Raw genomic sequence first — 144,179 nt, 5'->3', positions numbered from 1 at the left:
ATTTAAACATACGTCTATCAAGCATAGGTCCAACGATTTGATTTTCCTCTAATGAGTAATAAGCAGCTCGAAATTTTGTATACATATCGTACAGTTCGGAATAATCCCCAGCACTTATTTTAACACGTATGTCTTCATTTGGATAATATTCCTCATTGAGAAAGAATTTTAGTTTAGAAATATTACAATGGTCAAACAAACAGGCGTTAGCGGTTTCTTCTTTCTCTCAGTTTAAAATCCAAAGATAATAAAACGCGGTTTTTCTAGTTGTGAAGTTGCTTTTATAGTTCAATTCATTCGTTTGGTTGCAGGCAGAGAAGGAAGTTCATACAATTCCCATGATCGAAATTCGATTTGCAAGTTCTCATTTCTTTCTACAATGTTAAGCATGTGTGCTTGTTCATCGTGGGAGAGAGAGAGCGATGGCACCTTCCAGTAAATACCCTCAATAATTATGTTAGAGTTATCATTATTTTCTGTAGATCTGAGAGTGCAATTATCGTTGCTACTTCTAATTAATTCTAGTTCGTGGGAGCAACCTGTAATACATTTTGATAATCTTAAGAAAAACCTAAAATATTAGAAAGAGGCATAACGATGTGAAAGTAACCTGTTGTAGGATCAGCTAGGGCATAACCTGTACTGACAGAGAACCAACCAGTATTTTGGAGATTACTAGTAGATTTCGATGATGCATAAGTCTTCATAGTACTTGCTATTTCCAAGTTCCTTGTTCGATCGATTTCTGTACCGTTAAGTTCATATCGACATTCGCTGAAGAGAAAAGCACCGACATTGGTATCTAGTGTTGAAGTAGTGGATATAGCTCGTGCTCCGTTTGTAACCACCTATAACGTGAACAGAACTTTTTGAAGGCATCAGATGATATTCTTGCTTGCGTGCTGGGATTCGTATTTCATCGTTGTATCCAAATGTTGTACCTGCGTAAGGGCGATAGGTTCGCTCCTTAATAGCAGTAATAGAATGATTGAAAACAGGTTTTTCTTCTATTTTTAGCGTTCGAAACATGGTGGAGGTGTTGTTTACCATACAAAAGTTTAGCTAACTATGAGCAAGAACGGAGTGTGTTTTACCTTTATAAGGGGTGATAGCACTAAAACTTAAAGCTTTCGTTTGTAACTGTACATATTGTATGTACGTGTATCCGTCTGTAATAACTTAAAGGTTCCGTTTGTAATTGTACCTATAGCGTGAGAATTACAAGAGATAGTATCCTTGCTTGCGTAATAGGGGATTCGAATTTCATCATTGTATCATGCAGTATCAGTAATAGAATGATCGTAAAATGGTTTTCTTCTTTTAGCGCTTGAGACATGGTGTATGTGTTGTTTACTCTATAATGATTAGCTGACTGTAGGTGAGAACGAGGTGTGTCTGCTTAGTTTTATATCTTTACTAGCAGAAGTACCCGTTCTTCGTACGGGTTATCAGAAACTGGCTTTAGTTACTCATACTATCGGTGTGACTGACTTCATTAGATATTTATGTCACTGGTGTATGTACTTAAGTACGTAGAAATTATTTGTCATTTTTGTAATTATAGTGTAGCTTCTCCTTTTCTTCATGGGGGCCTCTAAATATTAGTTTCTAATTAGCGTCGACCTCTAAGATCTTTTGCTACCATGTTTTTCCTTCATTCCCACCTAGATATACCTGCTCCCTTCACAAAGCTGCAGGTTTAGTGTAACTATACTTTCGCCAGATAGTACCACAAATATAAATGTTATTGAATGCATTTGTTTGATCCGACATTTTATAACTATTACAAATGCTAAAGGAAATACGCGATGCATAAAAGAAACTACTATAATTATCAAGAATTATAATTCTCAGGGCTTGTCACTCATGTCACACATCATATAATGAATCTGAGTATAAATGTTGAGACATTTTTTCAATTTAAAGATAAAAATTTCATTGTTCCGTATTGAAATTATTGATGTTAAAAATTAAATAATTGAAAAGGAGGTTCAACCTATTCAATACTTAAAAGAAAGAAATGCAGTAATCACATTCCTATTTAAATGGGACCGGTTTCGACCTTAGTCCAGGTCATCATCAGCCGTAAAAACATGTACAATGTTTATGAATATTGGAGGTCAGTTTCACACTCTGATAGGCACAAAGACACGACACCACATTCTGTCATGCACAAAGTCACAACAATATCAAATAATATACGAAGGTCAAAAATAACTTGAAGTCGCAGACGAATAGATTTGTAGTAGAAAGCCGCCAGCTCCTGGTGATCAGCGCGGCACATTCAAGGCCATGAAGTGCGGTCGAACGCCAAAGTAGAGTGGAGAATGTTATGAAGGTCCAGAATTTGTCACGGTTGCGGGAAGTTAAGTACTATATAAAAATATACGATGCAAATCAGTATAATTGAATGAGTACTTGTACTCCTGCTAAGTTCTTGGAAAACAGGACTGTCTTTTCCATTAAATTTTATCATACTATCTCCATCCATTGCATAACATCCTATTATAAAACACTCTTCCCATAGACATACATCACTATTCCACACACATACCCTCGTGTGCACCCTCCAGCTCTCCCTCATTCATTCTGTTCTCACAAGACTTTTACCGCACATAAATACTTGTTCAACTCACCCCCGCTTTCCCACTGCTTTATAATCCATCTTAAAATAGATTGCTCATCCCCTCTTCCCAATAGTTTCCGATGCTCGGCACTCAGTAATTTATTTCTTATCTTTTTCATTTCTTCACAGTCACTTAATAAGTGAAAATCGTCATTCACTGCCCCGCGAAGTATACACACAGTCTTGTCCCTCCATTGTAGTTAACCCTTATTCCTATGCAATCCCATCAACCACCACATCATCCCATATCTTTTTGACCTGTCAACGTATCTAATATTTATCCCTGCTACCTCTTCTATTTTAATAAAAACATTCAAAGAATTTCTTATTCTACTTTCCCCCAATAATTTCTGCCTATGAATGTCCCTAATCCTCCTCTCAAGCACCCTCATCCCTCTAACTTCTCTCTTCGCCCATACCTCCCCCCACAGATGCCCTAATCCTATCATCTCCAAATATCCCTTATTTTTTTCTAGCCATCCGCTCTTATACATGCTCTTACGTTGCTGTTCATACGCTGCCTGTAAAACTCTCCCACCTTCCTGTCTTTTTAAATTCATCCAGTATCTAATTATTCTTTTTACACCCTCCGATTCTAAATCCTCCCCACACATTAATTCCGCCCCCCGCATTCGCTGTGCACCTTGGCAGACCCATAACTATTTTACCAAAACTACTAATAATACTTCTTAATTCCTCTCTTTTCTCATCCAACCCCCACACTTCTGCGCCATACAACACCCCCCCAAAAATAACAGATCTTAACACTAGCCTCAAGGTTTTATAACTAATACCCGGATATTTAGCTAGTAAATTTCTGACTGAGGCTAGGGCTGCCAATCCTCTGCTCTTCACCCTACAGATCTGATCGTTCCAGGTTCCTTTACTGTTTATAATAACTCCTAAATATTCCAACTTCCTTACCTGTTCCAACCTTTCTCCTTGAAGTACCCATTTCCATTCCGCCTTTCTTCCCTTGCTTACCTGGGCAACTACTATTTTAGATTTATTGCCATTAATTTTCAAGCCCCATTGCCTCGCAAACAGTGACACTTTATTTAACTCTCTGCATCCCAACTGAAGTTAGAGTCATCAATATCACATCATCAGCAAATATCAGTCCCGGTACCTCCAGCCCATTAATTACCGGCACGGCCCAATTGTTTGCCCCGTGCCCGTCCAAAATATCGTTAATAAATAAAATAAACAATATTGGCGATAACTTGCACCCTTGCTTTAAACCCACCTCGGACTCTAAGGGTCTACTCAGTCTCCCGTCTCCCAGTTTTACACAAAATCTGGCAACCCTATATATTCCTTCCACTGCCCTCAACATCTTTTTCGAAATCCCTAACCTAATTTCTCTAATAGAGATTCTCTATTCACCTTATGAAACGCTTTTTCAAAATCTATTGCTGCAACATAAACCGTACTTCTAGCCGGGCTCTTAAACTTTTCTAAAACAGTCTTTACTATCATTATATTATCCACTGTTCTTTTCTTATTCCTAAATCCTCCTTGGAAATCTGTCAATATTTCATTTTCTCCAGCCCACTCGCTTATCCTGTTCGTTAGCACCCCAGTGTATATTTTACTGAAGGAGTCTAACAAAGATATTCCTCTATAATTGTTCAAACTGTTCCTACTACCCTTCCCCTTATATATTGGACATACAATCCCTGTTTCCCATTCCTTCGGGTACTTACCTCCCTCATAGATCTCATTGAATAGTTTCACTATACCCTCTATCATTGTCTCATTTTTGCTAATTTCTTTCCAAAACTTATTATTTATCCCATTACATCCCCCGGCCGACTTTCCCCTAACTCTGCTTATTACTCTCAGAATGTCTTCCCTTGTAATTTCCTTGTCCAGTTCATAAATTACCACTCTCCTATTCCTCCAAATTACTTCTTCTCCAGACCCTCTACATCTTTCTACCCCCTTTTCCCCTAGTAATTCCCCAAAGTACCTCACCCATTGAACTTCCTCAATGCTCACTCTCTCTATATTTCCTTCACCCTTCATTATTCTATTAAGTTTTACCCATACTTTCTCAATGTTGTTAGTCTTACAGTCCTTATTTATGGCTTCAATTTGTTCCTCTAACCACGCTTTTTCCTCACAAATTTTCTTTTGATTCTCCTTCCTCAATTTGCAGAAAATCTCCCTTTCCGCCCCCCACCTCTCTTTCTGTACTCTCCTAACGCACCCATCACCCTCCTCCGCACCCCTTCACACTCTCTATTAAACCATTCTTCATCCTCTTTCTTATTACTCTTTCTACATTCTGCCTTCTGCGCTATCATCTTACTTGGATGTAGCAGCAATTCTAAGACTTTATCAATATTATTCTGCTCTAACGCATCTTCCCACCCATATTTCACAAGTTGTAATTCCTCTTTTACTACCCTATTCCAATCCCATCCCACGTTCTCTGACCATTTATACTTAATATATCCACTCCCTTGTTTATCCTTCGTCTCAGCTTCCTTCCTTATACACTTCTCTTCTCCCGTTTTTCAATATAACCCACACTGGGAAATGGTGTGATTCAATCCAGTCTCCTATTTTCATTCTTACAATATCCTCCAACACACCTTCCGAGCTTAAAATCATACCTATCACACTACCTCCCTTCTCAGTAACATATGTCAATTTCCCCGTACTGCCACCCTCCATCCATCCATTCAGAATATACAAATTCCCTACAGCGCACATCTCTAGGAGCTTCTCCCCATAACTGTTTATAATTTTATCCTCACTCTTTCTACTTTTCAACGTACACATTCCATCCTCCCTACTGTATACTGGGCTCCATTCTCCTATTCTCGCGTTCCAATCTCCGAATAACAACATATCCTCTTCTCCTGCAAATTTACGCCTCACCCTACTAATATCCACTAATAACTCTTCAAAAAATACTTATTTGCATATACTGAACTACTAGGATGGCAATAAACGAACGCTAGATTTATTTTCTTCCTCCTTCCTTCAACCCCTCCCATATTTAATTTCAACCATATAGGTTCTTTCATATATGTCCCTATATCCTCTACCATTTCACTAATTTCTTCCCTAATTAAAACTATCATCCCTCCTGGTGCTCGTCCCTTATTCTTCTCTTTTCTTCTATATTTATATTTTATCACAAACCCCTTCCATGAGATCTCCCACCCTGTTTCCAGCCACGTCTCCAAGAGTGCCACAACATCGAAACTTTCTAGTACTTCACGAACTTTCTTATTTCCTAATTTGTTCCTTAGTCCTTCAATATTCACACATCCTATTTTCCAATATAGTTATAACTTTCCCTCCCTCCCTTCTAAGTCTCCCCCTCTATTCTTACTTCTTATAGTTATCGACCTCTCATCCCTTATCTCCATTCCTCCTTTTTTAACCAACCTATTCCGATCCATGTCCTCTGTATCTTCCATCGTTTTACGTACTTTTCCCCAGATGTCTTTTAAGCTCCTACTTCTTCCTTTACTCATAATTTTTTTACCTTCCTGTCGATCAGTCTCCACGTGTCCTTTCTTGCTCACTACACCACTGCACTCTGCTCTCACCGATTCTTGCTGCTCACCCCCACTCACCCCTTCACTATTTTTATCTTCTGAATCCACACTGCACTGTCCGTTCTCTTTTGCGATGATCTCCTCTCCTTCCACGTCTCCCCTCCTCTTTGTTACTTCTTTCGTCCTTCCATCTTGCCGTGTCATCTCTCCTCCCTCGGAAACAGCGCATTCGTCCATCTCCTTTAGTTTCGCCACTGAGTGCTCCCTCACCCATCGTCCGTTTGTCACCACCAACCTCTGACCTCTTATTCGGGCCTTTAGCCCCTGATTTTTCGCTCTCCATAAGTGTCTGTTCAAGATCTTCATATTTTCACTTCCTTCCTTTCCTAAGTCTCTTTTCACCCCTACTTTCTGTCCCTTTAAATTATTACTGTTACATAACACAATATCTGCCATTAAGATTGAGAAAAATGTTACCCTAATTGGCCTCCGACCTTTAGTTTTTCCAACTCTCTCTACATCGTCTATGTCGACATTACTGAAGTTTATCTTCATTATATCCCGTATGACTTCTACCACCTTGGATATCAGGTCAACCTTGCCCTCCCTCTCACCTTCCTCAACTCCATATATAAATATGGCTTTCTTCAATCTCTCCTGCCTGTACCCCTCCGCTTCTTTCTTCATATTCATCACCTCCTCTTTCAGATGTTTCACTTCCCCTCTCAATAACTCGATTTCCTTCTCATTATTGTCCACTCTCCTGATCGATTCCTCCGTCTTCGTATCAAGCCATTTCTTCATGTTCCCTAACTCCTTTCTCTGCTCCTCCATCATGTCCTTTATTTCCTGCACCTTATCCCATTGACACTTTTCCTTCATTACCTCACTCACTACCACCTTGAGTGCTGCCAACTCCTCCTTGCTAAATTTTCCGCTGGTATTTGGGCCTGGGTTTAATTCCACCCCTCCAATAACCAGCAGCACCGCTATCACTGTCACTACCAGCACCGCTCCACTCATTTTTACTCCTTCCTTTCTAAGCACCCGTCCATTCTTGGTCTCCTTCTTCTTCGCCTACCATTTCCCAATCGCGGCCCGGTACTGCTCAATACCGACCATGTTCGCGGCACGCACTACACCACACGACCTCGCTCCTCGGCTGCTCGAGCTAGACTGCGTAAATATTATAGGTAAGGGTTGCTCGACTATTTTATACCCTGGAGCAACGTTAGGATAAAAATCGTAAATTGAATGTGTACGTTTTCCGTTTAAAATGCACCGCTTGCAATATTGCACTCTACACGGATAACGTTAATGTTCGAAATGCAGATAGGGGAAGGTGAGATATAAGTCGTGTTTGGTTTCAAAATAATTCGTCCGAAACCAAGAATAGGTGCTATAGAATCGTCAACGGTGAAATCCATTGTATATTTGCTGTAAAGTTTTGATTTTAAAGTATGTTTGTCAAAGGTTAAAGTAACATTACTGTTGGGTCTGTTTGTACTATTCCTTTCGTATTCATCTGTTTGATCAGGAGTATCTTCCATTCGTGCAAACTTTCTATTTGAAACATCTGTAAGTTCCTGAATTTCATACATTCCTGGTGGAATTTTTGTATCATGATTGATGTCTTTATGTTTACCTACATACCTAATTCGCAGAATATTATTATCTTTAGTTATATTACGAATCGTGTATGAGGTACACAAACTCATCATGCCTACTTCGTACGAATAGTCATCTAAAACAAGCGCTGGAGATAGTTCCATGCTCAATTCAGACCCATTTCCAGTCAACGTGTACACCGACTCCTTTCTACTCTTCATGATAAATGATGTGTGGTTAACACTTATCAGCAGTATTTATAGTTAGTAGGAACTGTAGACATAAGTGCCCACAAATAACGCTATCAAAAGATTGGTAACGTTCGTAGTTATATAGAATACGGCTACAACCACGCAAATAGCGTGATACTTCACAAGGTGGTCTCAAATCACCAAAACTATCAAAATAGTGTGCATGCTTCCCTCTTTTATATATTGCTACCCAGTGTGAACCTGGAAGGGAAGAGGGTTCTAGATTTACAATACAACTCTCGTTTTTGTGTGCGTACTTAGGCAACGTGTCTCGCATGTAAACAGCACGAAAATAAGGAATACCTAACTGTAAGGTATACTGATGTAATTCAATGTTAGAGAGCTGTTTGTATGGTAGTTTCAGAGGTATAGACCCAATCCTTTTTTTGTAAGGAGCTAAATATAGGCCTTTTCCGCCGCGTAAAGCTACCGCTTCCATGACATGGTTGTGGCGTTGCATCTCGGACAGTTGCTCTCTTGCTTTTCGGCTTTGTTTATAGCGTTCACCACACCTGCCGCTCCACCCGCTAGGCTTCCTAAGGCTGATAGGCTTGTGAATAGCGGAATAAGTGGAATAATCCCCCAACTTTTTGCGGTAACGGGATTACTCTTCTTCTTTTTCCTACATTGTTTTTGTTCCTACAACTTTGCGTGCTGCTCTGAGTGCTGCGGTTGCTGCCTGCTTGATGCTGACACCTGGTCCTAGACGTTCAAGCGCAGAGCGAGCTTTCTGAATAGCCAACGACAAATGGTTTGTTTGTCTTCTTTTATCCAGCTCCTAACTTTACCTTGCCTTTCATAATTCCAGCTACGGCTAACGCCGCAAGCCTTTCTCGTACGCTTGCGTCCCATGACTTGAATCGAGCCCAAGCCTTACAAGCTAATACTCGATCGGATTCTCGTCGATGATTTGCATCATTTTCTTGGTATGCAATATCATGCTCTTTGCACGCTTTATCCAGAGGATTGATGCCTGGATCACCACGTTTCAATTGTTTTTGCAGTCGAGTGCCTGGTCCACAATACTAGTAACCTGGAATATGTGCTTCAAATGGGAGTTGGTCAATACCTTTGTTTATAATTTTATTCAATAACCCACGTCCTAAACAAGTCTTTTTTCTTCGTCTTATTTGTAGTACTAGTAACGGTGTTGTTACTCGTTCGAGAGACAAACATCGTGTGAAAGCTTTCACCTAAGGTAAGCATATATATATATATATATAAGCATGCAGGTGATGCATACCATTCAGTCCGCTATGGTTATAACGGTAAAGCAAACCATCTCTCTACCTATTAGTGTAATAGAAGACGGTGATGGAGGAGGAGAACATAATACAATGCGACGCCCCAGTGTTGTCCTTCCAAACTCTTTGCGTTGTATAATATGTGGTCCGTTGAATTGTGGAAAAACTAATCTTATGATTAATCTGCTGAAACATCCAAATGGTTTGCGTTTCGCCAACGTCTACGTCTATTCGAAATCGTTACAGCAAAGTCTCGCTTAGAAAAGGTACCGGCTTCCATTCCAAGTATCTCCTATTACAGCTATTCTGAAAACGGAGATGTTATACGTCCTGAGGGAACAAAACCTCACTCTGTGATTATTTTCGATGATTTAGCGTGCGATAAACAAAGTATTATGAAAGCATATTTTATTAAGGCTAGACATTTTGGTGTTGATGTGATTTTTTTATGTCAAACTTACACCTGTCTACCCAAACATTTACTTCGAGATAACGCAAACTTTATTATATTATTTCGACAAGATGTTGGAAACCTCAAACATGTGTACGATGATATGTTAATACGGATATGAGCTTCGATGTGTTTAAAGAACTCTGCGCTCAGTGTTGGAATGAAAATCGATAGTTTCCTTGTTATCGTTAAATATAGTGAATTACATAACGGACGGTATTGTAGTGCACTCGATAAGTATTTCGATACAAGGAAGGTATACATACTGTGAACGTAATATGGATTATATTCATTTGATCTATTAAGTTGAGTGCCAGACCAATTTTCGAAGGATTGCCGTCTAGTGCCGTGAGCTAATAACATCGAGTTACTCTCTGGTGCCAAAACGTTCACAGGCTTAACCAAGCAAATGATCGCTGAAGTGAGGATGTATTTATAATATAGTAGGTTAACTTATTATCTATATTAGGTAAAATATTGCGACCCCATATGGGGTCGTATTGGTCATTACGAACTGTACACGTACACGCGCACCCATATGGGGTCGTGTTTATACAGTAGTTACTGTCCCGACGCACGGTTATACTTACCTTTTCCTTTGCAGGGACGCATTAAATACTGTTGATTATGAGAGATGTGTTAGGTTGTTCATACTGGAGCCCTAAAAATGTACGATCCCCCATTTTAGGCCAGGAAATGTTTGTAAATGACGATCTTCTGATTTTAGGTTAGGAAATTTTCGTATAGAATGTAGTTATATAACGTAGTGAAAATCATGTGAATTTGGTAAATTAGGATGTAACAGAATAATATTATAAGGAGAAATAGTAGTTACGGAATACTGAACAATTACATAATTTTGTTTGTATAACTTTTAATTTGAATAAGAGAACCTAGCAGTGATGATTGTGCAAAACGTGAAAGCAGTGACTACTATATATTGTTGAAGACGGTCATAATTGTTGCAACAGATGGCTTGGAAACCCGGAGTACAGTGGTGATGTGTATGCTGAAGACAGTAGATCATCAATGTGGATGAACGTGCGAGATCGCTGGGTGCTCTGTACTGGGTTCAAAATCACTGTAACTGTATACTTCGTCTACATCATCACTGTCCGACTTGCTCGATATATCGTCCAGACTATCTGCACTAAGTCTTTTACTGCTCGATTTACTCGTAACGACTTAAAAAAGAAAAGGAATCTCACCGCACTGCACACTTACATAAACAATCCGTGCGCGAGATAGACAATGATTTGTCACCCTACAAAACACTCTTGACGTACCCATATGGGGTCGCGCCAAATCAGGAATTGAGGAATGGAATATGGACTATGCACATACTTAAATAGACGACCAACAGATGGCGGGGACGGACTTTATACAGCTTCAAAATGCATACTTACTGCGCACCCAAATGGGTTCGCACAGTTCTCGATTTAGAACGAACGTACGACCCCATATGGGGACGTGAAGTTCAAAAACTTGACTACTCTCACGTACCTAAATGGGATCGCTTGGCACTGAACGTGTTAAACATCATGGAGGTATGTGGAAATGTTAAGGTTGTTGTATCTTACCCAGTACTGGAAGATGATATACCGACTAAGGCACGGATGCATTTTTTCGAAGCTGTAGCCAATAACTTATATAGCACTGAAGATGGAGATGATTCATTAACTAACAAGCAACTACGTTGTGTAGCCGATCCTATACTTGAAAATGATGCATGTGATAAAAAAAATTGTTGTAGATTCTCTTAACGAATTAAAGAAACCAATTGTTAACAATGCTGGAGTGGGATGTTTGGAATTAGGATCCACTACATTTACCGGAATAGTAAATCCAAACGCAGCTTTTAATGCAGTAATCTTGGCACATCTTCATAATTATACACATTCCAAAGAGTATTTAGACGAATTAGTTGTAAGAGAACTCAATGAATTGAAACGTAAGATTGACACTTACGCCGATATTTTTGATATTCAAACAGAGAGTGATATAGATGTTAAAAAAGAAGACTAACCGGTTTAGAAGATCCGAGATAACCTCTTGATGTGGTAAATAAACAATATTTGAAACTGTACGCATCTAGTCAGGAAGATGTTAATGCTGTTGTAGAAAGCATAAACCAAGGTGTAAACGAACTCAAATCAAACTTAAATAAACAAACTGACATTATAGAAGTAAACACCGATAACCTCAATATACATAATAAACGCATATCGAAAGCTTCCAATCCAATTGATTCTCGAGATGTTGCTACGTTGCATCATCTTGAAAATGATGTATATAACAAACAATACACAGACTGTGTGATAGCCAACCATAAAAATGATATTTATGAACTTAAAGAGAACGTTGCTCACTTTGATATTAAGGAAGGAACCATTAACATAAAAGGTAAACTTCTATCTGGTGTTTCAGACCCTGAAAATGATCAAGATGCTATCACTCTGCACCACTTAAAATATAGGCGTACAACAAACAACATACCGATAGCATAGAGGCTACCCATAAACAAGACATCGCTAATAACAAAACTCATATAACTAATGTAGTAACCAATGATATCAATAAACTTAACAATAGCGTTACCAATCGTGTTGCTCACTTTGACTTAAAAGAAGAGACTATCAACATAAAAGGCAAACGTCTATCCGGGGTTTCAAACTCCAAAGAAGCTCAAGATGTTGTGACTTTGCAGCATCTAGAAAGTTATGCATGCAGCAAACAATATACTGATAACATAGAAGTTGCCTATAAGCAAGATATTGCTGATCTTAAATCCTGCATATCTGATGTGGTAGTCAAGGATATTAATGAACTTAAAAGTAACGTTTTCAATCATGTTGCTCAGTTCGATATAAACGAAGAAACCATCAACATAAAAAACAAACGTCTATCTGGTGTTTCAAACCCTAAAGAAGCTCAAGATGTTGTCACTTTGCAACACCTAGAAGATTATGTGTACAACAAACAGCACACCGATAATATAGAGGCTACTTATAAGCAAGACATCGCTAATCTTCAAACTCACATAACTGATGTAGTAGCCAGTACTATTGATGAACTTAAAAATAACGTTACCAATCATGTTGCGCACTTTGACATAAACGAAGATACTATCTACATAAAAGGCAAACGTTTATCTAAGGTTTCAAACCCCAAAGAAGCTCAAGATGTTGTTACTCTGCGCCATATAGAAGATTACGCGTACAACAAACAGCACACCGATAACATAGAGGTTACCTATAAGCAAAACATCGCTACACTCAAAGATAGCATGACGAAAACGCTTAATTTATTGAACGAAAAGAACATGGAATGGATGCAAAAATCCATCGTTGAAACAAAAGATAATATATTAAGCAATGTAAATGAACGTGTTCGATCTACAGTACAGGCTTTAAAAAATAAGCCTCTTGATCATTTTCTTCTACAAATAACAAGCATACCATCAATGTACGATAATCCCTTTTATCGTCTCAATAATGGACATCTTACATACACGTTACCATATTCGGGAACACTTGAAGTATTGTCTATTGTTCCTGCAGCTGACAAGATTCAGTGTAAACATAATGAAAAAGTTATAACAATCGGAGAAGGAACTGTAATTACTGTTCATGCCAAAGACAAACTGCAATTTAAATTAGTTGGAGACGATTGTAAGCATTCAACGACTACTTCACCTTTACATATTGTGTTTGACTACACAACAAATCTAGATTTATCTATGATAGAATAAAAAGCGTTGCAAAATGTATTACAATACCGTTATGGGTTTGTCCGCTCATAGATACACAACAAAAGCTAAAGATCTACAAAACTTCTTTGAAAAAACATGAATTGTTCAACGAATACTTGTCCGAAGAACACTCGTTTTAAAAACAGTACCCCTTTGAAGAACACCCGTTTGAAAAACAGCACCCGTTCGATGAATACCCGTTTGAAAAACAGCACCCGTTCGAGAAACCAAGTACAATCTGATATAAAGAAAGATATGTATGACAGTCAAAATCTTGCGCAAGCTATTAAAAATGTAAAATATAAATATGATACCCTTAAATCAGGAGAACTTTTACAAGAAAATCAACTTGAAAAATCATTTAGTCCTATATCCAATCCCTTAAAATCTATACTAGCTACTGTTTCAGAAAAATCTAATTCATTTAACTCGCATACACCACCTCCTATCAAACAAGAAGAAAGAGAAGAAACAGAAGAAACAAAAGAAAACGAAGATATAACTCTTCTAGAACAACCCTCTGCGGAAGTTCCATTCATTTTTAAAGCACAGAAGCCAATAACAGAGAATATTGCTTCTTCTTACTTGGATTTATTTACACAACCACACAGTGTACGCGAAGTATTATATCGAGTTTATGGTGTACGAAAACAAGAAGCTAGATGGTTTCTTGGTGATTCAGAAATACGTTTCCTCAGTAATGACATAGTCATAAATAACAAAAGCTATAAAGGCGCACGAGGTCTTTATGAATCAATTTTCAATCCCATCCCAATAATAGTATATACACAAAGAAAGATCTTTCAAATTATGTACAAATATTAGAATCTACAAACGCACACAGAGTACAGCATCGATCGGATAAACAGTTAATGTCTAATCGAGGGTATAAATATACAAACATTATTAAACCACTCTTCTCTACATAATGTTCATCATGTAGAAAAAGAAAACGAACAGGCATGGGTCTGAAGTGGAAATATAATCATCAATAACCGATTATTGACTATGTACACTGGGATGATCCTAATGAGCTGGTACAACGTCTGCAGCTGTTAATGACTTCTAAATTAGCAGGTCATACTGCACACGAAAACGAAATTATATCTATTATTGAAGAACTGCGAGAAGCTCGAATCATTGCATAAATAACCAGTCTTCGTTTTCCACCACGCCAGAATGAGTGTTGACCTCAGAGGTAATATTACTAGAGAGTTACACCACCCCGCTCGCAGATGTTACATGCGGCGGAGGGTTATTACTAAAAGATTAGATGATCTACACAAATTGATTTGGTAGAAATGATTCCCTATTCTCGAGAGAATAATGGTTTTAAGAACATGCTAACCATTATAGTTGTTTATTCTAAATATGCTTCGGCTCAACCTTTAAAAAGTAAGAGTGGAAAAGAAGTTGTTGCAGTCTTGCGTAAGATGTACAATAAGAGCAAAAGATTTCCTAAACATATTCAAAGAGACAGAGGAAATGAGTTCTACAATGCTGAGTTCAAACGATGGGCCACATCACACAACATTAATCATTACTCAACGTACAGCAATATGAAAGCTTGTGTTGTAGAATGTTTCCACCGAACACTTCGTGAACGTATGTGGAGAATGTTTACTAAGCAAGGAATTCATTCATGGATACATAGGTTCCAAAATTTTATCCATGATTATAATCACACCTATCACCGTAGTATTAAAATGAAACTTTGTGATGTAAAAGACAATCGACTGTTTGCAACAGTGTATAACACAATTAAAACAGTAGATTCAAGAAAGAGAAAATTTCAAGTAGGTGATATTGTTCGCATCAGCAAGCAAAAACATCAATTTGAAAAAGGGTATACACCTAACTGGACTACTGAGCTCTTCACTATTTATTAGGTGCAACCTACTAACCCTGTAACATACTTCTTAAGAGATTATCAACAACATCTAGTAGCTGGTGCTTTCTACACAGAATTGCAAAAGACTAAACATCCAGACATGTACCTAGTAGAACGCATACTTCGAAGGAAAGGAAATAAAGTGCTTGTAAAATGGTTAGGGTATGATGATTCTCTTAATTCTTGGATTAAAGAAACCAATGTTTTGTAAGGAATAGAATGTAATAAAAAATTATAAAAGATGTAGTGCTTTTTTGTTTCCCTTCTTCCTTCCTTCTGCCCTTAGTAATAATGAAAGAACACAGATACAGGTTTAAGAAATAAAAAAGATATAAAGATAATTATATGTTTACAAAAATATTACGCAAAATATAATAATAATGCGTAAATACAAATCAATATTTACAAATGTTTACACATTTACATTTTTTGCAGATATAAAAGTCACCTTTGTTTCTTTTTCCAAATTGGGTACTTTGCAACACCTTGCTCATCATCCCTTATTTCCTCAACCCCATTTTGAATTACTCTATCAAAACTGAAAATTTTTCATTTCTTTAATAAATGTCTTTTCATCATCATCATCACCACTATCTTCTTCTTCATTATATGGGTCTTCTTCTTCCTTTTCCTCATCCTTAAAGAGGAAAATGTTTTTTTTCTGCCGTTCCTCTTCTTTTCTTGTCATTTGCACCACTTCCTCAATCCATTTTAGAATTGAACTACTGTGCAGCTGCTCCTCTTCAGAGCTTGCCGCGATTCTATAAACCTCAGGACTTGAGCTTTAGCGGTAGCCTTCAGCAGCAGCAACAACAACAACAGCAGCAGCAGCAGGAGGAGGAGATGTTGTCTACACCACCACCGATGCAGAGCTTTCCTCAAGTACAAACACTACTGGACTTGGGCTGTGACGGTAGCTTTCAGTGGTATGGTCCTGGGGCTCGGCCAAACCATTCCCATCCCAAATGCAAGGGCCGATGCTCCACTGTAGTAGGTTTTAAGGCATGTTTTACTAATTACGTGAGGAACCCATGACTTGTCCAAGTCTCCTATTTTTACCTTTAATTTTTCATAATAAAAATGTTTAACTGATGCAGTTATTGGCCTAATCTGTCCCTTCATAATATAACACCCACACTCGTAACAGAATGAGTCTGGCTTATTCACACATCTTCTTCTAATTCCTGACACACTTGCCTTTTTCGCAACACAACACAGTATAAGAAGGTCAGATATCCGCCAACCTCACGACGCAACTGACTGGCTTCACCGCATTGCCGTTACCACGAGCTAAAATGGACTCTGTTATCTGACTAATTCAATGGTAGCGACATAGTCGGTGCAGGGGCGAGGGGAAATGCAACTTCATTCGTAGAGGGAGGCCCAAGGGCTGCAGGTAGTACAATGCGGTATGTGTAGTACATATTTCTCTCCACATAATTTATTGTAACGTAACTTTGTTATGAATTAATATAAAAGTTATAAAGCAACTTTATTTCTACATATACAAACTAAACTAACTTTTTCCAGTGAATCTTCGGAACTGATATTGAACGCAAAATTGCTGTGTTTTACAATATCACCCACTGTAAAAAATAGTGCTAATAGTATCAAACAGCAGTTTTACAACAAAAATAGTACAGAGAGTAATCTGTAAACTCGAAACATAAGTTTTATCTCACGATATCGATACTCAGTTGCCACTCGTGGGTTTCTTTGATTTTTGTAGTCTTGTTTCGTTTATTAGTTCCTAATGAAGCATGTAAGCTGGTAGTCATTAGTAGCATTGTATAGTTTCATAAGGAGTCGTCTATGATTGACGGTATCATATGCAGCTGTAAGGTCGACAAATACAGCTCCAGTGATCTGTTTCCTTTCGAAGCCATCTTCGATATGCTGCGTTAGCTTCAACACGTGAGATGTACAGCTCTTCCCAGTTCTGAATCCAGATTGCTGTGGTATAAAGATTGCCTCTAACTTCTCCGTTAGCCTATGGAGTATGAGTCTCTCAAGGACCTTGTACAGATGACAAAGGAGCGAGAAAGGCCGATAACCTTTTGTATCATTTGGATCCTTAGCTGGATTACTACAACAGGAATATGCAGTAGTTATTAATTCCCTACACATATGGTTGGCGTCAGGATGGGCATCCAGCGGTAAAATAGCGTCAAATCCATAATACGCACCCGCTACCTATTCTTTTCACCCCCCTTAGGTGAATTTTCCAAGAAAAGTGTGTCCGTTTAGTATTACAGTTCTTTCCATGTACCTTCCAATATTACCGCCCGTAACATCTTCAGTTTCTGTGATACATGTATCCCCATATAAAGAATTCAACTCCTCCCCCACTTCTCTCCACCCCCCCATTCTGGACACACTCCGTAAGTGGATTTTCTGGAAAAAACAAACAGTTGCGTTAGATTTTTTAAAAGGAGATTCCAAATACCAATTTTAATGTCTGTGGCATGTTAGGATTTTGTGATAATTTCGCCGCTGTAGATTCCTGGAGCTGACGTTGCTATGGTTACGGCAGATCAATTCTTTATCCGATTCCTAGAACAGCGGTACTGTGGTGACAATATCTCCATGAAGGTTACTTATAGGGTCTTGAAGCATGGTTTAAGGGCCCGTACAGCTTACCGAGTTTTTAACTTTCCATAATGGGGCTTATATTGACCATTATCTCCTCCTTGTACGAGGAATTCGATATTTCGTCTAGATTAGCCTATTATTTTTATATCTCCCCCGGTGCCCCCTTCCCCCTCGAATGGTTTTGAAAATAAATTTCAGCCCATGTCCCTCAGGAATAATGAACATTAGTTTAGAATCAGTCCCGTAGTTCCTCAGATTAGCCATTGCATACAAACAAAGTTTACCTGTTTATATATTAGTATCGACAAATAGCTTAGTATGATAATAGTGGAAACTCTCCTCCCTTAACACGCAGAGCAGCGGCGACAGCGCCTAGTGCTGCATTCTAGCGGCTCGAAGAGAGCACTAACAAAAAGTGCTATTAAAACACTACACATTTCGACTTCTAACCCAACGAAATACAGGTTTTAAGACGTTTGCGTCGTTCTTGTAACATAATATATGGAAGGAAAACAGTGGACGTTGATCTGAAAGAACCAGTGATAAGAATAAAATTAATTTATTATCAAATTAAAGCATTCGGTGGCCATGTTATGACTAGGGCCTACAGTCTCAAAGAGCAAATCACACATGCAATATCTTTTTTCTACTTGATATTTTTGTTGGCAAGATTTTCTGCGTTGAATTATTGGTTCTATTCACATGTGCCTTTATGAGGACTTTGAAAAACTTATTAGTCAGTAATTTTATACAGCTGTTACATATGTCTTCACTACATTAATTCACTGACAAAATCCTGTCAGCTAATTTTCTTCTAATTTCGTGTGTGTTTTCTAACAAAAGCTGACAAAAACTATCTTCAATTTTCCTGATATTTTAGATCTTAACCGGGCGAGTTGGCCGTGCGGTTAGTGGCGCGCTGCTGTGAGCTTGCATCCGGGAGAAGATGGGTTCGAACTCCACTGTCGGTAGCCCTGAAGATGGTTTTACGTGGTTCACCATTTTAACACAAAGCAAACGCTGGGGCTGTACATTAATGAAGGCTACGGCCGCTTCCTTTCCACTCCTAGGCTTTTCCAATTCTATTGTCGCCATAAGACCTATCTGTGTCGTGCGATGTAAAAAAAAATAGCACCTAACTTTCCCCCACAAGTACTTGGAAACATCATCTTAGAATTATCATATTTCTTCATTTCTACCTATGTGCAAATTTCCCATGCTATAATCAATATCATAAGATGACAATACATCGCTACACTCAGCATGAAGAAACTTGCTACATGCCCAGCCCATGACATAATGGTCTGCATTTTTTTTTTGGTTCTCAGAATTTCATCTAAATCTGCCTTTCTGCTCTTCACAGCCGACTGAGTACATCTAGAAATCTATTAAATGCATGGATTTAATAATAACAAAGTTTTAAAGAAAGTATGTTCACATAAATAGAAAAAAAATACAGGTAAGTAAACATTAACAGGTAGGCCTATACTCACATAATTTTGTTGTTAAGAAATCTGTAAAATGACTTGCAATCACTTTATCTTTTGTAATTAAAACACCCATACATAGCACAAATAACTCCTCTTCCTGCCTTTTACAAAACAGTGATACATAACAAGCACAAAACAATTTGAAGTACAAATGAGACACTTCTAACATACACAGCTGACAGCAGTAGCAAAAGTAGTTATCTCCTCGAACCGCTAGATGGCAGGCAGAAGCGGTGTCGCCAGTTTCTCGCAAGAGTTTCCACTATTATCATACTAAGCTTTTTTGGTATCGATTAGAATAATAATTGGAAGTACTAAACACACAATCACTAAAAATACAAACAGTCTCTTTCATAATTGTTAAAAGTACTACAGTGAAAATGTAACTTGTTATTAAGAGGTGTTAATGTGTCTGGTGGGTGTTACACAGAGGTGAGTGATTGCCGACAATCAGAACTGGACGTCCAGAGTTCTCAGCCAGTTGGCGCATCACTATATGTCGAATGGTTTAAGGTGTGTCACCACAGCCAACGGAAGAGCTCATATCATTCCCCACAGAACCTGCATCTTTAGTGATTCGTTCGCACTCGCTTCAATGATGCCGAAACCTTTTGTGGACAGTTGAAGCCAGGGGGGATCTCTACAGTGGTCAGAGATTAGCCCTAGTTGATCAGAGTTCTTCGCGACAAGCTCAATTCAAGCAGCCTCTCACCTCGCTTCATGATGGATTTCAATCTCCGCTGATACTGTTGCGGACCGTCTTGATGTGTGCCTTCATAGATGAGGGGGATGGATGTTGGAATGCCGTTCTAGGGTATGAATTTGATGGTTCAAGATACTTTCCACTATGTACAGTTCAGCTGAGTGTCACTCTGTCATGTGTGTGCTCTACTGAGCCATATAATACTGCAGAGCCTCACAAGGCTAGGGCTGTTCCATTTGCTCCACAACGTGTACCACTACATGTTTCTTGGTTTAACCTTTGCTGCTGTTTTGTATAGATGTTACTTGCATGCCAGAGAACGGTCTAGGAGTATTGTACTTCAGTTGATGACCTCCGAATTCTATTTGCGGCACTCACTTTGCCTGTGGTCCAATCAAATAGCGCAGTGGATATCGGCTTGTACTAACTGACGTGTTCACATTGACCAGTACAGAATATCAATCAATCAATCAATCAATCAATCAATCAATCAATCAATCAATCAATCAATCAATCAATCAATCAATCAATCAATCAATCAATCAATCAATCAATCAATCAATCAATCAATCAATCAATCAATCAATCAATCAATCAATCAATCAATCAATCAATCAATCAATCAATCAATCAATCAATCAATCAATCAATAATTTTTTCCTCTTGAATTCCAACTTCATCTTCATATTATGATCGTTCCTACATTTAATAGTTACACTCAAGCTTTTTATTCTACTTATGTCATCCCACGCCAACTCTCCACTGGCAGCTCGGAACATACCACAAATGATATAGATGTTGATTCCCATAGGCACCCGAAATAGTGTCCCACGTGAGTAAATTTATAATACCGACATAAGCGGTCCGTTAACATTTCCAGCTAACCCATTCCTAATTGCCAGCGTTTCGCGCCAGTGTGCTAAGTTGGGCTCATCAGTTGGTAAACAGCACACCAGTATGCTTCAGTGAGTGTCTGTCTTGTGTGCGCTCTACTGATCCTTGCAGAGCCTCACAACAGGATGAACTAAGGGAAGGGCCGTTGATCTCACAGTGTGCTATTTACCAACTGATGAGCCCACTTATTACATACCACATAGTCGAGCATCTCGTCTCCTTAATCCCAAGTCTTCCCAGCTCAAGCTGTGCAACATTTGCGTAACACTACTCCGTTGTCGGAAATCGCAGAGAACAAATACTGCTGCTTTCCTTTGACTTTTCTAGTTCTCGTGGTGAAAGCCCTATACAGTGGAGGTCTTACCAGAGACTTATACGCCTTCTCTTTTACATCATTACTACAAACCCTAAATACTCTCAAAACCGTGTGAAGAGATCTGTACGCTTTGTAACAACCTTGTTAATATGATTTCCTCAATGAGGATCATTCCTTATATTAACACTAGGTACTTACAGCATTCCCTATCAACACCCCATCAACCCCATCAGCACTATAATTGAAGCTGAGAACACTTTTCCTATGGTGTAACAAACAACTTGCCTTTCATTGCTCCGCTTCATTACACATATCGTTTACAAATAAGAAAACGTAAAAGTTACTGCTCCGTGGGACCCCGCACTTAATCGTTGTTGTTTTTTTCTTTCTTTTTTTTGCTAGGGGCTTTACGTCGCACCGACACAGATAGGTCTTATGGCGACGATACTTAATCGTTACGAGATCAGATAACACCTGACCTTTCTGTTTATCTGAGTTCCATTTACTAAAAATGTAGCCACCCATTCAACCATTCTTCTGCCAAGTTCAATAGTCCCCATTTTCGTCAGTAATCTCCCATGACCTGCCCTATCATAAGCCTTGGACAGGTCAATAGCGATACAGTCCATTTGACCTCCCGAATCTAAAATGTCTACTATATGTTGCTTTAATCCTACAGGTTGAGCTTCACGGAATAAACCTTTCCTAAACCCGAACTGCCTTCATCAAACCAGTCAGTAACTCGCAAACGTGTCTAATGAAATCAGAGAGAATGCTTTCCCAGAACTCACAAACAACACTGGCCTGTAATTATCCTCCTAACTGGGGCACAGCAATAGATGTTCACTGCCAATCCTCCGACATATGACAACTGCCATACGAGAAATGTGAAGTAGGAAACGTTACTCGACGACTTCTGTGAGAAGATGGGGCCAGAACAACCAGCCACAGAACATATAAGGTCCACTACCACATTTAAAGACATTCCCTCGACACACACGACTGAAGAACTGGGAAGCACTAAATATACGGTATTAATGAGTTCTAAATAGACAGAACATTAACCAGTATCAGCCACATATGTGTGGAACTAAACCTGTACCAGTACCGCCATTAGCTATTGTACGCGGCGTTGCCCGGACAGTTTTTTAGATTCAACCTTATGATATGTATCAGCAGGTAGTTGTGAGTGAAGTGAGTTTTTGTAGAACTCCTTTTTTTGAAATTTTGATTGATATTTTATGATCTACTAGCACACCCATCACAGCTGCGCCGAAGTCGTAATGATATATATTGATTAATAATGATGCGTGTGAGTAAATTGTTAAAGTAGTTTTGTGATAATATATATATATATATATATACAAAGTCACAAAACTCGCACTCTCTCGTTATAATTGTATTACGGTTTATCATACATTTTGTAATCCATTCACTTCCCACCAGTGTTCAAACTTACTTTTATAATCCCTTTCATATGATACCCCACCTCCTCAGCCCTTTTTTCTCGAGAACCCGCCCACCGATTCTGCTCAAGCCCCAAATTAAGTATGTAATGTACAAAATTAAGCTCTATCATACAACACCCCACTCGGCCTATTCCCTAAGATTCGAATTTTCATCTCCCCCTCACCCTCCTCTGTCTCTATAACTTCTCCCCACCCATGATTCTGCTCATGTTCCAAATAAAGTTTGTAAAGTACAAATTTAGCCCTTCATTTCATACCCCCACTTGGCGGTTTTTCCTAGGTTTCGTTTTTTAACCCTGCTCCCTATCCATTGGTGGTCGATTTCCAAAATACGTTTTCCTCGGAAATCTGTAATCGGAAAAGGTAGAATGCTTTCAAAATTTCAAGTCTTTAGGTTTTATGATTGCGGACTTTTACTGATTAATGTATCAGTGGATTTCTTTTTCTGCCACAACACTTAAACGACTTTGATAGTCGATGAAAACTTATATTTAACAATATAAAATATATCCTATAGCACTGAGGGATAATCTATCTTTCTAGTAGTGAAAGAAGTTTTAGAATCGGTCCAGTAGTTTTTGACATTACCCCCCCCCCCAGATATACACAAACTCAAAACATTTATTAAATTAGTATACATTATACAGTTTTAAAATTATTTACATGCATTTGATTTCAGGTTCGGAATTATTTAATTTTTCAAGTAAAACTTTGTTCTCATGGAAGCTCGAATCGACTGGGAAATATTTTATGTCAAAAATTAAGAAGTGATAAATATATATAATTACCCGTTGCGCTACAGATATGACGTGACTGTTATGGATACTGTCAACAAACAACCTTGCGACTCCAAAAGCAACACTAATCTCAGTTATTATAGACTATTTACATTTAAGCAAATCTCACCCAACGTCTCAATGGAGGCTGAACGTACACTTAAACTGTACCTAGAGCGTCACAGTTCGTCTCAGCGATACATAAACAGTGGATTCCACATTAATATGTGCTATTTTCCATTATTTTTACATGCTATCTCCTCCCATTCCGCACCTTAGAGGTGGTTTGGATGTTTCACTACAGCTTGCTCTTTCCACATGGTAAGTCATGTGTGTACCAAGTTTCGTTGAGTGCTATTCTGGAACATACATCAGTAATTTCAGTCATTTTTACTCCCTCTTAAACTCCATTCTGATTTCTGTTGAAGTATGACTCATCCAGCATCCATCCTTTTATATCTCACCCCTCCAAACCCTACCCATAGGTGTGCTAAGGTTGTCACACGTCCCGTTGTTTATCTCCTGAAAATAATTCATAAGTGTACCAAGTTTGCTTTAAATCGCTCCAGTAGACCCGAAAACTATAGATTCGACACTATTATTGGTCGTATGCAGCTGTATTTGTATTTCACCCGCTCCCCAAGTAGTTTAGGGGGTGCATTACCCCCAAGGAATATTTTTCAAAGAGTAAGACATACTTGTGTCAATGTCGGTTGATAGCTACACTTGAAAATACATACGTCCATTATCTCGGTCATTTTGGACAATTTCTTTTTAATCATTCTCAACTCATATGCTAAAGGGGGCTGAACGTTTACTTTAAAAATCTAGAGAGAGTGACCACTGATCCCAGCGACCCTGAAAGCCACGGATTCGGCATTAATTTCGATTACTTTTGTATCGCACTCTCCCTTGCCCCACACAGAAAAGTGGGGTGAACTTGGACTTTAAAAGAATCCGGAGTGTTAACATTCATTTGGGTCACCTCGAAAGCTACGGATTCGACAATATTTTCGATTATTTTTATATCTCACTACCCACTCTCTCCACCAAAAGGAGCTGAAGTTTGCCTTTAAAAAATCTGGAGTGTTATTATGCAGCTCAGCGACCCCGAAGACTATGGATTCGAAACTAGTTACGATTATTTTATACCTAACCCCCACCCTACCCCACGTGCAGCTGCTGGCGATGGCTTTGCCCCCACAGTGCTCGTCTCCCGATAGTAGTATGTCATAAGTGCACCAAGTTTGTTTAAAATCACTCCCGTAGTTCCGAAAAGTATGGACTCAACACTAATATCGGTCGTTTCTAGTCATAACTAGCAAATGTACCCGTGCTTCGCTAATGTATTCTACATAGTATAATCAAAGTAATTTACTGTATATGCTTTCAATAAAATTATTTTTAACTGCATGTCTCTTAGTTTTATCCGAAAAAGTCCATGGGCAGGTCCCCATACGTTGTTTCCAATGTAAAGTGTGAGTTGCAGAGTTGTGATGATAACGGCAGGCTCACTTACCTACCGCCATTCACAATCGACTCGGGATGTTTGCTGTATAACGGCAGGCCCCATTACCTACTGCGCGGTCACAATCGATTTGGGGAGTTTTCATTACAATGGTAGGCCCTCTTTCCTATTAACGGGTAGATTACAGTTGAGGAGCTTCTGTTATAATATCATAATACTATTATAATATCAGGCAACTTCCCTACTTCCAGTCAAAATTGATTGTGCTGTTGTCATTAACATGACAGGCCACTTTTCATACTGCCAGCCAGCTTTTGCCATTCACATCGAGTTGGTGAGTTTCCATTAAAATAATTGGCCATTATGCCTATTGCCAGTCACATTTTTTATATCGGTTCGGCGCCCTTGCATACAAACAAACACATTCGGGTAAGGGAGTACTGATCAAAATTGCATGCTCCCTTGTGTTTTGAAAATAAAATGGAGAAGGAAGCTATTCATAACAACGTTAGGTCCTCCTTACTAACGACAGTTACACAAGAGTTGGATCTCATTCCTAGTGCCAGTCAAAGACGATGTGGGGAGTTCTGATTACAACAGCAGATACAACCTTTCCCGATGGATACATATCGACATCTATGAATGTAGATCGGCATACGAAAGTATTATGCATATTTACAATATTGCAGGACAGCATGACAGATTAACTGCTGCTAAATTGTGTGTCATATTGACAAACGGATTTTACAATAAGACGCCGTATTTAGCGATCTAAAATCCTGGTCGTATGGTATTTTCTCGTATCCCACATATTCATGGGTCAGATTCAGTTAGAAACGTTGAATAGGGTGATATTTGTGTAAGATTGTCTCACACTGCATTACTATTCGGATAATTATGTGACAGCTAAAATCATACCATAGGGCACACATATGACTACCGGATGGGCCAATGTTCGCGTAGAATTTGATGATTCTTTGTACGGCTCCATTTTCTAAATGTTTAGCGTGCTGGCCTTTGGTCACAGTGGTCCCGGTTTTGAATCCCGACAGGGTCGTGAATTTAAACCACCATTGGTTAATTTCCCTGGCACGGGGGCTGGGTGTATGTGTTGTCCTCATCATCATTTCATCCTCATCACGACACGCAGGTCGCCTACGGGTGTCAAATCAATAGACCTGCACCTGGCGAGCCTAACCTGTCCTGGGATCTCCCGGCACTAAAATCCATACGCCATTTAATTTTATACTTATAAGTGATTCATAGAATGAATTATTCGTGTAAAAAGTGTAAAATTTACTTACAATCGAGAAATATTGTAGAGGCAAATGTACCGTATAAGAGATAGAGGTACGACAAAACGTAATAGGACAAAAGTTGTAGATCACTCCAAATTGAACCGAGAATGTGCGATCCGTTTTGTGATAAGACTTACTGTGTAGCCAGGAAATACCGCGAAAATTGCATACATATTTCTATATTCTACGGGGGCAAAATGTAATGATCATGGAAGTTTTCCGTCGGTTACAGGCAAAAACGTATAAATTTGACAAATTTTCTAGCTCGTCTGGCAGACTGTGCCGCAATCTTGATTTTGGGGGAGGGGAAAAAATTAGGACATTTAGGAAACTAAAAATAACTGGATGTTCATCATTGCCCCATAAATGCATAGCTGTAAGAAAATTTCACCAAAATATTTAAGCATTTTTCCAGACAGTAGGTAATACAGTTGACAGTTATGCTGGAACATGTACATAAACCTCCATATTCTCGGTCGCTTTAGACATTTTCTTTTCTTCACCCTTCCCCACCCCTGTGAAGAAGGGGCTTAACTTAGACCTAACGACATCCGGAGTGTCTTTATTCATCTCAGCGACCCAGAAAGCTATGGATTTCCGATAATTCCTATAACAATGCCCACTAAAACCCCAGCCCTAATGGTTCTAGATACAGCTCACCCACACATTGCTCGTTTGCAGATAGAAAGTCATAAGTATACCAAGTTTGGTTGAAATATCTCCAGTGGTTTAGGAGGAGATGTGTAATTTAAACACAAACACATCCATTTATATATAGACTCGCGTTTGCTTGTAGTGGGCTCCACCCCCAAACCCCCAGTTGCACTTCATCATAAGGGGGTCATTCGGAAAATTACTGGGCGAAACGGAACGTTGTATCCACAAACGGATTGCGCCAAGAGACAGCCCTTTCTGTGGTCTACGTGTTCGGTCCTAACAATTTTCTCGTATATTTGTGATTTGCACCATACATGAACGTAATATTTTCGAACTAGGTCGAATTTCGTACGTTCTTCACTAGTTGAGAATTTATTAAGCCAACTTGGCAGAAAGTTACATTCTTGAACCTCGGCAGGCGTATCGACCACGAAATGATCTGAAATTTTGGTTCATTGACGATTGCCTACACCCCACATTGCTTTAGAAACATAGATTAGGCTGGAACTTGAGTAGTGTTTCCACACATTTCTTCCACTTTCCCATACATTCAAGGCAGCTAGAATAATGCAAGTTCATTTACGTATGGCCAATGGACGTGGCAAGCGACATGCTGAATTTCGTGATTCTATCCGCCTTATAAGTGATTCAAGCAGTGAAATAATCTATGGTAAATGAACAAAATTAAACCAAAATAGGAAACTGAAGTAGGAGACGAGGTGGGACAAAAAGTCATAGGACAAAAGTTGTAGATCTCTTCATTCAAAGGACCGAAAGTGCTGTCTGATTTCGATAGGATTTACCGTTTAGCCACAAATACGTCGAAACGGAGGTCTTCTGGAGTAAAATATTTTGCAATCTTTGAATTTCTCCGTCAGTTACTGACTGTGAGATACAGTATAACTGTGAATAATTTTAATTTTCTCGCGCAGAGAAATATAGCGTCCGCCATTTTGTTTGGGGGATTCGGTAAAAATTTGAATTATTTGGAAATTTTCCGTAGGCTATTAGTTATCTTATCACTTTGCCAAATTTCAGGTTTCTACCTCATTTCTAAGTGGCCAATCTCTAATGTCGGTCAGTCAGTCAGCCGTACGATTTCATATAATAGATAGGCAAAGGTATTCATTTGTCTCCAATAACCTCAGCGCTAGGAGCTGTACAAGTCTGGGCGTGCAATAGCTGTGTTTACAACGATAATAAGTAAGTGAGTAAGTAAGTAAATCGTCTTTATTCGTGGCGAAGTTAGGACTCAAAGCTCTCTCTTACACTTAACCACAACATTTAAAATAATTAACATAAGGTATAATTTTTAAATACAATAAATCTTTTTTAAATAATATAGTGCAAATAGCGAATATGGAGACAGTAATAAAATAAATTATTATAGAATATACAACATGACAATACAAATGAACATGATAATAATTATAAAACTAACACTAGTAATAATAAAAGAATGAAACACAGTAAAAACCTATAACTGGCAAATACGTTTCTAATTTTTATGAAAATAAGCTCATTCACGCACTCGTTACACTACACACAACGAACAAGTCAGCTAGAGGTATTCAGCAAGTGATTTCGGGAATCCATCTTGAATCTCATACGAGAACGTAAATCCCTAATGGTAGCAGGGAGGGTATTCCACAGCCTCGCGGCAGTGACTACAAAGGAGCGATTATAAGTCCTGGAGTGACTGAGAGATATTGTTAAACAGGAGTCAGATCGTGTATCGTGGTTATGGTAGGAGGAGAGGTACACCTGAGTTTAGAACTCTATGGAGAATGGACAACATGTGGAGACTGCGTCGTTCATGAACACGAAATGTAAGAATCATATCGCAGCTTAAACATGAATCGAATACGGGTGTTCAAACATCTTGTTACTGTCTTGAGATATGTCAGTAAGTACGGTGTCGCAGTAGTCTAGAATTGGTAAGATTGAGGATGTTACTAGTTGTATTTTAAGATGTTATGTAGAGTAGGGTTTGAGAGGAAAAAGGGATTTGTTTACTTAACGGCATGTATTTGTCACTTGTTCAGTCCAAATTAGTGTCTCAGACATTATAACACCTAAGGGGTACTGTTTAAAATAACTGGGGGTACATTTCTACTTTTTAACAATCAAACCGAGTAGGATGTGTGCGGAGCGATATTACTCACTCAGCACACTAGTCGCCATACAGTAAGAGTAAGAGTGATATACTTCAATTTGAGTCTCAAGAAGCACCAACATACAGAATACGGTGTTCTTGGTGTCAGATACTGTAGTTCGTGAACCACAGACAATGCGTGAGTGGTCTAGTCAGTGGTCCTGAGAGTAGCCACTATCTCATGGCCCTCATGCTCAAGCAGTGAAGACTATACAATCCACCAGTGGTCCTAAACCATCAGAGGACAATTTTTCAATGGGTAGTATCTTACTTCACAGAGATTTGCCGAGCTCAGAATGATTTAAGCAAGCCTCGGTCCTATGGGGGTGATGAAGACTGACTTAATTTGACAGGCCAGGGATCCCTTGCCAACAAGCTGAGGAACCAAATGGAATTCAGTGGCGTGCTATCAATATCAAGGGGGTTTATGGTAGATACGAGGTGTAAAGGCGACACAACGACTTGTTTGTTGAGGAGCGTTGTTAATTCACAGGGGTTTGCAAACTGAGCACTGAAGGGTATAAGAATTTCTTATAGACGTAAATTAATAATAACCTTTAAATTAAGGATACAAATAAAACAATGAGCATCGCGTCTAATAACACGCATATTCAGACACATTTCGTTCATAAGAAGGCTGAAGGCAGTCGTCAAGAAGAAGATCAGTAGGGCTGCTTAAAAGATTTTAGGAAGAAATGTAGGGATCAAAGATATTCAATCTGACTGATGAACGGCGAAAACACAAGTACACAAAAACTGAGGAGGGCAGAAAAAAATACAGGCGATCAAAGAACGAAGTAGATAGAAAGTGCAGGAACGCTGATGAAAGAGAAGTACAACTATGTTGCAGGCTGTAACTTTGTAGGAAAGGTAGATGCTTCATACAGGAAAATCAAGGAAACCTTTCGAGACAGGAAAACTAGGTGTAGGAAAATTAAGAGCTTGTAGGGAAATAAGACAAGACTTATTAAACAATTGTATCAAACAAAAAGTGTAGAAGAAGACGCTGGTGATGCTGATGAATGGGAGACCAGGTTTTGAGGTCAGAATTCGACAGAGCTCCGCGATACCTAAGAGGGAACACGACACCTGAAACTGATGACATCCTCTGCCTTAGGAGAAGGTGGAGATGTATGATACAGGAGATGTGCCATCCGATTTTATATAGAATGTTGTTATAATTATTCGCAATAAACCAGGTGCTTGCAAGTGTTTTAACTTCCGCACCATTAGTTCAGCATCTCATGCCTTCAAAATTGTAGCCCGTACTATTTACAGAGGAATGGAGAGACAAGAGAAACTGAGATGGCAGAAGATCAGTTTGGTTTCAAAAGAAATGTAGGAACACCTGAAGAAATCCAGAGTTTACGTCTGATCTTACAGGACCGAATTAATGAGGACAATCCTACGTACATGGCATTCGCAGATCTAGAAAAGCATTCGATAATGTTCATGGGACGAAGCTACTGGAGATTCTGAAGCTGATGGCGTTCAGATACCATGAAAGATTCTACAATCTGTACAAAAAGCAGTCTGCAGTGATAAGAATCAAAGGGTGTTAAAAAAAAAAGCAGCAGTCCAGAAAAGTGTCAGGAAAGGTTGCAGTTTGTCCCCTCTCCTTTTCATTGTTTACATAGAACAGGCAATGAAGAGAATCAAAGAGGAAATTGGGAAAGGAATCGCTATCCAAGTAGAGGAGAAGATTTGAAGAAAGTGCTGAATGGTATGGACAGAGACTTGGAGAAGCAGTACAAGGTGAAAATAAATAAATCCAGTCGAATTAAGTCAGGTGATGCAGGGAACATTAGATGAATATTGTTACTTGTGTAGCGGAATAACTAATGGCGGCTGGCACAAGCAAGGAAGGCCTTTGCTCGCTTCTAACAATAATATAGGAATTATGGAGCGTGCTCAGAAAGGAAGAGAATTGTTAAGAGGAGAACGACTTGACACAGAAGAGAGAGAATGACAGGATAGGGTGGCATGGCGGGCTGCATCACACCAGTCTATGGACTGATGACCCAGGACAACGGGGGTTTGCGTAGCTCAGTCCACTGAAACTTACAAACGTCAATGTAAGTGATGTACTCAAAGCGATAATCACGCAATAATAATAATAATAATAATAATAATAATAATAATAATAATAATAATAATAATAATAATAAACAGACCGCTCCTCTGTTGCTGTGGTTGTTGTCATTAAACGCGGCAGTCGTTCCTTAAAAACCTTGCCGAGAACCTCAGAAATGACTTCGTCGGGCACATGGGTGATTTTTTATGAGAACAAAGTTAATTTAAACCGCAACACGAGTAAAACGATCTAACTGAAATATATGAAAATTCTGTCAAGATTTACACACGTACAGAAAGCTTAAGAAAGTATTCATGTCTGTCGTAGCAACTTCCCGTTTTGTGCGACTGAAGATTGTCATCACAGGCCCTTCCGTTTTACTTGTAATATTCGCTACTAAATTACTCTTGTACCTCTTCCAGTTAATGTTCCATGAACAGGAAATCAAGTCTCCAACTTCTCGTGGAACATCGACTTGATCGCCCTCGTACCTGAAGCTTATTTCACAGACAAAGACGTTGTTCGTTTAGGATACAAATATTGTTTCGAGCCGCACTCTAGAACTCATTAACAAGGCCACAAAACTGTAAATTTGGGAAAGAATGTCGACATTGAATAATTTTCTACCTCCATTTCAGCTCACTGGAGGCCTACACAGTTATCGAACCAAACATAAAGTTGAACTAATTATTACCTTATTATTGAATAAATGTAACATTTCTGGTCACAAAATGCAAGAGATTTGTTAAAATCTGGTCTTTATTCATAGTTTTTTGTTACAGGCTCGCACAGATAGTTTTTTTGCGTGGTAAATCTCCGATTGGTTATCGGAATATGACGTCGAAGGTTGCAGAGGTCATTAAGTAGGCCAGCGAGCTGGCTGGATTCAGCGTGCGGGACTTTCTTAACACTCGAGTCAATGAAATAAATAGCAAGCCAGAGCGAATGATATCACTGTCAGAACTCGTAAGGATGTCGCTTCTCTTGGTGAGTGCTTGTTTATTTCTCTGTAGCTGATAACACGGGGTCAAGGGAGAGTTGATGTCAGGCTTGGAGTGGAAATTTAATAATAATAATAATAATAATAATAATAATAATAATAATAATAATAATAATAATAATAATAGAAGGCCTCGTGGCCATGATCGTTAAGGCGTTGAAGTCAAATCGCCCTGACAACGTGGTTACCCGGTTCGAGTCCCGTTGGTCGAAAAACGTTCACCATCAGAATGTTGGCCGGCAGGGTAGGGGAATTGCTGGTATCCTATTTCTAATCGGTAGATAAGCCTTGATTAAATTATAAACGTCTCTGCAGTGCTCATACGGAGTGAGAGCATACGACGCTGCTGCTGGTGATTCGACCGTCGGATGGAGACGTTAAACCATGAGCAGTCCCCTTGCTGCTATTCGACAAGAGGAAGCGTAGGCTATGTGCCGGCACTGGGTCTCACCCTCCTCTCTCTTACTATAATATTTCATCTCATTAACTTTTTTGATAAGAAAGGGCATTCGGGCATAACAAAACCGCCACGACAGATTCATCTCACCTCATACACGACCCCATAGAGAAAACGGTACAGAGTTGGACAAATAATAATAATAATAATAATAATAATAATAATAATAATAATAATAATAATAATAATAATAATAATAATAATAATAATTAGATGTACTTCATGAATACGGTGTTGACAACAAAACAACGAAGTAAATCCAACAGACTTTAACTAACACAACTTCTAAAGTGCAATTCATGGGCGAAATCTCCGAATCATTCGAGATAAGAACAGGCGTGAGGCAGGGTGCTGGATTATCTCCACTGCTGTTCAATCTTGTACTAGATAAGATCGTTAGACCATGGGAGGAAGAAGTACACGGGATAAATATGGGAACGAGAGATAAGCGAATCAATATTAAGTGTCTTGCCTTTGCTGACGACCTAGCAATAATCACCCACACTCCCGAGGAAGCCAGAACCGCTCTTGAGAATCTGCATGAGATTGATATTAAGACTTGCCTCCAAATATCATATGAGATAACACAATACATGGACTCCAAGAACACCAGTGTGGAATCACGTGGGACCAAATATGGCAATATCACACGAGTTAAACATTTCAAGTACTTAGGAGAAATTATAGGAAGCACTGGTAACAACAGGATAGCCAACAATACCCGTGCCGAAAAATTACATAAAGCCTACACAGTCACCTGGAATATCTACAATAAGAAATCCCTTTCCATCCAAGCCAAGCTGCGTCACTACCATACAGTAGTTCTTCCTGAAGCACTCTACGCGATTGAAACATCAACACTGACCATCAATATCAATGACATCGAGAAAATGGAACGGCGAATACTTAGGAAAATATTTGGACCAAAGTTCCAAGATGGAATATGGATGCGAAAAAGCTCGGAAGAACTCTACTCGCTGACCGAAAGATTCACTTCAATCGCCCGGAAAAGACGTAAGCAATTCTACGGACATCTAGCACGAATGGACGACTCGCGACTGACCAAGAAAATCTTCCTCATTATCAGCGGAACCCGACAAAATAAAGTACCACTGACAACTACATGGGCTACATTTAGACACAAAATTAACTTGCACAGCTTTGCAGCCAGACAATGTACAAGAAACTTGAAACTCCAGGAGGCATGGACTCAAGAAAGACGACAGATTCACACTGCGAGGATGAAGAAGTTTTGGGAGGATAAGAGAAACAAGAAGAAGAATGCTAACTAATGGTTCTACGTGCTCCTTAGAGGGCCTAACGCATATATATGTATATATATATATATATATATATATATATATATAATGATAATGGCGAATGTCCTCCGAGCAGGCCTGGTGTAGGTCTTATAGGCGACCTGTATGTCTCTGTGCATGCGGTTCCTACTTAAGAAGACATCACAAACACACGGCCCCCGATTAACCAATTAAGGTTAAAATCCCGACACGGCAGCTAATCGAACCCGGTACCTATTGTACCAAAGCATTTCGCCACGGAACTGGGTAATGTAATGATGCAATATCCCTATAGAACAGTGCAATTTTCACAGAATTTGAGTGGGATATTCTGTGATTGATGTTCAAACAAGGGAACGTGATGTAACAAAATGGTGTGTTGTCAGTGGTGGAGATAAGTCGAAGGAGAGCAAAGAGAGGCTTACATGAGCTCATTTGCTGCAGGCACCAATAGAGTTAAGTGCGGTCTCTCCACACGAGCAATAGTGGAGAGCAAAGAGAGGCTTTCAGGAGCTCATTTGCAGCAGGCACCAAGCTATAGACTTAAGTGCGGTCTCTCCACGCGAGCTATAGAGAGGCTCTCAGGAGTTCATTTGCAGCAGGCACCAAGCTATACAGTTAAGTGCGGTCTCTCCACGCGAGCTATAGAGAGGCTTTCAGGAGCTCATTTGAAGGAGACACCAAGCTATAGACTTAAGTGCGGTCTCTCCATACGAGCAATAGTGGAGAACAAAGAGAGGCTTTCAGCAGCTCATTTTCAGCAGACACAAAGCTATACAGTTAAGTGCGGTCTCTCCACACGAGCAATAAAGGAGAGCAAAGAGAGGCTTACATGAGCTCATTTGCAGCAGGCACCAAGCTATACAGTTAAGTGCGGTCTCTCCACGTGAGCAATAGTGGAGAGCAAAGAGAGGCTTACATGAGCTCATTTGCAGCAGGCACCAAGCTATAGACTTAAGTGCGGTCTCACCACACGAGCAATAGTGGAGAGCAAAGAGAGGCTTACAAGATCTGACCTGCAGCAGGCACCAAGCTATACAGTTAAGTGCGGTCTCTCCACACGAGCAATAGTGGAGAGCAAAGAGAGGCCCTCAGGAGCTAATTTGCAGCAGGCACCAAGCTATACAGTTAAGTGCGGTCTCTCCACACGAGCAATAGTGGAGAGCATAGAGAGGCTTACATGAGCTCATTTGCAGCAGGCACCAAGCTATACAGTTAAGTGCGGTCTCTCCACACGAGCAATAGTGGAGAGCAAAGAGAGGCTTACATGAGCTCATTTGCAGCAGGCACCAAGCTATACAGTTAAGTGCAGTCTCTCCACACGAGCAATAGTGGAGAGCAAAGAGAGGCTTACATGAGCTCATTTGCAGCAGGCACCAAGCTATAGACTTACGTGCGGTCTCTCCACACGAGCAATAGTGGAGAGCAAAGAGAGGCTTACAGGAGCTCATTTGCAGCAGGCACCAAGCTATACAGTTAAGTGCGGTCTCTCCACACGAGCAATAGTGGAGAGCATAGAGAGGCTTACATGAGCTCATTTGCAGCAGGCACCAAGCTATAGACTTAAGTGCGGTCTCTCCACACGAGCAATAGGAGAGCAAAGAGTGGCTTTCAGGAGCTCATTTGCTGCAGGCACCAAGCTACACAGTTAAGTGCGGTCTCTCCACACGAGCTATAAAGGAACAATCCGTTATTGACAGTACATTATTCTTTGCAAGTAGTTCCACTTTTATCCTCCCGTCTCTTTGGACGCTCTGTCTGCCGCAATAATTGGCATCACACTGGATAGAGTCCTAGTGCCGTATCCGTCATTGGACTTTGGATCTTAGTTTTGCTGTTGGCTGAACTACGGTCGAATATTCCCCAGCTGAAACGTGCGGGATCTCCCATGACCCGTCTTTTCTTGATCTTCCCTTGTATAAATATTTGGAGGATGGCGCCTAATGATACGACCAGAGTAGGAGAGCTGCATATTTCTATTCATCCTGGTCAATAGAGTAGACCCGCATTTCAAATGCTCCTAATGTTCTGACGATGGCTTTCCTCACACCACTCTCGACAAGATCTGCTGCATGTCGTCAGTCTATGTCTACAGCATTCCTTCCTCAAAGAATATGCGTGTGAAGTGTGCTAAGAGGCCACAGAACCAGGACTATGATGGCGCTTAGGTCATGCAGGCATAACACTTAAAACACTATCCCTGACAATGTCCTTGTATAGAGTTATATGTGTGTAATATGGGTGTTCGTAAGTTGACGTATTACGGCTCGGCTGTTTGTTCCCTTACTCCCAAGTCTTCCCAGCTCAAAGTTTCCAATATTTTCATTACACTACTCTTCGTCGGAAGCCATCCAGGGCAAATGGCGCTGCTCTCCTGTGGATCTTTTCATGTTGTTCTTGAGTCAAATAATCCTGGTGAGTCACTCACACGTTGAACGGGTCTTACCAACAACTCATACGCCTCTGGTTTATATCCTTACTGCGACCCCTAAATACACCCATAACCATATGAAGAGATGTGTAAAGCTCACCTAGGTACTTAATCCATTTTCATAGCATCGACACCACCGTCCAGTTAAATTGCCTTGCGGGATCCGCTCTTAATCATAATGTGACCAGACAATGCTCCACCTGCTCTATTGCACTGGTTTTGCTTTCTTGAAATGTAGGCAACAATTCTAGTGCAGCAGCCCTCTCTTACTTGTACCGCCCTGTTAATACGCCTTGCAAAGGTAATAGCGATGCAGTCCATTCGACCTCCTGGATAGAAAATATCTGCTCTATCTTGCTTGAGCCCTGCTAGTTGATCCTCACGGAAATGACTTTTCCTAAACACAAATTTTCTTCTATCAGAAGAGTTTAACATTTTTAACTTGTGTCCAATGTAAAGATAAAGAATACTTTCCTCAGCTTCCGCGTACCACCTGTCAAGCTGGGAATACTATAGAGATTCTGAATTAATTTTGTATCGCTCCTTCATGCAAGCAGCCAAGTAGCTGGGGAAGTGCTCCGAGATAAACAGGTAGTTATGTCCAACTTCGGCACATTTAGAGAAGATGTATGGTAGAATACTAGAGAAAAGTTGTAGGTATTTTATGTTCACTGTATCGATATTGTGGCCTAGTAAAGTTGTATATGCTGTCACCTCTGTGAAATACCTTGAACCGTCAGATATTCTAGCAGTTTGTCTTTCTGTGACAAATGTCCCTATCATCGATTTTGTTCTGCTCCCTGTTGTTGAAAGCACATTAGCAACCCGAATGCAAGTTGGTATTTGGAACTTGGGTAAGCTATCGCCAGTCAATTTTCCTTTCAATCATTCAGAAGTTATCAAATCTGTCAACATTTTAATCAGCCTATCAAATTATATATCAAATAGATTATCCAGTCGACTGTATAAAAATGAATCCGTCCAGAAACAGCGGCTGTTACTCTATTTAAGGAGTGAATTTTGGAGCTAAGTTTTCTTGTACTGATTGACTTGTGTGTGCATCCTCTGACGGCGGATTAAGGGAGAAGAGGCGAGGCAGTAGCCTGAACATGAGCTAATTAACAAGGTACGGCCGAGCTTTAACTATGTGACTCTCGGGAAATTTTCGATGTTTATAGCAAGCATGTGACTATTCTGGTGTCCACATTTCTGTAAAATATATGTAGGGCTTATTCTCTGGTGTTTGGTTTCCTTAATATAGAGAGGGTAACCAGGTAATACTAACCCCGTGGGTAAAATACCCCTTCTGCGTTAAGGGTCTGTGATGTCTGACAGTTGTGAATAATGTATTATACTGCCCCGTAAACAGGCGTATTGTAAAATCATTGTGAACTAGAATCGAGGGTTCGAGCCCAGTCTAATGTAAAACTAGAAGCTACGGCTCCTTTCGATTCTGTGTATCGTTTGCAAAACCATTTATGTATTGGATACCAGGGTTCGATCCCTGACCTATGACATGTGCTCTTGAACCTGCGGCTTCTTTACGTGAAGTATGAGTTTTCCATTTGTAAAGACTCGCCTAATAATACCCCGAGACCCACGGGTCATCAGACTGTGACAGACGTGAGTCCTCTGCCCCCAGATATGTTGTTAAATATCAGAACTTTCCAGCTCCTCATTGTACGTTTCTCGAGCGTTGAAATTCCATTTGTTGGTGCACTTTCAAAGAGTTAGAAAGGAAAGAAAATACAATTCCGAATATATTGTATTGGTAAATATTACCTGTGCACCTCACGCTCTCTGCTCCGTGCAAGTAACTGCAATCAGTGTTCAGTGAGAAACTACCACAGGACGAGTTCCCCGCACAATAGTTACTTGGACTAGATGGGGCTGTAGTCTTACTCCGTTATAGAATTGTAGGCCACGACAGGGAGAAAATGTAGCAAGGAACGTGGAATTGTCAGATAATTTAACATACCCCTAGAACAAAGTTCATTAAGCTCTCATGATGATAATTAACAAGTAGTTAGGATCAAGTTCATAAATCTTTTCAGAATACATAAAACTGCACGGGGAAACAGACGATTACATTACACAGGTAAATACTGCGCGCTGTTTTGTTAACTGACCATCAAAGTTGTCAAACTGGGCTGACGACTAAGGTAATGTGTTTGTTTGACTGAGGATGGAGAGATGAAACCGAAATCAGTGTTCTGCATTGAAGTACCAAATTTTCTGTCACAACCTCCTTTAGAATATCACTTCAGTCATAGATAACTGTTGAACTCTGTACCTGTTCCAGGTTCTCTTGCCCCTGATGCTAGCAGTTTCACTGGCGAGCGCAGACCACTGTGCATCGTCTGTGGGCTCTAAGTTGGACGTGTCTGTGCATGGCCGCAAGAACGCCAGTGGACATTGGATGATAACGGTACCGTATATTCTCAATTGCAGAGTTGTTCTTCTGTGTTGGATGGATAATATTTTATGTTATAAATACACGTTTCTTAGTGCTTTGTATTCAAAATGTTTGCATGCGCCATTCGAATTTAATCCAGCTTTCAAGCCACAGTAATACAGTTCGTGGAATTAAACTAATAGGTACTTGATATCATAGTGCATCAAACCACTGCCTTCGCGATATACAGTCCGTTCTGTAGCTCCGATGACGTCACGCAAACAGGTGAACTGTTTCCTCTGTCCGACCAGTGCATTGCAAGGACATAATATGTCTGTACTTTTTAATCATGAAGTATTCACAAATGTTGAATTAATATAACAGGTGAGATCATTACCAACTCTAATCGCATCATATCTCGTAAGTCAGGTCTACGTAATTTTATCTAAGCAGGTTTGAAGTGTGATTTACACGGTCGAAGCTCGAGGGTTTTTCTCTTCGGTTTACCCAACAAATAATTAATATGTATTAATAGGAATATGGAGACAATAAACGTACAGCAACAGCAACAATAATAATAATAATAATAATAATAATAATAATAATAATAATAATAATAATAATAATATAGTTTTAACAGTAGAGCAAGACGGGTTCAAAAACAATGACATCGGCGTCAGCATTTTCAGAAGAGGTCAGATGAGCCTAGTTTTAAGGCTAGCTGCCCTTCTCGACATGCCCCCCCCGAAGTATCGCTAACCTCACAGCTCTTATCTCGACGGAACTTAGCCATGTGTTCGGAGTTTTCAAAATGGCAGCGAACCCTAACCTCACTGCTATCATCTTGACGGGTCTTAGCCATGTGAATAAGTTTCCGACTCCATTTTGGCGAGACCTATCTTCACAGTGCATAGTTTTAAAGCTAAATCCTAATTTTATTATTAATACAAACGAAGAGCTATCTAATAACGATCCCCGGTCTAGTTTGCAATGAATAACGGGTAAGAGGATTAAATTAAATAATTTATCAAATTATAATTACTTGATAACAATACATTAGTGACACTTTTCACCCCGTTTTTGCTACAGATATACTTACGTTATTGTTATAATATCAATCTGGTGAGCATGGAGTAGAGAGAGCATGATGAATAAGGAGGGGTCGGGTAAGGAGAAATGTAAAAAAATCTAGAGAATATCCTTTTTATAATTTTACATCGTGATTATAGAAATTGAAAATATAATTTTAAAATGAATGATGTAATAATATTTTTAGATAATTTTCCCATTTTTACACATAATTATTGTATTTACAACAATGAAAGCTTCATGAATACTATATACATAAAAATATCAAGGCATAACAAACACCTATACGTCTTTGTACCGCTATGGTACCCTCATAAGCGAATCACTATTCCACTGACATTTATCTTCATATGGAATTAATGAACATTTGTTCCGTTCAGTAGTAAAAAAATGATGTATGTGTGATGGTATTCTCATCTGCCCACAAAAAACTGCATTTGTAGATGCTAGTACATTACGATAGTGTTGAAATTGTAAATGGCTACCTGGGATTGAACGTACACCTTTTGCCTTTATTAGAGATTGAGAATTTTCTGTCTCATATGCATACATTTTTGGTGCTAAACCAATAAACTCAGTCATAACATTAATACCACATTCACCTTTCATAAGACCAAAAGTTAAAAATAAAACAATGTAGCATTTTTATTTTTTGTATTCATCATCATCATCATCAACGTCATCATTATTTTTATATTTTTTATTTATGAAGATGTCCTTACATATTCATTACTTTATCGAAAAAACCATGTCACATATTCAATATGTGAAAGAAAGTAGAAATTAAAATATATTTAGAAAACACTACTAGTGATTTTTTTATATTGCAATCATATATAGAAATGATAAAAAACAAAATTTCATCTATTAAATAATATAGATAAATGAGGATGAGTGTGTCATTATGCCAGAATTTGGAGACGGGGCCTAGGTAGTGGCCGCCAGGACATGGCAAACAGGCACATATTTAATAGAGGGGAAGGTTTACAAGATAATTCCCTCATGGTCGGGGCAGAAGGCTTCCATATTACAATATAAACTTACCTAACAAATTTTAAAATTCCAAACGGTTATGAAAGAAAAATAACCTTCTCTTACTGCCAAGATTTAGTGGCCTGTGTGGAGTTTATACTGGTTGCACTTGAAAAAGGTCAAACCTAAATAACCTCTCAGTAGCTCGGTTGCAGACCAATAAAGTGACAGGGGTTAGGAAATCAAAAATAATACATGGTCCATGAAATCTGGGGGGAAGCTTGCCCGCAGCTACAATTTTTTTCACCATAACCTTATCTCCGACTTTTAAAATGGCGGGCCTCCCTCCACGATCATACCTTTCCCTAAAACATTCACGAGAAGCTTTAAGGTTACTTTTGGCCTTTTTTCCTTAGATCTCTAATAATATCGGTATCTATTTCCTTAAGTGACCAAAGATTAGAGAGAGGTGTGGGCAGGAACAAACTTGAGAGAGGCAGGGGTAAAATGAAATGGCGTATGGCTTTTAGTGCTAGGAGTGTCCGAGGACTTGATCGCCTCGTCAGGTGCAGGTCTTTTGATGCGACAACCCTAGGCGACCTGCACGTCGTGATGAGGATGAAATGATGATGAAGACGACACATAAACTCAGCCCCTGTGCCAGAGAAATTAACCAGTTATGGTTAAAATTCCCGACCCTGTCGGGAATCGCACCCGGGTCCCATGTGACCATAGGCCAGCACGCCGTGGGGACGGACGAGGCGAGGGTGAACTTGTGTGACTCCTGAACACCTGAATTTAAAGCAAAAGGTAACCAACGCAACGAAGTATCCCACCTGGAATGATCTTGTGAATGATGTGAAAGCCTTAGCATTATGGGAAACTATATATTGACAAGGACCAAAAGAAGCAAAGATAGTATTAAGGCACGAAATAGTAGACTGAGCGGTGGCCAGCTTAGTCAGAAACAACCATGAAATGCTACACACACCAGAATGAATTTATTTCCGTTCCCGTTTGTGTAGTTGAGCAGTGAGGATCCCAAACTCTTGGCGTCAGCACCCAAGGTCATTGACCCCGGCAAAAGGTCATTGACCCCATGACTTCATGACCGTGACGTCACGACCACATGCTCTTGTTTGTAAACAAATCCATGTGGTTTTTTGACTGTTGTCAAGCTGACAGCTGCCATCTTCAAACAAGCACGCTTCGCTAACCTCAGTGCTGCCATGCTTACGGCACTAAACCTCATAGCTACCACCTTAGGAACGTGGTGGCGGGCAATTTGAAATTATACGTGCTCTTTTGTCAGCTTTCAGCAGCCATCTTTAAACAGAAGAGCATAGCTAATACCTTAGACACGTAGTGGCGGGCAATATGAAATTCCACGAGCTTTTTTTGACAGCTATCAGAGGCCATTCTTAAACAAGAGAGCATCTTGACTGGGCTAAATCCTCATGGGTGCTACCTTAGTCACGTGGGTGCGCGAAATTTGAAATTCCACGTGCTTTTATTTGCTACCTTACGCACGTGGGTGCTTGAAATTTTAAATTCTACGTGCCCTTGTTTGTAAACAAAGCCACGAGCAATGTGAAAAAATTCGATATTTCATGTTACATGTTTATGCGATATTTTTTTTTTCACTTTCCGCATGACCTACATGCTTATAACGCATGCCAACAGATTCAATTAGTATATTTCCGAACCGAAATTTCAAGTTACATGTTAATCCGATAACTTGTTCGACTGCCAGGGGCTTAAATGTAACCAATTTATTTCTTATGGCACTAGACATTCTTATCACAGCTGTAACGTGCTCCCGAAATATGTTTTCTTACCTTGTGCATATTCATCGCTTCCGGGTAGTGACATTGGACTGCTGCGTTTACCATCCGTCTGTTGTCTTCGCTGTCTCACGACTGTGTGTGTGCTTGCCATCCTCTCCCCGCCACTCCCTCACGTATTCATTGTTCCCGTATGTTCAACGGCTGGCTCGCCGGCCTATATAAACTTGCCGTTTCGCCTTAATCTTTGATCAGATGTGTGCATTGCGCTAATGTGAGCAGTGGGAGTTTTACATCGTCCGCGGCTGGTCCGCGTTCACTTATTCTACCTGTGTGGAAATTGTCTACGCCTCGCTGGGTGAGCAGACTCATGTTTTATTTCACTTGTTCATGTTGATATTCTTGTAGCTCCACAGAGACTGTGTTACGGATATTAAGCTTTAAACAAAATTTTGGCCCCTTTTGGACTGTACTTACATTATGGAGCTCAACTTTCATTTCTGTGAACATTAACAACTGTGATTGGGGAGTTATCCCTGGCGGACCAATAAGCGAGCTAAAACCTTACATCGTTTGTTGTATTGAACTTAACCTTCAGCGGGGTGTTGCAGCTTGATCCTTGCCTGTACTCTTAATGTCCTTACCCCTGGTTTGTTTTCTTTTTTCTCTTCATGCATTCTTCCTACCTTTCCTCCTACCGGTATATGCCCTCGTTACTTCCTATTCTTCTTCTATGAGAAATTTAAAATACACTAGGAAAGATTTGTAATGGTCTGCGAATTTTCATAGGTGTTCTTTCTATTAAAAGGTTTTAAAATTGTTGCCAACTTGTTCTTCTACTTTAATAATATTCGTTCTCGGGGGATTAAATATTGTCAAACACCAACGTGGTATTTTCTACGCATTGCTCCTCCAATCTTTATTGTATATATCATTCTACTAGTAGTGTTTCCTTTTGAAGTATATTCGAGGTGCCACCCTGTTGCGATGTTGGTATTATTGTAACTATTCAAATCAAGTTATCTGTATGTAATTCTCTCAAACCACCTGCACGTACGTCTTAACTTATTCAGCTAGACGCCTATTGTATCCAGTACCTGACCAATACCAAAGATTTATGAGATATTACTATGTATCGTGTTTGTAAGCCTTCTTTTATGTTGTTACAATATATGCCATGATTCTTAAAACCTGATCCCTTTGGGCTATTTATTTTGATTGTGTCCCCTTTTCATTCCTATGTTCCTACTACGGAATACCTCTCGGGAAGGGCCTTGATTTGTGTTCGGTGCAACTAACTGCGCACTGCTTCGTGCACGCTTCCAGCTTACTCTGCTTCGCCTGACACGTAAACATTGCGCTCTGTCGTATGATAGAAGGAGACTCTCCTCTCCTTTCCTTTTTTGAGAAATTGTGTTTTAGAGCTGATCTATGCTAAACATCGAAAAACATAAAACGTAACACAGCCCATGTATAGCCGGGCCTTTGTATAATAGTCATCTTGCGCAATCGCCCATAACCGTCATCTTTATCCACAAGAGGCCATGCACAGCCGCCTGTTTGTGCAATTGGCCATAATCGGTATCTTTCTCCATAAAAGCCCGTGTATAGCCGCCATCTTGTGCAATCGCCCATAACCGTCATCTTTCTCCATAAGAGCCTGTGTATAGCCGCCATTTTGCCCAATCGCCCGAGGCCTTCTCGTAATAGCCTGCGTATAGCCGCCATCTTGCACCGTAAGTCCCTCAGCTAGCTTTCTCTAAAAGAGCTTGTGTATAGCCGCCATCTCCCGCAAGCGTCCGTAAGCCTTCTCATAAGAGCAGCCGCCATCTAGCGCAAGCGCCCATAGGCCGTCTCTTATGAGGCTATGTATAGCCGCCATCCTACCCAAGTGCCTGTAAGCCGTCTCAAAAGAGCAGCCGCCATCTTGCGCAAGCCTCCTAGGCCGTCTCACAAGTGCAGCAGCCATCTTGCGCAAGCGTTCCTAGGCCATCTGTATGTAGCCGCCATCTTGCGCAAGCATCCCTAAGCCTCCTCATAAGAGCAGTCGTCATCTAGCGCAAGCGCCCCTGGGCCGTCTCATGAGAGACTGTTAATAGCCGCCATCCTGCGCAAGCGCCTGTAAGCCGTCTCAAAAGAGCAGCCGCCATCTTGCGCAAGCGCTCCTATGGCGTCTCATAAGGAGCTGTGTATCAGTGGCGGCGCGTGACTTTCGTCACTGGGGGTTCAGCAGAAGAAAAAATTTGCACCCCCCCCCCTCCACCTCTCCCGTCGTGGGCCGTAACCTCCCAAAATAAGATGATAGAAGTTTTGAAAATGTGATCGAATACGAGAGAAGCAGACAATACATGCCGATATTTACCACATGCAAAATTAGAAATGTTTCACAATCGACTTACCCTATGTAGACAGCTTATACAAAAAATCCATCCTGCGCTCCTTAAGGGATGCAAATTTATCTATAACTGCTTCGTTGAAGTCCACAGAGTCTCAAACCAAGTCCTTTTCAATTGACAGCATAGCAAGAGCATTAAGTCTATCCTCGGTCATTGTGCTGCGCAGGAAAGTCTTTATTCTTTTCAGGGTTGAGAAGCACCTTTCTGCTTCAGATGTCGTCATGGGAATAGTAATAACTATATTTAAAAGTTTTATGCTTTCACCAAAGACACTCTGCAACTTATTTTCTAAAAGAAACTGCAACAAAGTCGTAGCCCCAGAAACAGTTCGAAAATTATTTCTCATGTATAATATTTCAAGTTCGGTTCTCAGTTTCGGTTTGTCGAGAAATGGGTAGGCCTCACACGCTTTGTACAGAAGTGAGTGGGGAAACTGCTTCTCAAAGCTGCCGAAATTTTCAGCTTGAAACAAGTTTGCTGCAAGAAGGTGGTTTGTGAATTGAAACCGTTCCTTTGCTTGAAGAATGACTGTGTCATAAACTTCTTTTGCCGCAACTCATTTCGAGGTACGCAGCGGCCCTCGTGATACCTTCACTGGCGGGGGCAGTATATCATGTTCGTCAGCGATGTGGTCAATTTTATTTTCCCGAACCATTTTTATAGCAGCCTCGAAACCTGAAAGTGCGCCTTTGACTTCCAACGGATCTGAATTTCGCTTTTGTAGCTGACTGTATAAAATGTCCACATGAGGCATTATCTGATGGAAAACAGCCAACCAGAACTGAAATAACGGGTGCTCCAATTTTAAACGCAAACCTCTTGCTTGCGATATGGTGTTAGGCTGTCGAGAGGTAGTTTCCAGTTGATCCAGGCATTCGATGAGGGCATCTCTGTTCTCGTAAACTACTTCAACGGTCCTTGATTTCAAATTCCACCTTGTGTTTGAAGCATGAGGTACCCTTCTACCAACTACTTCGGTCAATACACCTGATCGCTGCGGGGAGTTATTAAAGAGGCTGGGGATTTCACTTAAATCTGCAAAAAAAATACGGACATCCGTATTCTGGCTTCTCGCTTGTGCCATGAGTAAGTTCAAAGAATGAGCGTAACAGTGAACATAATGTGCATGCTTAAAATCTTCCCTGATGAGAGCTTGCACTCCTGAATGGCGACCACTCATTACATTCGCCCCATCGTAACTTTGTGAAATTAACTTATCTGAGCTATCAACAACATCGCTCAAAGAAGATTTTAAACACTCTGCTATTGTCTTAGCATCATGACTAGCGGGTGAGAGGAAACCCCAAAATCTTTCAACTGGCTTACCGTTGGGAAGAACGTAGCGCAGTACAATAACTAATTGTGCTGTAGTTGATATATCGGTGGTCTCGTCTGCGATTACCGAAATGAAGGGCGCAGTTGTGATTTCTTTCTTTATTTTCTCGCGGCAGATTTCAAACATGCACGAAAGCAGTTCATTCTGAATGTCTTTCGAGGTGCCTTTGAAAACAGTAGCTTTGGACAGATGGTCCTTTAATGCAACGTCAATTTCAGAACTAAAATTAACGAGGCCTCGGAATATGCCAGGATTCGACGATTCACTTGTTTCGTCATGCCCGCGCAATGCCAACTCAAACGCGCCACAGAACTTTACACAGTCGATAATTTTTGACAGCACATAACGATTTTTCCGCACTTGATCGTTGTGTCTTACGACAGACTGCCTGTAAGCACAATCAAGTTGCTGCCGGATATCGTGTTTTCCCAGAAGATCTAATTCTAACTGGGCAAGCATATGAGATTTAGAACTTTCGTGTTTCTTTATTTTTTGGGACAAATATCCTAAATCTACCACTCCGACTTTGGTCCAAGTCCCTTCGCTTTCATCACTCACGAAGCATAAACACGGAAAACAAAACAACCTGTTAGTAACTTCGCACCCACAGATCCACTCGGTTCTTTTGTATATATCCATTCTGAATTTACGCACGATTTCTTTACTTTTACTTTTAGTCTGCCTCGTTATAACAAGATCAGGCATTGGGCGCCCGGCATTCTTAATCTCAAGTTTTCGCTCAAGAGAGAGACAAGAAAAGTTTGTCTTCTTAAGTATCTGGACACTGTTCAAACTCATTATGTAGCTCCTTACCTTTCCGGGGCACAAAGATTGTGGACGTAACTTCTACGCACAAAAACACACACACGCACACGGACAAAAGATTGTAACTTTTTTATATCCTAAAAATTAAGTTTCAGAACGGCACAACGGTGCAGAAAAACACTCACACGCTTGCACAGCGTAAAATAATGTTACGAATTATGATAATTGCTAAGTACAAACGTTTACAAACACTAGTTTCACACTTGAAAAGCACGAGAAAACTATAGGAATGATTGTTCGCACTTTTCACAATGTTGGTAACTTCATTTTAGGAACTAGTGTGAGCTGGTCAATTAGCGTTTTCATTGGTATTACCTTCCCGCTACTCTTTGCCTCAATGATTTTTAGGCTACGTTTCTCTCCAAAAAAGTAATTATTCCAAAGAAAGCAAATGAATAGATGTTTAGTAAGTATTGATATATTTGGGACAAGGTATCAATTGGAATTTGGCAATTTAATATGACTTTTGGTAGTAATGATGCTGTTCAACACTAGCGCTAATTATGTGCACTATTCTCTGCTGCCTGGTTAAATTCCTGTAAGGGCAACAGATGGCAGGCACATACTATTACAGTTTTCTTACCCCAACAACACGACTTGCGACAGACTTGAGAGAGAGTGGCATACTGCGCATGCCTACACCACGGATATTCTTTTCTGCGATATCCAGGTCTTGCCTGAATGCTGACAGACTTCCCCCCGCACCTCACTGGTCCCTTCGCCTAAGTACGGACGGAGATGCCGCCTTGTATGGGGGTTCATTATAGACGAGTCTCCGGCCACAGACTATGCGCAGCTCACATGAATTAAAAGCCAGTACGAGTATATTACGGACAGATGGGCTTAGCACGAGCTTTGAGAATGACAAGGGAATCGTGAAAATTAAGTAGCTGAGTACAATTTGATATAAACTGGAGGTGCATTGCTCCATTGCGCTATACCAGAAACCGCCACTGCTGTGTGTAGCCGCCATCTGATGAAATTGGCTTCAGGAGGGGCATCTTGACGTAAAACTAAGGATAGTCCCTTATCAAGTTGGCGGTTGTGAGGTTAGGCTCGCTCTCTTAGGCGTCGGGAAGGGCAACTAGGATTTATAGTAAGGTTAGGCCCTTCAAGATAGCAAATGTAAGGTTAGAGTCGCTCTCTAATGCAAAATCCACAAATCGACATTGCTCACCTACTATACCTAATGACCTTGAATTGGAACCTGCATTGCTACAATACTAGACCTCGGGTGCTGTCTCATTTTCGGAAGTTGAACTGTCTTTGCTCCTATACTGTCTCATTATCTAAATCCTGATGTGATAAATTTGAAGAAGAAACATACAATATACTTAAATTAATGTTAAGTTGTGCCTTTTAACAGTCACAATTATCCACAGAATCCTCCCAATCCTTATGAATTACAATCGCAAATACAACTTGTAACATTCGCTTAGCTCACCTAAATCGATCAGCTGATGGGTTTGGCGCGCTTTCTACAGTACGGCCTGTGTGTTACGAAGGCACTGATCAAACCCAAACCTGATTTACATGAGCTAACCACTAACGGCTTTTGGAAGACGCAAGGAATAGCAGTGGAGTATCCCATAGCAGAAGTAATTACTTACATGTGTAGTGTAATCGCAGGGACTTGGGCAAGCTATTTAAATTATATCTGCCTTCTTCCTAATCGGCTTGCCCCAAGACGAGCAACCTGCTTGTACGTGACATGGTCACCGGATGCGCTAGGAGTAGTTAGTAGAATTTATACTCATAGGCTCTACTCTAAGGAGGCTGCGGATTTGACCATTCATTTCAGTCAAGCAATCTCCGTATTGATTGTGCTTCTTTTCGGTTCGCCGACTGTTTGCGAAGTTTGTTAGTGTGTTTTACATATGTGATTGTGTTGTCCTCCTTGGCTGAGTTTTTATGACAATGTTTCCACTAAATTCTTAAGTTTAGCTGTGAACAAGACGACAGCCATCTTGTTATAGTTTCTTGTTGTCGTTGATTGTAAAATGTATCCTTGAAAGGTATACTGTGTTAGTTAACACCCCCTAGATGTCCTTTACTCCAACTAAGGAACGGTAGCCACGTTTTGTTCGTATTCAAGCATCGTATATTTCCAGTACGATATTCAACGTTTAAGTTACTTGTTCATTGTTATTGTGTGTGTCAGAAGACAACGAACAATTGTCTGTCGTCTATGTAGGAAGTCAGATGACGCTAGATCCAGTGTATAACTTTTTCTGTGAGATACGTCATTCGAGGATTCGCGAATTTTGTGGTAGCATCTCTGATGTGGAAGTTCATGGTCTTACTAGCACTACTGACTCGTGGATGTGCCCATCGTGCGAATTACTAAGAAATTCGCAAACTTCTTCCGTAGTTGGCGCTTAGTTAATAAACCTGTCCCCTCTGCGATAAATTAGTTAAAAGTGACCAGAGGTCTTCGTATTCATTTGTCCCCAAATCATCCCGAAAAGCCTATTAAAGGAGATGGTACGATAACGACATCACGGGATTATTTTTATGAGAAACTGACTTCGTGTAAGAAAAATATACATATGTTGCGCCGTATTCCCAAAGGTGCTGAGTACTTCATCGCCCTTAAGTTTATGTCACGTAATAGAGCGTTGCATTTCAGAGAATACTGAGGACGGCTGGAGGGGTCTGCTGCTTTTCGCTTATGTTGCTCTTCGGGTCCCAAGATAAATCCCCGAATATAAAGCCATCTCTTGTAACCAGTATTAAGCATAACTTATAGGAATTTAAATTATCATCTCTCACAAAATGTTACTACTAATCAAAAATACATATGGTAGAATATTTTATTGATCGTGTCTACTCTAGTTCATTTTTGTGAGGTGTGGGCAGTGGGTTAGAATTCACCCACGGTAACCTCTGTCTGTCGTAAAAGGCGACTAAAAGGGGACTGAGTGGCCGCCGATATAAGTGGCCCCTTCAATGTCGTCAACAGCCTCCTCCGCGGGTGGATGAACGAATTGAGGTCACGGCACTCTCTTGTCCTTGGGGTGAGAAATTGCCCCTAAAGGCGGTTGAACCAATACATGTTGGTCAACGGCATATAATGGAGAAGGCAACGGGAAACCACTGCATTAAGGATCCTAAGGATATCCCAAGTAGAATCCAAACCATGGGAGCTGACATTAATGAGGAAACGTTAATTGCTGATGATAGATTTCGGAACCCTATATCTGGCAGGAGACGTAAAAGGGCTTCTCAGGTCATTAGTAAGCGAAATCCCCCTAAAACCGCCACGAAGGTGGGAACATGGAATGTACGAACGCTACTGAAAGCTGGAAAATTGGATGAATTGAAAGAACAGATGAGGAACAACGAGGTAGATATATTAGGTATACGTGAGGCAAGATGGGAAGGAAATGGAGACTTCTACTGTGATGAGATTACAGTAATTTAAGTGGCGGAGAGAAAAGAGGAAAAGCATGGAGTGGCAGTTATAATGAGAGGAAAATGGTCAAATAATATTAATGATGGTGAAAATTAATAATGCACCTGAGGACTTGGTAATAGTTCACACATATTTCCCAACATCGGCTCATGATTTGGAAGAAGTGGAGACTGTGTATGAGGATACTGAAGAACTATTAAAACTAACTAAAGAAAAAGATAATGTCGCTATAATGGGCAATTTTAATGAAATAGTGGAATCCCGTACAGGCAACAAAGCAGTAGGAAATTTTTGTCTGGAGGAAAGAAATGCAAGAGGTGAAACTTCGGTAGATTCCTGCAGTCAACATTATTTGGTTATTACAAACACATTAAGTTATTTGAAGTTCCTCTTAGAAGAAGGTATACGTGGGAGTCGCCGGATAAAAGACGATTTCGGTTAAAGGATTAAAGTCAGATTAGAGCAAAATGCGGAGGAGAAGGAGAAATGGACCAAAAGCATTGCTGAAAAGATCGAAGAAAGTAAGAAAAAAGGAAAACAGGATCAATTTTGTAAGAAAATCAGTGCCCAACACTACAAAAATAGAACCAAATCTGCAGTAGTAAAAAATAAAGAAGGGATATTACTGGTAGACAACGATAAGATATGTGCTCGCTGGAAAAAATACATGGAAGAACTGTACGATGATAAGGACTTCAGGAATGAAAACAATCTAATTGAAGATATCAATGAGTGTGGAAGAGGAATGCAATGTCCTCCAACCATGAGACATGAATTTTAACATGCCATTCGGGGTTTGAAAGTAGGAAAACAATCGGTGTTGATGATATCCCAGCAGAATTACGGAAACATTTAGGTGTCAACATAAAGACCAATTATTCAGAGTAATAAATGAATGCTACGAAAGATGAATCGTGGCAGAAGATTTCACACAACGCAGAACCATTACCATACAGAAAATAGGAAAGGTAAGTGACCGCACCGATTAGAGAACACTTTCTATATTAACACATGGCTCCAAGATACACATTAACATTGTCAAGAACAAAACAAGAGATAAGTATGTTGGAGAAGTCCAATTTGGATTTAGAGAAGGCAGAGGAACAAGAGAATCAATTCTAGCCTTAGGCATGTTAGTGGAGAGAAGGATGGAAATGAATAGAACAACTTATCTTACCTTCATTGACTTAGAAAATGCTTTAGACCATGTGAACTGGGAACTAGTGTTTAGAACCATGAGGGAAATAGGACTGGACTGAAAGGATAGAAGAATGTTTAATCAACTGTATCTGAACCAAAGCACAAAAATAATAATGAAACAGGTAGAAGAAAAGGCCAGTATTAGAAAAGGAGTTAGACAAGGTTGTCCCCTATCAACGTTTTTATTAAATACTAGCTGATGTACCCGTGCTTCGCAACGAAATTCTACACTGTATGCATCATTCTAGGTTAAGTAGTGAACACGTTGTAAGCAAGATTGTATTAAATTGCATAGCTCTTAACGTTACCCTAGAAACGCGACGGGGAAGTCACCAAACGTCTTCTCATATGAACACTGGGTTAGGGAATATTCATTGTAATGTTAGGCCCGCTTACCTACCGTTAGTCACAATCAGGTTGGGAGTTTTCATTATAATGGCAGACACTCACTCTCCGCCTGCTTTTTATATCCTCAGAAATATTGCCTTTGTGGTATATCCCAACTGAAATTAACATACATCATTACAATAGTTTCGGTAGGAATGGCGCGATTCAAAGCAATGCTATTATATGAAAGACTCGATACATTTTTTCACTTTTAACGAACGGTACTACGCTACTGATCTAACAGTCCAACGTTCCAGAGCTGGAATGGCCAAGCCGCAGACAACCGTGGTCCGTGAACACTCTTCGTTTTTTCGGCGGGGGGGGGCGGGGTTTCGAATAGTGGACATGCCCAGGGCAAAAATTATTCCCTTTTACTAATCTGTTTCCTAGGAGTATTCTATGAGTCGGGAAATCGCAATTCAATACACTGGCCGCGGAAAAATCTATGTGACTTGGATGAAAATTTCTCCTCCAAGCCAGAGGACGAACCCTTTTTACTGCTAATTTGGAATAAAATGAATGTAGAATCTAATAAAAGTGAAGAGGGAGAAGCTTTTCTTAAGAAACGGCTCTTTTCAGGGTTGAAGTTTGAGTTATTTAGGGAATTGTGGTGCTATAATTTGGAATAGGCCTAATTATCATTTTAAGTCCAGGTCATACTACTACTACTACTACTACTTCTACTACTACTAAGTGAGCCTCTGCCTTAGGCCTAAGTGTGCAACTGCTCATTCAAAACAGCGCGTCATAGTAGGAATCGAACAGGTGGAATACTATGATGAACCAGTGTGTTACGTATCAGCAGTATCAGAAAATGTATGAACCAGAGGAATGGAATGCTAAAGGAGAAAGATTTCTAACTCCCCAGCTATTTCCCGCCAATATTCAGTCAGTCTTTTATACGCGGTACACAGTAGTAATCCCATCTACCGGATATGAGTGGCAGCATAAGAGACAAAGAACATCACAACAAACGATGGTCAATGTAATGATATTGCTGATCAATGTTATGCGCTTTTAACATTTTAGGCCTTCACATTTAGTTTTGTTCCGACTCCGAAATACAACTGTTATCACAGTCGGTACGGTAAAACTGAATGAAACATAAAATGATCGGAAATTGTATTCTCTATAACATTAATTACGTAGTACTTTTCGATCGGACCAATAACATAGGTATTTAAAAATTAAATTTTGGGCACCTCCCCGTAAAACATCTTTTCATCCAGCTTAGCCTGTAGTTTTTTATTCCCAACTCTATATCCCGATTTTCATTAAATTCCGTTAACCCAATTTCTCGTGGCTCGGCGTTGATATGGACTCAGAAACAAAAATACAAATTCATGAATATTTCTGTTATCACAGCTGGTACAGTAAAAATGGTCGGGAATGTAATTCTATAAAACTTAAGTTATGTAGTATTTATCGACAGGACCAATAATAATATAAATATTTGAGAATTAAATTTTAGGCTAACCCCTAAAGTATCATTTCACTCAGCGTGAATAAAATTATTTATAGCCTAGATTTTAGTGGCTCATCCACGGACTGTACATACCGATTTTCATTAAATTCTAGTCAGCCGTTTTCTCGTGATGCGTGTACACACAATACATACATGCAGTCCTTTCTTCACGAACGTCAACAATGTGTGAAGGATAATAATGTAATCGTTCCCTAGTGGCGCCACGTGAATAGAGGAGTCCTCAAAGCTCTGTACTCGGACCTTTTCTTATCGCACCTTTTGTGAATGGCGTATCATCGAATTTAAGACATTGCAAATACTGCAGTACGCTGACGACCTTCAACTCTACACAGACTCTACAGCACAAGACCTTCAGGAAAGTATAGACTTACTAAACATTGACTTACTGACTGTTAGTGAATGGTCTGCTGCCAACGGCCTTCAAGTGAACCCTATAAAGTCACAAGTAATCCTTCTTCGCCAACAGAATCAAATTGCAAGTATTAATAAACGTCCATTGCCGAGAGTAATCCTTCAGAATGTTGCAATTCTTTTGTACCACAAGTGAAGAACCTCAGCGTTATCGTGGAAGAACGTATGATTTGGTCTGCCAAGAGGTTTTATCTGCTTTTCATTCTTTATATAAATATAAATATATATTTCCACTAAAACTGCCTGGGTCCATAAGAAGTAGTCCAGCCAAGTCTTATCTATTGGTACACAGCCTGGAGCCGTACCGGTATCAAGTAGTCCATCCAGACGTTATCTACTGCTACACTGCCTGGAGCCGTAAGAAGTAGTCGAGCCAGATCATATCTAAAGCTACGCTGCTTCGAGCCATAAGTAATACTCCAGCCAGGTAATATGTACTGCTGCACTGCCTAGAACTGTAAGAAGTAGTCCAGCCAGGCATATCTACTGCTAAACTGCCTGGAATCATAACAAGTACTCCCACCCTGTTATCTGTGATTGGCCGTTGATTTCCTCCACTCCAAACTTCTAACATTGTTTTTACCTGTGGTAAGCAGATGTCGAAGACTTGGAGCACGTCGTCGATCTTCTTGGTGAGCTTAAATTTTTCACAGCTATGCAGATCAACCGAACACAAAATGCTCTTTAATATTTAAAAGTTAGTGCTCGACATAGTTACGAGTTACCTAGCAACATTGGTTATTGAAGCTGGACATGAGACATCAGAAGCGTCATTTAATAAATAAATGGCTTGTTGGACATGTTGTCCAATTTCACAGCAGGAGAATGATGTCCAGAAAATCGAAAATCCGGTTTTTATAAAATCAGATTTAAAAACACGAACAATATACTGAATAAAATGGAACTGCGATTTTCAGAGTAATATCTAAGAACAAGGAACAAACAGCATATCTGGGAGTACATTGTAGGTTATCCGTAAGTTGCGGCTGCAATTACCACTCTATGCTACGGCGAAACGTCGAATAAAACATCAATCATCGTTGTGTGATGTGGTAGATGGGCATAATGAAATCTCTTGTGACGTTCGAGAAAATGAACACGAGTGTGATGAGGCAGGATTGTTTGAAATGCGTGCTTCATATTCACCTTCGAACTACAGTGGATTGTCAACTAAATGTAGGTCTATAATTTTCTATGTCTAAGGTTTGCTATCTTCGTTACAGGTTAACACGCGGCGATTCACATCGACGGAGAACCAATGGGAATTAGCTGTGAATGTCCACCAAGAAAGAAGATCATGTGATAACAGTGAAATTGAGCAGCTTGTTTCGGTGACTTCTGTACATCCACCAGTACACGGTAAGTTTCTGATCGTTGTAATGAAACACTCATACACACTCGGTATCCCTTAACTAAAAGCAGTAAGACCCCAGTGTTTTTGGGCGCTATCTCCGCTCCGGTGGCTATCGGCTGGGGAGCGTGCCCGTGTCAGTCTCCTACCTGTTCGATATAGCAGACTGGATTACGCGTTATGATATTCCTGAGAGGATTGGAAGTAATTACAGGGAACGAAGAATAATAGAAACTGTAATGGTCAGAATAATGGAAGCAACAATCCGCCAGCGAGCGAGGCAGGTGTGTAGTCTGCGTCTCCTACAGTTAAATTTGAATATGGGGCAGGCAATATGGGATTAGGAAAAGTAGTCATTGTTCTGGAGGAAATCGAAGAAATCCTAAACAAGAGCAGTGGAATGTACTAGATAAAGTCAGGTGAAGCAGGTGATAATGGACTAGGAATTGTAGTGATTAAGGAGGTGGAGGAATTTGTGGAACTGGGAAGTAGCATGACCAATGACAGGAAAATCTAGGAGGACATATATCGAAGGATAGGATTTGCTAAGGGAAGTCTTCTTGCAAACGAAACATTCCACTCACCATGAATATACAATTCAGGCCGTCGTTTGTGGGAGTATTTGTCTGAAACGAGAGACTGCATGAGATAGAAACATGCTAAGCAGAAAAAGAGAGTACAAGCCTTTGAATTGTCGAGTTACAGAAGAATGCTCAAGGTAAGTAATGGAAACTCCTGTCCTTACCTCGAGGTTGCGCAGTTCTTTCCAGCAGCACTCCTAGTGAAGGTGAGCATATTTAACTACATACCTGCAGTCCTGCCAACATCAAGTTTCTCAAAGCAATGGCACACTTGAATTGCAAGTAATTGCGTTAACAGTTACACTACGGAGCTTAAGGGGAGATTGGACGATCATAGCATAAACGAAGAGTAGGCGACTGGAGGGCGATATGGGATAAGCTTAGGGTTTTGACGGAGAACAGGAACAATGTACAGGGTGCGGTGGGAGGGGAAGTTCCGAAAGACAGGTACGCTAACTTTTTCAGGGGAAGGAAACTGAGGGAAAATGGATCAAGTCAAGGGAAGTTTTCACTAGGGCATCCGTGAGGTACCGCTGGCAAAACATAGAGGGAAAGAGGGGGAATTGAAAGTGTTACAGGAAGTAGGGATATCAGAGAAAACGGAAACGTAGAGTAGAGGGCGTGAAACAGGATCACGAGAAGGAGAAAATGGAGGATGAAGTAGGATGTGCGAACATCGAAGAAGATTAGGGAGACTAATAGGGGAGGAGATCGAATGACGTGGATTTGGTCGAGGCTCTGGTCATTGAGGGCTCTATAGTTAGGCTCGGGAGAAGTGCGTGGGGGAAAGGGAACCAAGGTAGAGGAATTAGGTTAAGTCAGAGGTTTGCGAAAGAGGAGGGTAAGGATTGTGTGGTAGTTTCTATGTTGGTACGAACAACGTACGACAAGCAGGAATAACTACCGACATAGGGTGGGATCTTGTTATGAAGCTGAAGGGGGATAGGATTATTGTTACTGGGATACTTTCTAAGAGGGATATTGAGTGAAAGGGTACTTTTAAATGAAACGAAGGAGTAGGTATATGTGAGAATGGGAGTGAGATTTGTAGTTCGTGTGTGTAAGTCAGGGGTTTGTTTATAAGAGATATGGCGAGGACGTGAGTGTACAGGGACAAGGCAGTTGTAAGTAACGCAGTAGATATTTATTTATCAGATGTTATATAAGGAGTTGGATCGTGTCTAAGAAGTGACGTAATGATGCGGAAATTTCTTTCGGAACTGGAGTGTTTATTGTACAAATAGGATGCAATGGATACGAGGGCAGTATTTATTCGGATGAAAGAAGAATTTGTTATCTATCAAAAAGTTAAAGTTGAAAAACGTGTTCAAGAAGTGATATTTTCGGGGTGTACTCACATGGATAGTTTGATGCAGACGAGAAAATATTTGATCAGGTAATCAGCGATGTGTGTAACGACAGACAGAATAATGAGATTGAAGCGAAAAATTAGTATGTAGATTAATGGTAATTGACAGAGAGAGGTGAACCTGTATTGGTCTCTTGGCGTAGGGAGTCCTTCATTTTCCTGTTCGTTGTGGCTCTTTCCTTTCTTTTGATGACAGTTTCGATTTTTTTTTCCTTTTGTGAATAAAGATGAGCGAGGAATCTTCCTGGCATATTTTTATCCCTTCGTCCCTGAACTTCTCTACCCAGAAGTTTGAATTGAGCAGAGACCTTCTTCTCGTCTCCTGTAAGACCGCTCTACCGAAACTAAACGTGTTGAGTAAGATTTATCATTTCCCCTCACTTTAAGCTGCCCCTGACTTTCAAACAACGAGGAAGGTTTTAATATGGTACTCGGGCTGTATCGAAAATTTCAAATTCCTTTGAAGGATGAAAATCTAAGAATGTTTCTTGTTTTTAGCATTCTGGGTACCGTAATCAACACTAAGTTGTGGGAGAGCCTTAAATCTCACTGCTCGGTGAATGCTGGGATAGTACCTATTCGTAAGAGTTCGCTCACCAAGTGACAGTTCATACGGTTTTCTGCTCATTACTGCAGGACAGGAGGAGCAGACCACTGTTAGCTGTGTTCCAAGCAGAATGGTTCACACGCGACTCTCCTACGGGAGACTTCTAATACACGTCACCACCAGCGATCCATCTCCTATTAGTTACAGACATTTCCTCAGCTCAGAAGTCGGAAATTTATGTTCCCATTTTCTTTCAGGTTAGACCGAATATAAAGCGTTCGATGTTATACTTGTAAATTATTTAGTGAGATGATTTAGATCTTGCTGTAAAACCAAGGTTACTCTCGGTAAAGCTGACAGCTGGAACTGCCCTGAGTGAAAGAGAACTAAGATATAATATGCCCGTTGCTGTATAGCCCAACTTTCAAAACACAGTAATATGTATTGATATCAACTGAAATTACCTTCATTTGTCATCAAAATAATCCTTATAGGTTTTAAGTTTGATATTCTGTGTAGAAGGATCTAAGTTAAAATGTAACTTTCTTTCACCTTCAAGAATGATAAAACAAACCAAATACACCGATCTGGAGCAGCATTGTCATAAAGAGTAATGTTCCACACTGTAACTGTTCGCTCTCCTGATCAAGACACTTGGGGAGATGAAAGTTATTACCTTGGGACACATGAATATCAAATAAACTATTTGTGGCTTGCCCGCAAATTGCCACGCAAATAGAAACAATTAACATTCCATGGTTTCCCATTTCTCTATGTGATGTTTGGACGCCAGGGTTAAAAAAACTGTAAACCAAAATTTATATTTACTAGCATAGAGACTTATACATAAATCACAGGGGTAGGATTTTAAACAATTAACCATTAAGTATCGCTTAAGAAAGAAAATTAACGCAATATAAAATACAAATGAATTTATTATACAAAAAAATGAGATGAATCGGAAAAGTTCCTTAAAGCGTGGAGGGATTTAGAATTTACTTTACTGAATTTACTAATTGCTTGCTTTATCTAATTGAAGCTTACCAATTGCAGCTTTCGTTGAAGTCATCGGGTTTCCGTGGTTACTTGTTCTCTTCTTCTCGATGTAGAATTGGTTCCATGGACATCCTTCCTTCCTTCTCTGATATGGTACGGGCTATCTGGACTAACACTCCCTAATTGCCTAGTCTTTAAATTAGACATTGGCCCTATACTTGTACAAACTGATCAGCGTTGATCGTATGAGTAGAAAATTCAGAGATATGAATTTTTCCATGTTAGTAGAAATCTCAATCCAACTGAGCTATACTGTTTATACGGTACAGACTTGTACCAAATTCCATGGACTTGAACTAAACATAGTTCTTCGTCCAGAAGATTTACTGAATATAACACAAGCTGTAAGCTTGTTTCGTCTCACGCAGATCCGATAACATTACCGCAGCTGAGTACTGTATCGAAGCGATAACACATTGTACAAAAATAACTATGTCGCGGAGCGACCACATACCGTCTCAAAATCAATAACATCGTTCACAGTAGATGTTCACAGTAGAAGTTCAAATAGTAGTTAGGTAGTTAGGCTCCGTTCTCGTGGTGAGAATCTCTATATATCCGGGCTCACCCCCACTCTTGGTAACAGTTCAATCTCAAAACTCATATACAACGAAGTATCTGATTCGTAGATCGAATTATCAACTCCACTTCTCTTCTTTCTTGACAAGTCCAGTATGCGTGGCGATGATGTAGCTGACCAGCTTGCAAGCCTCGCGCGCGGGTCGCTGTTTACTAGCCTTGGCTCATGAGTTAACCCATGAGTCATGTAATTTTTCACGCTCAAGAATAACCTTTTCCGTGTACACAAATATGAGATGAAATGACCACAACTATATTTCACCATATTAACCAAGTCCAATACATAATAAATTCCTATCTTTCATAATATAATAATAAATAATAAATGGTGTTGTATGTGTATGTTTAGTCATCAGCCCGAAGGCTGGTTGGATCCTCAACAGTTCCGCCATGAGCTGTCATAGATGGCCTAGGCATCACTGAAGAGGCGTACTAGGGAAATGAGGAGTGAGGTAGTTTCCCGTTGCTTTCCTCACCGAGCCAGAAGTTGCTATTACAAATCAGTCTGCCAAGCCCACTGAAATGCATACACCAACCGACCCTATGAGCAATATTTTCACACCATTCGTAGCAGGGACTGGCTGCGTAAGGAATGGCATTACTAGCATCGCTCATACCTCAGTCACTTTCATTTTGTCAAAGCCAAGGATAAGACAGAGACAGATCAATGAAAGTAACAAAATTGCTCTAGCCCATACCAGAAGACTTAGTGCACTGTAAACACTAGGTCCCGCCAGCAAAGGCATAATAAATGGTGTTATCTATATAAATAAAATCGTAACGACCGTGTGCCTGTACATTGATTATTTTGGCAGAATTTCCGTACAGTTATCCGTTTCAGGTGTAATAATGACCATCTGCATCATTTTTAGCTTTGGTGTCTGTTTGTCTGTTTGTTTGTCTGTTTGTCTGTTTGTCTGTCCTTCTATAACTTGAAAACTACTGGATATATTTCCACCAAACTTCATATTTAGAACCCACCTGTCCTTGGGTAGGTTTTAGCGCAAATATCGTTTCTAAATCCCTGAGTGGGGATTTCTACGAAACCGAAACCGTGATTTTGCACTCCCTCAAAGTATACACAACCGAACTTAATGGAAATCTACCTGCCTTAATGAAAATTAATTTCTAATTTTTTTTTCTCATGTGCATCTTTTCGATCACAGGATTTACACTGACTGACAGAGCAAATGCAACACCAAGAAGCAGTGGTCAGAACTTTATGCCAATTGCAGGGTAGACTGACGTCACTGAGGTATGCTCATGATGTGAAATGCGCCGCTGTGCTGCGCACGTAGCGAACGATAAATGGGACACGGCGTTCGCGAATGGCCCACTTCGTACCGTGATTTCTCAGCCGACAGTCATTGTAGAACGTGTTGTCGTGTGCCACAGGACACGTGTATAGCTAAGAATGCCAGGCCGCCGTCAACGGAGGCATTTCCAGCAGACAGACGACTTTACGAGGGGTATGGTGATCGGGCTGAGAAGGGCAGGTTGGTCGCTTCGTCAAATCGCAGCCGATACCCATAGGGATGTGTCCACGGTGCAGCGCCTGTGGCGAAGATGGTTGGCGCAGGGACATGTGGCACGTGCGAGGGGTCCAGGCGCAGCCCGAGTGACGTCAGCACGCGAGGATCGGCGCATCCGCCGCCAAGCGGTGGCAGCCCTGCACGCCACGTCAACCGCCATTCTTCACCATGTGCAAGACACCCTGGCTGTTCCAATATCGACCAGAACAATTTCCCGTCGATTGGTTGAAGGAGGCCTGCACTCCCGGCGTCCGCTCAGAAGACTACCATTGACTCCTCAGCATAGACGTGCACGCCTGGCATGGTGCCGGGCTAGAGCGACTTGGATGAGGGAATGGCGGAACGTCGTGTTCTCCGATGAGTCACGCTTCTGTTCTGTCAGTGATAGTCACCGCAGACGAGTGTGGCGTCGGCGTGGAGAAAGGTCAAATCCGGCAGTAACTGTGGAGCGCCCTACCGCTAGACAACGCGGCATCATGGTTTGGGGCGCTATTGCGTATGATTCCACGTCACCTCTAGTGCGTATTCAAGGCACGTTAAATGCCCACCGCTACGTGCAGCATGTGCTGCGGCCGGTGGCACTCCCGTACCTTCAGGGGCTGCCCAATGCTCTGTTTCAGCAGGATAATGCCCGCCCACACACTGCTCGCATCTCCCAACAGGATCTACGAGGTGTACAGATGCTTCCGTGACCAGCGTACTCTCCGGATCTCTCACCAATCGAACACGTGTGGGATCTCATTGGACGCCGTTTGCAAACTCTGCCCCAGCCTCGTACGGACGACCAACTGTGGCAAATGGTTGACAGAGAATGGAGAACCATCCCTCAGGACACCATCCGCAGTCCTATTGACTCTGTACCTCGACGTGTTTCTGCGTGCATCGCCGCTCGCGGTGGTCCTACATCCTACTGAGTCGATGCCGTGCGCATTGTGTAACCTGCATATCGGTTTGAAATAAACATCAATTATTCATCCGTGCCGTCGCTGTTTTTTCCCCAACTTTCATCCCTTTCGAACCACTCCTCCTTGATGTTGCATTGTCACTGTCAGTCAGTGTAATAAGGGAGATTTCATTAACGGACCGTTTTTCGGTACAAGTCCCAGCGGACTTAATTCATGAACGGGTGCGTGTAAAGCGTATTTCTTACAACTTGAAAACTACTGAAGAAATTTTAACCAAACTTTATATATTGCATCCATCTGTCCAAGGGTAGGTTTACTTGGTGTCTGTTTGTTTGTTTGTTTGTTTGTTTGTCTGTTGGCCTGTTTGTCTTTCTATAACTTGAAAACTACTGGATATATTTCCACCAATCTTCATATTTAGAATCCAGCTGTCCTTGGGTAGGTTTTAGGGCAAATATTGTTTCTAAATCCCTGTACTAATTGGGGGTTTATACGAAACCGAAACTGTGATTTTGCACTCCCTCAAAATATACACAACCAAACTTAATGGAAATCTACCTGCCTTAATGGAAATTAATTTCTAAACCATTTTTTTCTCATGTGCATCATTCAGATACCAGGATTAATAACGGAGATATCATTAACGGACCGTTTTTCGGTACAAGTCCCACCGGACTTAACGCAAGAGCAGGTGCGCGTAAAGCGTATTTCTTACAACTTGAAAACTACTGAGATATTTGTACCAAACTTTATATTTAGCTTCCACCCCTCCAGGGGTAGGTTTTAAGGTTTATACCATTTCAAATTCCCGGAATGGACTGGGGTTTTATAGGGGACCGAAATGGTGATTTTTACTCTCCCACAATATATAAAGTACAAGAGCAACCTGACTGGAAATCGATCAAACTGTTTGGAAATCTAATTCTAATTTCTTTTTCTTATGTGCGTTTTTCACCGGGAGGATTAATAAGGGAGATAACATGAAAGGTCGGTTTTCAGGCTAAGTCTAGCGGACATAGCCCAAAAGGTGTTATACGTGGAGCAGATTCCTTATCTATCTAGAAAAATCATATCGTAACGACCGTGTGTCCGTGCATTGACTATTTTGGCGAAATTTTCGTACAGCTTTCCGTTTAAGGGGTAATAATGACCACCTGCATATTTTTTAGCTATAGTTCCATGGAAGTCCTAAATTTTACCCCCCCCCCTCGCCCAAAATCAAGATTGCCTCACAATCTGCCACACGAGCTGAAAAATTGAAATTAAGCAAATTTATACGTTTTAGCCGGTAACTTACGGAAAACTTCCAAGATCTGTAAATATTTCACTTTTTATGCCGAATAATATCGAAATATAGGCAATTTAATGACGGTGCAGACCTTCGTTTCGAGGTATTTCGCTGCTAAACGGTAAGTCCTTCCACAAAACGGATGGCACGATCTCCGTTCAGTTTCGAGTGATCTACAACTTTGGTCCTTTGATATTTTGTCGTATCTCTCTCTCTTCCTTATAGGGTGGATTTGGCTGTATATTTCGATGGTTCGTAAATTTTGTGCTTTTTACACATGTATTACTTAGTTTGACACACTTATAGGAAAGGTAGAGTCATCGAATTTGGCACGCACATTGACACGACCATGGCTATATGCGAATCCAATTTCATGATTCTAGCTTCAACATAAGTATGTGAAAAATAATGTAAAATGATGAAAATGTACCCAAATTTCACCCCATTCAAATATCGTAACTCAATCGAACCCATAAATATGTGAGATACGAGAAAATGTTTTAACACCAAACATGTAGAGCGGTAAAAGGGACGTCTGAGGGTGCAAACCGTTTTTTGGTATGATGTACCGTTTAGGAACAGTTGATCTCTAAATGAAGGTTTGCACTTTCAAACGTGCCCATGCTTATCTGTCATCTATATAAATATAATCGCAACGACCGTGTGTCTATACATTGGCTATTTTGGCGGAATTTCCGTACAGTTATCTGTTTCAGTTGTAATAATGACCGTCTGCATATTTCTTAACTTTTGTGTCTGTTTTTCGGTTTGATTGTATGAGTTTTTATAATTTGAAAACTACTGAATATATTTCTACCAAACTTGATATTTATAATCCACCTGTCCTTGTGTAGGTTTTAGGGCCAATATTATTTCTGAATACCTAAATTTACCGGGGGATTATCCGATACCGGAAACATGATTTTGCATTTCCTCAAAATATGCACATCCGAAATTAATCGAAATCTATAATCCTTGATGGCAATCCATTTCTAAAACTTGTGTTCTCTTGTGAATTTTTCGACAGGAGGATTAATAAGTGAGATATCATGAACGGTTGGTTTTGCAGGTTAAGTCCAGCGTACGTAGCCAAAATGTGTTGTGCGTGGAGCAGATTCCTTATCTATCTATATAAATAAAATCGTAACGACTGTGTGTGCCTGTACATTGTCTACTTTGGTAAAATTTTCCTACAGATACCTATTTGAGGGGTAATAATGATCGTCAGCATAATTTTTGGTTTAATTTCCTGAAAGTCAAAATTATACGTTTCAGCCTGTAACGAACGAAAAACTTCACAGATCTTTAATTTTTTCATTTTTATCCCCGAAGAATATCGAAATATGGAAGCAATTTTAGTGATGGTGCAGACCTTCGTTTCGAGGTATTTCTTGGGATAAACGGGAAGTCCTATCACATAACGGATGGCACAATCTTAGTTGAATTAGGAGTGATCTTCAACCTTGGTCTTATGACTTTTTGTCGTATCTGTATCGCTTATAAGTTAGATTCGTCTCTATTTCTCGATTTTAAGTAAATTTGGACTCTTGACCTATATAATTCGTACTTTCAAACACTTACAGGAAAGATAGTATGATCGAACTCTACACGAACAATAGCCCACCCAGTACCCATATGTGAGCCAAATGCTATGTCACATAATTAACCGAAAAGTAATGCAATGTAAGATAATCTTACACAAATTTCAACCTATTCAACGTTTCTGACTCAATTTGACCCATGAATAAATGAGATGCGAGAAAATATCATAGGACCAGCCTCTTAGATCGCTAAATACTTCGCCTTACGGTACAATCCTTTGTCAATATGACGTCCAGTTTAGCAGCAGTTAATCTGTTGTAGCACTTAGAGCAATTAAAGGCACAATTACCCCAAGTGACAGCACCAAAGGTCTGACCATGCACCAAAGGCACGGTTCAGATACATGGAAACGTGCTAGACTAAGACATTTAAAAGGAAGAAAGGCACTGAAACCGAGGTTTCAGTTGTCTCCTTTCCACCAACGTTTTGAGTTTGCCTATTACGGTGTAGAAAACTGTATTCTAATTTTCTTCTGCTTTCAACGGAGTTCTCACAATATTTCATGTTTAACTCAGCGAGCGCATGTGAGCTCTGATCGTTACCGCCATCTACGGCTATGATGAGAACTATTTGTCGCTTTCTTCTTGAAGCTGCTCCGGCCAATCAGCGCTTGGTGTCAGCCATCTTGATGTAGTCACTCTCTCTGGGGCGAGAGAGAGGGAAGCGAAGCGAGCAGGCAGTTGCGGCTTGGTAAACATGGCTAAAGGTCGTTGGCGTTCTGTACTCAAGGCGATGCTTTGGGATATCATCATGGACGGTGGATAGTAAATCGTAAGGATGTGGGGATGTGCCCCACACCCTAAAAATATTTTCTTTTTCCTGTATTTGTAACCTCGTAGTGAGTGATTGTTTTAAAAAGCTGCAAGGAAGATCTCCAACTTGGTAAAGTACACATGGCCGAGCCATGAATTATCATTCTACTGATTGAAGAACCAACCAACCGTAAGTCAACCTTGTTATTTTAGTATTTTCATCAACGGAAAACTGTTCGTGTGATTTCTTCGGAGGAAACTTATTAATTAGCAACTTGTGCGTTTCGATTATAATGATGTGGACCTTTTCACTGTTGGGAAAAATTATTGTGCTCTTCCAAAACCAAGTATCGGGTTGAAAAGTCCTTGTTAATTCAGTTACCTAGTGTATAACATTTCTTGTAATGGAATTTAAGTGTTACTGGGGGTAATTTCCAAAGAAAAGCAGTGGTGTAAAATTTTCATTATTATTATTATTATTATCATCACACCGTAAAGATGTTACTGCTGCTCTGAAATTTATTTTGGTTTTAAAAGTGGAGTAATACGTGGAAGATCCAGTAGGGATTGCTTATGCTATGCTGGTTTATTTTAATTTAATTTACCTTATTTTTTTGGGGGGCTTTATCGTGTTTTGCGTTTGATCTTTGCCCTTCTGGCCTCCATTGTTTTGGTGCCATTGTTGGATCTTCCTTCGGGATTGGTTCTCCCATGGTTTAACAATTGCTTTTGTTGCCGGGGTAATGGATGTTGATTTTTGAAATGGATTGATGTTGGTGATGATTTTTATGTTGGGAGACTACCCTGTCTGATGTTGTTTCAGTATTTTTGTCACCCCGTTGCGCATTTACTGTTTCTCGGGCTCCCCAGTTGATTTCTTTCCTTTTCCTTCTACGTTTGTTGTGGTGGCTTTCTTTCCCTTGGTAAATTTTTACGTAAAGCACTTAGCATCCCATGACTGGAACTCCCACCGTATTAATGGTACCAGTTTGTTGATGTGAAACGGATAGAGAGTTGGTATCTCTCATGGAATAACGGTGAACCAAGAAGGTTGTATTTTCTAATTTTTAACATGGTATCCTTTCCATATGGAATCCACTGATAATTGATTTGGTGGTTGTTACTAAGTAAACAGGTTGAGGTGTTTGTAATACTTCCTGCAGACTATATCTTTCTTGCCGACTGGCGTTTGGTGTTTTAATTCCTTAATTTTGGTCTTTTTCAAGCTCTAGGTACCAATTTATTTACTCTCATTACTTTCTTACCGTCCGGCGGTTTTTAAATAATTTTTCTTTAATTTTATCTTTTGGTGTTTCTTGAGTTTAACTGTGTTTTTCCTGTGGTTTTAAGTGAGGTCTGTTTCCCTTATTTTACCTAACTTAAATTAATCTTTTAAAATTCTAAAGGCCTCCTTATTTTAAGCCTATGTCACCTAATTTTATTTGGTTTCTGGTACCTAGTTTTTTTTAAAATATTACTAACTACGAGGATGTCATTTATTTAACATTTGTTAATCTGAGTTTCATGAATTATATATTTTCTTTTTTTTAAAAAAAAAGAAAGTTTGGTCTTTATTTCCACGCAACATTTATTTGACACACTGTCGGTTGGTAGCTTGATCCACCTGTTTTTTCTACCACCTGGAGGTAAGTTTGCCTTTTACTATGTTCTTTTGGTGTTTTCTGGGTGTGTAGTGTTTATCACGCTTCCGTTTTGTTCCTTTCTACTGGATCTTTGTCCTGTGTTGTGTTTTTACTGCCAATCAGTTTAGTTTGACACCGGGTAACCTAACTGGTGGGGCAGTAAGTGGTAGCTTCAGAGCGTGGTTACTAAGTTGACTACGCTCGTGCTAGTGTTAATTTCTTGTAGGTAGGTCGTATCCCCCTTTCCTGAAAACTGTACAGTGTGTCAAATAGTTGAGTGGTGGAAAAAAGGCGAATGGTCTTAAAGGTTACTTACTTTTGTGAAAAGAAGCGCATTTATCTTGATTAATTCGTTGGAATTTTGTTTCATGTACCTCCACGATGTCTCGAGCGGTCCTGTTTCCCCACAAGCTCCGTAAGGCAGAGTTAACCTATGAGCTAGCGATACGTGGAGCTAGTCCTGCTGGTTCTGTTGCTGATTGTGCTAATCTTCTTTCCGAGCTTATTCAGGTGCCCATTAATCCATCCCGTGTTCGCCCCAGCAATGTTGGTGAGTCACTTCATTTTATCACTGAGGCCTTGACTGAGATAGAAGTAATAAGGGAAGAGTTCTTGGAATTGTCTCCTTCTAAAGCACAAATTGACCGTTTAAAGGCCAGAGTATATCACTACTTGGGAAGGATCCATGATTTGTTGTCGCTTAAACCTGAACCCGAGTTTATCTCTCAGTGCACCAAATTGTTGGCTATTGCCTCTAGCATTTCCGCTGAGCTGGACCTGATGATTGCCAGCAGAGATATGGATAACCTAAAAATCAGTCAAAAATGTAATCCTTCTGACCCTATTCCTCAGTGTTCCTCAAACCATGTAGTTACCCCTCCTAATAACCAAGGCTTATGTTGTGCTGCCTCTCCCGTCCTGGAAAGTTTGTTGTCTAAGATGAGCCTTACTCCCACCTACTACCCTTTAAAGGAGCTTTTCCATGGGGTGAAAAATTTCTCAGTAGATTCGATTGAGGAAAGCATTCGTTTTCTGCGGTTTCTAGTAGAAATGAAGGATTCCGGTAAAGTTTATTCTATCGATGATTTGGGTATCCTTCGTGCTCTTTTCTCCCATTGTGAAGGTTTTCTGAAACGGGAAATCTCAGAGGCCATTTCATCAAAACTTAAGGTTGATGAATTTCATGAATCGGTGTTGAAAAAATTTATTCCCTCCTTGGCGTTACAGAGCTTAATTCCTCAACATTGTTTTCGGATGCAGTTCCTTCATGAAAATTTACTTTCGTATATCCTTGACCTCAGATTTTTCTGTAAAGTTTTCAAAATTACTGTTCCCGAGGAAGAAATGGTGGCAAGAATTTTAAAAGGGATCTCTCCTTCATACAGGTCCTACCTTTCCCTGAGTAAGTGCCCCACTAATTTTGATGAACTGGAGGTTGCATGCTCCTTCGCTGAAGACGTCAAGCATGGAGATGCCTCCAGAACTGTAAGTTTACCTCCTCCTGCCAAACCTGTTCCTCCTGTCCACTCTTCTATGTATAATGATGCCAATGCCAAGAAGTGTTTTAACTGTGGTTCTAGGAATCACCTCAGGAATGCTTGTACTGTAGTTAAGCGCAACTCTAGGGGTTGTTGCTATACTTGTGGATCTGCTCAGCATCTTAAGAATAATTGCCCCTTGTCTGCTCCTAAATCAGGTCAATGACTAGGAGTTTCCCAAATAAAGTATAAAAATTCTAATTTTGGAAGGTCTCCGGGCTCTGCTAAGGTTATCTGTCCCCAAAGGTGTAATAAGATTTCTACCTGTGGTGTTTCCCAGGGTACCTTTGCTGAAGTGGAAGTAAATAACGAACCCCTGTTAGCTTTGATTGATTCTGGCAGTATTGTCAACGTGATCAATTTTGGATGGTATTCCAAGCTGAAGAGTGCTTGTAAACTGGATGAATTATTACCTGTTGGTGTGAAGTGTGTGGCTGCTAATGGGAACAAGTTGGAAATTCTGGGGGCTGTAAAGGTAAAAGTAAGAATTGGGAATTTCACCTGGAAAATCACGTGCCTTGTGGCACCTAACCTGTCTTGCAACATGATTTTAGGGACAGGTTTCTTGTCGAAAACGGGACTAGTTATGGATCTTCAAGCTAGAATGTTTTTCTTTAAATTTTCTCCTGATTCTAAATTTAATTTTAGGGATCTTTCCTCGTGTGCAATCAAGGTTTCCTGTGTAGACGAGTCAGTGCCGGAAGGAGTTGGTGAAATTGATAAATTGGATCTCAGCCATTTGAGTGAGGAGGAAGCTGAATGTATTCGTGTTCTATGTAATGATTTCCCCGATGTGTTTACTAGCAAGCTAGGAGTTACTGATGTTCTCGAGTATCAGATTGAGTTATCTGATAACACTCCTGTCAGATCCCCTCCTTACCGCCTCTCACCTCCTCGTATGCTCGAACTTAAAAAGATTATTGACCAAATGTTAGCTGACGGAGTGATCCGTCCATCTACCTCTCCCTATGCATCCCCGGTCTTCCTGGTACCTAAACCCTCTGGAGGTTTCAGGGCTGTTATCGATTACAGGGCTTTAAACCGCAAGGTCATCTTGCAATCCATCCCTTTACCCGATCTGCACACTTGTTTTGGGTGGTTCTCGGGTGCCAAGTTTTTCACCGTGTTAGATCTCAATCAGGCATATTACCAAGTCCCATTGTCTAAGTCTTCCATTCCACTGACCGCCTTCATCACTGATTGGAACCTCTATGAATTTCTGAGACTTCCGTTTGGCATATCTTGTGGCGCGGCTGTTCTCACGAGGCTGTTAGACACCATTCTCTCTGACATTAAGTTTAGGTTCGTCTTTAATTACCTTGACGACCTGGTTATATTCTCAAAAACCTTCGAAGAACATGTTGAACATGTTAGAGAAGTCCTGGATCGCTTGAGGAAAGCTGGACTGACTGTCAAGTTGTCAAAGGTAGCGTTTGCTAAGCCGAGTATGTCTTTCCTTGGTCATGTAGTTTCCTCCGATGGTATCTCCATCGACCACTCTAGGACTCAGGCTATTAGGGACTTTCGCCCCCCTAAAGATGTCAAAGGCATCGCACGGTTCGTAGGCATGGTCAATTTTTTTAGGAAGTTCATTCCTAATTTTGCAGAGATAGCTGCTCCGTTAAATCATCTTAGACGTAAAGACGTGAAGTTCTTCTGGGGTCGTCCTCAGCAAGAAGCCTTTGAAGCTTTGAAATCCGCTCTGATGAATGCTCCCGTTTTGGCTATTCCAAATTTTAATAAAAGGTTCATTGTGCAAACCGACGCTTCTGGCAAAGCGGTTGCTGGTGTTCTTCTACAAGAGTACGAAGATGGGCGTAGGCCCGTAGCTTACGTGTCCAGGACTCTTACCAACTTAGAAAACAAGTACTCCATTTATGAGTTGGAAACTCTGGCCGTGTTGTTTGCCCTGGAAAAATTCAGACCCTTCATCGAGCATGTTAATTTTGATCTCGAGACTGACAACCAAGCTCTTTCTTGGGTATTAAACCGACCCAAGAGAACTGGTCGTATCACTAGATGGGCTTTGAGGATTTCATCTTTCAATTTCAATGTCAGGCATATCAGGGGTTCTGAGAACGTCATCGCCGACGGCCTAAGTAGGATGTTTGAAGATAATTTTGGCACCGATGTAAATCCTGATGATAAAGAAGTTGTAACTAACGTCTTTGGAGTTAATGCCATTCTTTCGGATCTTCCTCTACTATATCATGAAATTGCTGATCATCAGAAAACTGACCCAGATTTGAAGGATATCATTGATAAGCTTAACGGAGGATCTGTAGTAAAGCCATACTCTCTTGTTAAGGGTGTTCTTTGTTGTAAAGGTCGAAAGAGTCGGAATTTCAAAATTGTTGTCCCTAGGGTCCTTGTCCCGGAAATTTTCAAATATTATCACTGCTCTCCCATTGGGGGACATTTGGGTACGTTCAAGACTAGGGAAAAGATTAGACAGATCTTCATTTGGAAAAGGATGGATAATGACATTAGAAACATGGTGAAATCTTGTCAAGCCTGTGCTATTAGTAAACCGAGTTTGAACAACCGTGTGGGATTTTTATCTTCTTCTCAAGCCTCTCGCCCAATGGAACGGCTCTTCATCGATTTCTTGGGTCCACTCCCCCGTTCTACCTTAGGAAACACCCACATCTTCGTGTGCATTGATGCCTTTTCTCGATTCAGCTGGATTATCCCTACGAGATCTACTGACACTCGAACGACTATCAGTTGTTTGAACTCTATCTTTGCATCCTTTGGTCCTCCCAAGTTTTTAGTTTCCGACAATGCCAGTTCTTTCACCAGCCATTCATTCAGGAAATATTTATTTGAGTTGTGCATCTCACATGTAACTACTACTCCATACTATCCTAACCCATCTTACGCTGAGAGAATGAACAGGAATCTAAAGTCCGCCTTGATTGCGTTTCATCATAACAATCAGTCCAAGTGGGATTCTTGCCTGCACTGGTTGGCCCATGCGTTCAACTCAGCCTTACACGAAACTCATGGTAAGACGCCTATGTCTCTGATGTTTGGTTACCCTCCGTATTCGCCCATGTCCAACCTACTTGGAATCGATGACCTTCTTCCTGACCTGTCTAAGCCCAATGATCTTCAGAAAATTTGGGATGAAGCGAGGAAAAATCTGTCTGTATCGTACGAGAAGGCTAAGAAACGGTACAACAAGGGTAGAAAAACAACAAGGTTGAAGGTTGGAGACCAAGTCTTCATTAAATGCTACCCAATTAGTAAAGCTATCAAAAAATTTACTGCTAAACTGGCTCCCAGGTACCAAGGACCTTGTACCATTTTGCAGTTCTTGTCCCCTGTATCAGTGTTAGTTAGTGATCCCATCGCTAAGAGAATTAGGCGGGTTCATCTGTCTCAAATCAAATCTGGTTAAGGTGTAGTTTCCCTTTTGGTTTCCCTTTAATTTTGGTGTTTGGTACAACCTTTGGTAGGATGTGGTGTACGGTTTAAAGATGCGCCTAAGAACTACCTTTAGTGGGCTAATTAGGGTTAAATCATGGGTGGTGTGTAAACCGTGTAATATTTTCTGATTTTTAATCTCTGTATTGATTCCCTGGCTTATGATAGTTTCCTGTGTGAGTTTTTCCTTTGATAGGTCTGGGAAAATTATCCTGTAAGGTCTCTTGTTGATTTTTCGTGATGAAACGGACTTGGCATGTGAAGCTTATTATCTTATGCAGACCTTGTAGCTCCGCTATATGGTGAATTTCTTGTCTATCTACCCGTGTTAAGTTAAAACTTGTTGGTTAAAATCGTTCTCCTTGTGCTATCTTTCCGTGCCCTGCTAGGTTCTATTTCTTGTTCCCATTCTAGGGTAGCTTGGGTTTGTCTACAACCCTGGATTGTTCTCCCAAAAAAAAATTAAGTCTGCATAATCTGTAGCTATTGATTTTCATCGTGATTTGCCTATGCAATGTGGGGTTAGGGCTCCCTTTCGAGATGTTGTACATTATCATTATCTCTGGTTTCTCTGGTTCTTCTGTCTCTGGGTTGTTTGTTTCATTTCTACTGTAAGATTGCTCTTTCCTGCTGATAGTAAGGTGTCATCCCAAGACTTGGTTTCCCTTGTAATATCATTTGTTAAATGGTGTAGGTTGAAAAACCCTTCTAATGTCAGTGAAGCCTTCTTTATGTTAAATCTTTGGCGGATGTGATTAGTTGTGAAGGAGCTCTGTTGATTGGTGTTGAGAGTGGTAACCTGTTTGCCTTGTGCATGGACTTGCGTCTTCCTGGTTCTCCACTGCCTGACGGTTGGTAATAGGTGCTCCTCCCTTGCTAATTCATCTAATGTCCTGTTCCTTACTATTCCCATGTCTTTGGGAGTTGTGAATTCCTTTTGAGATTGGCTCGTAGCTAGCTCGTTGTTCCTAAAAGTTCTTCGTACTCCATTTGATAACTGTTGGAAATTCCCTTTTCATTATTGTTTTCTGTTGCCCCACGAACATCTTTTAGTTCCGTGCTCCTCTGGAAGCTTTCTTCGCCAGGTTCCTTGTTTCAAATTATTTGGTCTGTTTCCTGTTCTGTGCTGTTCTATGCGAGTTGTGTGCTCTTGTAGTATGTCGAGTATCCTACCTTATCTACCTGTTGTTGTAGCGTTTGGTTGTCAAAGTAAGGTCCTTAACCTGAGAATTCTACTTCTTTAGCCGCGATAGGTTTGGTGTTGGGCCTGTATCTGGTGGTGTTATTTCGGTACCGAAGTGTTGTTTGATGTGTAAAATTTTGATGGTCGCATGTTGACTTCTTAACATGGTGTTGAAGATTGTGAAATCTTTTAATCCCTGATGGGCTGGCACATGTTTTTGGAAGTTATTGTCGTTTTGATGTTGTGTAGTCGTTATTGGGTAGTTATGAAACTTGATGGAAGATTGTTCGGCCTTCTGATTTCTCCTGTGTCCTGGTAGATTTGGGAATTGTTGTTTTTAGGTTGCACGCAACTCTTGTAGTATTGTATGAAGGTAGATTTAGGTAACTGGTTTCCTGTTGTATTTTGTTTCTGCCATTCCCTTGTTTTCATGCATAACCTGCTTCTCTGACGTCATCATGTATTCCTTTATTATTGCTATAAGTTCATTTTATGTCGACCTACCGCTCTAGGTGTTGCTTGGTGGATTTCGATGCTTGTCGATATGGTCGTTTTAACATCTATCGTTCGGTGTTTCTCCGAATAAGTATGGGATTATTTGAGGAAACTCTGGATGTATGCTAGGGTCCTTCCGCTAAAGGATCATGAGGTTTGTGGGTAGCCTTCTTTCCTTCTTCCTAGTCTTATGGAATATTTTTTCTATCGTCCTGCCTCGTCTCTGCCATTTATTCTTTTATTTACCTCATCTCCTTGGGAAATGGAGATAGGTACCTGTCTGCTGTTGAGCAACAGGGTGATGTCACTTATCTTTAGTCCGATTTGTGTCGAGGTCCTGACGGGCTACTGGTAGGTTATGTTGTGTAGGACATGGTTCCCCTTCTTCCTGCTGGTCAACTGATCTGAGGCGTATTTCACGTTCCTTTTAATTTGATTAGCTGTCCGGGTGGGAAATAACTGGAGTTAGCGGACGTTGGTTGGTCTTTGGGTTGTGCTTGTCTCTAAACTCGTGAAATTTTATTTTCTCAAAACCTCTCCTGTTATGTTTTTCCCATGGTACTGCTATGGTCTTGTGAAATTTAATTCTGTCCATCCCGGTTACTCGTTACCTGATGCTGTTGATAGTTTGGTCGTTGATGACCAACTTGAACGCGTGCCCTCCATCTATTTGAGCTCTAGATGTCTCCGTCCGTTCTATCAATTTGCTCTTTCTGAGTAAACCTTTACCCTGTAGCCATGGATTTGTTTTTTGCTAAACTTGTCATTCTGGTGTACTTATTCTGATCGCTATACTGTTTCATATTTTCCTTCTACTGGGTTATGTATGTGATTTCTTGTGTGGCACTGTAAACCTGAGTATTACTAATTTTCGGGAAGATTTCTGTAGTATATTTAGTAAGCTAGCCTTTAGTTGGCCCCACTGTGGGTGGTTCTGCGGCGTTCCTGTGGCAGTTCTGTGGAATTGCATGGTCATGTTGCCTATTTCCTAAACTGTATTTTTCGAGGTACGTGGTACTTCCTTTTTTTGCTATCATGTATCTACCGTCTCCTCATCTTGTTGGAACTCCCTAAAGTGAGTAATTGGGGTTCGTTTAGTTTTCCTTTCCTAGGTTAAGCTGTGTCTGTGCGTAGCCTACTACCGTGTTGTATTTAATGTGTAAGTGTGCTCCTTCGTTGAGGGCTTTAATTCCCCTTAATTGATTTGTGCAAATTTTAATTGACCTTATTTAAGGTGGTTTCCTTCTGATATCGGAAACTTTGATTGTGCTCCGATTGTATGCTTGTGACTTTTCTGTTATTGTAATTTTGCTCCTTGCTATTTTTTTTGGGGAGTATATTCTGTTTAGTAAGGTTCCCTTCCTTTTCTTTTCCTTTTTTTCCTTTTCCTTGCTCTTGGTACCTTCTCAAGCCAAAGATATACACTAGTGCCAACCTAATTTATCACGTGACCTGGATATTTTGGATTTTATCACCTTATGTATGATTACTCACCAACGTTGCATTTTTCTTCCCTCCCTTTGGTCCTTGTTTTTTCTTTTACGGGCCATTTCACTGTAATTGAAACAATCTTGATGGTGCGTTTCTTTATTAGCAACCCGATTTAATAAAGAAAATTGGTTTAAAGGTTGGAAGGGTATTGTAAGAAATGTTAGGTGATCTACCCTGGACTGTAGTGGACTTAAAATACTGGTTTCTAAAGGTCCATTGAACTTCTCTTGTAAACAAGGTGTGTTTGGTGATTGAAGTCTGCAAGCGAAGAACATTGATTCTGGTTATGTGAAAATTTTTAAAAACTTCCTGATTCCACATGAACTCAGGAATGGTTATGGTAAAGCGTTTGCTATGAGACTGTATGTGAAAGGTAATCTAAAGCGAACTTGGTGTAAAGCATGTAGGAAAATTGAATCCTTAAACTGTTTGGAGATTGTGAATTTCAAAAGAAAAACTGTGTTGTGGCGCTGTGTAAGTTTATCGTATCCTATAACTTCCGGACCTTGAACTGTGTTTAATGAACTTAATGGTTGATTGGTGCTGAGCTATGTACATTGCCCGTTTTGGAATGCTTTAACTTCTGCATGCTATGACAATCTGGAGATGGACTTGGTACCAGTGACTTTTATTTGTTGTGGACTGAAACACTTAAAATCTAGCTTAATTTCATACACTGGACTTCGTCATGGAGTGATGTAAGAAGATATGTAACCCTTAAAGGGGGGGAGGCTGAAACCGAGGTTTCGTTTGTCTCCTTTCCACCAACGTTTTGAGTTTGCCTATTACGGTGTAGAAAACTGTATTCTAATTTTCTTCTGCTTTCAACGGAGTTCTCACAATATTTCATGTTTAACTCAGCGAGCGCATGTGAGCTCTGATCGTTACCGCCATCTACGGCTATGATGAGAACTATTTGTCGCTTTCTTCTTGAAGCTGCTCCGGCCAATCAGCGCTTGGTGTCAGCCATCTTGATGTAGTCACTCTCTCTGGGGCGAGAGAGAGGGAAGCGAAGCGAGCAGGCAGTTGCGGCTTGGTAAACATGGCTAAAGGTCGTTGGCGTTCTGTACTCAAGGCGATGCTTTGGGATATCATCATGGACGGTGGATAGTAAATCGTAAGGATGTGGGGATGTGCCCCACACCCTAAAAATATTTTCTTTTTCCTGTATTTGTAACCTCGTAGTGAGTGATTGTTTTAAAAAGCTGCAAGGAAGATCTCCAACTTGGTAAAGTACACATGGCCGAGCCATGAATTATCATTCTACTGATTGAAGAACCAACCAACCGTAAGTCAACCTTGTTATTTTAGTATTTTCATCAACGGAAAACTGTTCGTGTGATTTCTTCGGAGGAAACTTATTAATTAGCAACTTGTGCGTTTCGATTATAATGATGTGGACCTTTTCACTGTTGGGAAAAATTATTGTGCTCTTCCAAAACCAAGTATCGGGTTGAAAAGTCCTTGTTAATTCAGTTACCTAGTGTATAACATTTCTTGTAATGGAATTTAAGTGTTACTGGGGGTAATTTCCAAAGAAAAGCAGTGGTGTAAAATTTTCATTATTATTATTATTATTATCATCACACCGTAAAGATGTTACTGCTGCTCTGAAATTTATTTTGGTTTTAAAAGTGGAGTAATACGTGGAAGATCCAGTAGGGATTGCTTATGCTATGCTGGTTTATTTTAATTTAATTTACCTTATTTTTTTGGGGGGCTTTATCGTGTTTTGCGTTTGATCTTTGCCCTTCTGGCCTCCATTGTTTTGGTGCCATTGTTGGATCTTCCTTCGGGATTGGTTCTCCCATGGTTTAACAATTGCTTTTGTTGCCGGGGTAATGGATGTTGATTTTTGAAATGGATTGATGTTGGTGATGATTTTTATGTTGGGAGACTACCCTGTCTGATGTTGTTTCAGTATTTTTGTCACCCCGTTGCGCATTTACTGTTTCTCGGGCTCCCCAGTTGATTTCTTTCCTTTTCCTTCTACGTTTGTTGTGGTGGCTTTCTTTCCCTTGGTAAATTTTTACGTAAAGCACTTAGCATCCCATGACTGGAACTCCCACCGTATTAATGGTACCAGTTTGTTGATGTGAAACGGATAGAGAGTTGGTATCTCTCATGGAATAACGGTGAACCAAGAAGGTTGTATTTTCTAATTTTTAACATGGTATCCTTTCCATATGGAATCCACTGATAATTGATTTGGTGGTTGTTACTAAGTAAACAGGTTGAGGTGTTTGTAATACTTCCTGCAGACTATATCTTTCTTGCCGACTGGCGTTTGGTGTTTTAATTCCTTAATTTTGGTCTTTTTCAAGCTCTAGGTACCAATTTATTTACTCTCATTACTTTCTTACCGTCCGGCGGTTTTTAAATAATTTTTCTTTAATTTTATCTTTTGGTGTTTCTTGAGTTTAACTGTGTTTTTCCTGTGGTTTTAAGTGAGGTCTGTTTCCCTTATTTTACCTAACTTAAATTAATCTTTTAAAATTCTAAAGGCCTCCTTATTTTAAGCCTATGTCACCTAATTTTATTTGGTTTCTGGTACCTAGTTTTTTTTAAAATATTACTAACTACGAGGATGTCATTTATTTAACATTTGTTAATCTGAGTTTCATGAATTATATATTTTCTTTTTTAAAAAAAAAGAAAGTTTGGTCTTTATTTCCACGCAACATTTATTTGACACACTGTCGGTTGGTAGCTTGATCCACCTGTTTTTTCTACCACCTGGAGGTAAGTTTGCCTTTTACTATGTTCTTTTGGTGTTTTCTGGGTGTGTAGTGTTTATCACGCTTCCGTTTTGTTCCTTTCTACTGGATCTTTGTCCTGTGTTGTGTTTTTACTGCCAATCAGTTTAGTTTGACACCGGGTAACCTAACTGGTGGGGCAGCACTTACCATAAGAAAAAAACAGAGCCCCCAGAGGAGCGGATAAAGTACACCTGGTCATATCAAATTATCACCCCTTTAAAGGAAGACACCAACACCTTGGGGAACAAAGAGATATTTAATCAGCAAAATTAAGTAATTAACAAAATAGAAACGAATATCCTAGCTGGAAAAATAAAATTAAATATTAAAACTTTAAACTCAAACCATAACCCTACGGTCGACCGTTAATAAAGAAAATAATTATTTAGTTTTAAAGGACTTAGTAAGACTACGTAGATTAATGAAACACCTCATCAACTCATAAGGTTTCTTACAAACCAAAAGGTTTCTTTGACCGGTACCTAAGTTTTTCAAACATCTTTTCAACCTTGAAAAACAACCTTGACGGAAACAGTTTTTTTATATTGATACTGAAAACCTTGTTTAGGATGTCCCCAAACGAGCCCCTACAAGGATGGATAGGTATTACGTACACTTTTCTCGAAATTAAAATAATAATAATAATAATAATAATAATAATAATAATAATAATAATAATAATAATAATAATAATAAGCTGCGCGACACCAGGAGGAAAAATGAGCAGAAGGAAAAATAAAAATCCCAAGAGAAATAAAAGGAACCAAGGTAATCCGCACACAAGGCAGAATTCACAACAGGCACATCAATACAAGTCATCAATCCCATCACAACAACATCAACAATCTTAGCATTGCCATGGCAACGACCAACAAAGGGTCAAGGGAAGGAAGGGGCCAATCACAGGCCGCAAAATAACAATAGGCGAATACGTACAAAGGACAATAGAAAACCGGGCGCAGAAAATGACCCAAATACCAAAAAAAGAAGAATTAAAATAAAATGAAATTAAACAGAGAAGCAAGAAAAGAAAAAGGAACCGGAACAGAAAATACACGAGAAAATACACGTAACACCCACATCCCTGGAGCGACTCGCTTGGTAAATTATTCCAGTTAAATAATAGCCTTTTACCACAAAACCTTTAGGCCTAGAAAGCCATTAATAAACATCAAGTTTCCAAATTACGATTTCGAAGAATCCAAAACAAATTCGTTCACATAGCACGCAAGTCCCAAGTTAACAGACGTAATTACACATGCTATAAGTTCCATTTAACAAGCCAAAAATTTGAAATTCCACAAGGCAAGACTTAGTTTTTAGATGACGCAAATTACATCGTGTCGCACACACTTTCTTCACATAGGGAAATTTTCCGGTCTTTCACAATAAATCAGTAAACGTTTAGTTGGAACAACACTTACAGTTTCATCCAGATGAAGTTGTGAGGACGGCTTCGGTAGTAATATTCTACTTACGTATTTTGAAGAAATGCATAAAATACAATTTCCAGGCGAGGAATATTAAACAAAAACAACTTGCACAACAAAAACAACTTGCAGTTTCCCCAGGGCAAAGCCCTACCTATGTAACCTTAACCAGGCTCAAACATTTTTGGAGAAATCATCTCGCTGGGGAGAGAGAAACCACACACGACCATCTCCTTCTTCTCCCCAAACAGCAATCGCGTCTTCCCGAGATTCCACAGTGCACAGCCACAGCGATCACATGTACACAGAGGGTAAGCGACCGAGTGGTAACGTACTTCGCGAGGTAGTACATACCTACGCCACTAGAGTGCAGGAGAATACAGTAAGGCACAGACAGGACATGCATACAGTCAGCTGGACAACAAATAACCTTTTCAGCGGCGAAGTTTCCAGCTATAAGTTTTGAAAAGAAGAGATAACGAAGCGGCGAACCACTTTTAAGAACACAGTTTTTCTACAGCCATGTGGCTAGTTCAAAAATATTTACCGAGAGGGAAAAATTGTTACGCAGGTAACAGTCTCCCTCCCCCGAAACTTGACATGTACAGCACACGTTTACCATCATAAGGCGGTGGTCTTGAAGCAAACTAAGTTTTTGGTAGAATAGTCCGTATGTGAAAATGACCACCAATCGCCAGCCTCAGTTTATGCACCACCAGCAGAACGAGTCCAACAGTCATTAAGAACCCAAACATATGTGATTTGAATTAAAGAAACAGTACAGTTCACTTAGACGACACCAAACGTCTAGCCACTTTCAATTATAATGAAGTTCCATGCACCAAACTGTGCAACACACAAGTCGCAGGCAAATTATTAATGGTCCAGATCACAGGGGATACTTATTCTCTAGATTTCTTGCTAAACTTGAATGTGAACAATTAACTTCCGCAAGTTCGTATGCGTCATCTGAGCGAAGGTAACGCTACCTTGTGGTACATACACACCTTTAGGAAAAGTTCATAAATGTTTGCTTTTAGAACATTAGACCTTCTAGGTCTTAACTGCACTCGATCACATACTTAGACTTAAATCACTACATGTTTGTTAAATTTGTAATTTTTTATAGGACTTGCGTTAGATAAGAAACGCCTTCATTTGGTTTCCACCCTTTGTTTTGGATGGTAACGACAACCCCAAAAAAGAAAAACGCCCAGAAAGGGAAGGGAAGAGAGAAAACAACATTGGTGAGCGTAAAACACAATCACGAGGTCCAACCGGAAAATACTTAACCTAACCTTAAACTAGATTAACATGACTTAAGATTACGGTATGGCACAGGAACAGAATACGATAATTTTTTAAACAATCCATACCCAAATACCTAATTACATTACATTTAAGGTATCATGCCCACAAAAATATATGGCCAAGGATACAATTTTCAATACACAAGGAAAACAATAACCTAGGAAACCAAGATAGTTATCTCCACAAAACACCTTTCAATACATACAACCAATCCTACCAGGATGGCTACACAATAACGTCACCATTGACAAACTGAAACCAGGAGGCAAACGTTACATAGGAAAAAACTTACAGACAAGCACCAACTCAAGGGTGCTGAATGATTCCCATAACAGAAATGCTAAGAGAAACTCCCGTCCCTACATAATATTACGAAACCAAGACCCAGACCAAGGAAAAGGATGTTGAAAAACGTTACACAGAACTACAAGTTAATTAATCTTACAACCTCCTTTTAGTTTAATTTAAAACGGAATAGAACCACCAATCAGTGAGCCAATTAACAAGACTTAAACCCTTTAAGTACATGACCAAGGTCAAGAAATAAATTTTGCAATAAATCAATTTTAATTCCACGTATACATTCCATGCAAAACCCAAATAAACAAGAAACAGGATTAGATATAGTTTACCTTTTTTCATATTACCATTAAGAGAAACTCCCAGAAATAGGATACTAGGTAAGGGTCAAAATTCATGGGTTACAGTAAATAATTACTCAAGACAAGATGAATGTAGAGGCAGCAGTTGGAGACTTCAAGATCTTTCAGATGGAGGGTACGCGTATAGTTGGTCATCAGCAACGAGCCAAAAACAACACCAAGCAAAGAGTAATAAGAGGATAGCAGAGGTTATGAAACACAAACTTTAACACCATGATGAATCGGGACAGAAATTGGCCGAAAGGATACAGGAGAGTTACCCAATCTAAAATCATATTTCTCACAATTTTACTACACATACAAACATATACCTTAACAATGGGCGACTCAATCAATTAAAAGGTTCAATAAAGCACCTCAATTAAGCCAACGCCTTTGAATATGGGAGCACAGATCTGACAAGATTCCCTACCGGCTATCCACAAGAGATCTTGGACAAATCCGGACTAGAAATAAGTGATATCCGTAGACTCACACTGTGGCCACTCAGTCACAGGTACCTCACCAAATATAGTACAAGGTAAATAAGATATGAAAGGTAGGTCACGAACCAGGTAGCTGGAAAACACTCCAAATAACAGAGAAATAAGAAACACCACTAAACAACCACATCACCAGATAGTGGGAAGGTTTCAATGCCGCCTATGAAGCACCAGCTGATCCCATACTCAACTGGCGCGCCATAGGACGACAAGATGACGAACCGATAGCCAAGGTTTTCAAACACTCCAGACGGAAAAGGGCCAATAGGCTGGCAGGTTATTTCGAGAAGAACATTATAGTACAGGATAATTTCATGATGACGTCAGATTACTAGGGTATGCAGAGAATTAAAATTAAAAGAACAGACCAGGACATACAGAAATCACACTTTATATACAAGCAGAAAAGACACACCTACAGAGAGTAGTAAGTCCATGCCAGAGTTTATTTCCCAATCTACGGGGACACCGGGTAAATTAAAGGCAACACCGCCCATACCGAAGCGCCATAACAAGTAACTAATACTACTCGACAACAATACAACCCTAATGGACCACAACGGACATGCGTTAGCTAAAAAGGGAGGAAAACAGCAACTACCCTCAACAACATGTCGTGAAGCCATCATTCCACCTCACAAGGTAAACCTAAAACCAAACCACGGTACCGTTTACAACATTACTAAGTCAGGACCGAAACCAATACCTACAAGGCACGAAAGGAGACCGCACTCCTCAGGTTCAGGATCCATTAGTGCAATACGTGCAAAACACCACAATAACAAAGAGACTGGGCAGGACGACATGGAGCTACAACTCGTTTAAATAACATACCACAAGAATAATACACCACATTAGAGACTAAAACCAGGGAAGTAAGGACTTCAGAAGAGTGTAGAATTAATACCACCAGCAAGCAGAAATACAATAAGAAACCATCAAGTTAACCGCCACTACCAGGAAGGGAAACCCAAAGAAAAATTTACCAAATAAGGTTAGCCGGGGCAGGATTTTTCTCACCAGAAAACCATCGGTACAAGAATGATTAGGAATAGATAACTCAGTAAACCGGGAATTCACAACAGATAACAGAAATGCCCCAGAGAAGGACATCAGAGCACTCGCAACCTAGGGAATCGTGTCGCCAGAAGTTGGAGACAGAAAGCAGTGAAGACTGTGAAGTCCATGCCGTAAAGACAAACAGCTAACCACCACCAATTCCGTACGACAGAGTTCCGCCATTGCCAATACCCACATCCAATCCAAAACATAACCAAGAGGACCGTAACACCGGGTATATCCAGATCCTAGTCAACTTACACCAACAAGGAAACCAAAAGATAATTCGTTTCAACAAATGCACACCTAACAAAACCACAATCGGAATAGATAACCGAAATATTACCCGCAAGGAATCAGATAACAAGAACTAGGACCCAAAACTAGAACAGAGCAAGATAAATAGGGGTTAGGAGACTAACAGCTTTCCTACCGGATTAACAACAACGCACAGAGCAGAAATTGCCTACAATTTTCCAAAATGAGTACCAAACCAAGGCAACAGCAGTTTCAAGAGCCAATAAATAAATTTATGATCAAAATTTTGGAAACGTAAATGATCAGGATATAATCGAATTATGATAGACGGAGCTGACCTGCACCCAGACCCAAAGAGTAGTTAGATTTTAACAATTAAGAAATTGGGTACCAATAGAGCAAGAGAAAGTACACACGCTTCTCGCAAACCACAATTACCCTTTTAAAATACAATGATTAGAACAAGTACACGCTAGAAAGTACTACATGGTCATGTCAAGAATCACCGGAGGCGTGAACGCAGCAGATAAGGTACCAAAAGCTTAAACACGTGGTAAAAATTCGCACCCTACTAAGCAACTATGTTTGACAGGAAAAGAAGTTAAGTACAATAAGCAATACCGAAAACTCCTCAAAACAAATACAGTACATGAGAAAAGGAAGAAAAAACTTACATGATTAAATTCACACCAGACCAGAATAATTACAAAATAACCCACGGTGACCTATCAAATTTGCTCACTGAAAAGTAGCTCTCATCCGCAAATCCAAACATGCATTAACCTGTTTTTAACTGGGATAAATGAACCCGTCTAATCCTCTTGGCGATGGGGTCACTCACCAGTACCGACACCGGAGATAAAACCTGTAAAATAGTACAGGGACCATGATACCGAGGAGCAAGTTGGCTGAAAATTTGTTAATAGCCTTGCTAATGGGATAGGTCTTGACAAAAACTTGATCTCCAACCTTCAGCCTAGGTGACTTTCTACCCTTGTTATACTTAACCCTGCCTTTCTCATAGGATACTGACAACTTCTTCTTGGCTTCATCCCAGATTTTCTGAACGTCATTTGGTTTAGACAAATCTGGAAGAAGATCATCAATGCCCAGACCATTGGATATAGGGGAGTACGGGGTGTAGCAGAACATAAGTGACATGGGGGTTTTACCATGAGTTTCGTGTGTGGCAGAATTGAAGGCATGAGCCAACCAGTGCAGGCAAGAGTCCCACTTGGACTGGTTATTGTGATGATATGCAATTAGAGCAGATTTGAGGTTCCTGTTCATTCTCTCGGCGTAAGAAGGGTTAGGATAGTACGGGGTAGTGGTGACATGGGAAATGCTCAACTCAAATAGGTACTTCTTAAACAAGTGACCAGTGAAAGCACTGGCATTGTCAGAAACCAGAAACTTGGCGGGGGGCCGAAGGATGCGAATATAGAATTAAGGCAACTTATAGTCGTACGAGCTGTCGTAGATCTAGTGGGGAAAATCCAAGAGAATCTAGAAAACGCATCAATAACAACGAAGATATGAGTGTTTCCCAAGTTAGAGCGAGGGAGCGGACCTACGAAATCGATGAATAACCTTTCCATAGGGCGAGAGGCTTGTGAGGAAGATAATAGACCCACACGGTTGTTCAAACTAGGTTTACTGATAGAACAAATTTTACAGGACCTAATCATGTTTCGGATATCACCATCCATTCTTTTCCAAACGAAGAACTGTCTAATTTTCTGCCTAGTTTTAAAGGTGCCTAAATGGCCACCAATGGGACAAGGGTGATAGTACTTGAAGATGATTGGCACTAAAACCTTGGGAACAACAATTTTGAAATTAGCGTCCCTTCGACCTTTACAGCATAAGACACCCTTCACCAGAGAATAAGGTTTGACCACAATTCCATCACTAATTTTGTCGATGTTTTCTCTCAAATCAGGATCAGCCTTTTGATGATCTGCATACTCATGGTACAACAAAGGTAGATCCGAAAGAATTGGCACCCACACTAGCAACATTAGTTTCATCATTTTCTTCAACCTTAGATTTTTCATCAAGACCAAAACTCCCGTCAAACATTTTACTAAGGCTGTCAGCGATGACATTTTCCGACCCCCTAATATGCTTTACTTGAAAACTGAAGGCTGAGATCCTAAGCGCCCATCTAGTGATTCTGCCCGTTCTTTTGGGACGGTTCAAGACCCAAGACAGAGCCTGATTATCTGTTTCTAGATCGAAATTTACATGTTCAATGAAAGGTCTGAATTTTTCAAGAGCAAACAGCACGGCCAAACATTCTAATTCATAGATGGAGTACTTACTCTCCAGGTCATTGAGGATCCTAGACACATAGGCAACCGGTCTACGACCATCCTCATATTCCTGTAAGAGTACACCAGCAACTGCTTTTCCTGAGGCATCGGTTTGTACAATAAAGCGTTTACTAAAGTCGGGTATAGCCAACACAGGAGCATTTGACAAGGCAAGCTTCAGGGTCTCAAAGGCTTCTTGCTGGGAGGGGCCCCAGATGAACTTGACATCCTTACGTCTGATATGATTTAGAGGAGCTGCTATCTCTGCAAAATTTGGAATGAACTTCCTGAAGAAGTTCACCATGCCCACGAACCGTGCGATGCCTTTGACATCTTTAGGGGGTTGAAAATCCCTAATAGCCTGAGTCCTACAGTGGTCGATGGTGACACCATCAGAGGAAACCACATGTCCAAGGAAAGACATACTCAACAGTTAGTCCAGCTTTTCTCAAGCGATCCAGGACTTCTCTAACGTGTTCGACATGTTCTTCAAAGGAATTTGAGAATATTACAAGGTCGTCAAGGTATTGAAAGACGAACTTAAATTTAATACCTGAGAGTATCGAATCTAACAGCCTCGTAAAAACGGCCGCACCACTAGAGATTCCGAACGGGAGCCTCAGAAATTCGTAAAGGTTCAAATCAGTAATGAAAGCAGTCAGTGGAATGGATGACTTGGACAACGGGACTTGGTAATACGCCTGATTGAGATCTAACACAGTGAAAAACTTGGCCCCTGAGAACCACCCAAAACAAGTGTGCAAATCGGGTAAAGGGATTGATTGCAAGATGATCTTGCGGTTCAAAGCCCTGTAGTCGATTACAGCACGATAGCCCCCAGAGGGTTTACGTACTAGAAAAACAGGAGATGCATAGGGAGAAGTGGACGGTCTGATGACCCCATCGGCAAGCATCTGATCAATAATCTTTTTGAGTTCCAACATCTTAGGTGGTGAAAGACGGTAAGGAGGAGATCTAACAGGGGCGTTATCAGATAGCTCAATCTGATACTCAAGAACATCAGTAACTCCTAACTTGCTAGTGAACACATCGGGAAATTGGTGGCACAAGTCACGCACACGATTAGCTTGCTGATAATCCAAATGACTAATATCCAACTGATCTATTTCGTTGTTCTCCCTAGGTAGCGGCCTACCTACACAAGAAACACTGAAGGTACCCAAAGGAGCTTCAATAATATCAAATTTACAATTTGGGGAAAATTTAAAGTGAAATTTTCTAGCCTGGAGGTCCAAAATTAAACCAGTTCTTGACAAGAAGTCCGTACCTAAAATCATGCTACACGCTAGCTTTGGAGTTACCAAGCAAAGAACCTTCCAAGTAAAATTACCAATACGCAATTTCACATCAACGGACCCTAAAATTTTCATATTATCCTTATTAGCCGTGACACAAGCAACATTGACCTTCTTCAACTCAGGCAGTTTACAAGGGGACCTCATTTCATCATACCAATTAGCATCAATTAAGGTGACGACGCTACCCGAGTCCATAAGAGCAACAATGGGTTCATTATTCAGTTCCACCTTCGCGAAGGTACTTTTAGACTCAACCAAAGCAGAGATCTTATTACATTCCTGCGGGCAAATAACCTTTTCAGAATCCACGTAAAATTCTGGCGCAAGCGATTCACCAGAATTACCATTAGGTCTTAGTCATGGACTGCGTTTTCGGAACGAAGTAGGGCAATTATTTTTAAGGTGCTGCCTAGAGCCACACAAATAACAACAAGGACCAGAGCCACACTTGACTGAGGGGCAAGCATTCCTTAGGTGATCACGTGACCCGCAATTATAACATTTTTTAAGAGACCCACTATCCCTAGTTTGAGGCGAAACAGGGTTCACAGTAGGAGGCGAGGAATATTAAACAAAAACAACTTGCAGTTTTCCCCAGGGCAAAGCCCTACCTATGTAACCTTAACCAGGCTCGAACATTTTTGGAGAAATCATCTCGCTAGGGAAAGAGAAACCACACACGACCATCTCCTGCTTCTCACCAAACAGCAATCGCGTCTTCCCGAGATTCCACAGTGCACAGCCACAGCGATCACATGTACACAGAGGGTAAGCGACCGAGTGGTAACGTACTTCGCGAGGTAGTACATACCTACGCCACTAGAGTGCAGGAGAATACAGTAAGGCACAGACAGGACGTGCATACAGTCAGCTGGACAACAAATAACCTTTTCAGCGGCGAAGTTTCCAGCTATAAGTTTTGAAAAGAAGAGATAACGATGCGGCGAACCACTTTTAAGAACACAGTTTTTCTACAGCCATGTGGCTAGTTCAAAAATATTTACCGAGAGGGAAAAATTGTTACGCAGGTAACACTGTAAATGAAGGACTGCAATATTGTAAACATGCTAAGAGACATGCAATTTTAAAACAATCTCATTTACTGCACGCACAGTATTTACGTCGATATTCGTATACAATGTAGAATACAGTAGCGAAGCACGGGTACATTTGCTAGTAATATATATAATATGATTGCAAAAACTTTATTTACAAATGCTTGACGTAGAATAAATATGTAATTACGAATAATTGCCGATGGCGGATAAACTTGATATCAAATGATATCGCGTAAAATGATATTATATTAAATTAATAGGGCTGGAGAAGCCTGGACGGTTACAACACGATAACAACAAATCTTTACACCATGAGAGAAGCACATACTTTTACCAAAACTTGGTACAGACCTGCTTTTATACATAACCGTATTTTGAAGCAGACATTGCTGTGACCTTTAAATAATTCTGTCCCGATTTTATTTATACAGACTTTGATAGATTTTCAGGATTATTTTTTACTAGAAATTAATTATTTCGTGCGTTTTTTTCCAGGTACCTCTACGAATACTACACCAGTTTTAGATACTACATCCAAACCTATTACTACCACACCAGCTACTACTACACCCACTACAAGTGCTACGACGACTACTACACCCACTACAAGTACAACTACTAAACCAAAGTCATGCCGTCATTCAGGTGAGTTAAGCAGATTATCAGTGAATGGTGTAAGAGGGACCAGCGCTCACCTTGTAGTTACTGTTCTTAAAACTGTGTAGGTGTTTCCATAGCTGAGCGACGTATCGTAGCCCCGCACGCGAACCGGTGATACTATCACGTGGAAACAACTGTAGGCCTCTATTAGAGAGGTCGTGGGTTAGACTTCCCTCAAGGTGATTCCGTGGCTCCTCGGTTTTGCACTAGACAAATATCTGGGTGTGTACATTTAGTACCTTTTACACGTTTATGGCACTTTCCTGGGGTGACATTACCTGAGTTGGTGTCATGTTGTATGGGAAGAAAGCAATCAAGAAACTACTCCATTGCAACCACCAGGGATCCACACTTCCTTACTTCTAGTTTCCAAGTTAAATGCAATACATCCACAACCTAGCAGTTAAGGGAGCTGCTAACTCCACGTATTTATTTACTAGCACTCGAACAGCAGATTGCAATGGAATACAAGTCTGCTCCACGAATTTACGGCTCAGTTCACATAACGGTGCTGAATGTGACAGAATGCTTATGGTAAGTAATGGGAACTCGTGTCCTTGCAGTTCGTTCCAGCAGTACTCCTAGTGGAGGTGAGCATATTTAACTAGATATCCGCAGTCCTGCCAACATTACATTTCTCAAAGCATGGGCACACTGGAATTGCAAGAAATTGCGTTAACCGCTACACTACGGAGCTCAACCCGGACAGAATATGAGCTACGGTACAGTAAAACACTCTGACCGAAAAACCACGAAACACGTTGTTAATGTGTCTCCCTTTTTTCTGTGCTATGGAAAAAGTAAAATGACTGCTTTGTGCCTTCTGTAACGTCCCGGCGATGTAATATGGACACAGCATCTCACAGGACTGCAACTAACAATCATCTCCGCTATTATCCGTTGTAAGATGAATTTTTATGTGAACGAATCGATCGAAACTTGTTATTCCTACAACTACTCTTTCATCACATTTTTAGTGAACATAACGTTAACGCAGATAACCGTTTATGTCTCCCAAAAGAGAATTACTCTATGTGAAGGCCCTGAAGTTAAATGCACCCTATCACGAAACCCTGAATGGTTACACACCAGTGACGTATGTCCCGCCGTGTTCCAGTTTTAAGAACACAAACATAAAGATGATCAGTATTACGTATGAAAAGAATAATTATCAAGATATTTTTCTGAAATAATAAATCAAGAGACACGTGAATCTTGTGAAGTTCTTTATATAGGAAACTTGCTGAAGTTCGAATCATAGGTCATCTCTCTGTTAGTCATTCCATTCTTCCCTCGACGCGTTGACACAGTCGGTTCCTTGGGTACGTGAGGAACCTGCAGAAGCCCTTTATAGACCTTGAGGTAGACAGTGGTCAAGCAGAAGTTCTCCATTTATCTCTTGCGCTCGGTAACTGTTATTGCATTACTTGGTACAACTGATGTTCTCAGTTTTACTGACTGTCATGTGTGCTCCTGTTTTGCGTAAGTGCTCGTTTATTCCACACTGATGTATAGCATGGGCTCTCAGGCAAACACTATGTTAACTTCTTTAGAGTTTCATTTTGTTAATATTTAAGGCGAAGTGAGGTAGAAATCTTCATAAATGCAGTGTTGCCAACCGCTGAGATTTAACTTTTAAAATATTGCAAAAATAATATATCGCGTAATTTAGCGAGAAGTTGTACAAATGATGAAGTTAGTAATATGTCGTTCACTCTTAAGAAATCCAATGTGGACCAAACTCTTTACACACGACCTACACTCCATATACATCGTTTGAAGCGGTTCTAGTGCTTGCACCTATTGGAAATAGATAGTAAAACATTGCAGTTACTTTTGTAGGCTGATCTAATTTTGACCAAACATTGTACGATGGAGAAAGTCCCCTCTAATGAATGATTAATGTAGATTTAGGTGGCTCCATATTTATTAATAGTGAGCAAATGGAGGTGGCAACAAAACAGGGGAATGCAAATAAATTCAAGAGGAAGTCATTAATACATAGTGAGACTTGTGTTATGTCTTACTGCGCTTGAAGACAGTGCCGAAACATGACCACATGTTTCGTACACATCACCGATAATCTTCAGGTAGCCATTTCTTTAGATGCCCTAAAGACAACAGTGGGAGAAAGCTGTCCGAGGAAAGAACACAAATCCGACTCATAATTTGTTTTCATGTGTGATATTAATTTTCAGCATACTTCTTAATAAAAGTAAAGTAATTTACGGAGATCGATGACATTTCTCCCGAGGACAGTTAGGGAACGTAACTCTCCAGAGAACGGACACTCCACGCGGACCTATGTCTCTATAAAAATCCCGAATCTTAATATAAATCAACAAGAATAGGAAATATTCTATACAAAGTTACAGAAATATCAACTGAAAGTTAAGAATGGAATGCATTGTCTTGGATTCTCTTCTTTTAAAACAAAATCTCCCAATGGTTTTCGGCACCGCCTAATCATCACCACTTACCGCCACTTTGCCTTCTGAAGTTCATTTGAGAAAACTAGTGAAGGGCCTTAAATGATCGTGTTATTGCTACCATAGTTCAAAGTTTTAGTGGGAATATGAAGAACGGATTGTTGATATTACGCGAGCTAAACCTTGCAGAAGGAAGTATGTTTAACCCTGAATCGTTACAAGTGAAGGTTTTCTTATTAGGGAGCATTTACCTCAGAAAAAAATGATCAGTTGGTATATCATGGTTTTGTTTCATGTTTGTTCCCTGTGTGCACAGCTGGATCCAGCTCAAAGCAATGCGTGCTAGACTGAACGTCACCCCCGGTGACATAATTGCAAACATTCTAATGCATGTCATCATACAATTAGAGCAGGCGGGTGTAGGAATCATTGGTTCAAGTCACTTGGTAGCTAGTAGAATAAAAAGTTATGGAAATCCTTGGGAACAGACGGCAACATAAATAATCTAATAAGTCCAGTTTCCAATCCAAGTGACTCAGCAGAAAACTGGGCATTTACAGACGCGCCACACATATCTAAGTGTCCATGACCAAGTACAGGAAATACGATGGTGATCTTGTTGATTATTCATTTCGCACATCTCCGGAATACAAAGACAGCTAAATCATCTCGAAAATACTCCAAACGGTCCAGGTCCTGAAATGAGCTGCACACATCAGTTTATCACGTAGATAGAAGCACTGGTAGTACAGTCCGCCTGCTGGGCTAGATGGTTAAGGCGTCCCGTTGGTCGAAACAATTTTCACCATCCGAGTGTTGGCCATCCGGTTGGGGGAGGTGCTGGTAGATTGCGTACAAAAGCCTGGATTCATTCCAAACCTAACCACATGCTCATTTAGAGTGTGGGCGAAGTTAAGGCATGAGCAAATTGCTTGCTGATTTTTGACCGAAGTAGGCTGCATGCCGGCACCGCGTTTCACCCTCTCCTTTTCTGCTATCGTACATCACGTCATTCACATCAGCTCATTAACTGCTCTCCTGTACGCTACGGTGTCTCCTGACCATGTCAAGCATCAAAGAGTAGGACAAATAAGGAAGGATCGTCATTTTCACCCTAGGATGATCTAAAATATAAACGTGCGAGCTAATTGTTAAATGTGATGTTCTCTCTGCCCACAGGTTACCAGCTGTTTGAAGGTTTCAACTGTTATAAGGGATACGAGGAGTGGAAGACCTGGAGTAACGCCAGGGAGCAGTGCAAGGGAGACGGCGGTGATCTCATGGTGATGGACAGTGAACGGGAGATCATCGAGGTGTACCCTGCAATGTACCAGAGTGTTGGGTTTCTCCCTTGGATCGGAGTTTACAAGCTCGAAGGTTTACATGATCGTTGGGTGTCTGTGAAAGGTGAGTTATCTCCAGCTCTCTTCTACTCATGAAATGTCGGATTTCGGACGGAAGACATTTGTCATATTATACAACAGTAGCTGTAGTTAGCGATGTCACTGGCTGATGAACGCACCACCCCCTGTTAACTAAAATCAGAGGAGGAATGAAGAAGTCCTGCCCTTAGTAGCTCATGCGGTAGAGCGCTGGCCTTCAGAGCCCAAGTTGGCAGGTTCGATCCTAGCTCAGTCCGGTGGTACGTCAGTCTCGTGTCGGTATTTTACTGGCACATAAAACAAATCCTGAGGGATAAAATCCCGGCACCTCGGCGTCTCCCAAAACCATACGAATGTAGTTACTGGAACATAAAATGAATAATATTAGTTACGTCTAAATGAAGGGAAAGCTGTGAGGGTACGAGGACATTCGTCTGTCGGATGGGGACGTTAATCCTTGAGCAGACCTCTTGGAGTTATTTACAGGAGTAGGCTGTGTGCCACACCAAGACGCGCAGGTTCCTCAAGGGCGTCAACTAGAGACTAGGACACACTGGGGTCGTGGTAGGGACATCATCATTATAGAATGTTGTGCCCTGGTTTAGTTCCACACCTCTTGTGTTTAAATCATTAGGAACTGAGTCCTAGTCTCCCTCCACTGCTCTTACCCTCGATGACCAACTCCATTTTTCTCGCAGGTAAGCCATCCTCCTCCATTCACCTCACGCGAGCCCAACACTGGAGCTTTTACATCACTTAGCATTTAGTACCTTCCTGCCATTGTTCCCACCGGATGTTTTCAGAGATCATTCTCGTTATTTCAATGTATATTTCAACTAACGCATGGCCGAGATATCCAGAGTCCACCCAGCTTGCACTCCCACACAACGAAGGTGTCCTGAAAACAGACCGTTTCATCCCAGAGCTCACTGCATTACTTCTGCTGCACCTTGCTTCCTGGGAGAAGTGATCTACCTGTTCCACTTTTGTATCTCCGACCTGACATTAAGTTCTCGGTACTTTCTTCCCTACTGACATGACTTTATTCTTGGTAATGCCAATATTAATGACATACTCACTGAACCTATTTTAAGTTCCAAGAAATCAGACTGCAGGCTTTCAGCTCTGTCTGCCATTAACACCAAAATGCTTACGACATTTCCGCATCCCTGGCGCTGTATACCTTCCAGTAGATGATCTTTGTGAACTATGAACAACAACATTGAAGATTGCAGCCATATTCCACCCCTGTAAGTACCTTGAACCAAGAACTCATTCTACCATGAACTTTGAATGGCAACGTAAATGTGTTTGATTGCTCTCAATAATCTGCGCTTAATCCCATATTCTCCCCCTGTATGGCTCACATCCTTCTGTGAAGGCCTCTGTCATATGCTTTCTCTAGATCTACGAAACATAAACACAACTTGCTATTCTTATCATAGCACTTTTTACTTATGTGACGAATACTGAAGATCTGACCATGAAAACCTACCTGAGGTCTGAAACCACTCTGGTCCCATCCAACTTAGTACAACACATTTATTGGTTTCTCTCTCCATAAATACTAGCGAATACCTTGCCCGGTGCACGAAAGAATCACCTTCATCAGTGACGTTGAAATACCTTGATAGTCCTAACAGTCCTTCCCTTGCTTACAGATAGGTGCAATTACTGCGTTCGTCAAATCAGAGGGATCTTTATTAACTTTCCAGGCTCAACTTATTACTCTGAGAGCTTGGTTGTTCGCAACGTCAAGATAAATATTTCCTCTTACATTCCATCCACCTGTACCATGATTTTCTCGGAAGTACTATGAGTTCACCAGATTAATTCAAAACATTATTTAGTTCACTTTTCCCTCCGTACCCCACACTCTGCCCATCCCTTTTCAACACTTGTTGAAAGCATTTGAATTCCTCCTATCCTTTCCTCATTATCTCCGCTTACAGAAATATCATTATTTCCAAACTCGTCCTAACTCCTTAGGTATCGATTATATAATGTCGCCGTGGTCGGACATGAACGAGAGTTAACCAAGGATAGATGAAAGTGAGGAGCCTGGCAACAGTATGTGGTGGAAGTAATGCTAGGACTCAGCTAACTTCCCCATGGTCACTAACTCACGCTCCAAAATGAAGAGCCCCTGGGGCGCGCTTTGTTATCCTCTTACGATTGGCAGGGAATACCATGGATGTATTCTATGGTCTCTACCCACGGGGTCATACTTATCGGGAAAATAAAACAACAACGTTGTCGCAACCTCAGAATACACGGATTAGAATTACGAAACTTGAAAATGTTGAAAATGTACCGAAAGCGATGACTGTGTCTTATAAGGGACAAACTATTTATAAAAGGAATAGAATAGTAAGAATAAGTATATCAGAATAGAAATACCGTGGTGCGTAATGATAGCGAATACAATTCAATATAGAAGAGCGGAACAGAAAGTGGAAATTCACGTAATAGAGTCCAGGTGCAGGAAGAAGTTGACTGGCAGCACATGACTCATTACCGCTCTCACTGCGCGATTAGAGCACCAGACAGGGAACCCTCAATGCCTTCCTGCTAGCAGAAGTAACATCAAAGTTATCGGATTGATAACTGGAGCTCGAGATAACATCCAAGACTTCTTTATAAATTTCCGCAAAGTGCTTCAGCATCCTGTGAAATCGTAGATAAAATTGAGATCGCTTCAATTCGTGGATCTGTGAACATATTCCGATCTAATTTACACGTAGCTGGTTGACTTCATGATAAAAATATATAATATTAGTTTGACGAACCGCTCACGTGGTAAGTTGTTGTCATCAATACAAATAATTTTTAGAATAAGATTACTGGTGGCTTAACAGTGCAGTCAAGTAGAAAATAAGATAATATTCTTTTAATAGGAATACCACTGGGAGACCATCCTCTATTAACACCAATCAGAAGCGGTCCGGCATTTCAAAAAATTGAAGGTACCTGAAAGATAGAGAAGCCCCACGACGGTCGTGATTATCAAAGACTCCCAAGGCCATCGGTGTCGGACTAGAACAAGTGTTGACCCAAAGAGGTCGCACAAGAAAGATAAGAGAGAGGAGCCTGACAAGAATTTAGTAGCGAAAATGCCAGGCTCAGCTAGAGGACCCGTGGTCGTCAAACCACGGTATCAAGTGAGAGTCAGTGGTTGACCTTTTAGTGTCCTCTTACGACAAACAGGGGATACAGTGGATGCTCTTCTACAGTAACTCTCAAATCCACTGGGGGTCCTGAAGGCTGAGGTTCGAATTTCGCTCTATACTGGGTTGATATTTTCATCCAGAAATGAGCGTGTTGCCACGAAGGCGATCGGGCTGTAAATCTGAGGCGAAAACCAAAATGAGCCTGGGGTGTTCCAGTGACCTCGGAAATAAATGGGATAATCTGAAGAAAGATAAAGTGTTATGGATCGAGTGTACGACTTTTGTATCCTGTGTTTCAGGTGAGCCTGCTCTCAGCAGTTGGTGGCTGCAGTGACCTTGGAATTAACTGGTATAATCTGAAGAAGGATAAAGTGTTATCGATCGAGTGTACGACATTTATGTCCTGTGTTTCCAGGTGAGCCTGCTCTCAGCAGTTGGTGGCTGCAGTGACCTCGGAAATAACTGGTATAATCTGAAGAAAGATAAAGTGTTATGGATCGAGTGTACGACACTTATGTCCTGTGTTTCAGGTGAGCCTGCTCTCAGCAGTTGGTGGCTGCCTGGTTACCCGGATAACAGAGCTGGTGATAAATGCGCCCGTGCTGAAGAGACAGGTCTGCTGTGGAACTTCAAATGTGCAGATCTCCGGCCCTTCATCTGCGAGATCCCGCTGTGAACAGATCTCATGTACAGTGTTGACATATAATAAAGATACTTGTTAATAAGTCGTGACGTTCTTTCTCCTGTTTCAACACTAACTACAGGGAAACATTACAAAACAAAAAGGTCACCAGACATGTGATGTTCTACCTTCCCTTAAGAGCAACACGGTCCTCACACACATATAATATTCTACGTTCCCTCAAAAACAACAAGGTCATCAGACACATAATGTTCTACATTCTCTCATAAACAACAAGGTCATCAGATATGTAATGTTCTACCTTCCTTTAAAAACAATAAGGTCATCAGACATGTAATGTTCTACATTCCTCAAAAGCAACAAGGTCATCAGACATACAATGTTCTACCTTCCTTTAAAAACAACAAGGTCATCAGACATGTAATGTTCTACATTCCATTAAAACAAAAAGGCCATCAGACATGTAATGTTCTACCTTCCCTGAAAAACAACAAGTTCATCAGACATGTCATGTCCTACATTCCGTTGGAAACAACAAGGTCATCTGATATGTAATATTGTACCTTCCCTCAAAAACAACAGGTCATCAGACATGTCATGTTCTATATTCTGTTAGAAACAACAAGGTCACCAGACATGTAATGTTCTACCTTCCCTTAAAAACAACAAGGTCATCAGACATGTCATGTTCTACATTCCGTTAGAAACAACAAGGTCATCTGATATGTAATATTGTACCTTCCCTTAAAAACAACAAGGTCATCAGATATGTAATGTTCTACCTTCCCTTAAGAACAACAAGTCATCAGAAATGTAATATTCTACCAACCTTTAAAAACAACATGGTCACCAGAGATGTAATATACATTCCTTTAAAAACAACAAGGTCACCAGACATGTAGTGTTCTACCTTCTTTGATAAAATACAAGGCCATCTAGTAGTGGGCATTCAGGTTTCAAGCCATTGTTGAAAGAATTGAGCAACTGAGGTTTTCTCTTCTGACTCTCGACTCGGTCAACAGCTGCATCGGCGACCGTCGTCATTGTGGACCTCAAATGTAGAGCTGATCGTCTACCCACAGCGATGGAACGACTGCGAACAGAGCGGCACGCAGTAAAGATCTGTGTGATACTCCATGATTTTGAACGTGATATACGAACTGGAAAACGCATGAGGGACATCAAGTCCCCGCAATCCCCAGTGTTTTATGGTGAAAATACCACCAGGTACCATTCGAAGACATTCCCAGGTGAAAGGAAAACACGGCGACTGAGTGCTACTGCCGAAGAACAGCCTCCTGAATTGCGCTCACCTGGAGATCCACGGCAGACCGTCACGCAGGTAGTTAGCGAAGACACCTCGCTCTTCCAAGGCCCGCAAAAGTCTTCCGTTCTCCATTCCAACAAGCAGCTTTCAGAGACCATTTTTAGGCATAATCTTTACCTGACTTGGGAACTGGAATCCCAGGGCCCTTACGCCATATTCTGTTGATCATTCACTCAAATTATTATGGATTTCGTACGGCCCAGGAGCCACTTTGCTGCACTCCTCAAGTCCACCTCCATGAAAGACACCTGATAGAGTGTAAGGGGAGATGGTGTGCCACAACCGCGCGCTTTATAACCAGAACTATCCGGAGCTGAACATACCTGCCAAAAGTGACGGGAGATTTCCAATAATGGAGATGAACAGGTGAATTGTGTACTCCGACGGTACGAGGGAGTCTTGCAATGATGGAGTACGTGCCGTCACTGAAGGCACATACTATACCTGCCTTCTCGAATCCGAAAATGGTCTGTAGGCCGTAGTTGTTTAATTGCTATATGTTTGGCCATCTGACTAATTGCTGACCTGTTAGATGCGAGAGATACCGGTACAGGAGAGGGAACTGCCTCAGTCGGAATTCCCATTGTAAGGAAACCAGCGTGGTTATCAACAGACCCACCATCATTGAGCATTTGGAAAATTACGGCCAGTTTTCCCGGTGAGGTAGGTAGTGTTTCGGCACTTCGGACTGTCTTTGTTATCACCAAATGGCCACGATTCATATGCTATGGTGATGTTATCCAAGTTTGCGTTACATTGAAGAGATAGGGAAGGAAAGCAACTGGAAAGTACTCCAGTGTAACTACGGGGGATCCAAGAAGACTTAAGTGCTTCGGGTTTCAAGTCAGCAAATCGCCGAATCATTTGCTTTCATCACTGAAATCTGCAGGACTCACAAAGTGAGGGGTGGTCTTGTTCAATGATGAAAGGGATTAAAGAATTCTACTTTTCTATTTAAAACGTGGTTAAGTTAGAACTATTGGTCATGCCGTTCTATTTTCCTGCCACTTACTGACCCAGCTGGTTCCTTGGAGCCTTGAGCAACCTGAGGATGACTTTCCTTTACCTTCAGTTAGACAGTGGTCATGCGGAAGAATTGTATTTCCTTTTTGGGTTGATGCGGTTAGGCTTGAGTAAGCCGGTGCTGAAATTCACAGTTCCGCTGACCGAACTATCACAATGCTCTCCTCAGAGGAATTTTTACTTAGAACATTGCAGGGTTTGGATGGTTCTCTATCAGTAAGCTGACAGATTCCAACTCTGCACCTTTCCTACGGCCTCTTGAGCTACTCCGGAGCAATGTACGTCTGACACTAAAAGGACACTCTTCAATTTTTATCGGCATAGCAATAGTCGAAAACCAGAATTAACGGCCTTGTGGGGTCACACCCCCTATAGGTGGAGGCGATTGATAACAACCAAGTTAGGTCCTACCTTTCGTAAGAGGCGACTGAATGGAGCCCTAGAGGTTCTTAATTTGGGATCACTGGTTGACGACAAATGAACACTTAGCTGAGTTCTTGAATTGGTTCAACTTACTTCAGGCAGGCTGCTCACTTTCACCTGTCTTACCCGACCTTCCTTGGCCAATACTAGTTCTTTTCTGACCCCTCAGGAATTAGGTATCGGGGCCTTCGTTGTCCGTGTCTTTCTTTGGCTGATAACTTCATCTTTGAACGTTATCATTTTAACCTCTGTTTAGTGTTAATAGAGGGTAGTTAAATTACAACCACCACCACAAACACCGCCCCCCCCTACCACAACCACAACGGTTTCCCTTGAGCAGGAGCCAAAGTAGAGCTTTAGGGTTGTTTTGAAGGGAACTGTGAACAGAGACACATTTCTGACAGAGGTTCAACCAGCCACTAAACTCAGTATCTGCTTAAAATGTCCGAAGGCAATGACTTCCATCCGAAGGATATCACCTTCACATCATTGTTTCCGGAAGCAGTTTCTAACGTATTTACAGTGACGTCGTGAGTCTCACTCTGTTGCATTTTCAGTTTCTGGAATGTCCGAGTCTGCAGTTTTCAGCATTTCTAACAAAGACGACACACCACATGACTCAGGTGGTGATATTAGCGCTACGCCGTGTGTTGGTGACACATCACATGACTGTCTAACACAGGTGGTGATATTAGCACTACGCCGTGTGTTGGTGATACAACACATGACTGTCTAACACAGGTGGTGATATTAGCGCTACGCCATGTGTTGGTTACACATCACACGACTGTCCAACACAGGTGGTGATATTAGCGCTACGCCGTATGTTGGTGACACATCACATCACTGTCTAACACAGGTGGTGATATAAGCGCTACGCCGTGTGTTGGTGACACATCACATGACTGTCTAACACAGGTGGTTATATTAGCGCTACGCCGCGTGTTGGTGACACATCACATGACACAGGTGGTGATATTAGCGCTACGCCGTGTTTTGGTGACACATCACATGACTGTCTAGCACAGGTGGTTATAATAGCGCTACGCCATGTGTTGGTGACACATCACATAACACAGGTAGTGATATTAGCGCTACGCTGTGTGCTGGTGACACATCACATGACTGTCTAACACAGGTGGTGATATTTGCGCTACGCCGTGTGTTGGTGACACATCACATGACTGACTAACAAAGGTGGTGATATTAGCGCTACGCCGTGTGTTGGTGACACATCACATGACTGTCTAACACAGGTGGTGATATTAGCGCTACGCCATGTGTAGGTTACACATCACATGACTGTCCAACACAGGTGGTGATATTAGCGTTACGCCGTGTGTTGGTGACACATCACATCACTGTCTAACACAGGTGGTGATATTAGCGCTACGCCGTGTGTTGGTGACACATCACATGACTGTCTAACACAGGTGGTTATATTAGCGCTACGCCGCGTGTTGGTAACACATCACATGACACAGGTGGTGATATTAGCGCTACGCCGTGTTTTGGTGACACATCACATGACTGTCTAGCACAGGTGGTTATAATAGCGCTACGCCATGTGTTGGTGACACATCACATGAATGTCTAACACAGGAGGTGGTATAAGCGCTACACCGTGTGTTGGTGACACATCACATGAATGTCTAACACAGGTGGTGATATTAGCGCTAAGACGTGTGTTGGTGACACATCACTTGACTGTCTAACACAGGTGGTGATATGAGCGTTACGCCGTGTGTTGGTGACACATCACATGAGTGTGTAACACAGGTGGTGATATTAGCGCTACGCCGTGTGTTGGTGACACATCACATGACATATGTGGTGATAATAGCGCTACGCCGTGTGTTGGTGACACATCACATGAATGTCTAACACAGGTGATGATATTAGCGCTAAGCCGTTTGTTGGTGACACATCACATCACTGCGTAACACGGGCGGTGATAATAGCGCTACGCCGTGTGTTGGTGACACATCACATGAATGTCTAACACAGGTGGTTATATTAGCGCTACGCCGCCTGTTGGTGACACATCACATGACACAGGTGGTGATATTAGCGCCACGCCGTGCGTTGGTGACACTTCACATGACACAGGTGGTGATAATAGCGTTACGCCGTGTGTTGGTGACACATCACATGACACAGGTGGTGATATTAGCTCTACGCGGCGTGTTGGTGACACATCACATGAATGTCTAACAAAGATGGTGATATTAGCGCTACGCCGTGTGTTGGTGACACATCACATGAATGTCTAACACAGGTGGTGATATTAGCGCTACGCCGTTTGTTGGTGAAATATCACATCACTGTGAAACACGGGTGGTGATAATAGCGCTACGCCATGGTTTGGTGACACATCACATGACTGTCTAACACAGGTGGTTATATTAGCGCTACGCCGTTTGTTGGTGACACATCACATGACTGTCTAGCACAGGTGGTTATATTAGCGCTACGCCATGTGTTGGTGTCACATCGCATGACACAGGTAGTGATATTAGCGCTACGCTGTGTGTTGGTAACACAGCACATGACTGTCTAACACATATTTGCGCTACGCCGTGTGTTGGTGACACATCACACGACTGTCTAACGCAGGTGGTGATATTTGCGCTACGCCATGTGTTGGTGACACATCACATCACTGTCTAACACAGGTGGTGATATTAGCGCTACGCCGTGTGTTGGTGACACATCACATGACTGTCTAACACAGGTGGTGATATTAGCACTACGCCGTGTGTTGGTGATACAACACATGACTGTCAAACACAGGTGGTGATATTAGCGCTACGCCATGTGTTGGTTACACATCACATGACTGTCCAACACAGGTGGTGATATTAGCGCTACGCCGGGTGTTGGTGACACATCACATCACTGTCTAACACAGGTGGTGATATTAGCGCTACGCCGTGTGTTGGTGACACATCACATGACTGTCTAACACAGGTGGTTATATTAGCGCTACGCCGCGTGTTGGTGACACATCACATGACACAGGTGGTGATATAGCGCTACGCCGTGTTTTGGTGACACATCACATGACTGTCTAGCACAGGTGGTTATAATAGCGCTACGCCATGTGTTGGTGACACATCACATAACACAGGTAGTGATATTAGCGCTACGCTGTGTGCTGGTGACACATCACATGACTGTCTAACACAGGTGGTGATATTTGCGCTACGCCGTGTGTTGGTGACACATCACATGACTGACTAACAAAGGTGGTGATATTAGCGCTACGCCGTGTGTTGGTGACAAATCACATGACTGTCTAACACAGGTGGTGATATTAGCACTACGCCGTGTGTTGGTGATACAACACATGACTGTCTAACACAGGTGGTGATATTAGCGCTACGCCATGTGTTGGTTACACATCACATGACTGTCCAACACAGGTGGTGGTATTAGCGTTACGCCGTGTGTTGGTGACACATCACATCACTGTCTAACACGGGTGGTGATATTAGCGCTACGCCGTGTGTTGGTGACACATCACATGACTGTCTAACACAGGTGGTTATATTAGCGCTACGCCGCGTGTTGGTGACACATCACATGACACAGGTGGTGATATTAGCGCTACGCCGTGTTTTGGTGACACATCACATGACTGTCTAGCACAGGTGGTTATAATAGCGCTACGCCATGTGTTGGTGACACATCACATAACACAGGTAGTGATATTAGCGCTACGCGGTGTGCTGGTGACACATCACATGACTGTCTAACACAGGTGGTGATATTTGCGCTACGCCGTGTGTTGGTGACACATCACATGACTGACTAACAAAGGTGGTGATATTAGCGCTACGCCGTGTCTTGGTGACACATCACATGACACAGGTGGTGATATTAAAGCTACGCCGTGTGTTGGTGACACATCACATAACACAGGTGGTGATATTTGCGCTACGACGTGTGTTGGTGACACATCACATGACACAGGTGGTGATATTAGCGCTACGCCGTGAGTTGGTGACACATCACACGACTGTATAACACAGGTGGCGATATTTGCGCTACGCCATGTGTTGGAGACACATCACATGAATGTCTAACACAGGTGGTGATATTAGCGCTACGCCGTGTGTTGGTGACCCATCACATGACTGTCTAACACAGGTGGTGATATTAGCGCTACGCCGTGAGTTGGTGACACATCACACGACTGTCTAACAGAGGTGGTGATATTTGCACTACGCCATGTGTTGGAGACACATCACATGACTGTCTAACACAGGTTGTGATATTTGCGCTACGCCATGTGTTGGTGACACATCACATGAATGTCTAACACAGGTGGTAATATTAGCGCTACGCCGTGTGTTGGTGACACATCACATGAATGTATAACACAGGTGGTAATATTAGCGCTACGCCATGTGTTGGAGACACATCACATGAATGTCTAACACAGGAGGTGGTATAAGCGCTACACCGTGTGTTGGTGACACATCACATGAATGTCTAACACAGGTGGTGATATTAGCGCTACGCCGTGAGTTGGTGACACATCACACGACTGTCTAACACAGGTGGTGATATTAGCGCTACACCGTGTGTTGGTGACACATCACATGAATGTCTAACACAGGTGGTGATATTAGCGCTAAGACGTGTGTTGGTGACACATCACTTGACTGTCTAACACAGGTGGTGATATGAGCGTTACGCCGTGTGTTGGTGACACATCACATGACTGTGTAACACAGGTGGTGATATTAGCGCTACGCCGTGTGTTGGTGACACATCACATGACATATGTGGTGATAATAGCGCTACTCCGTGTGTTGTTGACACATCACATGAATGTCTAACACAGGTGATGATATTAGCGCTAAGCCGTTTGTTGGTGACACATCACATCACTGCGTAACACGGGCGGTGATAATAGCGCTACGCCGTGTGTTGGTGACACATCACATGAATGTCTAACACAGGTGGTTATATTAGCGCTACGCCGCCTGTTGGTGACACATCACATGACACAGGTGGTGATATTAGCGCCACGCCGTGTGTTGGTGACACTTCACATGACACAGGTGGTGATAATAGCGTTACGCCGTGTGTTGGTGACACATCACATGACACAGGTGGTGATATTAGCGCTACGCGGCGTGTTGGTGACACATCACATGACTGTCTAACACAGGTGGTGATATTAGCACTACGCCGTGTGTTGGTGATACAACACATGACTGTCTAACACAGGTGGTGATATTAGCGCTACGCCATGTGTTGGTTACACATCACATGACTGTCCAACACAGGTGGTGATTTTAGCGCTACGCCGTGTGTTGGTGACACATCACATCACTGTCTAACACAGGTGGTGATATTAGCGCTACGCCGAGTGTTGGTGACACATCACATGACTGTCTAGCACAGGTGGTTATAATAGCGCTACGCCATGTGTTGGCGACACATCACATAACACAGGTAGTGATATTAGCGCAACGCTGTGTGCTGGTGACACATCACATGACTGTCTAACACAGGTGGTGATATTTGCGCTACGCCGTATGTTGGTGACACATCACATCACTGGGTAACACGGGCGGTGATAATAGCGCTACGCCGTGTGTTGGTGACACATCAAATGAATGTCTAACACAGGTGGTTATATTAGCGCTACGCCGCCTGTTGGTGACACATCACATGACACAGGTGGTGATATTAGCGCCACGCCGTGCGTTGGTGACACTTCACATGACACAGGTGGTGATAATAGCGTTACGCCGTGTGTTGGTGACACATCACATGACACAGGTGGTGATATTAGCACTACGCGGCGTGTTGGTGACACATCACATGAATGTCTAACAAAGATGGTGATATTAGCGCTACGCCGTGTGTTGGTGACACATCACATGAATGTCTAACACAGGTGGTGATATTAGCGCTACGCCGTTTGTTGGTGACATATCACATCACTGTGAAACACGGGTGGTGATAATAGCGCTACGCCATGGTTTGGAGACACATCACATGACTGTCTAACACAGGTGGTCATATTAGAGCTACGCCGTTTGTTGGTGACACATCACATGACTGTGTAGCACAGGTGGTTATATTAGCGCTACGCTTTGTGTTGGTGACACATCGCATGACACAGGTAGTGATATTAGCGCTACGCTGTGTGTTGGTAACACATCACATGACTGTCTAACACATATTTGCGCTACGCCGTGTGTTGGTGACACATCACACGACTGTCTACCGCAGGTGGTGATATTTGCGCTACGCCATGTGTTGGTGACACATCACATGAATGTCTAACAGAGGTGGTGATATTAGCGCTACGCCGTGTGTTGGTGAGCCATCACATGACTGTCTAACACAGGTGGTGGTATGAGCGCTACGCCATGTGTTGGTGACACATCACATGAATGTCTAACACAGGTGGTGATATTAGCGCTACACCATGTGTTGGTGACACATCACATGACTGTCTAACAAAGGTGCTGATATTAGCGCTACACCGTGTGTTGCTGACCCATCACATGACTGTCTAACACAGGTGGTGGTATAAGCGCTACGCCATGTGTTGGTAACACATCACTTGAATGTCTAACACAGGTGGTGATATTAGCGCTACGCCGTGTGTTGGTGATCCATCACATGACTGTCTAACACAGGTGGTGATATTAGCGCTACACGTTTGTTGGTGACACATCACATGAATGTCTAACACAGGTGGTGATATTAGCGCTACGCAGTGTGTTGGTGACACATCACATGACACAGGTGGTGATATTAGCGCTACGCCGTGTTTTGGTGACACATCACATGACTGTCTAACACAGGTGGTGATATTAGCGCTACGCCGTGTGTTGGTGACACATCACATGACACAGGTGGTGATATTAGCGCCACGCCGTGTGTTGGTGACACATCACATGACACAGGTGGGGATAATAGCGTTACGCCGTGTGTTGGTGCCACATCACATGACACAGGTGGTGATATTAGCGCTACGCCGTGTGTTGGTGAACCATCACATGACTGTCTAACACAGGTGGTGATATTAGCGCTACGCCGTGTGTTGGTGACACATCACATGAATGTCTAACAACGGTGGTGATATTAGCGCTACGCCGTGTGTTGGTGACACATCACATGAATGTCTAACGCAGGTGGTGATATTAGCGCTACACCGTGAGTTGGTGACAGATCACATGACTGTGTAACACAGGAGGTGATATTAGCGCTACGCCGTTTGTTGGTGAACCATCACATGACTGTCTAACACAGGTGGTGATATTAGCGCTACGCCGTGTGTTGGTGACACATCACATGACTGTCTAACACAGGTGTTTATATTAGCGCTACGCCGCGTGTTGGTGACACATCACATGACTGTCTAGCACAGGTGTTGATATTAGCGCTACGCCGTGTGTTGGTGACACATCACATGACACAGGTGGTGATATTAGCGCTACGCCGTGATTTGGTGACACATCACATGACTGTCTAGCACAGGTGGTTATATTAGCGCTACGCCATTTGTTGGTGACACATCACATGACACATGTGGTGATATTAGCGCTACGCTGTGTGTTGGTGACACATCACATGACTGTCTAACACAGGTGGTGATATTAGCGCTACGCCGTGTGTTGGTGACACATCACATGACACAGGTGGTGATATTAGCGCTACGCCGTGTGTTGGTGACACATCACATTACACAGGTGGTGATATTTGCGCTACGACGTGTGTTGTTGACATATCACATGACACAGGTGGTGATATTAGCGCTACGCCGTGTGTTGTGACACATCACACGACTGTCTAACACAGGTGGTGATATTTGCGCTACGCCATGTGTTGGTGACACATCACATGAATGTCTAACACAGGTGGTGATATTAGCGCTACGCCGTGTGTTGGTGAGCCATCACATGACTGTCTAACACAGGTGGTGGTGTAAGCGCTACGCCATGCGTTGGTGACACATCACATGAATGTCTAACACAGGTGGTGATAATAGCGCTACACCATGTGTTGGTGACACATCACATGACTGTCTAACACAGGTGGTGATATTAGCGCTACACCGTGTGTTGCTGACCCATCAATGACTGTCTAACACAGGTGGTGGTATAAGCGCTACGCCATGTGTTGGTAACACATCACATGAATGTCTAACACAGGTGGTGATATTAGCGCTACGCCATGTGTTGGTTACACATCACATGACTGTCCAACACAGGTGGTGATTTTAGCGCTACGCCGTGTGTTGGTGACACATCACATCACTGTCTAACACAGGTGGTGATATTAGCGCTACGCCGTGTGTTGGTGACACATCACATGACTGTCTAGCACAGGTGGTTATAATAGCGCTACGCCATATGTTCGTGACACATCACATAACACAGGTAGTGATATTAGCGCTACGCTGTGTGCTGGTGACACATCACATGACTGTCTAACACAGGTGGTGATATTAGCGCTACGCCGTGTGTTGGTGACACATCACATGACTGTCTAACACAGGTGGTTATATTAGCGCTACGCCGCGTGTTGGTGACACATCACATGACACAGGTGGTGATATTAGCGCTACGCCGTGTTTTGGTGACACATCACATGACTGTCTAGCACAGGTGGTTATAATAGCGCTACGCCATGTGTTGGTGACACATCACATAACACAGGTAGTGATATTAGCGCTACGCTGTGTGCTGGTGACACATCACATGACTGTCTAACACAGGTGGTGATATTTGCGCTACGCCGTGTGTTGGTGACACATCACATGACTGACTAACAAAGGTGGTGATATTAGCGCTACGCCGTGTCTTGGTGACACATCACATGACACAGGTGGTGATATTAAAGCTACGCCGTGTGTTGGTGACACATCACATAACACAGGTGGTGATATTTGCGCTACGACGTGTGTTGGTGACACATCACATGACACAGGTGGTGATATTAGCGCTACGCCGTGAGTTGGTGACACATCACACGACTGGCTAACACAGGTGGCGATATTTGCGCTACGCCATGTGTTGGAGACACATCACATGAATGTCTAACACAGGTGGTGATATTAGCGCTACGCCGTGTGTTGGTGACCCATCACATGACTGTCTAACACAGGTGGTGATATTAGCGCTACGCCGTGAGTTGGTGACACATCACACGACTGTCTAACAGAGGTGGTGATATTTGCACTACGCCATGTGTTGGAGACACATCACATGACTGTCTAACACAGGTGGTGATATTTGCGCTACGCCATGTGTTGGTGACACATCACATGAATGTCTAACACAGGTGGTAATATTAGCGCTACGCCGTGTGTTGGTGACAAATCACATGAATGTATAACACAGGTGGTAATATTAGCGCTACGCCATGTGTTGGAGACACATCACATGAATGTCTAACACAGGAGGTGGTATAAGTGCTACACCGTGTGTTGGTGACACATCACATGAATGTCTAACACAGGTGGTGATATTAGCGCTACGCCGTGAGTTGGTGACACATCACACGACTGTCTAACACAGGTGGTGATATTAGCGCTACACCGTGTGTTGGTGACACATCACATGAATGTCTAACATAGGTGGTGATATTAGCGCTAAGACGTGTGTTGGTGACACATCACTTGACTGTCTAACACAGGTGGTGATATGAGCGTTACGCCGTGTGTTGGTGACACATCACATGACTGTGTAACACAGGTTGTGATATTAGCGCTACGCCGTGTGTTGGTGACACATCACATGACATATGTGGTGATAATAGCGCTACTCCGTGTGTTGGTGACACATCACATGAATGTCTAACACAGGTGATGATATTAGCGCTAAGCCGTTTGTTGGTGACACATCACATCACTGCGTAACACGGGCGGTGATAATAGCGCTACGCCGTGTGTTGGTGACACATCACATGATTGTCTAACACAGGTGGTTATATTAGCGCTACGCCGCCTGTTGGTGACACATCACATGACACAGGTGGTGATATTAGCGCCACGCCGTGTGTTGGTGACACTTCACATGACACAGGTGGTGATAATAGCGTTACGCCGTGTGTTGGTGACACATCACATGACACAGGTGGTGATATTAGCGCTACGCGGCGTGTTGGTGACACATCACATGACTGTCTAACACAGGTGGTGATATTAGCACTACGCCGTGTGTTGGTGATACAACACATGACTGTCTAACACAGGTGGTGATATTAGCGCTACGCCATGTGTTGGTTACACATCACATGACTGTCCAACACAGGTGGTGATTTTAGCGCTACGCCGTGTGTTGGTGACACATCACATCACTGTCTAACACAGGTGGTGATATTAGCGCTACGCCGTGTGTTGGTGACACATCACATGACTGTCTAGCACAGGTGGTAATAATAGCGCTACGCCATGTGTTGGTGACACATCACATAACACAGGTAGTGATATTAGCGCTACGCTGTGTGCTGGTGACACATCACATGACTGTCTAACACAGGTGGTGATATTTGCGCTACGCCGTTTGTTGGTGACACATCACATCACTGCGTAACACGGGCGGTGATAATAGCGCTACGCCGTGCCTTGGTGATACATCATATGAATGTCTAACACAGGTGGTTATATTAGCGCTACGCCGCCTGTTGGTGACACATCACATGGCACAGGTGTTGATATTAGCGCCACGCCGTGCGTTGGTGACACTTCACATGACACAGGTGGTGATAATAGCGTTACGCCGTGCGTTGGTGACACATCACATGACACAGGTGGTGATATTAGCACTACGCGGCGTGTTGGTGACACATCACATGAATGTCTAACAAAGATGGTGAATTAGCGCTACGCCGTGTGTTGGAGACACATCACATGAATGTCTAACACAGGTGGTGATATTAGCGCTACGCCGTTTGTTGGTGACATATCACATCACTGTGAAACACGGGTGGTGTTAATAGCGCTACGCCATGGTTTGGTGACACATCACATGACTGTCTAACACAGGTGGTCATATTAGAGCTACGCCGTTTGTTGGTGACACATCACATGACTGTCTAGCACAGGTGGTTATATTAGCGCTACGCTTTGTGTTGGTGACACATCGCATGACACAGGTAGTGATATTAGCGCTACGCTGTGTGTTGGTAACACATCACATGACTGTCTAACACATATTTGCGCTACGCCGTGTGTTGGTGACACATCACACGACTGTCTACCGCAGGTGGTGATATTTGCGCTACGCCATGTGTTGGTGACACATCACATGAATGTCTAACAGAGGTGGTGATATTAGCGCTACGCCGTGTGTTGGTGAGCCATCACATGACTGTCTAACACAGGTGGTGATATTAGCGCTACACCATGTGTTGGTGACACATCACATGAATGTCTAACAGAGGTGGTGATATTAGCGCTACGCCGTGTGTTGGTGACACATCACACGACTGTCTAACACAGGTGGTGATATTAGCGCTACACCATGTGTTGGTGACACATCACATGACTGTCTAACAAAGGTGCTGATATTAGCGCTACACCGTGTGTTGCTGACCCATCACATGACTGTCTAACACAGGTGGTGGTATAAGCGCTACGCCATGTGTTGGTAACACATCACTTGAATGTCTAACACAGGTGGTGATATTAGCGCTACGCCGTGTGTTGGTGACACATCACATGACACAGGTGGTGATATTAGCGCTACGCCGTGTTTTGGTGACACATCACATGACTGTCTAACACAGGTGGTGATATTAGCGCTACGCCGTGTGTTGGTGACACATCACATGACACAGGTGGTGATATTAGCGCCACGCCGTGTGTTGGTGACACATCACATGACACAGGTGGGGATAATAGCGTTACGCCGTGTGTTGGTGCCTCATCACATGACACAGGTGGTGATATTAGCGCTACGCCGCGTGTTGGTGACCATTCGCATGACTGTCTAACACAGGTGGTGACAATAGCGTTACGCCGTGTGTTGGTGACATATCACATGAATGTCTAACACAGGTGGTGATATTAGCGCTTCGCCGTGTGTTGGTGACACATGACATATGTGGTGATAATAGCGCTACGCCGTGTGTTGGTGACACATCACATGGCTGTCTAACACAGGTGGTTATATTAGCGCTACGCCACGTGTTGGTGACACATCACATGACACAGGTGGTGATATTAGCGCTACGCCGTATTTTGGTTACGCATCACATGACTGTCTAGCACAGGTTGTTATGTTACGCTACGTCATTTGTTGGTGACACATGACATGACATAGGTGGTGATATTAGCGCTACGCTATGTGTTGGTGACACATCACATGACTGTCTAACACAGGTGGTGATATTAGCGCTACGCCGTGTGTTGGTGACACATCACATGACTGTCTAACACAGGTGGTGATATTAGCGCTACGCCGTGTGTTGGTGACACATCACATAACACAGGTGGTGATATTTGCGCTACGACGTGTGTTGGTGACACATCACATGACACAGGTGTTGATATTAGCGCTGCGCCGTGTGTTGGTGACACATCACACGACTGTCTAACACAGGTGGTGATATTTGCGCTACGCCGTGTGTTGGTGACACATCAAATGAATGTCTAACACAGGTGGTAATATTAGCGCTACGCCGTCTGTTGGTGACCCATCACATGACTATCTAACACAGGTGGTGGTATAAGCGCTACGCCATTTGTTGGTGACACATCACATGAATGTCTAACACAGGTGGTGATATTAGCGCTACGCCATGTGTTGGTGACACATCACATGACTGTGTAACACAGGTGGTGATATTTGTGCTACGCCATGTGTTGGTGACACATCACATGACTGTGTAACACAGGAGGTGATAGTAGCGCTACGCCGCGTGTTGGTGACACATCACATGACTCTGGTGGTGATATCAGCACTACGCCGTGTGTTGGTGACACATCACATGACTGTCTAACACAGGTGGTGATATTAGCGCTACGCCATGTGTTGGTGACACATCACATGACACAGGTGGTGATAGTAAATCTACGCCGTGTGTTGGTGACACATCACATGAATGTCTAACACAGGTGGTTATATTAGCGCTACGCCATTTGTTGGTGACACATCACATGACTCAGGTGGTGATATCAGCACTACACCGTGTGTTGGTGACCCATCACATGACACAGGTGAGGCTATTAGCGCTACACAGTGTGTTCGTGACACATCACATGACTGTCTAACACAGGTGGTGATATTAGCGCTACGCCATGTGTTGGTGACACATCACATGACACAGGTAGTGATATTAGCGCTACGCCATGGGTTGGTGACACATCACATGACTGTCTAACACAGGTGGTTATATTAGCGCTACGCCGTTTGTTGGTGACCCATCACATGACTGTCTAACACAGGTGGTGATACTAGCGCTACGCCGCGTGTTGGTGACACATCACATGACTCAGGTGGTGATATCAGCGCTACGCCGTGTGTTGGTGACCCATCACATGACACAGGTGAGGCTATTAGCGCTACGCCGTGTGTTGGTGACACATCACATGACACAGGTGGTGATAATTGCGCTACGCCGTGTGTTGGTGACACATCACATGACACAGGTGGTGATAATAGCGCTACACAGTGTGTTCGTGACACATCACATGACTGTCTAACACAGGTGGTGATATTAGCGCTACGCCATGTGTTGGTGACACATCACATGACACAGTTAGTGATATTAGCGCTACGCCATGGTTTGGTGACACATCACATGACTGTCTAACACAGGTGGTTATATTAGCGCTACGCCGTTTGTTGGTGACACATCACATGACTGTCTAGCACAGGTGGTTATATTAGCGCTACGCCATGTGTTGGTGACACATCGCATGACACAGGTAGTGATATTAGCGCTACGCTGTGTGTTGGCAACACATCACATGACTGTCTAACACATATTTGCGCTACGCCGTGTGTTGGTGACACATCACATGACTGTCTAACACAGGTGGTGATATTAGCGCTACGCCGTGTGTTGGTGACACATCACATGACACATGTGGTGATAGTAAATCTACGCCGTGTGTTGGTGACACATCACATAACACAGGTGGTGATATTTGCGCTACGACGTGTGTCGGTGACACATCACATGACACAGGTGGTGATATTAGCGCTACACCGCGTGTTGGTGACAGATCGCATGACACAGGTAGTGATATTAGCGCTACGCCGTGTGTTGGTGACGCATCACACGACTGTGTAACACAGGTGGTGATATTTGCGCTACGCCATGTGTTTGTGACACATCACATGACTGTCTAACACAGGTGGTGATATTAGCGCTACGCCATGTGTTGGTGACACATCACATGACACAGGTAGTGATATTAGCGCTACGCCATGGTTTGGTGACACATCACATGAATGTCTAACACAGGTGGTGATATTAGCGCTACGCCGTGTGTTGGTGACCCATCACATGACTGTCTAACACAGGTGGTGGTATAAGCGCTACACCGTGTGTTGGTGACACATCACATGAATGTCTAACACAGGTGGTGATATTAGCGCTACGCCATGTGTTGGTGACACATCACATGACTGTGTAACACAGGTGGTGATATTAGCGCTACGCCATGTGTTGATGACACATCACATGAATGTCTAACACAGGTGGTGATATTAGCGCTAAGCCGTGTGTTGGTGACACATCACTTGACTGTCTAACACAGGTGGTGATATTAGCGTTACGCCGTGTGTTGTGACACATCACATGACTGTCTATCACAGGTGGTGATATTAGCGCTACGCCGTGTGTTGGTGACACATCACATGACTGTGTAACACAGGTGGTGATATTAGCGCTACGGCATGTGTTGGTGACACATCACATCACTGTCTAACACAGGTGGTGATATTAGCGCTACGCCGTGTGTTGGTGACACATCACATGACTGTCTAGCACAGGTGGTTATAATAGCGCTACGCCATATGTTCGTGACACATCACATAACACAGGTAGTGATATTAGCGCTACGCTGTGTGCTGGTGACACATCACATGACTGTCTAACACAGGTGGTGATATTAGCGCTACGCCGTGTGTTGGTGACACATCACATGACTGTCTAACACAGGTGGTTATATTAGCGCTACGCCGCGTGTTGGTGACACATCACATGACACAGGTGGTGATATTAGCGCTACGCCGTGTTTTGGTGACACATCACATGACTGTCTAGCACAGAAGGTTATAATAGCGCTACGCCATGTGTTGGTGACACATCACATAACACAGGTAGTGATATTAGCGCTACGCTGTGTGCTGGTGACACATCACATGACTGTCTAACACAGGTGGTGATATTTGCGCTACGCCGTGTGTTGGTGACACATCACATGACTGACTAACAAAGGTGGTGATATTAGCGCTACGCCGTGTCTTGGTGACACATCACATGACACAGGTGGTGATATTAAAGCTACGCCGTGTGTTGGTGACACATCACATAACACAGGTGGTGATATTTGCGCTACGACGTGTGTTGGTGACACATCACATGACACAGGTGGTGATATTAGCGCTACGCCGTGAGTTGGTGACACATCACACGACTGGCTAACACAGGTGGCGATATTTGCGCTACGCCATGTGTTGGAGACACATCACATGAATGTCTAACACAGGTGGTGATATTAGCGCTACGCCGTGTGTTGGTGACCCATCACATGACTGTCTAACACAGGTGGTGATATTAGCGCTACGCCGTGAGTTGGTGACACATCACACGACTGTCTAACAGAGGTGGTGATATTTGCACTACGCCATGTGTTGGAGACACATCACATGACTGTCTAACACAGGTGGTGATATTTGCGCTACGCCATGTGTTGGTGACACATCACATGAATGTCTAACACAGGTGGTAATATTAGCGCTACGCCGTGTGTTGGTGACAAATCACATGAATGTATAACACAGGTGGTAATATTAGCGCTACGCCATGTGTTGGAGACACATCACATGAATGTCTAACACAGGAGGTGGTATAAGTGCTACACCGTGTGTTGGTGACACATCACATGAATGTCTAACACAGGTGGTGATATTAGCGCTACGCCGTGAGTTGGTGACACATCACACGACTGTCTAACACAGGTGGTGATATTAGCGCTACACCGTGTGTTGGTGACACATCACATGAATGTCTAACACAGGTGGTGATATTAGCGCTAAGACGTGTGTTGGTGACACATCACTTGACTGTCTAACACAGGTGGTGATATGAGCGTTACGCCGTGTGTTGGTGACACATCACATGACTGTGTAACACAGGTTGTGACATGAGCGCTACGCCGTGTGTTGGTGACACATCACATGACATATGTGGTGATAATAGCGCTACTCCGTGTGTTGGTGACACATCACATGAATGTCTAACACAGGTGATGATATTAGCGCTAAGCCGTTTGTTGGTGACACATCACATCACTGCGTAACACGGGCGGTGATAATAGCGCTACGCCGTGTGTTGGTGACACATCACATGATTGTCTAACACAGGTGGTTATATTAGCGCTACGCCGCCTGTTGGTGACACATCACATGACACAGGTGGTGATATTAGCGCCACGCCGTGTGTTGGTGACACTTCACATGACACAGGTGGTGATAATAGCGTTACGCCGTGTGTTGGTGACACATCACATGACACAGGTGGTGATATTAGCGCTACGCGGCGTGTTGGTGACACATCACATGACTGTCTAACACAGGTGGTGATATTAGCACTACGCCGTGTGTTGGTGATACAACACATGACTGTCTAACACAGGTGGTGATATTAGCGCTACGCCATGTGTTGGTTACACATCACATGACTGTCCAACACAGGTGGTGATTTTAGCGCTACGCCGTGTGTTGGTGACACATCACATCACTGTCTAACACAGGTGGTGATATTAGCGCTACGCCGTGTGTTGGTGACACATCACATGACTGTCTAGCACAGGTGGTTATAATAGCGCTACGCCATGTGTTGGTGACACATCACATAACACAGGTAGTGATATTAGCGCTACGCTGTGTGCTGGTGACACATCACATGACTGTCTAACACAGGTGGTGATATTTGCGCTACGCCGTTTGTTGGTGACACATCACATCACTGCGTAACACGGGCGGTGATAATAGCGCTACGCCGTGCCTTGGTGATACATCATATGAATGTCTAACACAGGTGGTTATATTAGCGCTACGCCGCCTGTTGGTGACACATCACATGGCACAGGTGTTGATATTAGCGCCACGCCGTGCGTTGGTGACACTTCACATGACACAGGTGGTGATAATAGCGTTACGCCGTGCGTTGGTGACACATCACATGACACAGGTGGTGATATTAGCACTACGCGGCGTGTTGGTGACACATCACATGAATGTCTAACAAAGATGGTGAATTAGCGCTACGCCGTGTGTTGGAGACACATCACATGAATGTCTAACACAGGTGGTGATATTAGCGCTACGCCGTTTGTTGGTGACATATCACATCACTGTGAAACACGGGTGGTGTTAATAGCGCTACGCCATGGTTTGGTAACACATCACATGACTGTCTAACACAGGTGGTCATATTAGAGCTACGCCGTTTGTTGGTGACACATCACATGACTGTCTAGCACAGGTGGTTATATTAGCGCTACGCTTTGTGTTGGTGACACATCGCATGACACAGGTAGTGATATTAGCGCTACGCTGTGTGTTGGTAACACATCACATGACTGTCTAACACATATTTGCGCTACGCCGCGTGTTGGTGACACATCACACGACTGTCTACCGCAGGTGGTGATATTTGCGCTACGCCATGTGTTGGTGACACATCACATGAATGTCTAACAGAGGTGGTGATATTAGCGCTACGCCGTGTGTTGGTGAGCCATCACATGACTGTCTAACACAGGTGGTGATATTAGCGCTACACCATGTGTTGGTGACACATCACATGAATGTCTAACAGAGGTGGTGATATTAGCGCTACGCCGTGTGTTGGTGACACATCACACGACTGTCTAACACAGGTGGTGATATTAGCGCTACACCATGTGTTGGTGACACATCACATGACTGTCTAACAAAGGTGCTGATATTAGCGCTACACCGTGTGTTGCTGACCCATCACATGACTGCCTAACACAGGTGGTGGTATAAGCGCTACGCCATGTGTTGGTAACACATCACTTGAATGTCTAACACAGGTGGTGATATTAGCGCTACGCCGTGTGTTGGTGATCCATCACATGACTGTCTAACACAGGTGGTGATATTAGCGCTACACGTTTGTTGGTGACACATCACATGAATGTCTAACACAGGTGGTGATATTAGCGCTACGCCGTGTGTTGGTGACACATCACATGACACAGGTGGTGATATTAGCGCTACGCCGTGTTTTGGTGACACATCACATGACTGTCTAACACAGGTGGTGATATTAGCGCTACACCGTGTGTTGGTGACACATCACATGACACAGGTGGTGATATTAGCGCCACGCCGTGTGTTGGTGACACATCACATGACACAGGTGGGGATAATAGCGTTACGCCGTGTGTTGGTGCCTCATCACATGACACAGGTGGTGATATTAGCGCTACGCCGCGTGTTGGTGACCATTCGCATGACTGTCTAACACAGGTGGTGACAATAGCGTTACGCCGTGTGTTGGTGACATATCACATGAATGTCTAACACAGGTGGTGATATTAGCGCTTCGCCGTGTGTTGGTGACACATGACATATGTGGTGATAATAGCGCTACGCCGTGTGTTGGTGACACATCACATGGCTGTCTAACACAGGTGGTTATATTAGCGCTACGCCACGTGTTGGTGACACATCACATGACACAGGTGGTGATATTAGCGCTACGCCGTATTTTGGTTACGCATCACATGACTGTCTAGCACAGGTTGTTATGTTACGCTACGTCATTTGTTGGTGACACATGACATGACATAGGTGGTGATATTAGCGCTACGCTATGTGTTGGTGACACATCACATGACTGTCTAACACAGGTGGTGATATTAGCGCTACGCCGTGTGTTGGTGACACATCACATGACTGTCTAACACAGGTGGTGATATTAGCGCTACGCCGTGTGTTGGTGACACATCACATGACACAGGTGGTGATATTAGCGCTACGCCGTGTGTTGGTGACACATCACATAACACAGGTGGTGATATTTGCGCTACGACGTGTGTTGGTGACACATCACATGACGCAGGTGTTGATATTAGCGCTGCGCCGTGTGTTGGTGACACATCACACGACTGTCTAACACAGGTGGTGATATTTGCGCTACGCCGTGTGTTGGTGACACATCAAATGAATGTCTAACACAGGTGGTAATATTAGCGCTACGCCGTCTGTTGGTGACCCATCACATGACTATCTAACACAGGTGGTGGTATAAGCGCTACGCCATGTGTTGGTGACACATCACATGAATGTCTAACACAGGTGGTGATATTAGCGCTACGCCATGTGTTGGTGACACATCACATGACTGTGTAACACAGGTGGTGATATTTGTGCTACGCCATGTGTTGGTGACACATCACATGACTGTGTAACACAGGAGGTGATAGTAGCGCTACGCCGCGTGTTGGTGACACATCACATGACTCTGGTGGTGATATCAGCACTACGCCGTGTGTTGGTGACACATCACATGACTGTCTAACACAGGTGGTGATATTAGCGCTACGCCATGTGTTGGTGACACATCACATGACACAGGTGGTGATAGTAAATCTACGCCGTGTGTTGGTGACACATCACATGAATGTCTAACACAGGTGGTTATATTAGCGCTACGCCATTTGTTGGTGACACATCACATGACTCAGGTGGTGATATCAGCACTACACCGTGTGTTGGTGACCCATCACATGACACAGGTGAGGCTATTAGCGCTACACAGTGTGTTCGTGACACATCACATGACTGTCTAACACAGGTGGTGATATTAGCGCTACGCCATGTGTTGGTGACACATCACATGACACAGGTAGTGATATTAGCGCTACGCCATGGGTTGGTGACACATCACATGACTGCCTAACACAGGTGGTTATATTAGCGCTACGCCGTTTGTTGGTGACCCATCACATGACTGTCTAACACAGGTGGTGATACTAGCGCTACGCCGCGTGTTGGTGACACATCACATGACTCAGGTGGTGATATCAGCGCTACGCCGTGTGTTGGTGACCCATCACATGACACAGGTGAGGCTATTAGCGCTACGCCGTGTGTTGGTGACACATCACATGACACAGGTGGTGATAATTGCGCTACGCCGTGTGTTGGTGACACATCACATGACACAGGTGGTGATAATAGCGCTACACAGTGTGTTCGTGACACATCACATGACTGTCTAACACAGGTGGTGATATTAGCGCTACGCCATGTGTTGGTGACACATCACATGACACAGGTGGTGATAATTGCGCTACGCCGTGTGTTGGTGACACATCACATGACACAGGTGGTGATAATTGCGCTACGCCGTGTGTTGGTGACACATCACATGACACAGGTGGTGATAATAGCGCTACACAGTGTGTTCGTGACACATCACATGACTGTCTAACACAGGTGGTGATATTTGCGCTACGCCGTGTGTTGGTGACACATCACATGAATGTCTAACACAGGTGGTAATATTAGCGCTACGCCGTGTGTTGGTGACCCATCACATGACTATCTAACACAGGTGGTGGTATAAGCTCTACGCCATGTGTTGGTGACACATCACATGAATGTCTAACACAGGTGGTGATTTTAGCGCTACGCCATGTATAGGTGACACATCACATGACTGGGTAACACAGGTGGTTATATTTGCGCTACGCCATGTGTTGGTGACACATCACATGAATGTCTAACACAGGTGGTGATATTAACGCTACGCCGTTTGTTGGTGACCCATCACATGACTGTCTAACACAGGTGGTGATATTAGCGCAACACCGTGTGTTGGTGACACATCACATCACTGTCTAACACAGGTGGTGATTTTAGCGGTACCCAGTGTGTTGGTGACCCATCACACGACTCAGGTGGTGATACTAAAGATACGCCGTGTGTTGGTGACCCATCACATGACTGTCTAACACAGCTGGTGATATTAGAGCTACGCCATGTGTTGGTGACACATAACCTGACTGTCTAACACAGGTGGTGATATTATCGCTACGCCGCTTGTTGGTGACACATCACATGACTCAGGTGGTGATATCAGCGCTACGCCGTGTGTTGGTGACCCATCACATAACACAGGTGGGGCTTTTAGCGCTACGCCGTGTGTTGGTGACACATCACATGACACAGGTGGTGATAACTGCGCTACGCCGTGTGTTGGTGTCACATCATATGACACAGGTAGTGATATTAGCGCTACGCCATGGGTTGGTGACACATCACATGACTGTCTAACACAGCTGGTTATATTAGCGCTACGCCGTTTGTTGGTGACCCATCACATGACTGTCTAACACAGGTGGTCATATTAGCGCTACGCCGCGTGTTGGTGACACATCACATGACACAGGTGTTGATAGTAAAGCTACGCCGTGTGTTGGTGACACATCACATAACACAGGTGGTGATATTTGCGCTACGACGTGTGTTGGTGCCACATCACATGACACAGGTGGTGATATTATCGCTACGCCGCGTGTTGGTGACACATCGCATGACACAGGTGGTGATATTAGCGCTACGCCGCGTGTTGGTGAGAGATCGCATGACACAGGTAGTGATATTAGCGCTACGCCGTGTGTTGGTGACACATCACACGACTGTCTAACACAGGTGGTGATATTTGCGGTACGCCATGTGTTTGTGACACATCACATGAATGTCTAACACAGGTGGTGATATTAGCGCTACGCCGTGTGTTGGTGACCCCATCACATGACTGTCTAACACAGGTGGTGGTATAAGCGCTACACCGTGTGTTGGTGACACATCACATGAATGTCTAACACAGGTGGTGACATTAGCGCTACGCCATGTGTTGGTGACACATCACATGACTGTGTAACACAGGTGGTGATATTAGCGCTACGCCATATGTTGGTGACTCATCACATGAATGTCTAACACAGGTGGTGATATTAGCGCTAAGCCGTGTGATGGTGACACATCACTTGACGGTCTAACACAGGTGGTGATATTAGCGTTACGCCGTGTGTTGTGACACATCATATGACTGTGTATCACAGGGGGCGATATTAGCGCTACGCCGTGTGTTGGTGACACATCACATGACATATGTGGTGATAATAGCGCTACGCCGTGTGTTGGTGACACATCACATGAATGTCTAACACAGGTAGTGATATTAGCGCTACGCCGTGTGTTGGTGACACATCACATGACTGTCTAACACAGGTGGTGGTATAAGCGCTACACCGTGTGTTGGTGGCATATCACATGAATGTCTAACACAGGTGGTGATATTAGCGCTACGCCATGTGATGGTGGCACATCACATGACTGTGTAACACAGGTGGTGATATTAGCGCTACGGCATGTGTTGGTGACACATCACAAGATTGTCTAACAGAGGTGGTGATATTAGCGCTATGCCGTGCGTTGGTGACACATCACTTGACTGTCTAACACAGGTGGTGATATTAGCGTTACGCCGTGTGTTGGTGACACATCACATGACTGTCTAAAACAGGTGGTGATATTAGCGCTACGCTGTGTGTTGGTGACACATCACATGATATATGTGGTGATAATAGCGCTACGCCGTGTGTTGGTGACACATCATTTGAATGTCTAACACAGGTAGTGATATTAGCGCTACGCCGTGTGTTGGTGACACATGACATGACACAGGTGGTGATAGTAAAGCTACGCCGTGTGTTGGTGACACATCACATAACACAGGTGGTGATATTTACGCTACCACGTGTCTTGGTGACACATCACATGACACTGGTGGTGATATTAGCGATACGCCACGTGTTGGTGACACATCGCATGACACAGGTAGTGATATTAGCGCTACGCCGTGTGTTGGTAACACATCACACGACTGTCTAACACAGGTGGTGATATTTGCGCTACGCCATGTGTTGGTGACACATCACATGAATGTCTAACACAGGTGGTGATATTAGCGCTACGCCGTGTGTTGGTGACCCATCACATGACTGTATAACACATGTGGTGTTATAAGCGCTACACCGTGTGTTGGTGACACATCACATGAATGTCTAACACAGGTGGTGATATTAGCGCTACGCCATGTGTTGGTGACACATCACATGACTGTGTAACACAGGTGGTGATATTAGCGCTAAGCCGTGTGTTGGTGACACATCACTTGACTGTCTAACACAGGTGATGATATTAGCGTTACGCCGTGTGTTGATGACACATCACATGACTGTCTAACACAGGTGGTGATATTAGCGCTACGCCGTGTGTTGGTGACACATCACATGACATACGTGGTGATAATAGCGCTACGCCGTGTGTTGGTGACACATCATTTGAATGTCTAACACAGGTAGTGATATTAGCGCTACGCCGTGTGTTGGTGACACGTCACATGAGTGTCTAACACAGGTGGTGATATTAGCGCTACGCCGTTTGTTGGTGGCATATCACATCACTGTGAAACACGGGTGGTGATAATAGCGCTACGCCGTGTGCTGGTGACACATCACATGAATGTCTAACACAGGTGGTTATATTAGTGCTACGCCGCCTGTTGGCGACACATCACATGACACAGGTGGTGATAATAGCGTTACGCCGTGTGTTGGTGACAAATCACATGACACAGGTGGTGATATTAGAGCTACGCCGCGGGTTGGTGACACATCACATGAATGTCTAACGCAGGTGGTGATATTAGCGCTACACCGTGTGTTGGTGAGAGATCACATGACTGTGTAACACAGGAGGTGATATTAGCGCTACGCCGTTTGTTGGTGAACCATCACATGACTGTCTAACACAGGTGGTGATATTAGCGCTACGCCGTGTGTTGGTGACACATCACATGACTGTCTAACACAGGTGCTTATATTAGCGCTACGCCGCGTGTTGGTGACACATCACATGACACAGTTGGTGATATTAGCGCTACGCCGTATTTTGGTGACGCATCACATGACTGTCTAGCACAGGTGGTTATATTAGCGCTACGCCATTTGTTGGTGACACATCACATGACACAGGTGGTGATATTAGCGCTACGCTGTGTGTTGGTGACACATCACATAACACAGGTAGTGATATTAGCGCTACGCTGTGTGCTGGTGACACATCACATGACTGTCTAACACAGGTGGTGATATTTGCGCTACGCCGTGTGTTGGTGACACATCACATGACTGACTAACAAAGGTGGTGATATTAGCGCTACGCCGTGTGTTGGTGACACATCACATGACACAGGTGGTGATATTAAAGCTACGCCGTGTGTTGGTGACACATCACATAACACAGGTGGTGATATTTGCGCTACGACGTGTGTTGGTGACACATCACATGAAACAGGTGGTGATATTAGCGCTACGCCGTGAGTTGGTGACACATCACACGACTGTCTAACACAGGTGGTGATATTTGCGCTACGCCATGTGTTGGAGACACATCACATGAATGTCTAACACAGGTGGTGATATTAGCGCTACGCCGTGTGTTGGTGACCCATCACATGACTGTCTAACACAGGTGGTGATATTAGCGCTACGCCGTGAGTTGGTGACACATCACACGACTGTCTAACAGAGGTGGTGATATTTGCACTACGCCATGTGTTGGAGACACATCACATGACTGTCTAACACCGGTGGTGATATTTGCGCTACGCCATGTGTTGGTGACACATCACATGAATGTCTAACAAAGGTGGTAATATTAGAGCTACGCCGTGTGTTGGTGACACATCACATGAATGTATAACACAGCTGGTAATATTAGCGCTACGCCATGTGTTGGAGACACATCACATGAATGTCTAACACAGGAGGTGGTATAAGCGCTACACCGTGTGTTGGTGACACATCACATGAATGTCTAACACAGGTGGTGATATTAGCGCTACGCCGTGAGTTGGTGACACATCACACGACTGTCTAACACAGGTGGTGATATTAGCGCTACACCGTGTGTTGGTGACACATCACATGAATGTCTAACACAGGTGGTGATATTAGCGCTAAGACGTGTGTTGGTGACACATCACTTGACTGTCTAACACAGGTGGTGATATGAGCGTTACGCCGTGTGTTGGTGACACATCACATGACTGTGTAACACAGGTGGTGATATTAGCGCTACGCCGTGTGTTGGTGACACATCACATGACATACGTGGTGATAATAGCGCTACGCCGTGTGTTGGTGACACATCACATGAATGTCTAACACAGGTGATGATATTAGCGCTAAGCCGTTTGTTGGTGACACATCACATCACTGCGTAACACGGGCGGTGATAATAGCGCTACGCCGTGTGTTGGTGACACATCACATGAATGTCTAACACAGGTGGTTATATTAGCGCTACGCCGCCTGTTGGTGACACATCACATGACACAGGTGGTGATATTAGCGCCACGCCGTGTGTTGGTGACACTTCACATGACACAGGTGGTGATAATAGCGTTACGCCGTGTGTTGGTGAAACATCACATGACACAGGTGGTGATATTAGCGCTACGCGGCGTGTTGGTGACACATCACATGAATGTCTAACAAAGATGGTGATATTAGCGCTACGCCGTGTGTTGGTGACACATCACATGAATGTCTAACACAGGTGGTGATATTAGCGCTACGCCGTTTGTTGGTGACATATCACATCACTGTGAAACACGGGTGGTGATAATAGCGCTACGCCATTTGTTGGTGACACATCACATGACACAGGTGGTGATATTAGCGCTACGCCGCGTGTTGGTGACACATCACATGACTGTCTAGCACAGGTGGTTATATTAGCGCTACGCCATGTGTTGGTGACACATCGCATGACACAGGTAGTGATATTAGCGCTACGCTCTGTGTTGGTAACACATCACATGACTGTCTAACACATATTTGCGCTACGCCGTGTGTTGGTGACACATCACACGACTGTCTAACGCAGGTGGTGATATTTGCGCTACGCCATGTGTTGGTGACACATCACATGAATGTCTAACAGAGGTGGTGATATTAGTGCTACGCCGTGTGTTGGTGAGCCATCACATGACTGTCTAACACAGGTAGTGGTACGAGCGCTACGCCATGTGTTGGTGACACATCACATGAATGTCTAACACAGGTGGTGATATTAGCGCTACACCATGTGTTGGTGACACATCACATGACTGTCTAACACAGGTGCTGATATTAGCGCTACACCGTGTGATGCTGACCCACCACATGACTGTCTAACACAGGTGGTGGTATAAGCGCTACGCCATGTGTTGGTAACACATCACTTGAATGTCTAACACAGGTGGTGATATTAGCGCTACGCCGTGTGTTGGTGATCCATCACATGACTGTCTAACACAGGTGGTGATATTAGCGCTACACCGTTTGTTGGTGACACATCACATGAATGTCTAACACAGGTGGTGATATTAGCGCTACGCCGTGTGTTGGTGACACATCACATGACACAGGTGGTGATATTAGCGCTACGCCGTGTTTTGGTGACACATCACATGACTGTCTAACACAGGTGGTGATATTAGCGCCACGCCGTGTGTTGGTGACACATCACATGACACAGGTGGGGATAATAGCGTTACGCCGTGTGTTGGTGCCACATCACATGACACAGGTGGTGATATTAGCGCTACGCCGCGTGTTGGTGACACATCACATGAATGTCTAACAACGGTGGTGATATTAGCGCTACGCCGTGTGTTGGTGACACATCACATGAACGTCTAACGCAGGTGGTGATATTAGTGCTACACCGTGAGTTGGTGACAGATCACATGACTGTGTAACACAGGAGGTGATATTAGCGCTACGCCGTTTGTTGGTGAACCATCACATGACTGTCTAACACAGGTGGTGATATTAGCGCTACGCCGTGTGTTGGTGACACATCACATGACTGTCTAACACAGGTGTTTATATTAGCGCTACGCCGCGTGTTGGTGACACATCACATTACTGTCTAGCACAGGTGTTGATATTAGCGCTACGCCGTGTGTTGGTGACACATCACATGACACAGGTGGTGATACTAGCGCTACGCCGTGATTTGGTGACACATCACATGACTGTCTAGCACAGGTGGTTATATTAGCGCTACGCCATTTGTTGGTGACACATCACATGACACAGGTGGTGATATTAGCGCTACGCTGTGTGTTGGTGACACATCACATGACTGTCTAACACAGGTGGTGATATTAGCGCTACGCCGTGTGTTGGTGACACATCACATGACACAGGTGGTGATATTAGCGCTACGCCGTGTGTTGGTGACACATCACATTACACAGGTGGTGATATTTGCGCTACGACGTGTGTTGTTGACATATCACATGACACAGGTGGTGATATTAGCGCTACGCCGTGTGTTGTGACACATCACACGACTGTCTAACACAGGTGGTGATATTTGCGCTACGCCATGTGTTGGTGACACATCACATGAATGTCTAACACAGGTGGTGAGATTAGCGCTACGCCGTGTGTTGGTGAGCCATCACATGACTGTCTAACACAGGTGGTGGTGTAAGCGCTACGCCATGCGTTGGTGACACATCACAGGAATGTCTAACACAGGTGGTGATATTAGCGCTACACCATGTGTTGGTGACACATCACATGACTGTCTAACACAGGTGGTGATATTAGCGCTACACCGTGTGTTGCTGACCCATCAATGACTGTCTAACACAGGTGGTGGTATAAGCGCTACGCCATGTGTTGGTAACACATCACATGAATGTCTAACACAGGTGGTGATATTAGCGCTACACCGTGTGTTGGTGACACATCACATGAATGTCTAACACAGGTGGTGATATTAGCGCTAACCCGTGTGTTGGTGACACATCACTTGACTGTCTGTCACAGGTGGTGATATTAGCGTTATGCCGTTTGTTGGTGACACATCACATGACTGTCTAACACAGGTGGTGATATTAGCGCTACGCTGTGTGTTGGTGACACATCACATGAATATCTAACACAGGTGGTGATATTAGGGCTACGCCGTGTGTTGGTGGCACATCACATGACTGTCTAACACAGGTGGTGATATTAGCGCTACGCCGTGTGTTGGTGACCCATCGCATGACTGTCTAACACAGGTGGTGACAATAGCGTTACGCCGTGTGATGGTGACACATCACATGACCGTCTAACACAGGTGGTGATATTAGCGCTACGCCGTGTGTTGGTGACACATCACATGACATATGTGGTGATAATAGCGCTAGGCCGTGTGTTGGTGACACATCACATGACTGTCTAACACAGGTGGTTATATTAGCGCTACGCCGTGTGTTGGTGACACATCACATGACTGTCTAACACAGGTGGTTATATTAGCGCTACGCCACGTGTTGGTGACACATCACATGACACAGGTGGTGATATAGCGCTACGCCGTGTTTTGGTTACGCATCACATGACTGTGTAGCACAGGTGGTTATGTTACGCTACGTCATTTGTTGGTGACACATGACATGACATAGGTGGTGATATTAGCGCTACGCTATGTGTTGGTGACACATCACATGACTGTCTAACACAGGTGGTGATATTAGCGCTACGCCATGTGTTGGTGACACATCACATGACTGTCTAACACAGGTGGTGATATTAGCGCTACGCCGTGTGTTGGTGACACATCACATGACACAGGTGTTGATATTAGCGCTACGCCGTGTGTTGGTGACACATCACACGACTGTCTAACACAGGTGTTGATATTTGCGCTACGCCGTGTGTTGGTGACACATCACATGAATATCAAACACAGGTGGTAATATTAGCGCTACGCCATGTGTTGGTGACACATCACATGACTGTCTAACACAGGTGGTGATATTAGCGCTACGCCGTGTGTTGGTGACACATCACATGACACAGGTGTTGATATTAGCGCTACGCCGTGTGTTGGTGACACATCACACGACTGTCTAACACAGGTGTTGATATTTGCGCTACGCCATGTGTTGGTGACACATCACATGACTGTCTAACACAGGTGGTGATATTAGCGCTACGCCATGTGTTGGTGACACATCACATGACTGTCTAACACAGGTGGTGATATTAGCGCTACGCCGTGTGTTGGTGACACATCACATGACACAGGTGGGCATAATAGCGTTACGCCGTGTGTTGGTGACACATCACATGACACAGGTGTTGATATTAGCGCTACGCCGTGTGTTGGTGACACATCACATGAATATCAAACATAGGTGGTGATATTAGCGCTACGCTATGTGTTGGTGACACATCACATGACTGTCTAACACAGGTGGTGATATTAGCGCTACGCCATGTGTTGGTGACACATCACATGACTGTCTAACACAGGTGGTGATATTAGCGCTACGCCGTGTGTTGGTGACACATCACATGACACAGGTGTTGATATTAGCGCTACGCCGTGTGTTGGTGACACATCACACGACTGTCTAACACAGGTGTTGATATTTGCGCTACGCCATGTGTTGGTGACACATCACATGACTGTCTAACACAGGTGGTGATATTAGCGCTACGCCATGTGTTGGTGACACATCACATGACTGTCTAACACAGGTGGTGATATTAGCGCTACGCCGTGTGTTGGTGACACATCACATGACACAGGTGGGCATAATAGCGTTACGCCGTGTGTTGGTGACACATCACATGACTGTCTAACACAGGTGGTTATATTAGCGCTACGCCGCGTGTTGGTGACACATCACATGACTGTCTAGCACAGGTGTTGATATTTGCGCTACGCCGTGTGTTGGTGACACATCACATGACACAGGTGGTGATATTAGCGCTACGCCGTGTTTTGGTGACACATCACATGACTGTCTAACACAGGTGGTGATATTAGCGCTACGCCGTGTGTTGGTGACACATCACATGACACAGGTGGTGATATTAGCGCCACGCCGTGTGTTGGTGACACATCACATGACACAGGTGGAGAAAATAGCGTTACGCCGTGTGTTGGTGCCACATCACATGACACAGGTGGTGATATTAGCGCTACGCCGCGTGTTGGTGACACATCACATGAATGTCTAACAAAGGTGGTGATATTAGCGCTACGCCGTGTGTTGGTGACACATCACATGAATGTCTTACGCAGGTGGTGATATTAGCGCTACACCGTGTGTTGGTGACAGATCACATGACTGTGTAACACAGGAGGTGATATTAGCGCTACGCCGTTTGTTGGTGAACCATCACATGACTGTCTAACACAGGTGGTGATATTAGCGCTACGCCGTGTGTTGGTGACACATCACATGACTGTCTAACACAGGTGGTTATATTAGCGCTACGAAGCGTGTTGGTGACACATCACATGACTGTCTAGCACAGGTGTTGATATTAGCGCTACGCCGTGTGTTCGTGACACATCACATGACACAGGTGGTGATATTAGCGCTACGCCGTGTTTTGGTGACACATCACATGACTGTCTAGCACAGGTGGTTATATTAGCGCTACGCCATTTGTTGGTGACACATCACATGACACAGGTGGTGATATTAGCGCTACGCTGTGTGTTGGTGACACAGCACATGACTGTCTAACACAGGTGGTGATATTAACGCTACGCCGTGTGTTGGTGACACATCACATGACTGTCTAGCACAGGTATTGATATTAGCGCTACGCCGTGTGTTGGTGACACATCACATGAATATCTAACACAGGTGGTTATATTAGCGCTACGCCGCGTGTTGGTGACCCATCGCATGACTGCCTAACACAGGTGGTGACAATAGCGTTACGCCGTGTGTCGGTGACATATCACATGAATGTCTAACACAGGTGGTGATATTAGCGCTACGCCGTGTGTTGGTGACACATGACATATGTGGTGATATTAGCGCTACGCCGTGTATTGTGACACATCACATGACACAGGTGATGATATTAGCGCTACGCGGTGTGTTGGTGACACATCACATTACACAGGTGGTGATATTTGCGCTACGACGAGTGTTGTTGACATATCACATGACACAGGTGGTGATATTTGCGCTACGACGTGTGTTGTTGACATATCACATGACACAGGTGGTGATATTAGCGCTACGCCGTGTGTTGGTGACACATCACACGACTGTCTAACACAGGTGGTGATATTTGCGCTACGCCATGTGTTGGTGACACATCACATGACTGTCTAACACAGGTGGTGATATTAGCGCTACGCCGTGTGTTGCTGACCCATCAATGACTGTCTAACACAGGTGGTGGTATAAGCGCTACGCCATGTGTTGGTAACACATCACATGAATGTCTAACACAGGTGGTGATATTAGCGTTACGCCGTGTGTTGGTGATCCATCACATGACTATCTAACACGGGTGGTGATATTAGCGCTACACCGTGTGTTGGTGACACATCACATGAATGTCTAACACAGGTGGTGATATTAGCGCTAACCCGTGTGTTGGTGACACATCACTTGACTGTCTATCAGAGGTGGTGATATTAGCATTATGCCGTTTTTTGGTGACACATCACATGACTGTCTAACACAGGTGGTGATATTAGCGCTACGCTGTGTGTTGGTGACACATCACATGAATATCTAACACAGGTGGTTATATTAGCGCTACGCCGCGTGTTGTTGACCCATCGCATGACTGCCTAACACAGGTGGTGACAATAGCGTTACGCCGTGTGTCGGTGACATATCACATGAATGTCTAACACAGGTGGTGATATTAGCGCTACGCCGTGTGTTGGTGACACATGACATATGTGGTGATAATAGCGCTACGCCGTGTGTTGGTGACACATCACATGGCTGTCTAAAACAGGTGGTTATATTAGCGCTACGCCGTTTGTTGGTGACCCATCACATGACTGTCTAACACAGGTGGTGATATTAGCGCTACGCCGTGTGTTGGTGACACATCACATGACTGTCTAACACAGGTGGTTATATTAGCGCTACGCCACGTGTTGGTGACACATCACATGACACAGGTGGTGATATTAGCGCTACGCCGTATTTTGGCTACGCATCACATGACTGTATAGCACAGGTTGTTATGTTACGCTACGTCATATGTTGGTGACACATGACATGACATAGGTGGTGATATTAGCGCTACGCTATGTGTTGGTGACACATCACATGACTGTCTAACACAGGTGGTGATATTAGCGCCACGCCGTGTGTTGGTGACACATCACATGACTGTCTAACACAGGTGGTGATATTAGCGCTACGCCGTGTGTTGGTGACACATCACATAACACAGGTGGTGATATTTGCGCTACGACGTGTGTTGGTGACACATCACATGACACAGGTGTTGATATTGGCGCTGCGCCGTGTGTTGGTGACACATCACACGACTGTCTAACACAGGTGGTGATATTTGCGCCACGCCGTGTGTTGGTGACACATCAAACGAATGTCTAACACAGGTGGTAATATTAGCGCTACGCCGTGTGTTGGTGACCCATCACATGACTATCTAACACAGGTGGTGGTATAAGCGCTACGCCATGTGTTGGTGACACATCACATGAATGTCTAACACAGGTGGTGATATTAGCGCTACGCCATGTGTTGGTGACACATCACATGACTGTGTAACACAGGTGGTGATATTTGCGCTACGCCATGTGTTGGTGACACATCACATGAATGTCAAACACAGGTGGTGATATTAGTGCTACGCCGTTTGTTGGTGACACATCACATCACTGCGTAACACGGGCGGTGATAATAGCGCTACGCCGTGTGTTGGTGACACATCACATGAATGTCTAACACAGGTGGTTATATTAGCGCTACGCCGTGTGTTGGTGACACATCACATGACACAGGTGGTGATACTAGCGCTACGCCCTGATTTGGTGACACATCACATGACTGTCTAGCACAGGTGGTTATATTAGCGCTACGCCATTTGTTGGTGACACATCACATGACTGTCTAAAACAGGTGGTTATATTAGCGCTACGCCGCGTGCTGGTGACACATCACATGACACAGTTGGTGATATTAGCGCTACGCCGTATTTTGGTGACGCATCACATGACTGTCTAGCACAGGTGGTTATATTAGCGCTACGCCATTTGTTGGTGACACATTACATGACACAGGTGGTGATATTAGCGCTACGCTGTGTGTTGGTGACACATCACATAACACAGGTAGTGATATTAGCGCTACGCTGTGTGCTGGTGACACATCACATGACTGTCTAACACAGGTGGTGATATTTGCGCTACGCCGTGTGTTGGTGACACATCACATGACTGACTAACAAAGGTGGTGATATTAGCGCTACGCCGTGTGTTGGTGACACATCACATGACACAGGTGGTGATATTAAAGCTACGCCGTGTGTTGGTGACACATCACATAACACAGGTGGTGATATTTGCGCTACGACGTGTGTTGGTGACACATCACATGACACAGGTGGTGATATTAGCGCTATGCCGTGAGTTGGTGACACATCACACGACTGTCTAACACAGGTGGTGATATTTGCGCTACGCCATGTGTTGGAGACACATCACATGAATGTCTAACACAGGTGGTGATATTAGCGCTACGCCGTGTGTTGGTGACCCATCACATGACTGTCTAACACAGGTGGTGATATTAGCGCTACGCCGTGAGTTGGTGACACATCACACGACTGTCTAACAGAGGTGGTGATATTTGCACTACGCCATGTGTTGGAGACACATCCCATGACTGTCTAACACCGGTGGTGATATTTGCGCTACGCCATGTGTTGGTGACACATCACATGAATGTCTAACACAGGTGGTAATATTAGCGCTACGCCGTGTGTTGGTGACACATCACATGAATGTATAACACAGCTGGTAATATTAGCGCTACGCCATGTGTTGGAGACACATCACATGAATGTCTAACACAGGAGGTGGTATAAGCGCTACACCGTGTGTTGGTGACACATCACATGAATGTCTAACACAGGTGGTGATATTAGCGCTACGCCGTGAGTTGGTGACACATCACACGACTGTCTAACACAGGTGGTGATATTAGCGCTACACCGTGTGTTGGTGACACATCACATGAATGTCTAACACAGGTGGTGATATTAGCGCTAAGACGTGTGTTGGTGACACATCACTTGACTGTCTAACACAGGTGGTGATATGAGCGTTACGCCGTGTGTTGGTGACACATCACATGACTGTGTAACACAGGTGGTGATATTAGCGCTACGCCGTGTGTTGCTGACACATCACATGACATATGTGGTGATGATAGCGCTACGCCGTGTGTTGGTGACACATCACATGAATGTCTAACACAGGTGATGATATTAGCGCTAAGCCGTTTGTTGGTGACACATCACATCACTGCGTAACACGGGCGGTGATAATAGCGCTACGCCGTGTGTTGGTGACACATCACATGAATGTCTAACACAGGTGGTTATATTAGCGCTACGCCGTGTGTTGGTGACACATCACATGAATGTCTAACACAGGTGGTGATATTAGCGCTACGCCGTTTGTTGGTGACATATCACATCACTGTGAAACACGGGTGGTGATAATAGCGCTACGCCATTTGTTGGTGACACATCACATGACACAGGTGGTGATATTAGCGCCACGCCGTGTGTTGGTGACACTTCACATGACACAGGTGGTGATAATAGCGTTACGCCGTGTGTTGGTGACACATCACATGACACAGGTGGTGATATTAGCGCTACGCGGCGTGTTGGTGACACATCACATGAATGTCTAACAAAGATGGTGATATTAGCGCTACGCCGTGTGTTGGTGACACATCACATGAATGTCTAACACAGGTGGTGATATTAGCGCTACGCCGTTTGTTGGTGACATATCACATCACTGTGAAACACGGGTGGTGATAATAGCGCTACGCCATTTGTTGGTGACACATCACATGACACAGGTGGTGATATTAGCGCTACGCCGCGTGTTGGTGACACATCACATGACTGTCTAGCACAGGTGGTTTTATTAGCGCTACGCCATGTGTTGGTGACACATCGCATGACACAGGTAGTGATATTAGCGCTACGCTGTGTGTTGGTAACACATCACATGACTGTCTAACACATATTTGCGCTACGCCGTGTGTTGGTGACACATCACACGACTGTCTAACGCAGGTGGTGATATTTGCGCTACACCGTGTGTTGCTGACCCACCACATGACTGTCTAACACAGGTGGTGGTATAAGCGCTACGCCATGTGTTGGTAACACATCACTTGAATGTCTAACAGAGGTGGTGATATTAGTGCTACGCCGTGTGTTGGTGAGCCATCACATGACTGTCTAACACAGGTAGTGGTATGAGCGCTACGCCATGTGTTGGTGACACATCACATGAATGTCTAACACAGGTGGTGATATTAGCGCTACACCATGTGTTGGTGACACATCACATGACTGTCTAACACAGGTGCTGATATTAGCGCTACACCGTGTGTTGCTGACCCACCACATGACTGTCTAACACAGGTGGTGGTATAAGCGCTACGCCATGTGTTGGTAACACATCACTTGAATGTCTAACACAGGTGGTGTTATTAGCGCTACGCCGTATGTTGGTGATCCATCACATGACTGTCTAACACAGGTGGTGATATTAGCGCTACACGGTTTGTTGGTGACACATCACATGAATGTCTAACACAGGTGGTGATATTAGCGCTACGCCGTTTGTTGGTGACACATCACATGACACAGGTGGTGATATTAGCGCTACGCCGTGTCTTGGTGACACATCACATGACTGTCTAACACAGGTGGTGATATTAGCGCCACGCCGTGTGTTGGTGACACATCACATGACACAGGTGGGGATAATAGCGTTACGCCGTGTGTTGGTGCCACATCACATGACTGTCTAACACAGGTGTTTATATTAGCGCTACGCCGCGTGTTGGTGACACATCACATGAATGTCTAACAACGGTGGTGATATTAGCGCTACGCCGTGTGTTGGTGACACATCACATGAACGTCTAACGCAGGTGGTGATATTAGTGCTACACCGTGAGTTGGTGACAGATCACATGACTGTGTAACACAGGAGGTGATAATAGCGCTACGCCGTTTGTTGGTGAACCATCACATGACTGTCTAACACAGGTGGTGATATTAGCGCTACGCCGTGTGTTGGTGACACATCACATGACTGTCTAACACAGGTGTTTATATTAGCGCTACGCCGCGTGTTGGTGACACATCACATTACTGTCTAGCACAGGTGTTGATATTAGCGCTACGCCGTGTGTTGGTGACACATCACATGACACAGGTGGTGATACTAGCGCTACGCCGTGATTTGGTGACACATCACATGACTGTCTAGCACAGGTGGTTATATTAGCGCTACGCCATTTGTTGGTGACACATCACATGACACAGGTGGTGATATTAGCGCTACGCTGTGTGTTGGTGACACGTCACATGACTGTCTAACATAGGTGGTGATATTAGCGCTACGCCGTGTGTTGGTGACACATCACATGACACAGGTGGTGATATTAGCGCTACGCCGTGTGTTGGTGACACATCACATTACACAGGTGGTGATATTTGCGCTACGACGTGTGTTGTTGATATATCACATGACACAAGTGGTGATATTAGCGCTACGCCGTGTGTTGTGACACATCACACGACTGTCTAACACAGGTGGTGATATTTGCGCTACGCCATGTGTTGGTGACACATCACATGAATGTCTAACACAGGTGGTGAGATTAGCGCTACGCCGTGTGTTGGTGAGCCATCACATGACTGTCTAACACAGGTGGTGGTGTAAGCGCTACGCCATGCGTTGGTGACACATCACATGAATGTCTAACACAGGTTGTGATATTAGCGCTACACCATGTGTTGGTGACACATCACATGACTGTCTAACACAGGTGGTGATATTAGCGCTACACCGTGTGTTGCTGACCCATCAATGACTGTCTAACACAGGTGGTGGTATAAGCGCTACGCCATGTGTTGGTAACACATCACATGAATGTCTAACACAGGTGGTGATATTAGCGCTACACCGTGTGTTGGTGACACATCACATGAATGTCTAACACAGGTGGTGATATTAGCGCTAACCCGTGTGTTGGTGACACATCACTTGACTGTCTGTCACAGGTGGTGATATTAGCGTTATGCCGTTTGTTGGTGACACATCACATGACTGTCTAACACAGGTGGTGATATTAGCGCTACGCTGTGTGTTGGTGACACATCACATGAATATCTAACACAGGTGGTGATATTAGGGCTACGCCGTGTGTTGGTGGCACATCACATGACTGTCTAACACAGGTGGTTATATTAGCGCAACGCCGTGTGTTGGTGACCCATCGCATGACTGTCTAACACAGGTGGTGACAATAGCGTTACGCCGTGTGATGGTGACACATCACATGACCGTCTAACACAGGTGGTGATATTAGCGCTACGCCGTGTGTTGGTGACACATCACATGACATATGTGGTGATAATAGCGCTACGCCGTGTGTTGGTGACACATCACATGACTGTCTAACACAGGTGGTTATATTAGCGCTACGCCGTGTGTTGGTGACACATCACATGACTGTCTAACACAGGTGGTTATATTAGCGCTACGCCACGTGTTGGTGACACATCACATGACACAGGTGGTGATATAGCGCTACGCCGTGTTTTGGTTACGCATCACATGACTGTGTAGCACAGGTGGTTATGTTACGCTACGTCATTTGTTGGTGACACATGACATGACATAGGTGGTGATATTAGCGCTACGCTATGTGTTGGTGACACATCACATGACTGTCTAACACAGGTGGTGATATTAGCGCTACGCCATGTGTTGGTGACACATCACATGACTGTCTAACACAGGTGGTGATATTAGCGCTACGCCGTGTGTTGGTGACACATCACATGACACAGGTGGTGATATTAGCGCTACGCCGTGTGTTGGTGACACATCTCATAACACAGGTGGTGATATTTGCGCTACGACGTGTGTTGGTGACACATCACATGACACAGGTGGTGATATTAGCGCCACGCCGTGTGTTGGTGACACATCACATGACACAGGTGGACAAAATAGCGTTACGCCGTGTGTTGGTGACACATCACATGACTGTCTAACACAGGTGGTTATATTAGCGCTACGCCGCGTGTTGGTGACACATCACATGACTGTCTAGCACAGGTGTTGATATTTGCGCTACGCCGTGTGTTGGTGACACATCACATGACACAGGTGGTGATATTAGCGCTACGCCGTGTTTTGGTGACACATCACATGACTGTCTAACACAGGTGGTGATATTAGCGCTACGCCGTGTGTTGGTGACACATCACATGACACAGGTGGTGATATTAGCGCCACGCCGTGTGTTGGTGACACATCACATGACACAGGTGGAGATAATAGCGTTACGCCGTGTGTTGGTGCCACATCACATGACACAGGTGGTGATATTAGCGCTACGCCGCGTGTTGGTGACACATCACATGAATGTCTAACAAAGGTGGTGATATTAGCGCTACGCCGTGTGTTGGTGACACATCACATGAATGTCTAACGCAGGTGGTGATATTAGCGCTACGCCGTGTGTTGGTGACAGATCACATGACTGTGTAACACAGGAGGTGATATTAGCGCTACGCCGTTTGTTGGTGAACCATCACATGACTGTCTAACACAGGTGGTGATATTAGCGCTACGCCGTGTGTTGGTGACACATCACATGACTGTCTAACACAGGTGGTTATATTAGCGCTACGAAGCGTGTTGGTGACACATCACATGACTGTCTAGCACAGGTGTTGATATTAGCGCTACGCCGTGTGTTGGTGACACATCACATGACACAGGTGGTGATATTAGCGCTACGCCGTGTTTTGGTGACACACCACATGACTGTCTAGCACAGGTGGTTATATTAGCGCTACGCCATTTGTTGGTGACACATCACATGACACAGGTGGTGATATTAGCGCTACGCTGTGTGTTGGTGACACAGCACATGACTGTCTAACACAGGTGGTGATATTAGCGCTACGCCGTGTGTTGGTGACACATCACATGACTGTCTAGCACAGGTATTGATATTAGCGCTACGCCGTGTGTTGGTGACACATCAAATGACACAGGTGGTGATATTAGCGCTACGCCGTGTGTTGGTGGCACATCACATTACACAGGTGGTGATATTTGCGCTACGACGTGTGTTGTTGACATATCATATGACACAGGTGGTGATATTAGCGCTACGCCGTGTGTTGGTGACACATCACACGACTGTCTAACACAGGTGGTGATATTTGCGCTACGCCGTGTGTTGGTGACACATCACATGACTGTCTAGCACAGGTGTTGATATTAGCGCTACGCCGTGTGTTGTGACACATCACATGACACAGGTGGTGATATTAGCGCTACGCGGTGTGTTGGTGACACATCACATTACACAGGTGGTGATATTTGCGCTACGACGAGTGTTGTTGACATATCACATGACACAGGTGGTGATATTTGCGCTACGACGTGTGATGTTGACATATCACATGACACAGGTGGTGATATTAGCGCTACGCCGTGTGTTGGTGACACATCACACGACTGTCTAACACAGGTGGTGATATTTGCGCTACGCCATGTGTTGGTGACACATCACATGACTGTCTAACACAGGTGGTGATATTAGCGCTACGCCGTGTGTTGCTGACCCATCAATGACTGTCTAACACAGGTGGTGGTATAAGCGCTACGCCATGTGTTGGTAACACATCACATGAATGTCTAACACAGGTGGTGATATTAGCGTTACGCCGTGTGTTGGTGATCCATCACATGACTATCTAACACGGGTGGTGATATTAGCGCTACACCGTGTGTTGGTGACACATCACATGAATGTCTAACACAGGTGGTCATATTAGCGCTAACCCGTGTGTTGGTGACACATCACTTGACTGTCTATCAGAGGTGGTGATATTAGCATTATGCCGTTTTTTGGTGACACATCACATGACTGTCTAACACAGGTGGTGATATTAGCGCTACGCTGTGTGTTGGTGACACATCACATGAATATCTAACACAGGTGGTTATATTAGCGCTACGCCGCGTGTTGGTGACCCATCGCATGACTGCCTAACACAGGTGGTGACAATAGCGTTACGCCGTGTGTTGGTGACATATCACATGAATGTCTAAAACAGGTGGTGATATTAGCGCTACGCCGTGTGTTGGTGACACATGACATATGTGGTGGTAATAGCGCTACGCCGTGTGTTGGTGACACATCACATGGCTGTCTAAAACAGGTGGTTATATTAGCGCTACGCCGTTTGTTGGTGACCCATCACATGACTGTCTAACACAGGTGGTGATATTAGCGCTACGCCGTGTGTTGGTGACACATCACATGACTGTCTAACACAGGTGGTTATATTAGCGCTACGCCACGTGTTGGTGACACATCACATGACACAGGTGGTGATATTAGCGCTACGCCGTATTTTGGCTACGCATCACATGACTGTATAGCACAGGTTGTTATGTTACGCTACGTCATATGTTGGTGACACATGACATGACATAGGTGGTGATATTAGCGCTACGCTATGTGTTGGTGACACATCACATGACTGTCTAACACAGGTGGTGATATTAGCGCTACGCCGTGTGTTGGTGACACATCACATGACTGTCTAACACAGGTGGTGATATTAGCGCTACGCCGTGTGTTGGTGACACATCACATGACACAGGTGGTGATATTAGCGCTACGCCGTGTGTTGGTGACACATCACATGACTGTCTAACACAGGTGGTTATATTAGCGCTACGCCACGTGTTGGTGACACATCACATGACACAGGTGGTGATATTAGCGCTACGCCGTATTTTGGCTACGCATCACATGACTGTATAGCACAGGTTGTTATGTTACGCTACGTCATATGTTGGTGACACATGACATGACATAGGTGGTGATATTAGCGCTACGCTATGTGTTGGTGACACATCACATGACTGTCTAACACAGGTGGTGATATTAGCGCTACGCCGTGTGTTGGTGACACATCACATGACTATCTAACACAGGTGGTGGTATAAGCGCTACGCCATGTGTTGTGACACATCACATGAATGTCTAACACAGGTGGTGATATTAGCGCTACGCCATGTGTTGGTGACACATCACATGACTGTGTAACACAGGTGGTGATATTTGCGCTACGCCATGTGTTGGTGACACATCACATGAATGTCAAACACAGGTGGTGATATTAGTGCTACGCCGTTTGTTGGTGACCCATCACATGACAGTCTAACACAGGTGGTGATATTAGCGCTACGCCGTGTGTTGGTGACACATCACATGACACAGGTGGTGATAGTAAATCTACGCCGTGTGTTGGTGACACATCACATAACACAGGTGGTGATACTTGCGCTACGACGTGTGTCGGTGACACATCACATGAATGTCTAACACAGGTGGTGATATTAGCGCTACGCCATGTGTTGGTGACACATCACATGACTGTGTAACACAGGTGGTGATATTAGCGCTACGCCGTGTGTTGGTGACACATCACATGAATGTCTAACACAGGTGGTGATATTAGCGCTACGCCATGTGTTGGTGACACATCACATGACTGTGTAACACAGGAGGTGATAGTAGCGCTACGCCGCGTGTTGGTGACACATCACATTAGTGTCTAGCACAGGTGTTGATATTAGCGCTACGCCGTGTGTTGGTGACACATCACATGACACAGGTGGTGATACTAGCGCTACGCCGTGATTTGGTGACACATCGCATGACTGTCTAGCACAGGTGGTTACATTAGCGCTACGCCATTTGTTGGTGACACATCACATGACAGAGGTGGTGATATTAGCGCTACGCCGTGTGTTGGTGACACATCACATGACACAGGGGTGATACTAGCGCTTCGCCGTGTGTTGGTGACACATCGCATGACACAGGTGGTGATATTAGCGCTACGCCGTGTGTTGGTGACACATCACATTACACAGGTGGTGATATTTGCGCTACGACGTGTGTTGTTGACATATCACATGACACAGGTGGTGATATTAGCGCTACGCCGTGTGTTGTGACACATCACACGACTGTCTAACACAGGTGGTGATATTTGCGCTACGCCATGTGTTGGTGACACATCACATGAATGTCTAACACAGGTGGTGATATTAGCGCTACGCCGTGTGTTGGTGAGCCATCACATGACTGTCTAACACAGGTGGTGGTGTAAGCGCTACGCCATGCGTTGGTGACACATCACATGAATGTCTAACACAGGTGGTGATATTAGCGCTACACCATGTGTTGGTGACACATCACATGACTGTCTAACACAGGTGGTGATATTAGCGCTACACCGTGTGTTGCTGACCCATCAATGACTGTCTAACACAGGTGGTGGTATAAGCGCTACGCCATGTGTTGGTAACACATCACATGAATGTCTAACTCAGGTGGTGATATTAGCGCTACACCGTGTGTTGGTGACACATCAAATGAATGTCTAACACAGGTGGTGATATTAGCGCTAACCCGTGTGTTGGTGACACATCACTTGACTGTCTGTCACAGGCGGTGATATTAGCGTTATGCCGTTTGTTGGTGACACATCACATGACTGTCTAACACAGGTGGTGATATTAGCGCTACGCTGTGTGTTGGTGACACATCACATGAATATCTAACACAGGTGGTGATATAAGGGCTACGCCGTGTGTTGGTGGCACATCACATGACTGTCTAACACAGGTGGTTATATTAGCGCTACGCCGTGTGTTGGTGACCCATCGCATGACTGTCTAACACAGGTGGTGACAATAGCGTTACGCCGTGTGCTGGTGACACATCACATGACCGTCTAACACAGGTGGTGATATTAGCGCTACGCCGTGTGTTGGTGACACATCACATGACATATGTGGTGATAATAGCGCTACGCCGTGTGTTGGTGACACATCACATGACTGTCTAACACAGGTGGTTATATTAGCGCTACGCCGTGTGTTGGTGACACATCACATGACACAGGTAGTGATATTAGCGCTACGCCATGGGTTGGTGACACATCACATGACTGTCTAACACAGGTGGTTATATTAGCGCTACGCCGTTTGTTGGTGACCCATCACATGACTGTCTAACACAGGTGGTGATATTAGCGCTACGCCGCGTGTTGGTGACACATCACATGACTCAGGTGGTGATATCAGCGCTACGCCGTTTGTTGGTGACCCATCACATGACTGTCTAACACAGGTGGTGATATTAGCGCTACGCCGCGTGTTGGTGACACATCTCATGACACAGGTGGTGATAATTGCGCTACGCCGTGTGTTGGTGACACATCACATGACACAGGTGGTGATAATAGCGCTACACAGTGTGTTCGTGACACATCACATGACGGTCTAACACAGGTGGTGATATTAGCGCTACGCCATGTGTTGGTGACACATCACATGACACAGGTAGTGATATTAGCGCTACGCCATGGTTTGGTGACACATCACATGACTGTCTAACACAGGTGGTTATATTAGCGCTACGCCGTTTGTTGGTGACACATCACATGACTGTCTAGCACAGGTGGTTATATTAGCGCTACGCCATGTGTTGGTGACACATCGCATGACACAGGTAGTGATATTAGCGCTACGCTGTGTGTTGGTAACACATCACATGACTGTCTAACACATATTTGCGCTACTCCGTGTGTTGGTGACACATCACATGACTGTCTAACACAGGTGGTGATATTAGCGCTACGCCGTGTGTTGGTGACACATCACATGACACATGTGGTGATAGTAAATCTACGCCGTGTGTTGGTGACACATCACATTACACAGGTGGTGATATTTGCGCTACGACGTGTGTCGGTGACACATCACATGACACAGGTGGTGATATTAGCGCTACGCCGCGTGTTGGTGACAGATCGCATGACACAGGTAGTGATATTAGCGCTACGCCGTGTGTTGGTGACGCATCACACGACTGTCTAACACAGGTGGTGATATTTGCGCTACGCCATGTGTTTGTGACACATCACATGAATGTCTAACACAGGTGGTGATATTAGCGCTACGCCGTGTGTTGGTGACCCCATCACATGACTGTCTAACACAGGTGGTGGTATAAGCGCTACACCGTGTGTTGGTGACACATCACATGAATGACTAACACAGGTGGAGATATTAGCGCTAAGCCGTGTGTTGGTGACACATCACTTGACTGTCTAACACAGGTGGTGATATTAGCGTTACGCCGTGTGTTGTGACACATCACATGACTGTCTATCACAGGTGGTGATATTAGCGCTACGCCGTGTGTTGGTGACACGTCACATGCCATATGTTGTGATAATAGCGCTACGCCGTGTTTTGGTGACACATCACATGAATGTCGAACACAGGTAGTGATATTAGCGCTACGCCGTGTGTTGGTGACACATCACATGACTGTCTAACACAGGTGGTGGTGTAAGCGCTACACCGTGTGTTGGTGGCACATCACATGAATGTCTAACACAGGTGGTGATATTAGCGCTACGCCATGTGATGGTGACACATCACATGACTGTCTAAAACAGGTGGTGATATTAGCGCTACGCTGTGTGTTGGTGACACATCACATGATATATGTGG

The 144,179-nt window shown here is 42.9% G+C and overlaps 1 protein-coding gene across 3 annotated transcripts; it reads left to right on the top strand.

Annotated features, from left to right (window-relative positions):
- Positions 1-32,188: 32,188 nt before the first annotated feature.
- LOC136881977 (snaclec coagulation factor IX/factor X-binding protein subunit A) lies at positions 32,189-96,474 on the top strand. 3 transcript variants are annotated; one of them, XM_067154454.1, is made up of 6 exons: positions 32,189-32,219; positions 38,721-38,846; positions 55,338-55,473; positions 88,604-88,753; positions 92,377-92,604; positions 96,280-96,474. In XM_067154454.1, the coding sequence occupies exons 1-6, from the start codon at positions 32,205-32,207 to the stop codon at positions 96,423-96,425; spliced, it is 801 nt and encodes a 266-aa protein (XP_067010555.1). In that variant the 5' UTR covers positions 32,189-32,204; the 3' UTR covers positions 96,426-96,474. The 3 variants fall into 3 exon arrangements, with proteins under 3 accessions (XP_067010555.1, XP_067010557.1, XP_068085633.1); XM_067154456.1 differs by lacking the exon at positions 96,280-96,474 and adding an exon at positions 96,049-96,254; XM_068229532.1 differs by lacking the exons at positions 32,189-32,219; positions 38,721-38,846; positions 55,338-55,473 and adding an exon at positions 63,889-67,869.
- Positions 96,475-144,179: the final 47,705 nt, after the last annotated feature.

Source organism: Anabrus simplex, chromosome 10 (assembly GCF_040414725.1).
Source record: "Anabrus simplex isolate iqAnaSimp1 chromosome 10, ASM4041472v1, whole genome shotgun sequence".
NCBI lineage: Eukaryota > Metazoa > Arthropoda > Insecta > Orthoptera > Tettigoniidae > Anabrus > Anabrus simplex.
Note: the sequence above shows the minus strand (reverse complement) of the source record. Positions and strands in the feature narration are given on the sequence as shown.

What these genes read in the sequence shown, in the direction of transcription:
- LOC136881977 (XM_067154454.1), top strand. An exon ending in GTGGACATTGGATGATAACG is followed by an intron (nt 38,847 to 55,337) that starts GTACCGTATATT and finishes TCTTCGTTACAG; the next exon opens with GTTAACACGCGGCGATTCAC. An exon ending in TGTACATCCACCAGTACACG is followed by an intron (nt 55,474 to 88,603) that starts GTAAGTTTCTGA and finishes GTTTTTTTCCAG; the next exon opens with GTACCTCTACGAATACTACA.